General features: G+C 41.1%; 15 protein-coding genes, 1 long non-coding RNA gene and 2 pseudogenes across 16 annotated transcripts; 8 read left to right on the top strand and 10 right to left on the bottom strand.

The window, feature by feature from the left end:
- Nucleotides 1-4,734: 4,734 nt before the first annotated feature.
- On the bottom strand, nt 4,735-7,389 carry LOC102717266 (peroxidase 51-like). Its single transcript, XM_006658163.2, has 3 exons — nt 6,967-7,389; nt 6,718-6,883; nt 4,735-5,286 (listed from the first exon to the last, which is right to left on the bottom strand). Exons 1-3 carry the CDS (start codon nt 7,387-7,389, stop codon nt 4,892-4,894), a joined length of 984 nt encoding a protein of 327 aa, XP_006658226.2. The 3' UTR covers nt 4,735-4,891.
- Nucleotides 7,390-10,518: 3,129 nt separating this feature from the next.
- Nucleotides 10,519-14,317, top strand: LOC102719027 (casein kinase II subunit alpha-2). The gene is made up of 10 exons (XM_006657343.3): nt 10,519-10,817; nt 11,793-11,922; nt 12,080-12,274; nt 12,369-12,526; nt 12,792-12,882; nt 13,001-13,066; nt 13,426-13,508; nt 13,596-13,659; nt 13,755-13,823; nt 13,925-14,317. The coding sequence occupies exons 1-10, from the start codon at nt 10,732-10,734 to the stop codon at nt 13,979-13,981; spliced, it is 999 nt and encodes a 332-aa protein (XP_006657406.1). The 5' UTR covers nt 10,519-10,731; the 3' UTR covers nt 13,982-14,317.
- A 616-nt stretch (nt 14,318-14,933) lies between these two features.
- On the bottom strand, nt 14,934-16,450 carry LOC102718752 (uncharacterized protein At2g23090-like). Its single transcript, XM_006657342.3, has 3 exons — nt 16,269-16,450; nt 16,123-16,163; nt 14,934-15,300 (listed from the first exon to the last, which is right to left on the bottom strand). Exons 1-3 carry the CDS (start codon nt 16,339-16,341, stop codon nt 15,181-15,183), a joined length of 234 nt encoding a protein of 77 aa, XP_006657405.1. The 5' UTR covers nt 16,342-16,450; the 3' UTR covers nt 14,934-15,180.
- A 5,521-nt stretch (nt 16,451-21,971) lies between these two features.
- On the bottom strand, nt 21,972-26,101 carry LOC121054949. The gene is made up of 4 exons (XR_005812204.1): nt 26,003-26,101; nt 25,084-25,224; nt 24,380-24,597; nt 21,972-22,024 (listed from the first exon to the last, which is right to left on the bottom strand). It is a non-coding gene; the product is annotated as an uncharacterized LOC121054949 (long non-coding RNA).
- A 4,744-nt stretch (nt 26,102-30,845) lies between these two features.
- Nucleotides 30,846-32,466, top strand: LOC102716706 (probable protein phosphatase 2C 61). The gene is made up of 2 exons (XM_040526116.1): nt 30,846-31,226; nt 31,330-32,466. The coding sequence occupies exons 1-2, from the start codon at nt 30,965-30,967 to the stop codon at nt 32,211-32,213; spliced, it is 1,146 nt and encodes a 381-aa protein (XP_040382050.1). The 5' UTR covers nt 30,846-30,964; the 3' UTR covers nt 32,214-32,466.
- A 4,643-nt stretch (nt 32,467-37,109) lies between these two features.
- Nucleotides 37,110-46,803, top strand: LOC102716430 (suppressor of RPS4-RLD 1). Its single transcript, XM_006658160.3, has 23 exons — nt 37,110-37,348; nt 37,435-37,544; nt 38,959-39,539; nt 39,857-39,901; nt 39,985-40,086; nt 40,161-40,241; nt 40,359-40,425; nt 40,579-40,679; nt 41,026-41,133; nt 41,302-41,372; nt 41,467-41,523; nt 42,215-42,323; nt 42,539-42,619; nt 43,154-43,240; nt 43,317-43,523; nt 44,387-44,688; nt 44,789-44,875; nt 44,951-45,050; nt 45,412-45,503; nt 45,644-45,682; nt 45,760-45,850; nt 46,115-46,212; nt 46,285-46,803. Exons 1-23 carry the CDS (start codon nt 37,230-37,232, stop codon nt 46,571-46,573), a joined length of 3,024 nt encoding a protein of 1,007 aa, XP_006658223.1. The 5' UTR covers nt 37,110-37,229; the 3' UTR covers nt 46,574-46,803.
- A 541-nt stretch (nt 46,804-47,344) lies between these two features.
- On the top strand, nt 47,345-53,051 carry LOC102716146. Its single transcript, XM_015839019.2, has 4 exons — nt 47,345-48,411; nt 49,609-49,782; nt 50,433-50,778; nt 52,960-53,051. The coding sequence occupies exons 1-4, from the start codon at nt 47,356-47,358 to the stop codon at nt 52,968-52,970; spliced, it is 1,587 nt and encodes a 528-aa protein (XP_015694505.1). The 5' UTR covers nt 47,345-47,355; the 3' UTR covers nt 52,971-53,051.
- Nucleotides 53,052-53,653: 602 nt separating this feature from the next.
- Nucleotides 53,654-56,065, bottom strand: LOC102715870 (pentatricopeptide repeat-containing protein ELI1, chloroplastic). Its single transcript, XM_006658158.3, has one exon. It carries the CDS (start codon nt 56,016-56,018, stop codon nt 54,126-54,128), a length of 1,893 nt encoding a protein of 630 aa, XP_006658221.2. The 5' UTR covers nt 56,019-56,065; the 3' UTR covers nt 53,654-54,125.
- A 6,389-nt stretch (nt 56,066-62,454) lies between these two features.
- On the top strand, nt 62,455-64,483 carry LOC102715597 (flavin-containing monooxygenase FMO GS-OX-like 8). Its single transcript, XM_006658157.3, has 3 exons — nt 62,455-63,076; nt 63,150-63,784; nt 63,854-64,483. Exons 1-3 carry the CDS (start codon nt 62,455-62,457, stop codon nt 64,049-64,051), a joined length of 1,455 nt encoding a protein of 484 aa, XP_006658220.3. The 3' UTR covers nt 64,052-64,483.
- A 1,479-nt stretch (nt 64,484-65,962) lies between these two features.
- On the bottom strand, nt 65,963-66,622 carry LOC121054891 (Werner Syndrome-like exonuclease). The gene has a single exon (XM_040525822.1). The coding sequence runs from the start codon at nt 66,620-66,622 to the stop codon at nt 65,963-65,965; it is 660 nt and encodes a 219-aa protein (XP_040381756.1).
- Nucleotides 66,623-72,941: 6,319 nt separating this feature from the next.
- Nucleotides 72,942-74,874, bottom strand: LOC102715320 (annotated as a pseudogene).
- Nucleotides 74,875-77,651: 2,777 nt separating this feature from the next.
- LOC102718468 (mavicyanin-like) lies at nt 77,652-78,651 on the top strand. The gene is made up of 2 exons (XM_015839447.2): nt 77,652-77,933; nt 78,017-78,651. Exons 1-2 carry the CDS (start codon nt 77,756-77,758, stop codon nt 78,373-78,375), a joined length of 537 nt encoding a protein of 178 aa, XP_015694933.1. The 5' UTR covers nt 77,652-77,755; the 3' UTR covers nt 78,376-78,651.
- A 2,883-nt stretch (nt 78,652-81,534) lies between these two features.
- LOC107303381 lies at nt 81,535-83,342 on the top strand (the record flags this gene model as incomplete). The annotated part of the gene is made up of 1 exon (XM_040526401.1): nt 81,535-83,342. A coding segment is annotated over one exon (1,476 nt), but the record flags the coding sequence as incomplete, so codon positions are not given.
- A 445-nt stretch (nt 83,343-83,787) lies between these two features.
- LOC102715038 lies at nt 83,788-84,513 on the top strand. Its single transcript, XM_040525821.1, has one exon. The coding sequence runs from the start codon at nt 83,788-83,790 to the stop codon at nt 84,511-84,513; it is 726 nt and encodes a 241-aa protein (XP_040381755.1).
- Nucleotides 84,514-88,546: 4,033 nt separating this feature from the next.
- Nucleotides 88,547-90,295, bottom strand: LOC102714754 (annotated as a pseudogene).
- Nucleotides 90,296-91,622: 1,327 nt separating this feature from the next.
- LOC102714478 (flavin-containing monooxygenase FMO GS-OX-like 9) lies at nt 91,623-93,198 on the bottom strand. Its single transcript, XM_006658155.3, has one exon. The coding sequence runs from the start codon at nt 93,191-93,193 to the stop codon at nt 91,760-91,762; it is 1,434 nt and encodes a 477-aa protein (XP_006658218.2). The 5' UTR covers nt 93,194-93,198; the 3' UTR covers nt 91,623-91,759.
- Nucleotides 93,199-96,173: 2,975 nt separating this feature from the next.
- Nucleotides 96,174-99,211, bottom strand: LOC102714203 (flavin-containing monooxygenase FMO GS-OX-like 8). Its single transcript, XM_006658154.3, has 2 exons — nt 99,196-99,211; nt 96,174-98,166 (listed from the first exon to the last, which is right to left on the bottom strand). The coding sequence occupies exons 1-2, from the start codon at nt 99,209-99,211 to the stop codon at nt 96,722-96,724; spliced, it is 1,461 nt and encodes a 486-aa protein (XP_006658217.2). The 3' UTR covers nt 96,174-96,721.
- A 925-nt stretch (nt 99,212-100,136) lies between these two features.
- LOC102713925 (probable inactive purple acid phosphatase 2) lies at nt 100,137-103,698 on the bottom strand. Its single transcript, XM_006658153.3, has 2 exons — nt 102,919-103,698; nt 100,137-101,767 (listed from the first exon to the last, which is right to left on the bottom strand). The coding sequence occupies exons 1-2, from the start codon at nt 103,669-103,671 to the stop codon at nt 100,499-100,501; spliced, it is 2,022 nt and encodes a 673-aa protein (XP_006658216.2). The 5' UTR covers nt 103,672-103,698; the 3' UTR covers nt 100,137-100,498.
- Nucleotides 103,699-111,080: the final 7,382 nt, after the last annotated feature.

The raw sequence follows: 111,080 nt of genomic DNA, 5'->3' as shown, positions 1-111,080 counted from the left end.
ATCCCAGTTGCTATGCCTAATTAAATAAACCACTTCCGATGTGGACCTCTTAATGTATATATACATACCGAATAAAAACAAAACTCAATGCGACATCCTTATACAAAAAAAAGATTTAAAAAACAAAACAAAAGGTACGGCTGGAGTTAAATCTTGCAGCTGTAGCTCTCACTGTTTGGTTCATCCTGGAGGTGAAATCAAAATAAACAATAAATAAATAAATATCCTATTAGCACAAGAAGTAAGATATTTACCAGTTACCATCAGGTTTTCAGAATTGCCAACTTGTTCATCAGGTGGTGTCAAAACCGTGTCAGAATTAACAGTTCATCTCCTCTTCTGTCTCCTTACGGCTTGGTTATTTCGCGAAAATTTTTTGATTAGATGTTACATCGAATATTTCATCAAATATTAGAAGACTATTTCGACGACTAATTAAAAACTAATTACATATGGTGTTGGAAGTCACGAGACGATTTTTTAAGCCTAGTTAACTCATCGTTAGCATATGTGAGTTATTGTAGTAATTATGACTAATAATACTAATTAGGCTTAAAAGTTTCGTCCTGCAAATTCCTTCCAAACTGTGTAATTAGTTATTTTTAACTATACTTAATGTTCTATGTATATGTAAAAATTCGATAGACTAGTGAACGAAAATTTTTGAAACTAAACAGGCTCTTATTGTCATTTTACATCTGCGAAGTTAGTACCAGTGCAGCGAGTAGTGAGCCACTTTGATCAGCTAAAGTATTCAGCTGCAGCCGCCCTAGCTAGCAGCAGGATTAGTGCCTGATTAAGCTATCTATTCCTCGGCTCCTAACACGAGGCAACACATTTCACATTTCCATTTCTTCCCTTGTCTTGGTTGCCATATTAAATTAGATTGCTTGATGATCTTTCTTGTCATGTTGCGATGCATTATTGTGGGCCAAAACCCTCAGCGAAATCTTCATGATTGATCACAATCTTCGTGACCATACAAGACGCAGATCGATGGCTAACATGTGCTCAATTCAAAGACATGGCCTTTCCTTCTTCTTCCTCCTCGTCTTCCCTCTCGTGTAACACATGCTCATTTTTTTGTCGATCAATCATCTTCTTTAATCCTGTTCATATAACTGCAAAAACAACGGTCATCTTTTATATTTTCAGCATGTCAAACTATAGTAGTTCGGAGTGCAAACATTTAATTACTTGGTAACTTTAAGTTACAGTGTTGTGGATAGCACTGACATTCAGGAATCGATGCTGAAACTAACAAGACATGAAGGTTCAGAGGTAACAGTCGAATCCGGAGGTGTCAATTTGCAGCAGTGTCAGATAAGAACAATTCTCCATTCCCATTCCAAGGGAATGAACTTTTCAGGCGTGCGTCCATGTGCACCGTTAATTAGTTGAATTCGATTTGGACATCACATCTCTTAGGCCTTGTTTAGTTCCAGAAAGTTTCTCCAAAAACATCGCATCGAATCTTTGGACATTTAAATGAAGCATTAAACATAGATAAACAAAAAACTAATTGCACAGTTACGGAAGAAATAACGAGACGAATTTTTTTAGACTAATTAGGCCATGATTAGCCATAAGTGCTATAGCAACAAATATGTGCTAATGACGGCATAAATAGGCTCAAAAGATTCGTCTCACAGTTCTTGGTTTAATATGTAATTTGTTTTTTCATTTGTGTCAAAAAACCCCTTTCAACATCTAGTCAAACGTCTGACGTGATATTTGTTCCAAAATTTTTTGCAATCTAAACGCACCCTTGCTCTCTTTCTGTCACTGGGTCGCAGTCACCAGTGTGTACAAGCCAAGTTCCTTTTTGCAGGAGAGAATGTACTAATATGCCAACTTTAATTTTGTCTGTTGCTAATCTGCTACTGCATACTCTCCGTCCTAAAATAAACCAATTTTTTATTTTTTACCTTCAATTTTTGATTTTTCGTCTTATTCAAATTTTTTTTACGATTGATATTTTTGTTTTTATTTAGATGATAAATCATAAATAGTACTTTACGTGTGACTAATTTTTTTCTAATTTTCTGAAAATTTTTCAAATAAGACGGATGGTCAACCGTTAGACACGCAAATCAGAGAATTCGTTTTTTTTCTTGACAGAGGGAGAGTATGTGCAAGTACTGCGACATGGTTTGATTGGCCCTGACATCACCTGGAGGAGTACATACGGTTGGATCCATCTCAGAGGAAATGAAGGAAGGAAGCATCATCGAGTATTTAAGTCAGGTGATTTTTTTTATGAAGGATAACATGAGATTAAGTAGATAGTGTACTGTCTGTATTTGATTGTGAAGCTGTGGTGCTTTTTTAGACCTGATCACCTCCCCTGAAACATCTATTGAAAAATATGCAGTGTCTCACAAGTCACACCCATACTGAAAGTCTGAAACTGAAATTTTCAGAGTTAGCTGTGTAATTTTGTTTTTTCATTGAAGTTCAGTACAGAAAGTTTACTCAAAGTATGCAATGTTGCAATAATTAGTCACTGGATGACCTCATTCCACCCTCTAAATTAAGGCCTTGTTTAGTTTGCAAAAAAATTTTACAAAAACATCCCATCAAATATTTAGACACACATTTAGAGTATTAAACGTAGTCTAATTACAAAACAAATTTCAGATTACGCCTAGAAACCGCAAGACGAATCTTTTGAGTCTAATTAGTCCATCATTAGCACATGTTGGTTACTGTACCACTTATGACTAATCACTTCTAATTAGGCTAAAAAATTCGTCTCATGATTTCCTCCATAACTGTATAATTAGTTTTAATGTTCATGTATATTTAATGCTTTATTTAGATATCCAAAGATTCGATGTGATGTTTTTGGAAACTAAACAGGGCCTAAGTTCTTTTAGGGACCAATGGATGATTATACTGACACACTCACACCCCACTCTGAATTCTGAAGCCTGAACTTTTCACCATACATATAAGGAAGCTCCAAGAGCTCTTATGATCCACTAATCTTGGCACAAGGAAAGTACATTAGGCCAGTCCTGGCTGGGGTGCCTTCTTACAGATGGACACCTGGACAAAACGAATGGCTGGCTGCTCTTTCAGATTCGGTATAGATTGCTGATGACGATCTGCATCTTGCCTAACCAAGTCTGCAACAGTTGGGGTGGCCACTAGAACGAAAAAGAGGAACAAAAGGAGAGTTCTTTTCAGGTTATCATCCAAAGCAACGCATGCCCCAAATTGAACCATTAGTGATTGGCATTTCCTTTTATTGTCTTCGGTTGGTTTCTTTCTGATGGTGTGTGGATGTCATGTCAGGATATATAGAACTAGTGACTTCTGTGGCATGAAAGCAACACCAGGAAGTATGCTTTGCTGCTCTTTGCTCTAATTGCAGTGGGTTTATAAACTTATAAATTTGCAGGTTGCCTAGATGTGCACCCAACTATCTGTGCTTCAGTTAGACCAAGGACAAGAAAGCAGTATTTGGTCAATTTTAGTACTACATATTTGCATAATTCCATTTTGTATGTACGATGCTATATATAATCCTTTGTTTATAACGCCACAACGACCTTGTGCTGCCTACAATACGGGTCGTTTTGCTTGTGTTTTATTCAGCTTTGGTCTTGAGCAACTGCTGTGCACGACTAGGCTAATTCAGCTTGACAGCTGACAAAGAAAACGCGTTGATTTTATTTTATGTTCATCGTTGTCAGAATGTGTTCTCATTGTAGTATATACAAGGACAAAGCAGTCTTCTCTCAGTTCACTGAATTTGCAGGTCTTACACTGAACATTATCTGATTAGCATCGATCGCAGTCACGATCACGAACAATTAGATCACCACAATTTTTTATTTAGATTATGGGGGCGTTTTATTTGGGACATATTTACAAACAAAAAATAACTTATGAATAAAATTTTATATACGTATTCTTAGCAATCTAAAAACCAAGATGAAAAATAAATTTCGGTAAAAAAACTAAAATCAGCTCTAAATTTAATACTAAAAATTTAAATTTTGACTTACAAACGTAAGCAAAAGCGAAAAGACAGGAGTGCGCTGGACATCAAAGTATGAACTGCTCTCCAAATTCATTAACATGGATGTACATGGCCAACAACACACGTTAATCTTCTACACATGCACATCATGTCTTTTTGCTTTTGCTTTTGCTTATAAGGCAAAATTTAAATTTTTAACATTAAATTTAGAGTTGATTTGGAGGTTTTTGCAGAAGTTTATTTCCTAACATTGACTTTTATATCGCTAAGATACGTATATATAAATTTTATTCATAAATTATTTATCATTTATAAATATGTTGTTTGACTTTTTCATAAAAACACCCCGCCCCCAAAAATTGTTGACTGAGCAGTGCTACCACAAAAGTTGTAGTCAGCTAACACACTTTGATGATATCATTGGCAACAATATGACAGATCAGAAAAAAAAATACTAAAAGATCCGAAGATAAAGCTCAAACTCTTTTTCTCATGGATCTTTAACAGAAAATTTTAGAGAGAGTTTATCGAAAGCTTATGTTGTCAGTATGTTTATAAAATTTGTTCCCGTCGATGACATTCGTTAGATTATCTATTAGTTATACGGGCTCGAGCTCTCTCCGACCCCGTCCGCCCAATGTGTTCACTGTCAGGCTGAAATAATACACGCCATATTTGGCCACTTTGATCACCGAGAGGAAATGCAATTTCGTCTCCCTCCAAGCTTTACAAATAAATGTTCATTACATGATGCATCACCACCAAAAACAACTTTATAACCAACCAGTTCAATTATAGTTTACACATGCATCTATATATATGGCTTAAACTCTCATTATGTAATTTTTTCCTTTACAATTGTGTAAATAAACGAAAGCAATATGTAATTTAACTTTGGGATTAATTGAGCACAGCACAGTTGCGACGAATGTTGCCCTGCGGCCCGGTCTTGACCCCAACCCGGCCCAACTTGGTCATGGCCGTCACGAAGGCCTGGTTGAAGGCCACGCTGCTCTGGGCCCAAGAGTCCACGATGGGCCTGGACCGTGGGTCCGAGTACAGCACCTGGTCGGAGCCCAGAAGGCCCATCCCGTTCTGCAGGTTCTTGAAGTACTGGTTGTCGAAGGCCCGCGGCGTCACCGGGTCCATGGCCACGGCGATCCGCGGGTCCACGTTGGGCGGGCACGACTTCTGTAGCTGCGCCGCGTAGCGTGGGCTCATCGTCGGGTCCATGGACGGCCCACGGATCCGGCCCGAGAATGTGTTGCAATGCGCGAACCCCACCGTGTGCCCCGCTGCACCATAGTATAACATGATACGAGATCAGTATATTATATAAATAGAGTTATTTTACGGTCCTTAAAAATATATCACGAGATATATATTTTGTAATGTAAAATTTTGTACTTCGAGCTATTTTATCTCTCGAGGTACCAAAAAATTTGCGTATAAATTTTAGTACATAAAATTATTTTCTCAAGAACTGCATCATTTCCTGTATAAATAACCTACCATTAGAGTAAAACCAACGTATCAACCTACTCTTTCCGTCTTAGAAAAAAGAACTTATGAGAATGAATATAAACATATATATAATTGAAAATGTGTTTATATTTGTCTAACAAAATTTGGAGGTGCAAGGAGTATGTGACAGCTCAGTGGTTAAGATTCTAGCAAGGTCCAAACTGGAATATAGATCTGTTTGGGAGCTTTAGATATGAGAAGCAGCTGCTTGGTAATTAACTTCTGAGAATCTGGAAAAGCTAATAAACTTAGTTTCTTCAACTTCTGGATTCTTAGTTCATTTTCTAGAATCTGTAACTACAGATTCACAGAAGCTGTAGATCGTTTGGAGCAGCTTCTGGTAGAAGCAGCTTTTGAAAAAAACTGTGGTTGAGAGAAGCTTCCCAAAGACCATATGTCATGGCAGGGCACGGTGCTGTGAAAAACAGCTCATGGGCAGGCACATAGTTTTGTCTCATCATGTTAGGGCCGTTTTCCATTGATGGGCGCTGAGATCTGGAAGGATTTGCACGGTTGTTTGTACAGTTGCAGCAGATGTTTCCAACACAGCCAAGCATGGTTGGTAGGGATTGGATCGATTGTGTGCAAGCCACAGGAATCCCTTTAGATCTAGATAGATAGAGCCGGCCTTATCTCAGATGCAACAAAGGCTACCAAATTTGCATTGGGAGATGTATAGTAATTAACTATCTTTAACCAGGAGAAGCCAGTACATGAACATGTTGCTTGTGTAATTGGTTGCCTAATCACTAAGCAAAAGCAACCAGTAATTGGTATAGGTAGTGCCAATTTCTTACGGTCACTAAGTGGATATTATATTGTATTCATAGTTTGCCTTGATTTGACTTGCAAGACCAGGAACAACTGTGAGCTAATTAAAATGTGGTTATTTTTTTCTTTTTTAAGGGAGAAACCAAAATACATATTTGCAAATAGAAAATAATTTGTGAATAAAACTTTCTATGTTCATAGAGATCAGAAAATCAAGTCTGAAAAATAAAACACGATGAAAAAACTCTAAAATTAACTTCATATGATTGAAAATTTAAATTTTAGTTTATAAATATAAGTAGAAGCGAAAAGATGGACGTTGTAAGCTAGCAAGCCATTGCAATGGAAGATTTTAATCAAGTATAATTATTTCACTTAATTGATGGGCACTGTTCATTAGTTGCCGTAAGCGAGAGGGTGGCAGGGCAGACCGGAGAGGGCGATCATGTCGGCCTGCGAGAGGCCGTTGGCGGCGAAGAGCGCCGTGAGTTGGTCGAGGTTGAAGCTCGGCGGCGGCAGCCTCCCGTTGACGCTGCTCGCCGTCGAGCTCAGCCCGTCCAGCCGCCCCAGCTCCACCGCGTACGACGGACCGCCGGCCTTCATGCACGCACACCAATCCATCCACCATTAACTCCGATCAGATCAAGCTTCAATGGAATGATGCAAGTAGCTGTGCGCACCAGTGCGATGGCGTCCCTGGTGGCCATGGCGAGTATGTCGGCGCAGGAGACCCTGTCGCGGCAGCCCGGCACGGCGTCGACGGCGGCCTTGGCCCTGATGACGGTGTCGAAGCCGTCCCCGGCGAGGGAGAGGTTGTTCGGGTGGTCCTTCTCCGCCGTGTTGTTCGCCGTCGACGCGACGACCACCGACGCGTCGCAGCCGCCGACGAAGCAGTCGTGGAAGAAGAGGCGGACGGTGGCGCCGACGGTGACGAACGTCTGCTGGAACTTCTTCGACACGGCGTCCCGGACCACGGACTCCACGTTGGGGCAGACGCCGGCGTAGTAGTTGCGCCGGAGCTGCGCCGCGGCCACGCCCGCGCCGGCCGCCACCATGGCCAGCACCAGCAGCGCCGCCGCCACCATCCGCCGCCTCACCATCATCGCCATGTCGCCGAGCTTAATTAAGCTAGCTTGAGCTTGACCTTCACCTAAGCTATATAGTGATGCGCTAGCTAGCTGCCAAGTTAATGGGGTACTGGTTGCAGTGGAGCACAAGCGAAGGTAGACGACGACGATGGCGACGGCGATAATGGTGCGATGAGCACAGTGGCCGGCCGGAGTAGTGGTTAATACGGTTATCGGATAAGGGCAGCACGCACGCACGGCGGCGGCGGTGGAGGTCTCGGTGGATTGGTGTATCGTGCGACGTGAGAGACAAGTGGCTGCATGAATGGATGGTGTACATGTGGCCGGCGACGAAGAAGAAAGTGAGCCAGCTAGGCCGGCCCACGTACGTACATGCGCGCGAACGTGGGTTGATCTGGGCCGTTGGATCAGGCAGCCAACGGTGTTGATGGAGTCTCCCCTCGCCGTCGACCATGCGTACGTGGTCCCCGTAAAGTGCAGAGAGGTGGTGTGATCATCCGATCGATCAGGCCAGCGCGTGATGGTGATATGGAGCTGAACAAGACAGGTATGCACAACAAATCTGTTGCCGAGAAAACGCAAGCTGGTCGTAGTGATTTGAGTATCACTGTTATAAAAAACAAATCCGTTGTCCGGTCTTCACAGTTTCTCGATTGGTATATGATTGCATAAATCTCGACTGTCTTATCATAATGTTATTAGAAAGTTATTTTCAATCCTAATAACACTAGGATGACTTTTTTTTGCCATAACATTTTTTCCATCATTGAGAAGCCATCAGGAGCTGCTAAATTTTAAAACAGTGGTATCTCATGGTACCTTATGAAGAATGAGAAAAATAATTAAAAAATAATGTTTCTCTCGGATAGTTTATATATATGTTAGTGGGTATAATGACGTAACCCGATCAGCAAAATTAATGTTCATCGAACTAGTTGCTGGCGAGCTGTGCTTACGTGAGTCCAAGTTGAAGCGTTAGTGCATGAGGATATATATTAGTTAATCACCAATAATTAGATTATGACCAAGGTGGTCTCACTGCTCAAATAAAATATATATTGGACGGATATCAAAAAATATATATTGGATGCATCTAGTAGCTAATTAATGGTGCATGCGTACCTAAACAACGGCCACATGACACTGGATTACTGGTAGGTTTTTGCCTAGAGATAGACAAGTGCATTCGGAGATGATAATATAAATACAAGCTAGTTCGACGAGATGTACATCGCCGATGATGCCATCTTTGTCGATAATATTTGGATTGAGGTGTGCTTATGGAAACACCCAGACTATATATAATTAATTCTACAGTTATCTTTCTCATACTAACTAATTATAACAATCAATAAACTAATTATAACAATCAATAAACTTTTACATATTGAATATTGATAAACAAAAGCTAATGGTGGGCTATGTATAACTATGGTTTTTAATTTCCCTTGCTTATCTATCTTTCTTGATTTTGATTTGTCTTAATGTATATATACAACAGATGTATAGGTTAATGTTTGGTTTACTAAAAGACTAATTTTTTTAGCACGTTGAGAAGGTACCATATTTTTTTTAAGAAAATATACATACTACTATCTAACTGGATGCATCAAAACTTTTCGTGGGTTCGAACCACCGTTCACCCATGTTATTTTATTTTTGGTGTTTCTGTCTTCCTTTGCTCAAAGAATTTTGGTTTTTATCTTCCTTTGTTCTAAGAATGTTTTTTTTCTCTATCTTTCTATCTTCCTTTGTTCTAAGAATGTTTTTTTTTCTCTATCTTCCTTTGCTCTGAGAATTTTTGGTTTCTCTACCTTTCTTTGCTCAAAGAATGAAAAATAAAGAGTAAAATACATGGACAGTCCTTAAACTTGTGGCGCGGTACCACTTAGATCCATAAACTTAGAAAATACACGTTTTAGATCCATGAACTTGTTTTAGCGTACCAGGTCCATGAACTTATTTTAATGTACCATCCAGGTCCATGAACTCGTTTTAATGTACCATACAGGTCCATGATTTTAGACATTAAAATGAGTTCATGGACCTAAACATGCATTTTCTAAGTTTATAGACCTAATGGTACCGCGCCATAAATTTAAGGACCGACCATGTACTTTACTCAAAAATAAAATAAAGAGACAGTAGAGTTCAAATCCCCACCTTGAGTTTTTTTTGGCAGAACCCTTGAGTTGAACTACAGTGCAGTGCAGTCAACCACCACACCTAGGGTTGGCAATTTCCTCCATGGGGACGGGGGCGGGGAGCATTTTGGCTCCGCGGGGATTCGGCACCTGGCGGTGCAGCGAGGCAGCGTCGAGCCCTGGTGGGACGAGGCGATAGATGACGTGAGTTACAGGACAGGGCGGCGTCGCGGGCTGGCGTGGCGGTCGGCGACGACCTATGGCTGTGCGGCGGCCGGCGTCTTCTCCGGCGACGGTGAGTCCTCTCTCTCCACAGTCCACACTGGTTTTTACGGGGCGTCGGGCCCCGTTCGGGGGCGGGGACCCGGTGGGGACGGGGACCGATTTCTCCCCGATTTTCGTTTCGGGGCCAGGATCGGGGACTCAATTCGAGGCCGGGGCCTGGGGCGTTCCGGCAGTCCCCACCCCCGCCCCGCTCCGTTGCCAACCCTAACCACACCACTATCACAAGCCTCATGGCGCTGAGGTTTGATCATTTGGCAGATTTTTGTCACGTCGGATAGGAGCTTAGCATGAATCGTTAGTAGCACTGAGACGCTATATCTTAGCGCCAGCATCACTGACGCCGAGCTGACGGTTTATTTTTACAATTAGTTTTTGACACGGTATATTCTACAAAAATATTTTATAAAAAGATTAATATAGCATATTTTCGGTACATATGGGCGAGTTTTTATACCCATCGTTGGTAATAGTTTATTCATGGATATAAAATTATCTCGCAGATAAGCAGATACAGATATAAGTATAAGTATGCACTACTCACATCCACTGGACCCGCTTGCCGTCCAGGTAGTCTCTTGGCACAATAAGAATCTCCCACAAGAAAGATCAATACATATACTCTCTAAGATTCTAGGCCCACCTGTCATTGACGATGGCCAGCACATTATTCCGCCCGCCCACACTCCACCTATCTCTTTCTTCTCCCGGACCAAAAAATAATTTAAAAAGAAAAAGAAAAGAAAAGGTCCTCGCGGTCGTGTCCCCTTCCTCTCCTCGTCGAAACCCTAGGCTCGCCGCCGGCGACGCGCGCCTCGCCGGTGCGCTCCACCTGAGCGCGCCGTTCGCTCTCCCGGATCGCGCCACCGCCGTCGAGGCCCGGCCTAGGCGACCTACCGCATCGGCCCGGGGCGGGATCCAGATCGCCACCATGTCCAAGGCCAGGGTATACACCGACGTCAACGTGCTGCGCCCCAAGGAGTACTGGGACTACGAGGCCCTCACCGTCCAATGGGGGTGAGTGCTTCCTTCATCGCAGTTGCTGGCGCGCGCGGGCACCGTTTGCTGCCTCTGCATCTGCGCGTGGTAAATCCGTTCGTTCGGTTAGGTAGATAGAACTGCGCTTATTATTTATTCACAGGGCATGCATCGATTGATCCAGATGTTTCGAGTCCATTGCACTGATATTGTGATCTTGATATTACTATTTTGGGCAACAACCATGTCTATGGTTAAGGGCTTATGCTGAAGCAATTGAGCTCCAAAATACAAGCCAAGGATCATGCAATATATATAGCTCAATTGAAGAATATAATAGTTGAGACCGGGTAATTGTGCTTAATCAAGTCGTTGAAACGTTTATGTAGATTATGGTAAACTTCTGCCACTTAAATCATTATGAGTTCATGAAAATGGAACTCTGCCAACATGTATTATATCACTGTATCAAAGCAACCACCCGATTGGCCGATTAGCTTGAATTATTTTATTGCGACTGTATCTTGTATCAGTGAAAGATGATATAACTAAGTTTAACAATCTGATAAGACTTGGATTCTCTGGCCTTTGTTTTTGCCTTTATCTAGCTTGACAAACACATGGGCTTAACTAGGGCACTAGGCTAGTATTCTGTTGCGTGGTTAAGCAAGCTACTCAAAGAACCAAATGCTCCCTAAATTTCCCTCTGTAGTGTTTGTTATGCTACTATTGTTTTCTGCTTGTTCTTCATCTTCCTAAGACATGACAGGAAGATCTTGTTCTTTAAAAGCAACCAAACTAAACTTTCTTGATCACATAATTTAGCATGAAGGCTTTGTCTGTTCCCCTCCAATATACCAGTGTTTTCCACTTGCTGTTTTGAATAATGTACTTATTTCTCCAGTCAATTAGGAATTTATTTATGCTGTGACTGGGCATACAAAAAAGTCTGACTATATACTTCCCAGCCCATCCTGTTGACAGCTTTTGACAATATGATATCACTTTGATCAGTGAGCAGGATGATTATGAAGTTGTCAGGAAAGTTGGGAGAGGCAAATACAGCGAAGTCTTTGAGGGCATTAATGTCAACAACAATGAGAAATGCATAATTAAGATCCTCAAGCCTGTGAAGAAAAAAAAGGTAGTTCATGAATCCTGCTGTCCATCATTTCTTCCTTTTTTTCTTCGATCTGCTCGTTCAGAAGTGTTCACAGGGTATTGTTTTCATCTTACACCTAGCAATGTATCCATGACATTATGGCTTATGACAATAATTTATGCTTTTCATGCTCATGCAGATCAAAAGAGAGATCAAAATACTTCAGAATCTTTGTGGAGGTCCAAATATTGTGAAGCTGCTTGACATTGTTAGAGATCAGCATTCAAAAACACCCAGCTTGATATTTGAATATGTCAACAATACGGATTTCAAAGTGCTATACCCAACATTGACAGATTATGACATCCGTTATTACATCTATGAGCTACTAAAGGTTTTGCTCTTTCTCAAGTTTTGTAGTGTAACACTGGCAATAATAAACTGGTCCAGAATATGATATATAACACCTTTTTCCGTTGATGGTGCAGGCTTTAGATTACTGCCATTCACAAGGAATCATGCACCGAGATGTTAAGCCTCACAATGTTATGATAGATCATGAGCTTCGAAAACTCCGATTAATAGACTGGGGTCTTGCTGAATTCTACCACCCTGGCAAGGAGTACAATGTCCGTGTTGCTTCAAGGTGTGGACATATACTTCTCTATTAATGGGTTATCATCTGATTTTTTGTACACTGAGTAATTAACATTGGTTGACCTTTGCATATGATGTTTAAAGTACTATGAAAAACAGGAAAAGTTCAACACTATATAACTACATTTACAGAATGTTTTTTGTGGCTAATATGTTAGCTGATCAGTTGTACAATTCTCATTCCATGTTTTCTCGGTTACATCCCTTTATATGCTCCTTCCTTGGATGACATGTTCTGTTTCACTGGAATTCAGGTACTTCAAGGGACCTGAGCTTCTTGTTGATTTGCAAGACTATGACTACTCCTTGGACATGTGGAGTCTTGGTTGCATGTTTGCTGGAATGGTATTACCAGTTTATACCTTTTTTTGCCTCATTTCATCATTTTTGTATTGTAAATGCCCTCTTTCTATTAAAAAAAATAACTGATGCTGATTCGCTGATAATGTATTGTTGAGTGCAGATCTTTCGCAAGGAGCCATTTTTCTATGGTCATGACAACCATGATCAACTTGTTAAGATCGCAAAGGTGATTGCTCAGCTTGTTTCTGTTAAAAAGGATGATGTCATCCAAGGAAGGAATTGCACTTAATGTTTAGCTTATCTTCATACTGAACACTACTGTTTCTCTGGTTTCATTTGATGTTGCTCAAGTTTCCCATGTGAGATATTTAGGAACTGTTTCATGCAACAGTTGTAACCATTTTTTCTCTGAAATTTATTCGTTCTAAGTCAGCCACTTCACATTAGTTCATGCTTGCATGTTAACTGTGGACATTCTTCCTTTCTATTTTGTACTACGCTAGAATTTCTACTGATCTTGAACTAGATATGTGATAAATTATCTTTACATAACTATGTCATTTCCATGAATCCATTCATTCACAGGTACTTGGAACAGACAGTCTGAATTCATACTTGAACAAGTACCGCATTGAGCTTGACCCTCAGCTTGAAGCTCTCGTTGGAAGGTATATGAACCACAATTTTATATGATGCAATGCAATACCCCCTAAATTTTTATATGAATTACAGTTTGGACATTTTCTTATATGCAGGCACAGCAGGAAACCTTGGTCAAAGTTTATTAATGCTGACAACCAACATCTAGTATCTCCAGAGGTATTTCCAATGGCCCTTCTTCAGAGTTTATCACAAATGTACCTACTGTCATTGAATTATTAATGGTTTTCAACATGATCTCTTTTCTACGTTAGGCCATTGATTTCCTTGACAAGCTTCTGCGCTATGATCACCAGGATAGACTTACTGCACGAGAAGCTATGGTAAGTAAAACTCATTCTTCACCTCTTAGCTCCGGGCCTACATGTTGTGTTAATTTCATGTGTACCTTTTACCATGCACTTATAACATTGGATAATTGCAGGCACACCCATACTTCCTCCAAGTGAGGGCTGCGGAGAACAGTAGGCCTCGTGCATAATAGGCGAGAGCAGGGCAGACAGCTGACTTTCGAATAGCAGCCCTCGATGGAGGAACTGCACGCTTGCACCGTATTAGTGACTTCAGTCCAGTCGCTTGTATTGAGAGTTTGAGACTTGATAATGGCCGAATCACCTGGCAAAGAATTCTGGGAGAGCATTTAGCATGTGTGCTTGAAACTCTTGGTAATGGTTGCTGAATCACCTGGGAGAGTATGTAAGCATGTGTGCTTAACTGCTAAGGGAGGATTGTGATTTACTCGTGTTGTTTGTATCCTGGCTTCTGACGTTTAACGATTGACGGTTGATTGCAATACATTATTCATGTAACGCGGTTATAAATGCTTTTTTCTTGTTCTATGGGCGAGTTGTTCCACCGTATGACAGCTGGTAATGAACAGTTCCCCTGTAACATCTTGGGGGGTTTTATAACCTTTGACCTACATAAGCAAGTTGTCTATGCTAACTGAATCTCTCTTAGATTTTTAATATGATGAATGGTTTCATGACGAACAAATTGGACTTTATCCTTTGAACTGGACAGGTTGCTTTGCTTTGCAGTTTTTTATCAGGGTATTCCAAAACTAGTTTCTACCAAAGTATTCCAAAACTAATCTATTTCACGTGCCAGACATGGTTTGAGACTAAAGAATTACACGAGCTCTCCACCCATGAACAGATGACTGGTCTACTGCGTAATAAACAGGGAGAAAAACTATAGTTTATAAATGATAAATCTGTTGTAGAAGTACGAGCCAATCCTGCTGCTTTAGACTGAAACCCAATGCTCTTATGTTAAAAGATGCATGTGATGAAAGCTTATAGAAGATCAAACATTTTATCTGCTATGTATGCACAACAAACAACAAAATTCTAAAAACTGAAGAAAAAAAAAGCAGTAAATAGATCAAGAAAATCAGGCTGGAACGAATGCCACTGATGAGACTCGCACCAAGTGAAATTTTGCAAGTGACGTATTCACTGAACACAGACAGCAAATCCACACAAGATTAATATTGTTGCACAACAGGTTGATAGAGGGTTACATATTAGATGAGGCACACAACCAAAGCAGCAGCAGCAGCAGCTGACAAAAGTTTAGGCCCATGGACAGGGCAACCAGTCATTGCATACAAGATGATACTAGTGGATTATGGCAGCTTCTCTTCTCTCTTTTTTGATTGAGCAGATGTCGCCACCATTATTTCTTGAGATGAGGGAAGCACTGGAAGAGGTCGGTCTTGGGATGCTTCGCCTCAGCATGTTCCTTGCACTTGGTTTCAGAGGTAGTGCAGATGAAAGTCTGCATGCATACCTTGCACTGCATTGAGATGGAAATGTCGTTGAGCACATCATATTATAGTTGAGCACATCATATTATAAAACAGGAATGTATAACATGATGGCAACATCAGAAAAAATGCACCAAAAGAAGGCACTAGATATAATTACGAGTACAGATTCTAGAAATAACTACTAGCAGCAATTCATGGCATCAACCAAATTCATCTTAATTCATCACTAGTGAACTGATGATACTTAATGATCAGTAGTTCATTTATTTGTTGGGAATGCATCAGTTCGTTGAAACCAAATAGTGCAAATTTACAGCATATTTATCCTATGCATGTATCGAATACACAACAGCAATACTATCCTGAAGGCTAAGATAAGTCATTAGTGGCATCCAGAAGTACATGGATCCCAACTAACATAACATGGAATTAGTTATAAGCGTAAAGATAAGCCTAGGCAGTGACAAGTTCAAGTAGATCCAAATATACAATTAAGTTGCAGCTTTACAAGCCACGTTGGCAATCACAATTCACAAATGAATTGAATGCAAACAAGCAGCAGCAGCAGCAGCACATGAAGAGCATCAACATAAGCCTATGTCCTGTGCGAATTTATAACTAAAAAGAGCTCAAATTTAAGACTTTTTTTAATTATATATACAAGACGGACATGTCTGAAGTATGGACCGAGCCGACGGAATCCGGTTTCCTTCTTCAGGGCTAATCGGCGGCTAGCTAAGAGATTCGACCTAAATCCCACAAGAAATCGAAATCTCCGGTAGCACAAGACAAGCAGAAGCAATTGGGGAAGGAGGGGGATAGGGTTAGGGGGGAGATCGGGGAGGCACCTGGATGTTCATGGCCTTCTTGTTGGCCTCGAGCTGGCTCCCTGCGAAATCAAGAAGCGGGCGGATGGATCAGATGAGGAGGAATCGCGATGGGGAGGAGGAAGGAAGGAAGGAAGGGAGGAAGAGGGGTTAGGTTAGGTTTGTACCCTTGGCGCCCTTGTTCTTCTCCATGTTCCTCTCCCTGGCCATCTTGGACTTCTGGCCATTGCCGCCGCCCATGTCGACCTCGAATCCTCTCCGGCTCCGCTGCTACGAGAAAGAAAGAAAATTAATTCTGGTCGGGTAGGCGAGGCGACGCGCGTGGGAGAAGGGGAGGGGAGACACGGAATCGTCGGGTTTAATAGAAGAAGGAAGAAGAGGAAGAGGAGGAAGAAGGCAGCGTGTGGGGCCCACCGGGGAGGTGGCGGATCTCGACCGTCCATCGTTTTGCTTGGATTCGGAGGCATCCCATCCCATTGGTTCTCTCCGCTACGTGGTTTTGAGTTTTGACGTGTCTATTATTACGATTAAAGAGCTTATTAAAATTAAATTTAGTTTTATTAAGTAGCCTTTTAAAATTCAGATATATTTTATTTTCCATCAATCAGAAAAAAGATAGCCAGGAGAACGTTTTTCCCATGCTCTTTTATTAGTAGGCAACGTGAATGTTTCTAAGGATGCACTGGAATCCCAACGTTGATCTTCATCTCATGGTGCAGGAGCATAGAGCCAAAGAACCCTTTTTATATTAATATATTTATGGAATTTTTCGTCCTTCTGCGTGGAATACATCGAAACAGATAAATGGATTTATTTTTAACTCAATTCAACCTTCTTTACATGACTGGAGAAGAGCTCTTAGAGAGGAACTGAGGCTACCTACATTAACTTAGGTTCAGTGATGTCTGTAGACCTTTAGTTCAATCAGGGATTGATAGATTGTAACTCATCTTCCTTTTCCTTTTTTCTTATTTCTTCTTTTAGTTAACTCTCATTTATGAAATATATAAAATTTACTGTGAGGCCTCTTCACAGTGTTTGCTTCAAAACAAAGATACAGACAAGGTATTCAGTTTAGAGGAAGTTCAATCCATAAGAATAGAAAAACCGAACAAATATGAACGCGTACCCATAGGCATGTTTTTAAGAGGCATAAGTGAATGAAAATTTTCCTTTATTTCTCTCCACAGCCGATAGAAAAGTAAAATTTTCTTTGTTTTTCGTATATTTCATACAAATGAAATTGCTTCTGTATGAACCACTTCTTATGAATTCAAATCCTCTGACTTTCCTCCAAACCAAATGGGCCCAATGTTTTTGCAGCTTAAAGTAATAGTATTATTACTTTCACTCTTTGGCTCACCGACTCATGGGATCTACTGACCCACATCATGCAAAACTATTGAACAGTGCAAAATCCAACCGCGCATATAAGTAACTGTGCTTGACGTTGAGTGACGAGAATCAAAGAAAAATTGTCAACGAGAAGATCTGATGGAGGGTGACAAGGAGTGCCCAATCATCTTTGACCGAGAACTAGGCAAGCACCTTATCTTTTCGCTTCTGTTTATGTTTATAAGCCAAAATTTAAATTTTTAACATTAATTTTGGAGTTCATTTGGGGTTTTCATCGAAGTTTATTTTCCTGTCTTGGCTTTTAAATTACTAAGAATACATATAAAAGTTTTATTCACACTTTTTTTTTGCAAATATACCGTTTGGTTTTTTTTATTTGAAAGAGCCAACAATCATCCATAAGCTTCAATTACAAGTGCTAATTGACGCTAGCTAAAAAGAATAAATGGACGGTTGGTTGTTGGCAGCTGAGCAGTGTGGGTGCGACTTCCTTTGACACTGCAAGTGGAGTGAGCACTGCAAATGCAAAGAGATAGTCTCAGCCTCTCAACCCAAGCTTGTGGCTGGAGATTATCCATCATATATTATTAAGAACATGCTTTCTAAGTTTTTATACGTTGTGTTCTGTATAATCCATCCAATTCATAAGAACAATGTTTAAATATGTTGAGAGATTGTCAAATTAGTCACAAACCATCCAATAAATAATAATAATAATAATAATAATAATAATAAATAATATAAATAATGCAGTCTATTTTATGGTTATTGCATCGTAAAAAAAATATGGTACATGCCAGGGAAAAAAACATCATACAACGTAAGGTTACAAATATAGCTCCCTTTAATTCTTTTAATTCCTAAAACACTTTTAGGCAGCTATTCATACTATATTTTAGGATGGAGAGTACCACAAAAGATAAAGATGATGCTAGTGTAGAATATTATGCAATAACCATTATACGGATTGCTGAGGAATGAATTGATATTTATCATAGGTTGTAAATAAATTTGTATGCGTCCAGGATTATCTTTTCCAGAAGATGCGCGCACGCACACATAGGAGCATAATTTAATCAAGTTTGAACCTAGGAAAATTAACCTAGGATTTGGCTCAGCTGTGGGACCACGTCAGGGAAAATTGTCAAGAGGAAGATCCGATGGATGGTAATTAGAGACTAAATCTCACTCACAAAGAAATAGCTTAAAAAATGGTGGTTGGTTTAGGTTGGCGGCTGAGCCTGAATTTCTTTGACACCAGTGGAGCTCGAGAGTGGCGGCCTCCTTTAATTTAAAAATAAGCGAAACTATGCGTTAGTTATTTAAACAAAAGCGAAACTATGTGTTAGTAATTTAAAAATAAATTATTTTTTAGCCTTAACTTTTAAACCACAAAAAAATAGCGTATATAAAAATTTTATTTATATATTTTTTTAAATATATTCCTTAGCTTCTCCCCCCAGATTTTGTGCAGCACGAAGAGTACTGAACTCCTGGCGGGAGATTGAGGACGATCGACGTGCTGGCCTGGACAACTTCGCCAGGACGGCAGGACCGGCCATTTCATTGGGCAATTTCGCCAGGTTCATGAGCGAGTTAATTTGTCTTTATCTTTATAAATCTAAAATTTAAATTTTTAATGGTAAACTTATAAGTTAATTTTAGGATTTTTATTATAGTTTATTTTACAGTCTTTGCTTTTATATGGTTAAAAATAAATATATTATATAAGTTATATATAGATATCATTTGGATTTTTCTCGCTCAGCCTCCAGGCAGCGGGCGATGGATCGAGCAGGAGATTATTATTATTTTTAGATAAAATGCAATGAGCTGATTAATTTAGCAGCAGCATCTAAGGCTGGGCACGTGCAGGTGCATGTAGAGCGAGCGCACCGACGACGTTGACGTTGACGAGCGCACGTATTAGTATTATTAATTCCGAGTGCTCCTTCAGTTTAAAAAATATAGCTGACAATCTCGTACTGAGTTAAAAAAATCCAACATAATATTACGACTCTACGACTCTGTATAATACAATATAGTAATACGAATATGTGCAAAATTATATGAGGTTGTTATAATTTGGAACTAAGGCGCCTCTGGTTCACGAAAACAAAGATTTTATTATCATGTCAGACGTCTGACCAGATATCGAAAAGGGTTTTAGACATAAATAAAAAAACGAATTTCAATTCATAGCTTGTTTGGAAACCGCGAGACGAATCTTTTGAGCCTAGTTAATCCATCATTAGCATATACGGTTTATTGTAGCAGTTACAGCTAATCATTCATTGACTAATTAGGCTCGAAAGATTCGTCTCATGATTTTCTCCCTAAATGTGTAATTTTTTTTGTTTTTTATCCATATTTAATGTTTTATTTAGATATCTAAAGATTTGATGTGATTTTTTCAGAAAAAATTAGGAACTAAACGGACCCACGTAGCACTAGAAAATCTGTTAAAAAATAGTATAGGAGCTTATACTTTGGGATAGGTATTATAATAATTTATTTATACATCTCAACCAACGAGGCTGCTGATAAATTAGGATCTGCTGAAGAAGCTTCTGGATCGATGCTGTCTAGCTGTACCCCATCAACTAAACAAGTGGAGTACTGTACCTTGTCAAACCCATCTTTGGACTTCTTCCTCCTCCTAGTTCACACTCTCATCGTTTAGGGTAGGCAGGACAGCTTAACTAATCATGCAATTAAGTGCCATTAAACAACATGTATACCACTAGCTAGTCAAGGCTGAAACTGAAGGTATCTACTAGTCTGTGCTCCATCTGGAAATTCTGGAAACCTCATCCAAAGTGGAAGAGTCTTTCTATCAAAAGGAAAAAGTGGGAGAGTCTAAACGAATTAATGAAATCACTAAAACTACTAGCATCCAGGTATAGAATCTATGTATGATGATCAAAATCAAATATGTCAATTTCAAAAAAAACAAATATGTATTCAGATAAATAAGTAGCAACTGACCATCACCTTCCGCAACAAGTCTTTTCCAAGTTGCATTACCACCGATTCCTCGTATAAATTAAGGGTTAATTAGATCCATGTCATTATAAATTTGCTAGTTTTAAAATATGCTATTACTATTTGACTAATTGTAAGGATGCCATTATAATTTTAGGACTATTAGAAATATGCCACTCCATACTCTTTCGGTGTATCTTTTTTTAAAAAATTGGATCATATTGCCCCTCTGCTGTACAATGTGCCCTTGGCATGTGTAAAGGAAAATTTGATCAAAAAATGGTATATCTAAAATAGTTCTAAAATTATAATAACATCCTTACCATTAGTCAAATAGTAATGGTATATTTTAAAACTGACAAATTTATAACGACATGAATCTAATTAATCCTATAATTAATTGGCAGCATGCATGCATCGAACCTTCGAGTAACATATAAGCTGCTAGTACAAATCCTATACAAAGAAAATACATTTATCCTAGCATACATGTAGCTCAACCTGGTCTTGATTATCATCCCGTTCTTGGATAAAATCATTCGACCGATCGACATGGAAGGTGCCATAGGTTCTCTTGTCTGGAAGCTTGGCTACCTTGTGTCACAAGAGTACAAGCTGCTAACCAAAGTCAGAAATGACATTTTCTTCATGAAGAACGAGCTCGCAAGCATGTCGGCCTTCCTCCAAGACCTGGAAAAGGTGGGAGAATCATCTGCAGGAGCTCAAGTGAAAGAATGGGTAAATAAGGTGCGTGAATTGAGCTACGACACTGAAGATTGCATTGATGAGTTTATTTACCTTGCTGATCATCTTGGAGTTGGAGAGCACCCTAATGATGATGGTTCAAGAAGAATAATCTGGAGATCATTCATCCAAGGAATTGTAAACAAGCCAAAGATACTCAAGTCACAGCATGAGATATCTGATCGGATCAAAGAACTCAAAGCCCGTGTCAAGGAGACAAGCGAGCGCCGTGCAAGATACAGGATTGATGAAGCAGCATCCACTTGCTGTTCCTCGTCGTCGTCCAGGCTTGTCTCTGTTGATCCCCGGATGCCAATGCTCTGTCACTATCAGATCACTGCTGCCAACCTCGTCGGCGTTGACAGGCCCAAGGATGAACTGATCAGCTGGTTGATGGATGCAGGCCATGGCTGTGATCAGCTCAAGGTGATATCTGTAGTTGGGTTTGCTGGAATTGGCAAGACAACTCTTGCCATGGAGGTTTACTGCACACTCAAAGCATCATTCCACTGTCGAGCTTTCATTTCAGTCTCCCAGAGACCGGATCTGAAGAACTTACTTAAAGAGATGCTCGTGCAGCTACATGAAAAGGATTCAGTCATAGAAGACCAGAGCTTTGACTTACTGCAAATGGCCACAAAAATAAGGGAGTGTCTGCAAAATAAGAGGTAAATGCAATAGGCAAAAGCATAAATATTCAGAGTTGTAAAATTGTACTCTTTTGTTTACTCAACTCAATAGGTGCATGAGCCTTTCTTGATGTTTCTTTACAGGTATTTGGTTGTTATTGATGATATTTGGTGCTTGACAACATGGCAAACCATAAAATGTGCTCTCCCTGAAAATAATCATGGTAGCAGAATAATTATAACATCAAGGATCAAATCAATAGCAAACTTGTGCTCCCCCAGAAATCTCATATTGAAAATTGAGCCTCTTGATGAACTTGCTTCAAAACGATTACTACTTGGTAGAATATTTGGCACTGTAGATGAATGTCCCTCCCAATTTTTTTTTTTTTTTGGTTGGGCTGGCCCAACCAAGGCCAGCCAGATTGTATTAAGATTTGCCGGAAGAAAAACAGTAAGTTACACGGCAGCAGGGTGCCAAGCGAAGGCAAAAGACAAAAGGAAAGAAAGAAGAAAGCAAGCGGCCATGCTCAATTAGCCATGGTCGTCAAAGATTGTGAAAAAGCCAGCCATGATCCAAATCCTGATTTCTTCCCGCAGGTCATTGAAAAGCTCAGCCGCTGATCTGAATTTCTGATTGAAGATCCTTGCATTACGCTCCTTCCAGATAAGCCAGCAAGTTAGCATGACTAGGGTGTCGAAGGCCGGTCTGAAATTTTCTCTGAACTTCAGCCTTGCTAGCAGCCACCATTCACCTAAATCCAGGGAGTGCTCACTTGGTAGGTCAAATTGGACATTTGTCCAGCTGCGAGCTAGGCGCCAGAATGCAGTGGTGAAGCCACAGTTCACGAGAAGGTGATCTGTAGTTTCAAAAGCCATGGAGCACAGCGCGCAGCTTGGGTTATGTGGCCAGCTTCTGCGAGCGAGATTGTCTGCTGTGAGACACTTCTTTTTGATTGCCAGCCACATGAAGAACCTGACTCGTGGCATTGCCCTTGTTTTCCAGATCAGGGGAGCAAGGGGGTCGTCTGTAACCGCGATGTGGAAGAGGTTGTAAGTTCACTGATAGAGAATAGTCCTACTCTAGAGGCAATGAGTCAAATACTGTCACTTAGCTATGATAATCTCCCCTACCATCTGAAGGCCTGCATGTTATCATTCAGTGTCTTCCCAGAAGATTATATAACTAACAGTACAATCTTGCTGAAACGTTGGGTTGCTGAGGGGTTTGCAACTGAGAAACATGGACTAGCTGCCATGGACACTGCAGAGAGCTATCTTCATGAACTTATCAACAGATGTATGATTCAGCCGTTCCAGTTCAGCTATGATAATAAGGTATACACAGTTCGAGTACATGATTTAATGCATGACCTCATTGTATCCAAGTCAGCTGAACAGAATTTTGTTACTAGAATTACTAGCCAACAACATGCAACAATCTCTAGAGACAAGATCCACCGGCTGTCAGTCTTCTGTACAGAGCAAGAGCATATTAGCTGCATACCTGATAGAGCAGAGATGACACATGTCCGATCTCTGGTGATCATCGGATGTATTGAACAATTCCCTTCTCTTTTAAGGTTCAGATTCCTACAGATATTGGAAATAATAGGTTGTGGATTTCTGAAGAATGAGGACCTAAATAACATAGAGAAATTATTTGGGCTGAAAATGTTAGTTCTTTTTGATGTGCCAGTCAGCCAGTTGCCTACACGTATAGGGGAGCTAAACCAATTAGAACTACTTCTTGGACAGAAGACCAGAGTAAAAGAATTTCCAAATAGTATTATTCAGCTGAAGAAACTAACACATCTACAGTTGGATAATAGTAAGCTACCAGAAGGCCTTACAAGTATGAAGGGGTTGCAAAAATTAGTAAACTTCGACATTTGCAGCAGCTCAACAAAAGCAGTCCTAGAGCTTGGTGATTTGATTAATATGAGGATGCTTACTGTATACTGGAATCCAAGAGATACTGATGTCTGCAATATGCATGGTGAGTATCTGATCTCTTCCCTGAAGAAATTGAGCAATCTTCAAGAACTTTATATCAGAGGGCCTGTTGGTATCGGACTGTAGTTCCTGCTGGAACCCTGGCCGCATCCATCTCATACATTGAAAAGATTCGCAATGGCAATCTCTTTTTGGTTACCTTAGAGCATCCCCAACAGCTCATCTAAATTTGGTCATCCATATCTTCATATCTTCATTTGGATGATCATTTAAACTAGTTTCATCCTTCATATCTCTATGTACTCCACTAGATTATCCATATATGACATCCTCTATATTTCTTTGGAGGATAGAGAGAGATCATCCAAATACGAAGGTTCTCTCTCCTAATATGGATGACATCTAAAAATAGATGATAGGATAGTCATTCTGTTGAAGCTTAATTTATAGTCTTCATCCTTTATTTTCAGGATAAAGGATAGGATAGATGAGCTGTTGGGGATGCTCTTACATCCCAAAGTGGATGGAATTTCAGTCTAATCTTTATTACTTAGACATTAATGTTGAGGAAGCAAGAGAAGAAGACCTGAAACTACTTGGACTGTTACCTTGTCTGCTGCATCTTGAGCTGTGGACAAGATCAGCAACTGAAAAGCCCATAGTCATTCCAGGCAAAGGATTCAGCAGCCTGAGATACTTCTTGCTTGGTTTCAGGATGCTGAGATTAGCATTTCAACCAGACTGCATGCCACAGCTCCAAAAACTTCATCTATGGGGGGAATCATCTGTCTGTGTCTTTCGTACCATGGAGAACCTGCCATCGTGTCTGAAGGAAGTCTATGTCAAAATACACTGTGAGAATCTAAGTTATCAGGACATCAGAGTTGCAAAGGCTGCCATCAGTACTGCAGCAAAGGCCCATCCTAGCCATCCTAAAATTTACATCGACATAGTGGATGATCTGGCATTCTCACGTCCTGTATCTCCTTGTAATACAAACTAGTACTCATGCATATGCAATGCACGTCTTCACAAATATTATGCAATGCACGTCTTCACAAATATAAATTTATCCAAACATATTGCAGGCAAGCAATGGTCGAATTTCTCTAAGAAACCATATAGCTACTGCAGTGGCATCTAAATTTAGAGCACTATCTTTGGAAAATTTTATGTAAGTAGTAAAATAATAATACCATTGACTAACATTATTTGATATCTCATACCACATAAAAAAATTTATCCCGCATCCATCACCTTAGTAAGCATGGGAATTAGATCAAGTATATGTAATGTAGGCAACCCAGCATACCTTGCATGATCCGATGCTCTTTGTCGTCTGTTTTTTGTTGGCATGCGAAACAAAGAAGGTCCTGGCAGATCTATAGCATGCTTGGGCAAGTCTTTCAAAGTCTAGTAGGTCGATGCATCATGATGTAAAGAGTCACATATTCTGTAAAGAAAACATTATCAAAATTGAAAAAAAAAAGTATAACTGCAAAGGGAACTAGTGAGTGAACATATTTGGCCATAGTTCACATTACTTTACATGGTGAATTCTTCTGTATTTTGTATGTATCGATTAGTATGTGGCTCCAAAGTGAAGTATAATAAGAAAATAGCATGGCATGCGTTTTCAACTACCAATAATGTAGAGCTACTGGAACATTGGATGAAAAGATCTCAATCCTTGTAGTCTATTGTGGAATCAGAACATCTGTTAATTTTGTAAATCATTAAATCCTAGTATCACATAGGCACTGCTACGAAAAGAAAAAAAATGATGATATTACAGTTTAAAATTTTGAAGAACCTGATGTAAGAAAACTAAAAGGCAGATTTTTAGCTCCATCACCCAAATAAAAGCTCTTGGCATAGAATCATGTGCATTTAGAATAAAAAACCGTCAAATGACATATTTTAGTAAACTAATGAAGAAACTTCAACCTGACAGGCTCCGAAGTTGTGCTCAACATTTGAAAACTATGCATATTTTAGTTAGGATCCTAACATAAACTGCATGCAGATAAGCAGAAATATATAATTGTACTCTTAGTCTGAAGTTTGCAGAAATCAATTCAGTTGAGAATGAAAATGAAGATCACCAAAATTGCACCCAGCGAGGCATAAGTTAGGAGCAAGAGTTAGATAGGAGCACTAAGGTAAATTAACATAAAAAGAAAGCAAAACAGCGGTGGTAAATTTTAAAAGGACCAGGCCACAAATCTTACTTATTGCTTAATCATTCAATCATAGACTCCTACAGCTGAATAGGATCCTTCTTCCCTTTTAGAAAGGTAAATAAGAATCCGAAAAAAAAAATCTTGTGATCTGCAAACACAAATCGCAGTAAGGTGTTGTCCTCAGCTACATTTAAATCTTGTATAACCTGAAAGTCTGTAGCTATCGCCCAAGTGGGCAATACAACATTCTTAAATAGTTACCTGCAGGAGCCATCTATTTTTGCCGAAATTTGTTTATACTCAGCAAGTAGTAATTGATAAGCAGGGTTTGCAAAATCGGCATTGGATCAGAACGTTAGCTGGGGCATTGTCAGAAAGAGCAACGGCTGAATATGTACAATTATGGGAGGAGCTCGAAACAATCCAACTGGATGAGAGCATGGAAGATCAATTAGTGTGGAATTTGGAGCCGCGTGGTCATTTCACAGCGACATCGGCCTACAGTATGTTCTTCATGGCAAGGGAGCAGACTTCATGGGAAGAACGGCTGTGGAAGACAAGAGCGCCTTCCAAGGTGCGCTTCTTCGGATGATGGCTCGCCATCAAAGGAAGATGTCTAACGGCGGATAACCTCCGGAAGAGGGGATGGGGAGAATTAGTTTCTAATGCACGCTTCTTAAGTAACTAATAAAAAAAAAGAGATACATGCGAGCCCAATATGAGTAAACTGCGTAGCACTAAAGCTTATAATTAGATGGACTCTAGTCTGGAAGATTTGTTTGTGCAAGAAAGTTTTGATTTTTTTTTCCTACTTCGAGATATGAAATTCGGCAGTCCAAATTCAGGAAGGTGAGCCAAATGGTTCTGCAAATTGGCACGCAATACATGGGAGGGGGAAAAAAGAATGCAACGGCTTAGACATTTCGTCGAACAATCGGTGAGCATAGCAGAGCGGGCAATAATACATGGGAGGGGGAAAAAAGAATGCAACGCTTTATAGACATTTCGTCGAACAATTGGTGAGCAGAGCAGGAAACAAGGTACTATACCCAATGGCCATTGCATTGGCCTCCCCGTGGGTGTTATCCATGGCATCAGAGAGCGGAGCGGAAGGCCGCAGCAGAAGGCTATGGAGCATTCAAGACAAGGAGACAGTCGTGTGTACCTTTGGCTGAGTCCAGTGAGAGGATTTACAAATGACACTCTGGTTGTTGATTGTAAAGACATCTCGTTCTTTTGTTGGTCCAAAGTTCACTTGTTAGCCAAGCATAGATACTGCTTGGCTAGCAGCATCCTCTTTTCGTCTACGTTTATTCCTATAAATTAAAATTTAAATTTTTAAACTTATATTTAAAGTTGATTTTGGGTTTTTCATCGTATTTTATTTTTTCCCTATACTTTTAGACAGTTAAAAAACACGCATATAAAAATTTTACTTACACATTATTTTTTATTTACAAAATTTTAAAGCAACTTCACTGTATAAAGGTTTTTTTTAAAAAAACGCATGTCCATCTTTTGGTTTATTGGAGGAATAAGAGAAACAACAAATTTGTAAATAAAAACAATAATTTATGGATAAAACTCTTATAAAAAAATTCCAAAAACACCGTTTAGGCTGTATTCTTAGGCTACTTTGGGGAGTGGTGGTAGTTAATTGGCGATAATAGATTAATACATGATTAATTAATTATTAATTATAAAAAATATAGAAAAATAAATTAATTTGAATTTTTAAAGCAACTTTCCTATAGAATTTTTTTAAAAAAAACAAGTTTAGAAAGCGTGCGCGTGGATAACGAGATAATATTGGGTTGCTTAGCTGGGAAACTAAGACGACCTTACTAGAACTTATGTATACCATTATTTTTTTTTAATCCAAATGATCAAATTTATTTATACTACCAAATCAAGTTTTGTTTGTAGAATATTTTATTTACTGGTAAGAAAAATCTAAATAACTGTTAATATTTGTTGGGCCAACAATAATACTGCTAAGAGAACGGAGAATACCTTAGTCAACATAGATTTAATTCTGTTAAAAAATATAGATTTAATTAATTAATTAATCCAACGATGACAACTAGAAACGAACAACTATAGCAATTTTTTTTTTACTTTTCAGTGTGCAAATGAAATGTGATTTTTCATATTTGCATACCAGTGTACGCTCGACACTCCATAATCTACTCCATCCACAATGTATAACGGCTTATTTAGATTTATACAAATATTAATATATTTAGATGTATATATAAATTATACATATTAATCAATAAATTAATCTAGAAAACAAAAGTCCTACGACACGAAATATAGATAGTACGAAATTGTTCTTCCTGAACTTTTTTAGCAACATGCAGACAAAAAAAATTCCACTAACTAATCACTGTCATCACCGTACCCGCCAACCCAAGAACGTACTACCAACTTGAACAGTATTAGCTCTTTTTCTTCTGTTCGGGGACTTTTTAACAAATTTGGACAATTCTCATTAAAAAAGATTCAACACTGGAAAGCTGCGCGTCAAATCCGGCGAGAAATAACAACAATTAAAATAAGAGTTAGCAACACCATGCATATACGTTAGAATTAGTGACAGCAGCTAAGATTAATTAAAATCAGAAATCAAATCATAACTTGTCCTCCCCTGCAGTTGCAACTTGGAAATCTTTTCAGACAATATGATCACGAGCTCCTCGCCAGAGAAGAAGCTGACCTTGGCCAATAGATACTGAAAAATAAACAAAAATAATAGATATACCAAAATAAATTTTAAATTGAGTTTTAAGATTTGAATTTCTGCGCACGCTTATAAAGCTGACGGAGAGTGATGCAGTTTGTGTGAAAGAAAATTCAGTTTGCATATTGATCATGTCGGCTGTCGGTTTCATGGAAACCGGACAACTGAAATGTTGGATTCAAACAATACAAGTATTTATTAATAATGTAAGTATGCAAGTACGGCGTACACTAAGGCACTGTTTAGTTCCTATTTTTTTAAAAAACATCACATCGAATCTTTCGACACCTAAATGAAACATTAAACATAGATAAAACATAAAATTAATTGTATAGTTAGGAAAGAAATTGTATGATGAATCTTTTAAGTCTAATTAGTCCATAATTAGCCATAGATGCTATAGTAAACCATATGTACTAATTAGACCCAAAAGGCCTAAAAGATTCGTCTCGTAGTTTTCAGACAAACTACGAAATTCTTTTTTATTATTTATGTCAAAAACCCTTTTATTATCTATAGAACGTTCGATATGACACATAAATCTTCTTTTTCACAGCTATGTATAAGATCCAATAGTGTATTCAAAGTCGTAGCCATCAGCTCAAGAATTAACTGCCCTCTAGTCGACATCACTCGTGAATTAATCACACACAACTAGTCAACATGAATCCAATTAAGTCAAACCGATGACAGTTAGCTGGAAATAAACGAATCTACTAGCTGCACGAGTGTTTTTTTTAGTCTTATTTTCTCTTTTTTTCTTGTATGTAAATTATTATTTTTCATGTTCCTGTAAAAATATAGGCTCCATTGTCCCATATTATTTCTTATAAATCTTTGAACAATAAATGTCTCTCGTTTTGTCGCATTTGCAAATGCTTATATATCAAATTTTAAATTTTAAACTTGGTTAAACTGCTATAGACACATATAGAAATTTACCCACAGATAATTATTATTTGCAAATAAAACATTTCGTTTTATATGGATGCCCGTATAAACGAAACGCCGAGGTCTTTCTACTGCAGAAAGAAGCCATAATCTCGAGAGTTCAAGCGCAGATTAATTTGCACCAAGTAATAACGTCAATTTCTTTCTCTGTGCAGCTCAGGAGGTCACCGGCGTTGCTTCCTCTTATCTCGGTGGTTTGTTATTGATCTCTTATGGTGGCAGCTTCGAGTTTTCCTATGACGTCTTCAACTGGATATGCTGTAGGTTTACGTTTTAGCAGGTTTGCCGGCCTTCAGCTTTATCTCTGGCAATACATCCACAAGAACGTCGACCTTTTTTTTTGTCTACGGAGACAGATCTTTAAGGAGTACTGAATTTTCTTGTTGTAGTCAATGAAACTTTAACCTCCATCGGAGGCCCCGTTTGGGTACCCTTCTTGTGGTTTACATGCAACTGTTTGTAGTCTTCAAATCACCATCATCATTGCCATATGTGTCTTCGTCCAGGCGGAGAAGCAACAAAGGACCTAATTGCTTTTTTTATCTCCAAAAGTCCTTTGTTGTAAAAATTTTGAGCTTAGATTTAGCCATCTCCAAGGATCCTTTTTGCAAAACCGCTGACGCATGCAGTTCAATACTCGGTGTCGAATAATACTCATGAGATATGTATTTTTACTTACTAAATAAAATTCATGAGTTCAAAAAAAAAGTTCAATTTCGGCTATATTTATTTCTTCGGGCCAACCAAGCAACGACTTTTCACACTACAGTAACAGCAGCAGTCGCTAGCTAGAAAGGTCAGAAATTTTGACACTTTTCGTCAAAAAAGAGAGGTTAACACGCTGATCCCACCAAAATTAACCACGTTAAGACAACACCTCGTATTTTATCTTATGTTTATACTTATAAACCAAAATTAAATATTTCAATGTTAATTTAGGATTGATTTTGAGGCTTTTCACAAAAGTTTATTCTTCCGTCTTAACTTTCATACACTAAAAATATTTATATATATACACGCACTATTTATAAATTATTTTTTATTTATAAATACTTTTGCAACGCCCGTTGGAATTATGGGCGGCAAACAAGTCAACAAGTCAAAGTCAAACCATATCTGATCCTCCCATGCACTTGCAGTCTTTGCTCATATATCCATCCAGCGGACAAGGCAGGTCAGTCACGAGTCGCCAACAAATACCCTCTCACCGGATCGCTTTACTCACCGGCGAACACGCAGCGATCCAAGAAAAGCAAAGAGGTTTGTTTGCATCGAGCTGGTTGGTTGGGTTGGGTTGGTTTCTTGGACTGGCCCGGATGCGCATGGCGAGGTGGTGCGTGGGGTGGCCGGCGTCGGCGACGGAGAAGGGGTGTCGGGATGGGCTGACGTGGCAGGCGGAGCTGAGGCCGCACGCGGCGGGGGAGTTCTCGATGGCGGCGGCGCAGGCCAACGCGGAGATGGAGGACCAGGCGCAGGTCATGCCGTCGCCGGAAGCCACGCTCGTCGGCGTCTATGACGGCCATGGCGGCCCCGACGCCTCCCGCTTCCTCCGCTCTCGACTCTTCCCCCTCGTCCACGGTGCGTAGCTGAAGCTCTTTGTGGTTGGATTTCATTTAAGTCGCCATGCAAGAATCTTGAGCTGATCGAGTTGGTTTTGATTGGCGCCAAAAAAATTGAGCAGAGTTGGCGGCAGAACACGGCGGCGCGGTGACCGCCGAGGTGATGCGGAAGGCGTTCCTGGCGGCCGACGAGGAGTACTTGCAGCTGCTCCGGTGGTCGCTGCCGAACATGTCACGCGCGGCCGCCTCGGGCTCCTGCTGCCTCCTGGGCGCCATCTCCGACGACACGCTCTACGTCGCCAACGCCGGCGACTCCCGCGCCGTCCTCGGCCGCCGCGCGGCGACCGCCGGGCGCGGTCAGGTCGTCGCCGAGCGGCTATCCACCGAGCACAACGTGGCCTCCGAGGAGGTGCGGAGGGAGCTCGCCGCGCTCCACCCCGACGACGGAGAGGTCGTCGTGCACGCCCGCGGCGCGTGGAGGGTGAAGGGGATCATCCAGGTCGCGCGCTCCATCGGCGACGTGTACCTCAAGACGCCTGAGTTCAGGCGCGACGCGGCGGTGCAGCGGCGGTGCAGCCCCCGCGCCGTCGACCTGACGCGGCCGGTCGTCACCGCCGAGCCGTCCGTCCACGCCCGCAAGCTAAAGCCGGGCGTCGACCTGTTCGTCGTCTTCGCCTCCGACGGCCTATGGGAGCACCTCTCCGACGACGAGGCGGTGCGGCTGGTGTCCAAGAACCCGAGGAGAGGCGTGGCGGGGGCGCTGGTGCAGGCGGCGTTCAAGGAAGCGGCGAGGAAGCGGGAGGTGAGGCGCGGCGACCTGTGGCGGATCGAGCGAGGGGTGAGGCGGCACTTCCACGACGACATCGCCGCCGTCGTCGTCTTCCTCGACCTCGACAACGACGGACGCCGCGCGCGCCGCCGCGGCAAGGTCGTCCACTCCACCAGCAGCTGCTGCAGCAGCAACACGCCGCTCGACGTCTACAGCTTCTTCAACTCCGGCGCGTGAACAACCATCAATATCGATTCCAACGTATAAACACTGTATGAATACATGTGTTTTTTCCAAATGAATCTAAGACATATCAGATTCATTTGAAGAAATACACACAAATATTTATATTTTGGAATGAAGATGGTATATTTTCCGTTCATGTTCTGTTAGTATTTTTATTTTACATTTTTATAAGTAGAACCAAATAAGTTAATGTGTTGGAAGCATGGTAATATGAGACTGAGGCCGGGTTCGGCAGTACCTTCTTCCCCACCTAAATTCTATCGGTTTCATGTGCACGTTTTCCGAATGAACAAAATCTCACTAAAGTTGTCCTAAAAATTCATATTGATCTATTTTTCATGTTTTTATAATTAATAATTAATTAATCATATATTATCTAATTGCTACATTTTTCACGTGGATGCTCCTGCGCGACCTGATTTGTAGATCAAATGTAAAGTTTCAGGATACATGTGAAGATTATGTTTATCGATTTTCCGGATAGGTGTTCTTCAGTTTAAGCACATGCATAACTAATGTGCACAAATACCTGAACCATTGGCTTCAAATCTTCAGTATTTTCAGTTCAGGTTCATCATTTGAAAATGCTGAATTAAATACTAGTTCAACAATTACACGTGTATTTCTTAGCAAAAGAAAGGCAAATGCAAAGGCCGATATATAAACATTAATGAAAACAAGTTATGAATAAGACATATGCTCCCTCCGTCTAAAAATGATTCTTTTTTTAATTCTTGGATATTAACTCTTTATTGTATTTGATTTTTTGTGATTAATATTTTATTGTTATTAGATGATAAATCATGAAGAATGCATTGGCTATTTTTTTAGTTTTTTAATAAATTTAAATATAAGACATATTATCAAATGCTGGACACACAAATCAAATAATAAAGTTTTTTTCGGGGACGGAGCTAGCAGTGATCCCATAGTGTTAATTTGTGCTTCTCTCCTAATGTACGTAACATTAGAAAGGTTCCTAATACAATATACTAGTAGAGAAATTTTGTTCAATCGATTGAGCAAGTTGGAACCTCAGAAAAGAGCCTCGAGGTGATGGATCTTCCAATATCATAAACAAGACCCTGATGAAATCAATTTTTTTTACTTGAATTGGGGATTTGGTTAACACGATTCCTGATGAAGTCATCATCAGGCAAGCAAATGAATGAATGGATTCCAAAACAGAACAGAAACCACACGTGTACACCTTACTTCTATGACATCTTGAAAGATTGAGTCAGCTATATTTTGAGATTGACGAAATCAATATGGTTGCTTGAATATAATCGCCAGTCTGTGTTCTTTTGTAGCACTACAGAACGATTATTTCTCGATTTTTACATGTATGTTTTCTAAATTGTTAAATTGTGCGTTTCTTTAAAAAAATTCTATATAAACATTTATCATCTCACGTTTTTAATGTAGATTTTTAACTTTTTATTAGTTTATTACATTGATTACACCATTAAATATCTAACGAAAAATCAGATAATTTTTTAACACAGCCTTAGTCTCGCTTGCCGACCGGGCAACCTTGTCGGCCAGGGATATATATGATGAATATGATCCATCCTTGCAACTCAAGCAACACGCACGATCCCATCCATCTAGCTAGCTTAGCTAGCTAATGAATCTGAATGCTCATGTATTTGTGCATATAAATTAGCACACAAAATCAGCTAGCAAAGAAAGTTAAAAGTCGATTGATCACTAGCTAGCTTTTTATGAAAGCTAGCAGCAGGCAGCAGCTGCTTAATTACATGGATGCAAGGCCATTGCAGCTCGGCTGAAACTCTGAATGTTTCAGACAAACCAATGCATGTATGTAATGCCGCCTTTCTTCCAAGCTGAAAGGAAGCTTGGGATTCTTGCCTTGATGGAAACGGAAGTGTCTTTCTTTTTCACCAACACTGCACATCAGAATCCTTAATAGCGAGACAGATATTTGCATGATCGATGATGCAGAAGCATGCATAATATTTGCAGCTAATTCAGGTCGTCAAGCAGATATATGCATGATGCATCCATTGCTATCTCCAGATATATGCATAAGATTGCGACGATTGAGGTTTGCAAGTAATGCTGGATTAGGATCAGCCAGCTTTACTCCTAGACACTAGACACAATCACACAATAATTACACTGATCTCCAATCTGATCCTGGCATTCTAGCTAGCTCTACTGGTTATGAAATTCAGACACATTATCATTCAGAGTACGCTTTGTCTCCTCGATGAGATATGAAGCTGACTCTGTGTCTGCTGTGAGATTAACCGGATGTTAACTGCATATATATTTTGTTTAACCTTGGCGTTAATTACATTGTACCAAAAAGTCAATGGATTTGTTGGATGTGTGCGGTACCTAGCCCCACTGAGAGCTAATGTGTTGTACGGTTATACCCTAGCTGCACACCATATGATGATGGCACCTTTTTGTTCCGGCCCTATCAACTTTTGTATGTAAAATGTAAACGATTAGTCTCATTCCGGATATTAATAATATTAATCATATAGTAGTTGACAGTTGCAGTTGACCGCAATTAATTAATTAACATAATTTACACTGAAAATATATTCCAGCTTTCTAGTAACTTCTCCGGCACTATAAAAAATAAATGCCTCATTAACAAACCGCATGACCGAGCTGTTGTAATCTATCTATTTTTATAATAGTAATAGAAAAAAAACCATCACGTTTTCCCTCGTGGGCTAGAAAATCTTACATTAATTAAAAACAAAAAATCCAATTAGAAATACAATTTCGAAATTAAAAAAAAGAGTCCATATGTAACTAGCCTAGCTACTATATATATCTGCTTAAAGCAGTATTTTTTTTTCTTTACGGAAACAACAAGTCTACAATTAAGTTTAACATCAGGAAGATTGCTGGCCGTCTTAATTTATTAAGGCCAGACCGTACCCTACAATCCAATGTAATGTTCACTTCGAATTATTGCAATCTAAATTATTTGAGGCCTATGAGATATATTATCATAAGCCGAATTAGGTAATGCATAATAAGATAAGTAATTAATTTAAATACCCAACGACAGTGGGTCTTTAGCCACTTAATAATTTAGAAAGACATATTTGGAGTAACATATCAGATTATAGCAATGTAAGGCTCTAGATTATATAAGCTAACATAATAATTTAATTGTTTATTTAAGATTATCAATATAATATAAATTACAGTAGTAAAAGCTGAAACAAGAAGGACTTGGACACGGGCCATGATAGATGTGGGTGTGGCTATCATTCATTTTCAAGTGGTGCATGTGTGACTGATTCAGTTGGCATGTCACGTGTTAGCGAGTTGTAATTTTCTTTATCTAAAAAATATGTGTGCCCTTATGGTTTTTAATGTTTAACATTATCGATTTTTAACATATATTTAATTATTTGTCTTATTAAAAATAATTATATAATAATTATATATCTTGTTGTGATTTGTTTTATCACCAAAAAAAATTAAACATTACTTATGCTTTTATATATTTATTTAGCTTTCTAAATAAACAAATTATTAAGCTTAAATTTAAAAGACAACGACATAAAATGTTAAATGGCTAACAAAGTGCCATATTTGGCTCTCACTATAAACAGCGCCAATGACGTTTTATCTGAAAAATGTAGTCGCAAATTAATTTCTCTGTTCCAGAAGGCTGTAGTTAAACATAAACGAGTATAATATTACGTAGTTTTGGAAGATAATTCGTAAGGTCCACTGGTTAGCACTTATCAACCTCTTCCAAGAGTTATGCACTTAGGACGTGTTCCTTTTTATTGTAAGATAATAAATATTCTTTGATTGCTATGGGAGCTATTTAATTCAACAATATAAACGATATAATTAACAATTCTAAGGTAAACAATATAATTTAGAAAGACGGGATATATATATATATATATAAACCACAATGCTTATCAGTTTAGGAAACAAACGTATAAAAACCGAGTTAAAAATCTTGTTGTTGTTTGAAATAATAGAATAAAAAGCAAGATTGTACATGTATAAGTTCCTGGACAAAAAGAAAAAAGGGAAAAGGTTGGTTCCAATAGGGTAGGCTGCTTAACTTTGAAATATCAAAATTGTTTAAATTCTTATGTCACAAGACACAAGATGTCACTAATTAATGAATGGTTTTCCCGTGTTGTATGGCTTCACCTAAAAAACCATACATAAAATTTTCCAAATAAAACAATCCAGTTTATACGCCAGGTTTCTTTCAGGAGGAGGGGTTGAAAACCCTCCCCGGTGACACACAACCAGAACGAAGGATTTATGCACAATTAATTAAAAAATAGTTAGAAAAATTAAAAATAGATTAATATAATTATTAAATCAAATTTTTATAGAAATTTTAAAAACAACATGTTTAACCATTTGAAAAGCGTGTGCCGAAGAATAAGAGAGCATAAATTAAAATAAAAGGCAAACGGACACAGTATTTTGTTTTAGATTATCAAGCGGGCTATTATCATGAATTATCTACTCTCCTGTCAAAAATATTTGTTATTTAGGACGAGAATTGTCAAACTTCTAAAAATATTTGTTTTAATCTAACAAATAGATTAAAACAGGTTATTTATAAGCAATAGAACACACGGTTTTTGTCGAGAAAACATATTTTTTCAAAGCGCGGAGCAGATAATCGTTGCAAATACATAGCATAGGGATCTGAATGTAAATCACCATAAAAAATTCTTAATATATGAGGGGCTTTAGGGAAAAAGTCACTAATCACACCTCATCCAAACGCACCAAAGCAAGCAGCCTCCCTCCACACACACAGAGAGAAAAGCAATAATAATAATTAAAAGAAAAAGGAAAAAAAGAAAATTCAGAAAAAACCGAAAGGAGAGGGGCCCATTCGCTAAAGTTACCACGAGAGCGAGACGAACAACGAACAAATCCATCCGCGTCGCAAAGTATTCACAAATCAATCCTCGCCTCGCTCCTCCCCGGCGACCGGCCGCCGCCGCCGCCGCCGCCGCCGCGATGGGCTCGGAGCGCGCGGAGCTGGCGCGGGTGTGCGGGGCCCGCAACTGGTCCAAGGCCATCCGCATCCTCGACGCGCTCCTCGCCGGCTCCCCTTCCTCCTCCATCCACGACCTCTGGTATGGGCTCGGCTCTCCTCCCCCGATCCACGGGATCTCTCGTCTGCTCTAGGGGTTTTTGACGGATTCGTGCCCGCCTCTCGCAGCAACCGGGCCTTCTGCTACTCCCAGCTCGAGCTCCACAAGCACGTCGTCAAGGATTGCGACCGCGCGCTCGGCCTCGACCCGGCGCTGCTCCAGGCCTACGTGCTCAAAGGTTTCTTCGCCCCCCCTCCTCCTGTTTTCCCTTGCTTTTCTTTGTGGATTGCCAGTAGTAGTTTAATTAACTCGTCATGTTCATTTGCTGCGTATTGGATTCATAACCGTGATTGTTTTGTTAGTAGTCCTTTGATACCTTATGAATCTTCAAAACGGTGTGCTTTTTGTGAGCATGGAACCCCCCATTTCTTGTTTCTTGAAAGATGCACAAATAATAAGTCTTCTTTGCTGCTTGAATGGAACGCACACGCCCCTGTGGTTAGCAGTACAAGGTTAAATTTGACTGCTAAATTAAAGCTGATTTCTGACTACAAATCTCTTTCTCAGCCAAACTATAGAGTTGAAAATTTGTGTCCCTCTAGCCAGCTTGGGTATCTTTGCATTTTCTGGTCCTTCTGGACTACATTTTAAGTACTGGAAAGACCACCTCTTTTACTGACAAACCTATTAAGGCCCTGAACGAATTATGAGCAAAGCACTGAAAACATGCCATCGTAAGCAAGTAATTATTATGGTGTTCCAGGAAATCAACATTTTGAGATGATCTGAACATGAGCTAGCACTGCAAGGTCCTTTTATCTACTTCTAATGTACTAGAAAGTTTAACTCTACTCAAATGATAATTTTCATGGTTTTGAAGTGATAATAATTTCTGGTGGGTGAGTGTAAGCTAGCATTGAAATGCCACTGCACGGTTTGTGGTAGTTCTTTTTTTTTTTTTTTTTAACTTTACAGAGTGGATGAGTAAAGTTTCTGTTTAAACCTTGTTGTCAACTCTTGTAACTGTGGCATAGCTAACTTTTGAACATTAAATCTAGTCTTTCGGCGTATATCAAAAGTTCCATTTTGTGCATATTCCCTTAGAATTCACAATACAAGTAACCGCAGATCGCCAACAAAAGTTGTTTGACATATACTGATAGTTTTGTGTTGTATTTAAGTGCATTTTCATTGTAAAGAACATTTACTGTTAACAGACAAGCATGAAGCATGCCCCTGATAAATTCTTGTGTGCCTGTCTGTTAGACTCATGGACGCACGCGTACTGGATAGTTCAGTGTTCTCATCAGTGCATGTAACTGATAAAAAAATGCAGTGCGACTTTATATTGTTCGTTAGGTATGGTTCATTGATTTATTATTTATTCTATAAAGTATCTCGAGAATGATGACCGTAGGCAGTGCCCGTGGATTTGGTATCGGCCTGCATTATATATGCTTTGTTTCATTTCTGGATTATCTTTTCTTCCATGCTAGTATCTTGACCTGTACCCAAAACACACTTGAATGGAAAAAGAATCTGCAATGAGACTTATGTAGATAGTGATCCATCTTTTTTCTATAACAAGATACTCTTTTACTGAGGCAAATGCCCGTGGCAAACTTTGTATGATGATATATATATTGGTTCAGGCAAGGCATTGTTGGCATTAGGGAAAAGAGAGGAAGCTTTGGCTGTTTGGGAGCAAGGACATGAGATTGCTGTTCGTGATACAATGGACCTGAAACAATTGCTTGAGTTGGAAGAATTAGTTTCTTCTGTTAAAATCAGTGAGACGATCGAGTGTGAAGATCGTGTTGTGGATGCATCACCATGTGATACCAAAGTTGTTATATCAGAAGATCGTGTTGTCGACACATCGTTCACCGCAACTACAATGGCTGATACAAAAACGGTTGTTTGTGAAGAAAATATCGGGAATTCTGGAGTTATATCGAATGGTGGCATGATGTTGGCTAATGATAATAAAGTGGACAGCAATAAAGAATGCAGCAGTCCAAAAACAGATACCACAGAAACACATCATACTCCCAAGAGAACTCCAAAGCCAGATAAGAAAAGCAAAGCAAAAGGTAGAAAAGAAATAAACAGTCAAACTGAAGATGTGAATGGTGAAACTGTAGCAGTAGATCAAACACTGTTTGCTTCAAAAATATCAAAATCATCAAAATCCATAAGCTTGGATTTCCGCCTTTCCCGAGGCATCGCACAGGTACTTACCATTTGTTATAATACCTCATCATAGTTTTTCAAGTAGTATGGCTTTGGTTATTACTGTAGATAAAAGTCTCACCAAACATTTGAAAAGCCTGGTAAGGCTATGTTTTGGTGTGTTTTGCACGTTTTGATACTCAAATGCTGAACAGTCATATTCAGATTTCAAATTTTGCATTTACAACAATTGCATTCTGTTTTTACCTTGGGACGATTGTTAGAGATTGTCAACCTGTTGTTCAAGGTTTTGAAAGTATTTAGGAGGATATGTTATACTCATAGCTTGACCATTATCCCTGCACAATACTTATTCAGGTGAATGAAGGAAGGTATGACCAAGCAATATCCATTTTTGATCAGGTATTTATCTAATACCAGGTTTTTCTTTGGCTCATTTGTTCTAACTGGAAAGGGAGCTGACATTTTATCTCTGATCTGTTTAGATACTGCGAGAAACTCCAACATATCCAGAGGCACTGATTGGAAGAGGAACAGCTTATGCTTTTCAAAGAGAATTGGATTCTGCTATTTCTGACTTCACCAAGGTTGAACTTTTATATGTTTAACCTTTTCATTTTGAGTTGTGTATAATGACCTTATGTCCTTTCCTTGATGGCAGGCTATACAATCAAATCCATCAGCTGGCGAGGCATGGAAGCGGCGGGGACAAGCTCGTGCTGCTTTAGGAGAGTTCACCGAGGCAAGCTTGAGCAATTTCAACACTAGCATGAATTCAATATTTAAAATAAAAACAGTTAGGGTTATCTAAACTCATTGCCAAACATCGTAACTTACACATTAATTATTTTCTTTTCAGGCTGTTGAAGACTTGACTAAAGCATTGGAATTTGAACCAAATTCTCCTGATATTTTACATGAAAGGGGTAAGTTTTACTGATGGTCAAATTCCACTTCACATTTATGCTTGATTCCTGGTTTCCTGCATTTTAGTAATAAAGCCATATGTATAATAGACTATAGACGGCAAGAGCATGCTGTACTCTTTTATTCTGATAGCATATCCTTGCATGCCATAGGAATTGTGAACTTCAAATTCAAGGACTACAATGCCGCATTCGAAGATCTCTCAACATGCGTGAAGCGTGACAAGAAAAACAGTTCTGCACACACTTACTTAGTAAGTATTTCAATGAAAAATCTCTTTCCTCCTTCCAGAGTTGGTTATCCACAAACTTCAAATTCTCTCATCCAATAACCATTTGGAAATATTTTCCTTGTGCACCAAAAAAAAAAAAACACACTCTATTCCACTTTTCCATCCATTTCTGATACAACAATTTTGGGATTATCCATTAGGTTTCTTTTGTAGGGACTCAGGTGAATTAACACAGGATTTGTATTTTGACTAAGTTAACTTGCATGCTAAAAATATGTCAAGATTAGAATTAACCATCATAAATTACACGAAACATTTAGTAAATCTGTTATGTGTTTGCAGAGCATTAATCTTCTTGTTGCTATAGGGTCTAACTCTTTCAGCACTTGGGGAGTACAAACGTGCTGAAGATGAGCATCTCATTGGCATAAAATTTGATGAGAATTTTCTTGACAGTTGGGCTCACCTTTCTCAGGTGAGTTCTGTTGTCTTATAGACATGTGCATTTCCATGTCTTACAGTTTATTCTGTCAAGTTATTTTTATCTACACATATTTCCATTCATGGTAATAGTTCTATACACATACTTGTGTCAAGTAACTGATGTTTTGCTACTTGGGGGTGGGGGGGTCTTGTGTGCTAGCTTTATCTCGATATAGGTTGTCCAGAGAAGATGTTAAATTGCATCGAGAAAGTTCTTCAAATTGATGTGAGGTAAATTTTGTGTATTTGGTGTTCCTTCTTTTATCTACCTGATTGATTGATTTATTTGTTTGTCCATTTATGTGTTTTGCTTGGTTTTCTGTAGCTTTGGAAAAGCATACCATCTACGTGGAATTCTCTACCATGGAATGGGTAGACATAGGTAACCCTTTCTGCTGGTGCTTATTTCCCATGCTATAATAACATGGAATTCTCTACCATGGAGCGTGTAGACATATATTAACTCTCTAACATCTACATTTTTAGCCCACACTTATTTTCATGTACCTCCTTTTCCTATTTAAGTCATACATATATGACTTATTTTCATTATTTATTCATAATCATTAGGTCTCTTTAATTTAGTGGGCATACTGTTGGATGTTGATGTGATTACTACTGATAATATATCTAAGTTTAGTTACTCTCCTTTTAGTACCATAGTATTTGGTGTCTAGTCAATTAGTTAAATGATCACATGGTTTGATGGTGCATTCAGAGCATGAATATGATCTAGTTACATAGAAGCTGCCATCTTTGGTACCTGTAAACTTTAACATAATCTTGATTATGGGTTTCCTGTTTTTTTTACCAACTTAAGGTAGAACCATAAAATGGCTTAGTTCATATTTGCTTTAGCCTATTTCCATGTGTTTTCTGTAAAATTACGATATATGTTTGGAAATTTAGTTTTCAAATCAAATATAATATATATTCTAATATTTTTCCGCTACCACATTGATTGCCTTCATTGGTTTGGGCTAATGAGTAATGACTATAGTTTTGTCTGCTTTAGTTCCCGTCTTAAACATTTATTTTGTAAGCTACCCTTAAAACTATTTTTGATATTGCAGGAGTGCTATCAAAGATCTGTCAGTTGCTTTGAAACATGAGAGTTCAAATATAGAGTGCCTATATTTGCGTGCCTCTTGTCACCATGCGATTGGAGAGTACAAGGCCGCGGTATGTTCGTGTCTACTTTAATGAACTGGCCAATGCTAATTTAAACTTTATTAGATATGATAGCGATTCTGAGCACTCGAAGCTATCATTGTGCCATCAGTTGCATAACTACATATATGTCTATTTTGTTATATATACTAGTATATTACTATTCTCTTTGAAGCTGGTTGAACAGTTTGTGCTTTTTTTTAACGAAAAACCTTTTTTCTTTGAAGATAAAAGACTATGATGATGTCCTTGACTTGGAGCTTGACTCCATGGATAAATTTGTGCTACAATGCCTGGCCTTCTATCAGGTACCTAATCTCTTCCTTTTCAATTGTTTTTTCCATGGAGCTTGTTCTTTACGTCAGTACCACAAATTCTCTTGTTCTAAAAATCTGATTCCATTTCAGATGCAAAAGAATGTAGGTATTGTGTCCCACTACCACTAGAGTATTAACCCTTTCTTTGCCTTAGAAATCCACAGAAAACTGTTGAAGCCACAAGCTATCGCTAATTGATGAAATATAGTTACAGTATCAGATTCCTAATCAACATTAGGAATGCAAATTCCATATTGAGTTCAAAATTTTCTGTGGGTTTTATCTTATAATTGTACAGATGGAGCCAGAGTTTTCTTTACATACTAGCACTAGCATGATGCATAATCATCACTTTTCTGTTTGCTCAAGATCAAGCAGCTTTAACTGAACACAAGCACTTCTTTGCCTTGGAGACGGGTTTTCTACTCACTGACTTTATCTTCTGTTCTATATCTGGGGTCATGTCATTGTGTCTTACTTTCTTTTGCTACTAACCCTGGTTTTCTTGCTTGATATTCCTTGCAGAAGGAAATTGCTCTGTATATTGCTTCAAAGGCCAATTTAGAGTTCTCTCAGTTTAACATTGATGATGATGTTGACCCACTGTTCAAGGTTGTATTTTTTCTTAAATCTACTGCAGAACTTTGGTCTTTGTGTTGCATTAACTAAAGGTTTATGTGAAATATAGGAATATTGGTGCAAAAGACTACATCCTAAAAATGTGGCTGAAAAGGTTTATCGCCAACCACCATTACGGATCTCATTGAGAAGTGGGCGCCTTAACAAGCAAGACTTCAAATTCACAAAGCATCAAACAACTCTTATCCTTGCTGCAGATTCAATTGGGAAGAAGATACAATATAATTGTCGTGGATTCTTGCCAAATCAACGCCAGGTATCACTCATCGAGCTTACCAGATTATACATTTCCTTTTCACCATCCAAGTTACCATGTTAAAATGATAAACATCTCTGATATGGTGTTTCATACAATTAAGGGGGATGTAAATGTCTACCCACACTTTTTGTTTAATGGAATGGAATTTTATGTTAGATTGATGGCCCATGATAAGGCAAAACATGGTCCTTATATTTGTACCCAACTGAGTTCATCTGTACTTCTGTAGAATGGGCCCGTATTTTGACCACCGGGTGATTGCGTTACATTCTTGTGGAGGATATCACTAAAGAGTAAATAAACCTGATAGTTTGCTTATAGATATTTCACTCTGTTTTCTATTTAATTCTTATTTGGGCGCCTAAAGATTTGTTGAAGATAAAATGTATTGTGTTCAAGCTATACGGAAGAGCCCTTTTGAACTATATTATATTTTTAATAGGCCAACTAATTCTCCTAACTTTGATGGTTCTTTCCTGTGTGAAATAATTTTTTTTTTGATGAAAGGCCATTTCCTTTTTTTTCCCTTTCTGTACATGCTAGTGAAAGTTGGGGAATACACCAATTCTGGCTTTGATGCACTTAACTACTCCTTGTTTGTGCTTTTTTGTGTCACAATTTGTCCCTTTAGAGTTTAAGTCTAAGAGCTCTGCCCCATTTTGTTATTTTAGCAAGGAGTGACTTGATTTTAACTCATGATTCAGCTGATTAATCTGGTCTTTCAGTGCTAAATGCTTTTAATAAATCATGAATATCAAACCACTCCAGATTCTGATACTTTTGCTTTATAAGTACTGCACACCCAATAGTTTCATTTACTGAATAGTGATATGATATATAAGTATATTTTGTTCTTGTAGTACCGAATGGCTGGGCTGGCTGCTATTGAGATTGCCCAGAAAATTTCCAAAGCATGGCGCTTTCTGAGAAATCCAAAGAATAATGCCAAGTTAGTTAGGAGAAGGGATAAGCTTAACACGAGCCAGAACAGGGGAGGTTATTGTAGCACCAGTACTTTGTCTGGATCACCAACATCCAGTCCAAATGAAGACAGGGTTTCCTCTGGGATCTCTCTCTCCTGGCATGACGTTTATAATATTGCTGTTAAATGGAGACAAATTTCTGAACCTTGTGATCCAGTTGTTTGGATCAATAAGCTAAGGTAAGCTAATTTCTTGTACAAGGAATAAATTGTTCAATAATTCTCATGCTTACATATTTCCTTTTTTCCAATCATTCTCTTGATTAACTTCTACTTCCAGTGAAGAGTTCAATTCTGGATTTGGTTCTCATACCCCAATGCTTCTTGGCCAAGCAAAAATAATTCGTTACTATCCATATTACCAAAGGTTAGGAAATGGTCACTATTTGTTATTTTGCAGTGGATCAATAGTGGTCTCAGCTAATTTTGTCTTATATGGCAGAGTTTTGGAAGCTGCAAAGAATATCATGCTTGACTTGAAATATGTCAATAATGCGGAGGATCGTGCAATCTTCCTTACTGATATTGAAAAGTTAAAAAAGGTAAGTTATACTGCCATATTAATGTTTCTTTTGCACTTAGAGTAAGTTGATACAATTCCAAGCTCTGAGAGAAACAAAAGAAAAGTTCTAGCATGCCACATTAGTGTTGAGGAAAGTTTCCAAAAGGGCGATCAGGGTGATGTAGCATCTGTATAATGCTACATTAGTATTTCTCCATTACATATATCTAACATAAGCAACATAAGCAGTGGTATCAAGCAGATCTGAAGGACAGGATTCATTTTGATGTATTCTGTGTTCATCAGGACTTTGATTGATTTTAGTATATTTTGTTTGTTGTATCATTTTATTTGAATAGATAACATCGAAGCTTATTTTCTAATGATAATTAAACCTGCAGATAGAAGTTGCGACATCATGCTCAGATTTGTACTATATAGTTGGTGAGACCTACTGGGTCTCTACTAGATGTGACAGCATTGCATTTCGGGGGTAATTACCTTTTACTTGCTTGAATATTTACTAGTATCTGTTAGTTCTCCGATGTGAAACTGCAGCAAGGTACTTAGATTCTTAGGCACAGTATTGTGCTACCTTGTGCTTATTTAATAACAAAGCATGGGCTCTTTCAGGAGGCGTCTTGAAGGGACAAGGATTACCACTCAAAACATGTCAGTTGCTTAATCACTTCTCTTTCTTTTATAACACGCTCCTGCTTTCCTGCTTATTTGTATTGATGGCATCGCAGGGGCAAGACAGGGTTTGACTTTGCAATACGGACGCCTTGTACACCATCACGATGGGAGGAATATGATGAAGAAATGACTGCAGCTTGGGAGGTACAGTTTAGATTTATTGTAGTGTAACTTTGTTGGTCTATGATGTCTTGATTTTACTAGGTATTTGAAAAGGTTTCTATGGAAGAGCTTATACATGTTCAGTGAGCCTTTTTGATTTTTTGTGATACCTTGTTGAATTATATGTTGGGGAATCTTGGAACTTCACATGGGTTTCATTAGGAAGAGTTCATTCTGCAGCAGACCTCATGTGTTTAGACGTAATATGATACTACGAGACAAACTAATAACCATGTGATACTGCAGGCTATTTGTGATGCATATTGTAGTGACACAAACCCCACTCGTGACCCTGATACGCTTGATGCTGTGAAGGCAGCAATATTACGAATGACATATTATTGGTACTTACTGCAACCTCCCTTCTCTCTCCCCACCCAAAAAGGATATGGTAATTGATTTTGTGGAGGATGCAGGTACAACTTCATGCCACTTTCAAGAGGTTCAGCTGTCGTTGGTTATGTGGTGTTGCTTGGCTTATTTCTGGCAGCAACCATGGATGTCACGGCTAGCATCCCTCAGGGGACTCAGGTTGATTGGGAGGCCATTCTGTCTCCAGATCCTGACACATTTGTTGATAAGATCAAGCCCTGGCTGTATCCATCAATAAAAGCAAGCAGGAACTTGAAAGATTATGCAGATGTCAGTGCGGCATTCAGCACCACAGGATCGGTTGTAGCGGCCTTAACTTGTGTTGACACATGAGTTGATAGTGATTTCAGCACATATTATAGGTTGGCTGAGTTGTTAGCGTCTCTTGTTTCACCATACCCAGAAACTGTTCAAACAACTTTGTCTAGATTGTGGAATGCTTTTTCATAGAGCTGTATACGTGTATGTTGTAATGTTGTTTGTTTGACATAATAATGTCATTCTTTTTTTTTCCCCTTGAACAATGGCTTTGTAATAAGTATCAATAATTCATGAAATGTTTGGCAAACGGGTGATTCAGATTTGGACTTGCTCGAGGTTTGTACTACATTGTTTCATCACCATGTTTCTCTTCAATGGGTTCACAATTTTGGTTTGGAAAAATGTTCAGACTCTGTGAAGGTTTATTGGAATAAAGTAAAAGTTGTCAATTTTTTTTATAAAAAAGTGATGACCATTTTCTTATAGGACAATTATAAATTTGCCACTGATTTATTTTAAAACTGTCACTAGAAAATTATAAAAATATCACTAGAAAATTATAAAAATATCACTAGAATGATCATTTGAGTGGCATCTTTGCAATTTAGAAAAAACAGTAGCAAATTTATAAATGCCCATTATCAATTGATATGTTCCAGAGCTATACTTGAAATGCCAATGTGGAAAGGCCCATGAAGCCTCAAAGATGGGCTTGAGTCCGGCCCAATTGGCTAGCCTAGAGGCCCATTGGGCTTCAACCTACTTTCTTTTTTTGGCGACACGGACGCCGATAAATTCTGACACACAGTCACTCACTCCCCCTCTCCACCGAGCCCGAAATGCCGCCGCCTCCGATGGCCGACGCCGCCGGCGAGGTCACCGCCCAGATCGAGACGGAGACAGAGACGGTCCCCGTGGATACCGACACCGACGGTGGAGAGGAGGATCGCCTCAGCGCGCTCCCGGACGACATCCTCTGCTCCATCCTCCTCCGCCTCGGCTCCACCCCCGCCGCCGGGCAGACCGGCGTCCTCTCCCGCCGCTGGAGGCGCCTCCCCTCCAAGCTCCCCAAGCTGCTCTTCCTGTTCCCCTCCGCCCCGGCCTGCGTCGGCCCCGGGATCGCCGCCAACGTCGCCCCGGTGCTCCGCCACGTCGACGTCGTGTGCTGCGACGCCCCCGCCGAAGCCGTGGCCACCTGGCTGCACCACGTCGCGAGCCGCATCGCCGAGGACGGCGTGGTCTACTTCAGGAACACGCTGTCCCAGAGGCGCGTGGTGGTGGTGTTCACGGGGGTACAGGGCGCTCAGCGCACGGGCTACTTCGTCCCCACCTACGAGCTGCCCTGCTTCGCCACCGCCGCCAAGCTCTGGCTGTACCTGGAGTTCCTCCCCCTGGAGCTGCCGCGCTCGGGCGTCTTCGCCCGCCTCACCGAGATGTTCCTGGACCACCTCGACTTCAACCACAAGGGCAGGGGCAAGTTCGGCCACGTCTTCTCGCCGGCGCGCTGCCCGGTGTTGCGCCGCCTCCGCATCGCAATGTGTACGGGGCTCGACGTCCTCTGCATCTACTCGGAGTCGCTCGAGCATTTCGAGATTGAGTTCGTGGCTGGATTGAAGGAGCTCTCGCTTCTGACGCCAAAGCTCACGACGCTCGAAGTGTCCTATTGCTTTTATTACATCCAGGAGTGGTTCTGCTCAATCACTGCCCCGGCTCTGCAGTTTCTTAGATGGGGTGATCGGTTTCATCCTGAATCGGTGCTGTTCATCGGCGTTATGCACCTCCTGCAGCTCACCATCTTCACCATTCCTGTCTATGGTCGGCCTGGCTGCAGAACCATTCAGGAATTTGCGTTGCTCTTGCAGCACTTCTGTGCTGTCTCCCGTCTAGACCTCCTGCTGAGCTATGATTGGGTGAGTACACCTGCTCCGCTCTTTATTGTGGCTGCTCTTTGATGTGGAAATAAGCTAGCGAAAATATGGCGCGAAAACATCTTCGGAGTCGAAACGATTCTTACTCTATCCGCGAAATCGGACGATCATGATTAGTCAATGGGGGAAGCATGGCTGGAATAGGCAATGTAGTTACAGGAATGGTATATTTTTATTATGTTCTTATTTAGGTTCCGTTGTTGTATGCTTTGTAGTGCTTCTTAGACGTAAATGCGAGTGTCGGACATTGGCAGTTCTGTATTTGGCAAGTGGAATTGGGTTAGGGATGCGCAGCGCAAGCTAAATAAACTGTTTATAACACACACAGTTCAAATAGGGGAAATGGATAAAGTATTATTTTAGAACTTGAGAGTTGAGAAATATCTGCTATCATAATGGAGCATTTGTTTATTTAGTCAAATAGTATTACATTACCAAAAGCATTTAGGTTTCCTTATTCATGATCAAGTATACTGTGGAATATGGCATTTGAGCGGCATTTTGATGTGACTGGCTGGTGTTGTGGACTCGTAGTGGTATGTTTTAGCATACCTGCCTACAATTTCTGTGCCTGGCTGTTTATAGTATCTTGAGATTTCTAATTGTTGTGCAAACAGACGGCAAATGAAGTGTAAAGCAGAGGCTGAATTCTAAATTTGCATGTTCTGTATCACCCCTAAAATGCAACCTACCTAGTACCATCCGAAACTATACCAATTCTCATGTGATGGCTTGGCATGTAGTTGATAGCTCCGTTATTATCAAGTGGACACTCTGCTATTTGCTTTCATCCTCCTTTTTCGATGACTTCTCAGAGGCATGTAGTTGGTAGCTACATTATTAGCCAAGGGGACACTCTGCTACTGCTTTCATCCTCCTATTTTTATGACTTATCACTTCTTAGGCATTGAGAAAATAGTGGCACCTTCTACCCCACACATATTGTCATATCAATCTTCAGTGTTGAGACTCATGCTCAGAGTCTGTTTCTAGAGAATTAGCTATGCGGCTGTTTGTTTGTGACTATGGAATATTCAAAGAGTTAACACAACCCTTTTAACAATTCAAATGACATATTGAATTATAGTGCTCCCTTATGACAGATGAATAATTGCTTCTATATTTCCTGTACTCTCATATATGACCCTTTTGTTTTTTGCTGCTTTCCTTTCACTACAGGATTTAAATGAGTACGTATATTTGATGGAATCCATAACCAAAATTCCCTACATGAATACCATGTCTTTATGGTTATACACAAGAGGACATGCAATTGGAACTTCTGTCTTCCATTTGCTCTCACTATGCCCTAGTGTTAAAAACCTTCAAGTGACATTACTTGATGACATAAAGGTAAAGTACCAAGGCCTGGTTTCCTAATAGCATATACTTTGTTGGTTTAAATATGATACTTTAGCTCCCATTTTTATGGTGGTTTGTAGTGGGAAGCTTAAAACCTTAAATTTGTTTTATTTTCATATTTAGCTTGTAAATAATAACAGAACTTGATGTATGTGCAAAGGTGCAAGAAGCTCCAACTTAGAAGTTATTTTTGCTAACTCAGAGGGATGTAGTATTATCAATTTGATTGTTTATAATGTTTTGTCATTTAGATTTGCTCTATGCTCACACCATTTTGGTATTTGTGCCATGCACCTATGGTTTCATAAACATTCTCCTTTATGCGTCATTGCATATTGTACTAGAGTACAAACTTCATCTCCATCACTGTCATGTTGATATAGGAGATGTTCGAATTGGTGGTAATGGGCTGATATGTTACTCGGGCACGTCAACATTGAAAGTATAGTTAGGGTATACTTGAGATTTGTTATCCTCATCATATGAGTGGTGTAATTGAGAAGGCTTACTTTTGACTTTTGAGGCATTTACACTAAAAAAATCCGTTAAAAATATCATTAGTGTTTCTGATTGCATATTTATTTCTTCTGCTATTCATATATAAATCTATCGGTCATGAGTATAGTGTATCATGATTTCAGGAAGATAGTCCTTGCCAACAGTATTGCGAGTGTGATCAGCATCCAGACTGGGGTGAATGGGAAACTGTCGTGTATGGTCTTGAGGAAGTAGAAATCCGCAACTTCAGAGGAACAAAACATGATTTTACCTTCATGAGTCTACTGTTTCTGGTGGCACCATTGCTTAAAAAGATGAAGATAACTGTCGATGGTATGGCCAATGCAAGTGAGGAATCATCCCAGGGACTGCGCGAAATTGCCGCAGAACACCCTGGGGCCTGCTTTGAGGTATACTACAATACGACTGGGGAATTCTATGAATTTCGGCCAAGCAATTTCATCAAGACACCTGATGACCATTATTATGGTTAGTAAGTATGCTGCTTGATCCTTGGCATCTGATACTTTTTTCTGGTGTGATACCTTCTGGTGGTAAACCGCAGTTACTAAACTTAAGAATGGTTGTTGTTGCTGATACTTTCAGTATCACCTTTTACCTGATTGCAGTACTATGTAGACAGAGCTGTGGTACTCTGGTTTTACCTTGTTATGGTCGTTTACCATGAACTGTGTGCTTCTATATAGTTATACTCTTGATTCAAAATATGCACGCGTGCTTGAAGTTTCAATGGAGACATTTTTTTTAGTATTAATAGATTTTTCAGGGTTTAGATTAGAGTAAAATGGAGTGGGGGTGCGGTGGTGTTCTTGGTCTGTAGTGGGGAAATAATTACAGTATTGGCACTGGGGGCATTTTGGACATTTTGGCACACCAAGCAGCTCGCTTTCCCTCTTCTTGGCCGGAGCCTCCGCTTCAGCTTCGCTTGGTTTTCATTGAGTCATTCCACTCCCGCCTAAACCCTAGCCTGAGTAGCATCCCATGGATGCCGGCGAGGACCGCCTGAGCTCACTTCCCGACGAGGTCCTCGGCAGCATCCTCCACCGCCTCCACTCCATCTTCGAGGCCGCGCGGACGAGCCTCCTCTCCCGCCGGTGGCGGCGCGTCTGGCTCGCCGTGCCGGCGTTCTCCTTCAACGGCCCCGCCGACTGCGGCCGCGTGCGAGACTGCCTCGCCGCCTACGCCGCCCGGACGGACCTTCCCCTCCGCTGCATCGACGTCGTCACCGTCCGCGCGCACGCCGCCTCCACCGGCGAGGCCCTCCGCCTCGCCGCGCGCTGCCTCTCCGGCGAGTTCGTCTTCGTCAACGAGACGCCGGGGGAGGACGAGGAGGGGCTCGCCGTGGAGAGGGGCGTCTTCGAGCTGCCCTGCTTCGAGAATGCCACCAAGATCCGCATGCGCCTTGGGTTCCTCGGCCTCGGGATGCCGCCTTCCGGAGTGTTCCGCCGGCTCACCAGGGTGCTGCTCATCCATGTGCATTTCCATGGCCCATGCGACATCGGCGATGCCCTCTCGTCGCCGCGCTGCCCGGCATTGACAGATCTCTCTATCCTGGGGTCCCGTGGGGTGGATAGTCTCACCTTGTACTCGCTATCGTTGGATTTGATAGAGCTGGTGGATTTATCTGGTTTGCAGCAGCTAACGATTGTGGCGCCGAAGCTTATATGTTTAAAAGTGTCGCGGTGCTTCAAATGGAACAGGCCAATTGCCAACATCCATGCCCCAGCATTGGAGTTATTTGAGTGGATGGAGCCATATGATCCGAGCTCAATTCAGATCAACAGCATGCCAAGTCTCACTTTTCTCAGCACCCTCCTTAGAGTGTTTGAACATCCTAACTCTCTATTCAATCAGCATTGTGCGAGTCTGTTGCGGCGCTTTGGTGTCGACTCTCTTCACCTTTTATTGGTGTATCCATCAGTGAGTGCACTCTCTCTAATGTGAAATCATCGCAGCAGAGTGACTAATTACCAAGTAACACTATGACTTAGGTCAGAACGGGTGTGACTTGATGGTCATGATAGTGTTTGTTTGATGATGACTAGCATTTTATAACATGCTGCAGCACTTCTTTAGTATTACAGCAAGGCCAAAATTTGAAAAGTGGTAGACAAGTTTGACCATGAGGTGTTTGCTCTTTGTGCAGCATATTGAGATTCCCTCGCAAGTAGTGGTGTTACTTTACTTGCATGGGCCATTCTCTATCTGTAATTAAAAATGATGCTTAAAAAGGAGCTACTACATTTGTTCTCAGGGGCTAGAGTTCCCATGTTAATTGGATGAGAGGCAGAAATATATACAATCCTTCATTGTTTTTTAGTGGGTCCACATTATACCAGTTCATACTTACCATATATTGATTTTAGAGGTGTGAGGTGTATATAGAAAGCATGCACAGCAGCTTACACATACAACTGTAATAGTCCATCCTCAAAAAAAACATTATTTTATTTATAAGCTTGGGGCTCAAATCTTCAAGTTTGTTTTGTTTGTAGAGAGGGAGAGGGAGAGAGAGAGTAATGCTAGATAAATTTTTTTTAGCCTCATTCCCTTGCGTTGTTTTTAAGAAAACAAGATGCTTGTGGTTTTTCATGGCATTATGATATATGGTCCTTTTCTTTTTGACCAACTTCAATTTTACTGTGACAGAACCTCGATAACGATCAATACATGATGGGTGACATAACTATGCTTCCACGTGTGGAGAAATTGCACCTGCGGTTATCATCACGGCCCCATGCTTTTGGAGCTTGTGTATTCCATGTGCTACGGATGTGTACTGGTGTAAGAAAACTTACAGTGGACATACAGCCTTGGAAGGTAAAATTGCATCTTCCTTATTTAGTACTCTGTTTTATTGTTATTATTAGGCGATTGATGGGTAAAAAAAAATCTTGTAATTTTCAGGTGCCAAGTGAATGCCCAATTGGTTGTATTTGTGATCAGCCCAATGACTGGAAAACTGAGAGCATCTCCTTGGATCTTCTTGAAGAAGTGGAAGTATATGGCATCGAAGGAGTGGAACATGAAGTTGTTTTTCTGAGGCAACTATTCAGATCGGCAACTGATCTCAAGATGATTGCTATAACTTTTGACCCGTCGGTTAATTTGCGCACCTCCTTGTGTAAGAAGTTAATCAGCTTCTCTCACCCACGAACCCATGTGGAATTGCGTCAAGAATGTGATGGGAGCATGACGATATATGAACCAGCAGACCAGCTCGCTAGACGGAAGCTTAAGCGTAAGCGTAAGCGTCGCTCAGTAAACCATTGATTAGTTGGTTCAAGTTTGCTTCTGGAATGAGTAGCATGTCAACTCCTTAGTTATTCTGGAATGAGTACCCTGTTACCTCTTTAGTTAAATTCTGGAATGAGACAATGAGTACCCTGTTACCTCTTTTGTTAAATTCTGGAATGAGACAACGAGTACCCTGTAACTCTTTGAATTATCCTGGAATGAGTAACTTACTACCTTATTACTCTTTAATCGGTATTGAGTGTGCCAACTAATCCTTGCCATGGGGACAGATTGTGCCACTTTGGGCTGGTGTTTTGTTTCAGGTTATAATATGGATGTTTTTAGGCTGGTGTTTTTGGCTCCTGGTGCATGAAATTGTGCAAAGATGCATACCTAGAATTACACTTGAAGTTTGAGCGGCATAGCTTGATTTTCTTTCGTTTCCTTCCCTGTCTGGGCTTAATTTTTGGCGCAAAGCTGAACATCAATTCTCTATCTTTTTCTACTCTAAGGCGTACAAAGATCTGGCAATGTGAAAAGCAAACCAGCCCTATGAGCAATGAGACGCCATGGCGGCATCACCAGTAATCCCCACAGCTACAGGACCCATCGACGAAATGGTGAAACCTACTCCTGTCCCTGAACACGATCTTCCTGCCGGTGATCTTCGACATCAGCTTCAACACGGCGTGGCAGTCGGAGCACGCACGCAGGTTCTTGACGATCTTGATCGTCTCCCCGGGCGCCGTGCTGATGAGCCCAAACGCAACGGCGAGCTTCTCGCTGTGGACGGCCAGCGCCTTCTCCTTGGTCGCCTCGTCAAGATCATGCAGCACCAGCTCGGTCCGAGGAACGTGCCCCTGCTCCTTCACGAGCGCATTCATCTTCTCCACCATGGCGTAGATCTCACCGTTGCGCCCGTGGCTCATGTCGCCGGCGACGAACTCGTACACCTTGCGGCCGATCTCAATGGCGCTGCACCCGGGCTCCTTGTGGATGCCGCTGGCCTTCATCATGGACCTTACTCTTGCGACCTCTTCCCAGTTCCCGACCGCCGCGTAGATGTTCGACAGGAGGATGTACATGCCGGAGTTGGCGAGCCCCTCCGCAACGAGGTAGTCGGCGATCTGCTGGCCTAGCGCCATGTTCTTGTGAAGCCGGCACGCAGCGAGCAGTGACACCCACATGACGGCGTCGGGGGCGATCGCCATGCTCTGGACGAGGTGGAATGCTTCTTCTATGAGGCCGGCACGGCCGAGGAGGTCGACCATGCAACCGTAGTGCTCGATCTTGGGCGCAATGGCGTACTCCTCCTCCATTGATCGGAAGAACTGGCGGCCCTCGTCGACAAGCCCAGAATGGCTGCAGGCGTTGAGCAAGCCGATGAAGGTGATGTCAGTTGGCCAGAGGTTCTGAGCCCGGAGCTGCGGGAACATCTCCAGTGCCTTTCTGCTATGTCCGTGCATTGCGTAGCCGTTGATCATGGCGTTCCAGACGACGATGTCCTTGTCGGCGATGCTGTCGAACACTGACACGGCGTCCTCCAAGCTGCCACACTTGCAGTACATGTCAATGAGCGCCGTGCCAACCCTGACATTGAGACGAACTCGCCGGCTGTTCTTGACGTAGGAATGCAGCCACTTCCCGGACTCTGCCGTGCCGAGCTGCGCGACGGCAGAAAGTGCCAGCACGACGGTCACCTCGTCGGGGTCAACACCTGACCGCAGCATCCGTCGGAACAGCCGGAGCGCCTCGTTCGGTCTCCCGTGCTGCGTGTAGCCGTCGATCATGGCGTTCCAGCAGATGAAGTCCTTGTGGGGCATCCCGTCGAACAGCCCGCGTGCGTCGTCGAGCGTCCCCATCTTGGCGTAGCAGGTGAGCATCGCCGTGACGGACACGATGTGCGGGTCGGACATTTCGTCGAACAGGGCGCGCGCTGCTTCGGCGTCGCCTGCCCGCGCGTACATGTCGAGAAGAGCGGTGGCGACGTAGGAGTCGCCGGTGAGCGCCAGCTTGAAGGCATACGCGTGCAGGGCGCGGCCAAGGGCGAGGCCGTGGCAGGCGGGGAGGGAGGCGGAGAGGGTGTGCGAGGTGGGGAGGAGGCCTCCACTCAGCATCTCGGAGAGGAGCGCGAGCGCGGCGAGGTGGAGGCCGCGGGAGGAGTGGGCGTGGATGGCGGAGGTGTAGAACACGGCAGTGGGGTCCTGCGTTCGGCGGAGGAGCGTGACCGCGAGGTCGAGGCGGCCGGAGGCGGCGTACGCGCGCTGGAGGCGGAATCCCACCGCCCGGTCGCCGTCCACGCTGGCGCGGACCGCCGCGGCGTGGAGCTCGCCGGTGCGGCGGAGGGTCGCGTAGCCGGTGAGCAGCCCCGCCACGCGGTCGGCGGTGAGGATGCCATGCTGCTGACCTCCGGTTGAGGCGGAGGAGGAGGAGGAGGAAGGGAGCACGGGCTGCACGGCGGCGGCGGACATGGGAGGCGGAGGAGGAGTGGCGCGCGCGGCTTCCCGAGCTCCTTATCCTCCTCCTCGCGCGCAAAAAATGAAAATTAAGAAGAAAAAAAAAAACGAATGGTGTCGGCGAGTAAAAATATTTTGAGAAATACAAAAAGCCCAGCACACATGTGGGCTTTTAGGGCGAATCTCGACAAAATGGGCTTTTCTTGGGCCGTAATAGACGAGTCGCCAGAGCCGTGTGCTGCAAGCTGCAGAGAAAGAATATGTAGCGAACGTTCGCGCGATTAGACCTTCATATAATATCTTTTCTTTAAAAGTTTATACTATCTTTTTAAAGACCCAACGGGGTGTCAATATATTAATTAGAAGGGATAAATGCCATTTACAGGAAAAAATTAAAAATAAAGAAAGTGGGGGTAGTAGGTCTAGCTATAGCGGCCTCAGTTGCCCGGAGAGGTAGATGCTAGTTTACGTGCCCGCCATAGCTTCCTTGTTGAAGGGGCATGATTTTCGATTTCATATGCGATGTGATTTATTAACCCCCAACTGTTGTCTATTTTTTTTAACATTTTGCTGTTACGTTCCTTCAATATATCCCACGATACTAGAATGAAACAGTGATTTTGCCCCCACCTTTATGCTCTTTTGGGATTGCTCTTATGACATTTGCCCACCAATCCTCTAACAACAACCAGCTCTTGTTGTATCCTCCCCTGGTTAAAGTTAGTGTATGGTGTCTTATGTAGTACTTCGTGCCATACCAGCCTAGTGACCAGGTATTCCTTGAAGAGGTGGCATGTTATCTCTAGGGGCTGTTTGGTTGCCTGTACCACTCTGGCTCGCATGAGATATAAAAAATGTAGTTGTTTGGTTACCTGCACAGTGGGTCCGAACCATAACTGGCAGAAATATTAGTTTGGTCACTGCCTTTGCTACAAGCCAAAGTTTATACTATCAATGTTATATATATATATATATATATATATATATATAGTTTACATTTTTTACTCCAATTCGAACTCGTATTCGATTTTTGAATTTAAAATCCATATGTTTGTACATCTATATTATATATATACAAAGTTTATGTACTTAAACTTTATACATGTAAAATTTATATACTTAAATTTTATGCGTGTAAAGTTTATATATCTAGAGTTTATATATGCTAATTAAATAAAATGTTCGCTAGAAAACTATCCACGTGAATGTTCACTAGATAGACTTACCCCGAAGCATGTACTTCTCTTCATCCAAATTCCATGATTTTGCCAAGTGAATTTTATGTATGGGATTCTACTGCTCGGTACAAAACAATGTTTTTTTTTGTTATTTGAACTGATTGGATTTGTGTGAATCTCATGAGAAAGTACAAATTCAAAATTCAATTCTCTTGTAGTAATTTGGAGAACTCTTCCCCCTTTCTAAACAACTAAAATCATGCTGGAGCCCCGATAACATATGATTGGTGTGATGGAAAAATGCTTTGTTTCATGCTTAACTACTCCCATCAACTCATACACATCAATTTGATGAATTCATAACAGCTCACACATATACACATATATATAGTCAATCAGAAATATACAAAACATACAAAACACTGCTAGCGGTGTCAACGTTTATAAACCATACCCAACATATTGAGAGATTAGATGAAAACAAAGTATGTTGGTAAAGTTTTCTATTATTTAAGAGAAGATATGCAAAGTTATGGTATGTTCCATAGCATATTGTTTGAATCAATAAAATAAATCCAAACCCGCATGATTTATTTAGACCCTTATAATCTTAACACAAACACATTAGAACACTGTCATTTATTATACACTATCTCTGGAAATAACTAAGAGGTCGTCTTATTAATTTGTGTTTCAAACCACCGACAAAGACTTATCTTCAAATTTTATTTTTGAGACTAATTGAAGATGTACAAGCGAAGATATTAATCACTTTTCTTAAGTTTTAGGTCAGCTCTATTAGCATTAAACTATAAAATGTATAGATAATCTATACAATCAAAATATAAAACTATATAAAATATTACGTGGAATGCTAATAATTGCACAAATATAAGATATAAATCATATAAATAAAGTAGTACTATATTTGTTTCGTATTGTAAGACTTTCTAGCATTGCCTAAATTTATCAATTGAGGAATGTATATAATTTATATATATGTCTAGATTCGTTAGCATCTACTACCTCTATCCCAGTATATATGAGATTCTGGCTATTCACTTGTAACTTTTAACCATTCGTCTTATTCAAAAATTTAGTGCGAATATAAAAATTTATATGTAATAATTCAACTACTTTTAATAATAAATAAAATAATAAACAAATAAATAATATTTTTTAAATTTTTTGAATGAGACGAGTAGTCAAACATTACAAACAAAAAATCAAAATCCCTTGTAATGTGTGACAGAGGGAGTATATGAATCTAGCCAAGGCTCGGGTGGAGTACATCACAAACAATTCTCCGAAGATATATTGAAGAGTTTCCTATCAGAAAGAACTATTATTGTAATATAGTTTAAGAAATAGATTGGAATATAGTTTAAGAAATAGATTGGAATATGACATGATCAAATAAACAACTCCTATGCAAGAGTGATGGTATTCATGCGCAACTACTCTGCACAAGTATGTGATGAATTACTAGCACACTGCTGCTGTTATATATAATACTAGTGAGTTGTCACAATATAAATTCATAATATATATATACAACATATTGAGATATTGGAGTAAAACAATTATATATTGGGTTAGCGTGATTAGAGAATCATAATTTGCATAAATACACATGGATTTTGTAAGCCACCTGACCTAACAAACAATTATCTCTTGAGAACATCGATTCATCCAAATAAATGATATAATTAGCTATCGGCTCCCTCTTGAGAACATCAATTTATTCAAATGAATGGCGGCGTAATTATAACTATTTAATCTCTCTCGAGAACATCAATTCATCCTAAGACACACTGTATGGACCGAAGAGTGAGTTTCATTCTACAGTAAATAGGTGATCATGTATAGTCTAAGATTAGATCTAAGAATTATTTCTAACAAGCTGCACCTTCACGACATGGAGTCCAAGACGGAAACGCTCGATGATGAGATGCAACCAATGGAGTCGCTCAACTAGGTCCTGCTCATTAAGAAAAGGAGAAAGAATGATGAGCTACAAGCTGTTCGAAAACATGCTGTCCAAAAACAGCTCATACATATAACTCTCAAAGAAATTTTGTTCTTCTGATGAACATTGTCTGTATCAATTTCTTACATGAGATCGAATCCATCATGCTACCTGAAGGAATTGACAAATGGTCGAGCAAGTATTATCATCAAGAGAGCATTCGCCCATGTCTACAAGTAAACACTTGTTGAATATGACGATGATAATGCACAGCTTGATTCCGCCATTCTTTGAGTCCGAGTTGCAGGGTGAAATCAAAAACTCGGCCCAGCACCCTTTCAGGGTCGTCACCGTGGATGAAGAAGACAAGGTACTACTACATGATCCGCTTGAGGCCTTGAGCCATCAGTTCTTGACAAATGGCTGAAACAACTATATTTATTAACCAAACAATTTTATCATATAGAAAACACTATGAGGCACCACAGTTTCCGGTATAAAATTTTAAGTATAAATTTCGGTAACTCGACGTAATTTTTTAAAGATGTTAAAATTATCCTTATTAACCCATGCAGAGTAATAACTGTGTATGTGATTTGCATGCTTTGATGTACGAAATCCTCTCTCAAGGAAATCTACAGCTTGGTAACAAGAGCATTGTGTGAAATCAACGAGCACAATACCAGTGACCGCTATGCTTTTGCTTGATCTGGCATTTTACTTCAGAACAAACTATGGTGTGCAACTGTACTGCATACACAATTAGTTTTAGAATCAGTTGCTCTTAACAGCGGTCAGTACCGCAGCTGGATTATGATTTGTTGGGATCACCTTTTGATGGAACAGCTAGGTGTCCCTGTTGGACTCTTGTCCTGTAGGCACTCCTCCTTTAATATCTGTGTTACTGTATATGTGGCGTTTCCATGTATACCTCTCAACTGAACATATTCAGGTTCAGGTATCTAAACAAGTATTCTCAGTTTCCATTTCTATTTGAAGTTCTATTCCCACTATAAACCTCGAATTTGTTTCGAACTTGCAAAACTTGGATAGTACAACTGTACAGATTCCCGTACAAGACTGTAGAATTGGAGAAACTGACAGGGTTGTTTTCTCTATTCGATTCAAGATCGCTATTAGTGATTCAGTGGTCGTTTCTATGATTCGAAATAGGTACCAACGGACAACTTGTGTGAAACTGTGCATTATTATTATCTTTTACGGTACTCCATCTTACCACCATGGAGGTAAGAGTGCGTTTAAATCTCAGCAATTCACTGACTAAGGTTAGTTTTGGGTTAAGAGGAAAATGTTGCTAGCATGGTAACTCCTAATAAATTAGTAAAACATAAAACATGCATAGCCTTTTAAATCATAAACTACCCCCGTCCCTACATGTTTTACGCTGTTGACTTTCTAATGCACGATTGACCATTCGTCTTATTCAAAAATTTACATAATTAATAATTGTTTTTATATCATTTTATTTATTGTTAAGTATACTTTTATGCATATATATAACTTTACACATTTTATAAAAAAATTGAATAAGATAAATAGTCAAACGTGTATAAAAAAGTCAACGGCGTCAAACGTTTAGGGACGGAGGGAGTACTAAATTTAGCAATAGTTTTAAACATCACGTAGACCACCCAAATATTTGATCTAAGGGACTCTTTGGCATGTTTTCATTTGGAGTTATAAACCCTATCTGGGATTTGGAAATAATTCCTTTTTCTTGTAATTATCAACCGTAGTTGGTATTAGGTATTAATTCATTTTTTATTTAGAAAAAAATTAAAACACGCTTGATGCAGATAGATTACAAATCCATAATGAACATTTTAATAATGTGCCGTAGAATACAATACGAAAGGCTAGATTAAAAGTCCATATATATATATATTTAAACTTTGGACAATCAGTTATATTAAAAAAATATCAGAAATAACGTTTGAACTTCAAATTCAAAAGTGGCTCAAAAGTTCTCACTACACCTACAGCACATTTAATGAATTTAAGCAAATTTCTTTTGAATAGAGTTTTAAATCATCTAGCCCGTGTCGGTAGGCACAACTGCACAAGTAGGGATGTTAACGGAGTAAATTTGGACAGATAGTGTTATATCATATCCTAAATTATAATTTTTAAGCGGATGCGGAGCGGGTGCGGATGTTTTCCGATGCAGATTGTTGGAATGTCGGAAATGGTGCGGAGTCAGCTCGGAAATAGATTATTATGATCGGATCCTGACTCTACATTTGTACGTACCATCATAAAATAGATTCTTATTGGTGTTGTCGATCAAATAAAAGTCTATAATAGTATGATTTCTTCATGCCCTTAGCTTTTGATTTATTTAGCAAACAATAGTAATGACCTTTCCACACTATTAGTCCTAATTAATGTAATTTTGAGGTTACTCAAGGACTAATTACCTCTCGTATGGTAAGACAACTACCAAGCCTTTGGATCAAACGAAACCAATGTCTGTCAACTGTAAAAAAAAAATCCTATATATGTATATTCTCTCTCGAAAAGATACACCTAAACAGTTATTTAAAGAATGGAAAAATTCAACAATACATATAAATGTGTTTTTTTCTTTTTTTTCCGAATGCGCAAAAGATTTACACATCAATATATTAGAGAAGGAAAGAGTTTTGGTATACGACGCCTGAAACCTGATAGACTTAAGGCACAGACCCGAGAGATAAAAATAAGACGACTAAACTAGACACGAGATTATGAATAAATGCACAGCACCAGGAGAAGGAGGGGGCAAGACCGCTCTACACTCCTAATAGATCTCCAAAGTTGGTGACACCGGCGGCCGACCACAACTGGCCTTCCGAGACTACCAGCTCCTTCACCGCAAGGACGAAGGACAGTGCCGAGTCGAAGATCCTGCGATTTCTCTCTTTCCACAACTGTCAGAAGACGAGGAGGACTAAGAAGTCAAAACATGTCCTCAGGTGGTTGGAAAGACCGGCTCGAGATGAAGGCACCAGTCCTAGAGGCAAGCACAAGCACCACTACGGGAGAGAGGGACGTCCGACCCGACGGCAGCAGTACCTGGAGCCAGGCCTACAGATCAATGTGTGACATCTTTTGCATGCGACAAAAACAACAAGTACAATTGTGATTGTGTAGCCATATGCTACTCAGAGCAAATTAAATTTAAACTTTTATATATATATATATATATATATATATATATACACTGCATGCATATCACACTTGGTTTATCTTATCGGATTTTTTTATTAAAAAGATATGCCCATTGCAGCGATAACAAAAACAAATGGACATTCTAGAGAGAGTCTTGCAAGTTCTCGCCATGATGTGCGACAGCAAGCTGCCGGTGCAGTGGAAGAATGTCTGCGTCGTCGGGGCAGGCATGGCCGGCCTGGCGGCGGCGCGGGAGCTGCGCCGGGAAGGACACGCCGTGACGGTGCTGGAGCAGGGCGGCGACGTGGGCGGGCAGTGGCTGTACGACCCGCGCACCGACGGCGACGACCCGCTCGGCGCGGCGCCGGCGCCGGTGCGCGTGCACGGCAGCATGTACGCGTCGCTCCGCCTCATCAGCCCCCGCGAGTCCATGGGCTTCACCGACTTCCCCTTCGTGCCCAGCTCAGGCGGCGGCCGCGACCCGCGCCGCTTCCCCGGCCACCGCGAGGTGTTCCTCTACCTCAAGGACTTCTGCAACGCGTTCGGCCTCATGGACGCCGTCCGGCTCAACACCAGGGTCCTCCGCGTCGCCATGGCGCCCCGTCGTCAAGGCCCCGCCGGCGGCGAGCCGAAATGGGTGGTCAGGTCCGTACGCGTCGGCGAGCGCGATGACACTGAAGTTCAAGAAGAGGTGTTCGACGCCGTCGTCGTCGCCACCGGACACTACTCGCAGCCCAGCCTTCCAACCATCAAAGGTACACACACGTATTTGCTTGATTCAGAGAGCAAGTGATGCATGCATCCATTGAGCTCATCGCCATTGGACAGGAATGGAGGTGTGGAGGCGACGGCAGCTGCACAGCCACTCGTACCGGCTGCCTGAGCCGTTCCGCGGCGAGGTGGTGGTCATGGTGGGCTGCGGCGACAGCGGCAAGGACATCGCGCTGGAGCTCATCGGCGTCGCCAGGGAGGTGCACCTCACGGCCAAGTCCACGGAGGAGGCCACGACGCCGGCGATGTCCAAGCTGCTCGCCAAGTACGCCAACCTTCACCTGCACCCGCGGATCGAACACCTGCGCGAGGACGGGACGGTGGTGTTCGTCGACGGCTCGCGCGTCGTCGCCGACACGGTGATGTACTGCACCGGGTACGTCTACTCGTTCCCGTTCCTGGAGACGGACGGGGAGGTCACCGTGCGCGACAACCGCGTGGGGCCGCTGTTCGAGCACGTGTTCCCGCCGGCGCTGGCGCCGTCGCTGTCGTTCGTCGGCGTTCCCAGGAAGGTGCCGGCGCCGTGGTTCTTCGAGGCGCAGGGGAAGTGGGTGGCGCAGGTGCTGTCCGGGAAGAGGTCGCTGCCGCCGGAGGAGGAGATGACGCGTTCCGTGGAGGAGCACCACCGCGCCAGGGAGGCCGCCGGCGTGCCGGTGAAGTACACGCACGAGCTCGGCAGCATCGAACCGCTGGTATATCCTGAACTGAACTGCTCGTGATGAATCTTTCTTGTGTTGATTTGGCGCGCCATGGATGAGCAGAAGTATATCGAGTTCGGGGAGAAGTACTGCGACTTCCCGCGCTACGAGGATTGGAGGAGTGAGATCATCGTGTCCACCATGAGGAACAGGGACCAAGACCTGGAGACCTTCCGCGATCAGGCCTTGGAAGCTGGTGGTGATCCTTCGCCTCTGCACGCCACGGCCATGGCCATGGCTAGCTCTCGAGCTCTCAACTGAACAGGTTCAGGTTCAGGCCATGGCTGAATTTGTATCACCCGGAATCGTGTAAAATTTCTGGGCATGCGAACAATCAAGTCTCATCTTTTGAGGAAGAACATTGGCGGAGGATAGACAAGTAATTTTGGCACATGATTACTGCTGATGAACAAGGGCTTCAGTGCTCTGAAGACTGATGAATAAACTTGTGGGGGAGTTCAGAAAGTATTCCTGTTTTATGAACCTAGCTGCAATGGTGCATGGCAAGTTTTTGTTTAGTGCTTCTTCATTTTGCTCACTTTTTTCCTGACTGCATCCAATTAGCATTCATGACTGTTAATCTGGTGATAACATTATATTAACTTGTGCAGAAAGCTCAATGAAAAATCTGAGTCTCCAGCCTGTGCAGAAAGCTTTCTGACCCAATGAATATCTCCAATATCAGTCAGTCATGGACTCATGGAGCACAATGTAACACTTTGGTATGCACACTAGAGCTTGCAGATGATGCATCCCCAGCAACCCAATTCCATTCAAACTCCAAACACACGAATAAAAGAGTTGAAAGTCAACAAATTAAACCACCCGTAAGTCTTAAACGTAGAATCGAATTTCAGAAACCAAAAGGGTTTCTTCTTCCATGCACCAGAAATTCGGAGTATCAGATTAACATAAATATTTCCAGTTCTTCCCTAGCAGTTCAGCTATTGTGCCCCATGTACCAAAACCAGGCAAGTAACTTGAATACCTGATGATACAGCTACTACATAGTCATTATGTTCGTCTGCTGCTGCATTCATAATTGCGACAAAGTAATGCTAAACTAAACCACAGAATGACAGGGAACTAGTTTTACCAGTATAACAATGGTACCAGCTAGAATCACTGAAAAGAAACTATTCAAGCAAATTAAGCTCATCACAAGTGCATATCAGATGGCTAGTTTAACATCCAGAATCTATAGATTTGCTAGCCTCCTAACAAGTTATCAGCCAATTCTTCAAGCTAGCTTATGCAACTATCCAGGATGAGTCTGAACTTATGCCCAGACCTGAACAAACACAAAGTTAGGCGCATTCCCATGCTAGTCCCATCAAGAGAGAGAAATAGAGACTCCGAATCAAATTTCAGAAACAACAGGCTTAATTTCTTCTCCCGTACATCAAATTCAGATATACATTTCCACCTACTTATGGGCCTACAGTTGTTCAATTTACAAAAAGAAAGCAAACTGATACTCTGGTGACTACTTCCATCCATGATCCAGTGCCAATGCAAAACACCATCAATGCCATAATTATGCGTAAACTTCTTTGCATGTTGCAGCATGCATAACTGCCACAAGGCAATGATGAACTTGGCCTCATAAAACTGGATTTACCAGAATGCCAATGCCACTTACTGTACCTCTTGCAGTCACTGAATTGAAACAATATAAGCAAATTAAGCTTGTGATCACAAGGTCATATCAGAATTAACATCAAACAATTCTGGCACTTGACCAACAGTTAGCATATACCATATGTCCATTCATGAAGAGTGTGAACTAATGTCCAGACCAGATAGAACACAAGGTTGGCCGCACTTCTTAATTACGTCCAATGCAAACACACACGCACACATAAAGTGATGAAGAAAAATAACAGGAATCGAACAAATTAAAGCATTCTGAATCTTAGCCCATAACCCACAAACCAAAGGGACGGTTTCTTCATACATGCATCAAATTCAGATATACATGTCCATTATATTCCTACTTATGAGTTATGAGCAGTTCATCCATAGCGCTGCATCTACCAAAAGCAAGCGATGATCCACTAACACTTCTTGTCTTGTCACATCCATCCACCAAAAGACACTTGTGATTAGTTCCAAGTAAGAACAACCGTGGGTAACTAACTGTTCGTGGGTCTCACCGTCGCGGCCGTGGGCTCAGGCTGACATGTCGTCGCCGGCGTCGCGGTGGACGGCGAGGCGGAAGGTGACGTACGCGTCGACGCAGGCGTACTGCACCTGCTCCTTGGTCAGCTTGCGCGCGTCCCACCTGCTCGTGCCCACCTTCCTCGGCTTCGAGACCCCGTGCCACCCGAGGTGCTTCTCCGCCATGCGCTCCATCGACGTGTTGCCCATGCTGGGCAGCCCCCGCAGCTCCACCGTGCGCGCGACTTCCAGCCCGTGGTGCTCTTCCAGCTTGCGGCAGTCGCAGCGGACGCCGTAGGCCACGAAGACGACGCGTGTGTCGGCCAGGAACCGCCGGAGCACGGCGGGGACGGCGTTGGCGTGCGCGATCTGGAACACCAGGCACCGGTGGCCGACGCACAGCTGCAGCGTGCCCGACCGCGGGTCCGCGCCGCCCTCCGGCGCGCGGAACTTCGGGTTCCACTGCACCCCCATGCCGACGGTGAAGCCGCAGTCGGAGTGGAGGCGGCCGCGGTGGCGCCACCTCGTGGTATGCAGCCACCGGCGCGCCGCGCCCGCGTGTGCGGTGACCGTGGCGACGACCTGGCGGCGGCCCACGCACACCACGTACTCGTCGTGCGTGCCGGTGGAGCGGCGGAGGCGCGTGGACACGGGGGTGGCGGTGGCGACCATGGCGCGGCGCCGGCGTGTTGTGCTTCTTCTTGCCTTCTTCCTGGGTTTCTTGGGTTTGTTGGAGGGTTTGTTTTTTTTCCACGATGAAGAAACCAATCAACATACCGACGGAAATGGATTTTAAATTTTCTCTCGTCTATTGCATAGTATTTAAGTAGTCACTAAAATATTAAAAGAATATTAAGATAGATTAATATAAAATATACCACTCCACGCTCAGTTATGACTTTTCTATCCGTAACAAAAGCAGTAAATTAAACTTATATGTATAATCCCAGTTATGTTTGTTATCTTTTCTTACAGATTACAGAAGTTATGTTTAAACATGCATGTATATTTAGTATTAATTTATCTTCATAAAATTATCTTTTTTTATAACTATTTAGATGACATGGAACAGATAAGGGGATGTGCAACGAAAAACAGAGGCCGAAAAACAAATTATGATAAAGACTTAAGATCAAATTTAAATTTAAAGTTAAAAATTTAGATGTTAACTTATAATCATAAGCAAAAGCAAAAGATCAGTGGTTTGTTTCTTAGCAACGGCGGCGGCAGCAGCAGCTTTTATTTTATTTTTTTGGTACTGTTTTGGGTTTTGACTCTTGGTTTTAACAAATTCAAATCACAAGCCGGATAGGACCCAAAATTTCAGGATAATTTTTCAAGTTTCGCCAAAAGGGAATTATGGAAACTCTTCTGTTTGAAATTTAAAAACAAAATTCATTTCCTTCTTTTTCGACTAATTACATGTGTTAAGGCGAGTAAATGCACGTGTAAATGTGTAGCATTGAAGCACATTTCAGTTTCTGATTCAAATTATTCATGTATAAACTACGATAGCCAGATATACAATCTCAAGTATTTATAGCCATGAAAACCAGACAAAACATATCTGCAATGGTGTTCAATTCCAATTCACAATTCAAATCTACTACCTCCAAAAAAAAAATGCCTTTCAACCGCAATATGGATATTAGGGCGAGTTCAATCGCTCGTTTTAAGTTACCAGCTTTCCGAGTTTCTATAAGAAAATCGCTTAAAAATCAAATAAACCCAATTGTTAAGTTTAAAATAATTAATATGTAATTAGTCATGCATTAATGATTTATTTTATTTTGTATGAGGTAATTTGCTCAACTAAAACGGCTGAAACGAACTCAAGGTATATTTACTGGTTTAGTACGAGCCTCTTCCTAGCAGTATGTTTTTAGAAACTTTATAACGAAACTATTTAAAATTCAATTTTTAATGTTTTATATTTAATTAATTACTCTGTGCCCTCTAAAAAGCTACTCCTATCATAATGTAAGGCCCAGTCTAGTTTCTAAATTTTTTTCTAAAGACATCATATCGAATCTTTGAATAACTAAACGAAGCATTAAATATAGATGAAATAAAAAATAATTGTATAGTTGTGGAACAAATCGTGAGATGAATCTTTTAAGCCTAATTAGTGCATGATTAGTCATAAAACGACGTGTGCTAATGATAGATTAATTTGGCGAAAGAGATTCGTCTCGCGGTTTTCATGCGAGCTATGGAATTTATTTTTTTCATTCATGTCTAAAACCATCTTTCGATATTCGGTCCAACGTTCGATGTGAGACCTAAAAATTATCTTTTTGTGAACTAAGAGGACGTTTGGTTAGGGAAAAGAATTTTTTGGGGATTACCGTAGCACTTATGGCTAATCATTAAGTAATTAGTCTCAAAAGCTATAACTGTATGATTAGTTTTTTGTTTCATCTATATTTAATGCTTTAATGCTCTATGAAGATGTGCAAATATTCGATGTGATGTTTACGGAAAAAAAGAAAATTAGGAACTAAACAGCACCTAAGGTCAACCTCGCCCCGAGCTCGTCGCCAACTACATGCATGGCGCTAGTGTAGTGTCGTCGTCTTCCGCCGAGGCCGCGGATGCACGCCTCCTCCCTGGCGGCGTACGTACATGATGCCTCGGATCAATCTCGACACGGCGGCCCGACATGGCGCACCTCGCGTACAGCGAGACGAGAAAGATTGGCAATGGCTGCAACGGCAGAGCCTCATCAGCTGGGCACAGAATCCGGACCTCTTTCACAAGGCATGCACATGGTCGTCGCGACATCAAAGCAGGTAGCCGATCGAAGAAAAACCTGACCGCTCAACAAAGGCTCTCCTGATCGAGAAAACAAGCAGCAACGAACTTGAAGTTTAGCTGTCTCGTTATCGCAGACAAGCTAAAACGGTAAGTGGTCTGACTCATCGAGAAATTAAAGAAACTGATGAAACAAGTCAATTTGGTCTTGTGAAGGCATTGTACGTAGGAGCTGACGCGCCAGCATCGGCATCAGGAGGATGGGTGCCCAAAAAGCATTAATCGCCAACGCCTGCAAGCAAACACGTACTACGACGTGAAGGCAGCTTGATCCTTCCTGCCACTCTATGCCCTGTGCAAACTGAAAAGTGGAACGCTCGGGAGGGTGTTTGAGACCATAGTTCTATGTTTGAATATTTATTATAAATAATAGTAAACGTAGACTATTAATAAAACTCATATATAATCTTGGACTAATTCACAAGACGAATCTATTGAGCCCAATTAATCCATGATTAGCCTAGCTAGGTGATGCTATAGTAAACATGCTTTAATTATAGATTAATTAGTCAAAAACTTTGCCTGCCATCCTTTTAGGGTCGTCTCGTCACCATCGATGGAGAACACAAGGTAAACACATCACTATGTATGCCTAGGGCATACACTATGCAAGCCACTCCCTTAGAAAAAAGGAGATATCACGTGGGATGAAGCTACACACCCTACGGTGCATGGAGATGCGAATAGGTCCCATGAAAAAATATTATCATTTTTAATTCTTTTCCATCCCCTCCTGCTCTCTCTCCTGTCCCTCTCTTTCTCATCGCTCTCCTCTCCCAATGGGGGAGAGCTTGCCGGGAGGCCTACGGCAGCCCACGACGGCGCTGGTAGCGCGTCGACGGCGACGGAGCTTGGTGGTCACATCTCCGCCTCGGATCTGGAAGGCGGGGCTTCACAGCGGCAAGGCAAGCTCGGCGTCGGCACGGCAAGCTCGGCGGAGGGCGGCATCGACACGAGCTTGGCAGAGGGCGGCGCAAGATCAGCGGCGGCGGAGCGAGGCCCTGGCCGCTCCAATCTCCGGCGTTTTCTCTCCTCTCTCGTACTTTCTCTCCTATATTTTGGGCTTCATTCTAACAAAGCCACTAATTCTTCTGCAGGGTACGTGCACCCCTGCTGGGACACGGTGCATGGTGATTTGACAGACTAGCTCTAACATGGCGGGCTAAAGCCACGCACCACGTCAAAGCATAGTGCATGTCCTTACTGTCGCCTTGTACGCAGCAATAGCTATGTTGTCCAACCAAAAGAGTTTGTGAACTTTGGCCCAACAAAATTTGATTTATCGTCTCCGTACACTCGCTAGTACTGTTGACCGAATAATTAGGCCTTGTAAAAGTTTTTTTAAGAGAGGACACATCAATGCGTATGCGTAGTGTCACACATTTAAAGTATTAAACGTAGTCTAATTACAAAATAAAGTTTAGATTCCGTCTAGAAGCCACGAAATGAATCTTTTGAGTCTAATTAATCTATCATTAGCACATGTTGGTTATTGTAACACTTATGGCTAATTATATACTAATTAGGCTCAAAAGATTCGTCTCACAATTTCCACCATAACTGTGTAATTAGTTTTAATGTTCACGTATATTTATTGATTTATTTATATGTCCAAAGATTCAATGGGATTTTGGGAACTAACCAGGGCCTTATTGTTCTATTGCTTTACACCGTAAAAACTACTTCTTTCATATCTAAAACATGGTAAGGGTTGTTCGGATCCAGAGATTTTTTTAGTCCCTTGTCACGTTGAATGTTTGGACGTTAATTAGGAGTATTAAATATATATTGATAATAAAACTAATTACATAAATAAAGGCTATTTCATTAAATAAATTTTTAAACCTAGTTAATCCATGATCAGCAAATGTTTACTATAGCATCACATTCGCTAATCATGGACTAATTAGACTCAATAGATTCGTCTTGCGAAATAGTACAGAGTATGGGGTGAGTTTTATTAATAATCTATATTAAATACTTCTAATTAGTGTCCAAACATTCGATGTAACAGGGACTAAAAAAAATTATGGAGAACCAAACATGCACGAAGTCACTTTGGTTTTTTCTAAGTCAAATATCTTTAAATCTAACCAAATTTATTATGTAGCAATATTTCTAACAGAAAATAAATAAAATATAAAAACATAGTTAATAGTGGTTCTAATAAATCTAATTCGGTGTTTATAGATGTTAGTATTTGTTTTCTATAAACTTGGTTTAACTTAAAAGATATTTGACTTAAAATAAATCTGAAGTTACTTATAATAGTACAAAAGGAGAGAGTAGATTGATTAGACTTACTTAAGAAGAAGAGAATATACTACCTCCGTCCTGAAATAAGATCATTTTTAGTTTTTAGATATAATACTTTGACTCTTCGTCTTATTTGAAATTTATTTATGATTAATATTTTTATTGTTACTAGATAATAAAACATGAATAATACTTTACACGTGACTAAATTTTTTAAGTTTTGTGTAAATTTTTTCAAATAAGATGAATAGTCAAACTTTAGATACAGAAAAATCAAAAAATGAAGTTATTATGGGACGAAGGTAGTATCTCTCTTTCAAGAAGACAAAAGCAGAAAATATAGGAATGGAGAAAATATAGATACATTTAGGGATGAAAATGGTCGGAATTCCCTCTCCTATTTCCATTACCATATTTTGTTCCGGGAAACGAAATCTGATCGGTAACCTGGAAGTGATAACGATATCGGAATAAAAATATAACGATAAGAACCAGAAACAAAAAAATTATATTTAGCATGTGTATATAACTGTATAATGCAAATATATTATTATCATATTATATGACAATAATAAGCCATACTACTGTTTTCTCTAAAAAAAAGAGAAAAAATTCTACACTTTAATTGGACTACTTTCATATTATATATAGATGTGATAGGGTAAATATGTGATCAATTGTATAGTGTAAAATTTGTATAATGTTGAGTTAATAGGATGATCTTTAAAAATTAAATCACACACCTACTATGCTCTAAATAATAGATAGTCCTAATTCTATTTATCAACTACATTATACAAGCATTAGCTTCCCATCTTTATCCACATGCATAAAATATAACTAACTTTATAAGCACATATTTGCATGATGAGACAATGTTAACACATATTTGCATGATGACAATCTTTATCCACATGCATAAAATATAACTTTGTAAGCGCACATATTTGCATGATGAGAGTTAGCACATATTTGCATGATAGAGACATTGTTTTTATGTGTAGCTCCTCAGGTATTGTCGTTGGATACGTTATCTATAGCGATGAGAAGACGTGGCTTTTATAATTGTTCGGCCTCCCTGATGATTGATGATGTGTAACAGATCTACTCTGGTCGATTGAAGTACACAAATATAAGATTTAGAATAATTTGACTTTAAACTATTTACGTAACTATACTAACCTATAACTGCCTATAACTAGACGTCGATATAGTCGACGAGATTGTATGGGGTGGTTCATGGAGTCTTGGTGTTGTATCGCTGGTATCTTTTTTAGAGTATGCATATACCCGTTTGACGACGTCGCTTCTAGCCCTTCCTAAAGGGAAGAAAACATTACACACATGCGGGAGAAACACTTGTTTCATGTTTACCCATTCCAAAAATCTTCTACCCAATAATTTAATGAATTCATAACAGCCAATACATATATATAGCCAAGTTGGCTTGGCTTTAAATATATGAACTATACTAGTCAATGCTTATAACATACCCACCCCTATTGAGAAATTGGATGCAAACAATTTGAGACAATTTGAGTTGATCAAGCTTTTAGCCTATAGTGTCGTTGGTGTTTAAGCAACTATATTAAGCTCAACCCGTTAGCAACACAATATTAAGTCATATTGTTGTTTTCTCTAAAAGAAAGACTAAGATCTTCTGCACTTTATATTTGATTTCATTTCAAGAAGACATGGACTTCTAACTTCTATAATTGTTTGATGTGAAGAGATAGCAGACATCAATGATGGAGAGTTTTGGTCAGAACATTGATATGATTAGTCAGAGTATCATTGGTGGGAAGACTTAAGTCATATTTAGTATTGCTACACTCAGTCAAAAAACTCAACTATAAAATGTCATTACCATGTTATAAATTAGATAAGCTTTCAACTAAAAAGAGCAAGTCAAAGACGGAAATAAAACATACAAATCCATCTTCAGAAACGTCAATGAGCTTGTAATCAGTGCGATCAACATACGACACCCGCATGATACGTGGATAACATAAAAAATTGAATGAAAAAAAGCAGAGAATGATATGAATGTGATGCAAGAATGTAGCTTGCATCACAGTTATGAGACGAGGGTGCAATATCTTCAAATTTTTTTCCATTGAAAATGTCAATACCAACAAAGTGGTACTTTGCGTGACCATGCTTCCTAGTCTTGGAAATAGAGACCTCAACCACCTATAATAAAGTTGTAAAGTTATATAAGCATGAAAATAATGGGTCAAAAAATGACAATTTGTCCATCAGATGCACAAATAAAACACAAATCAGGGAAAATGTCATTTTTGCCATCAGCTGTCTAATTAGAAAGCCATAATTCAGTAGGCAACATGCGATCAAATTCTAGTAAATAATATGAACAAGTCAATACATTTATACATGGACAAAACTGCACAAAACATCCTACAGAGGAAAGGCGGAGGTTATTAACTTAGTTAAAGAGATCCATTGCCCGGTAGATAAACTGTCACTACAACACAGTCAGTGAATTACTGAATGATTAACTCACCATGGATATGCCAATTATTAATTAAAAACACAAGGAAACAAATAGTTTCTTTCCAAACATACAAAGTTATCTCTGCATTGCATTTTCTATCGAGAAATAAGCCAGACTATGCCTCATTAAGAATTATCGAAATGTATTCTTTAAGTTCTAGAGAATATCTCAAGAAAGGGAGACAATTCAGAAGCTTTCCATCAGCCAGAGAACATCAAAACAAAGTTAATTCTGTAATACATCTTGAAATGTATCCAAATTCTGGTATATAACATGAATAACTCAGAACATGAACAAAACTTCATAAAACGTCCAACAGAGAAAAGGCAGAGATTACATAGTGGAAGAGATTCCATGAATAAATTCAGAAGCTTTTCTTCATCTACGAAACATCAACCAAAGACAGGCCATAACAGAAGCAAGTGAGCCAATTGGGGAAATTCCAGGTGCATCAAGGCCTCGTGCGTCAAAACTCATACAAGATGCAAATAAAATTATAGCTTTAACAAGTATACCTATACATGGTACGGTGCATCTATCCACATCTATAAAAAAGTCCATTAGTAGTGGATGTAACACCTACACCTTTAGGATTTATTCGGTTCATAGGATTTCTAAAACATAGGAATAGAAAAAACATAAGAATAGGATAGAAATTCATATACAAACCTATAGGATTAAGAAACATAGGAATTTTTTCTCTAGTATTGTGAAATAAGGTTGGAGTGGATTCTTTTTTTTTCCTATCTTTTGCCCTCAATAGTGGAGAGAGAGTAAACTTTCCTATAGTTTTCCTTATACAGTTCACATGATTTCATATTCCTATACTTTTTCTTTGCAATTCCTTTAAAACGAATAGGGCTGGGGGCATTTAACTTTTTGCCACTCTTAAAAATAACACTTAACATATTTGCCACCTGCTGTCAATGACATGTGGATCCTTATGTGTCTATGACATATAGACCCAGTGGCAAATATGTTAGCACCATTTCTTTGAGTGACAAAAAGTTAATTATTCCCATCTTTAACACATCCATAATCTAAAAAGTATGAACAGCAAAGGCAAATTGTTTACAAATTCCATTAACCAAACAGACTGCAAACCATACAATACAGTTAGATGCAATTCGTCATACAGTAAAGCAAATTTACATGCAAGTCGTAGCAAGCACTATCACAAGAACAAATTCAGAGATATATTAAAAGGGGAGACCTTGCACGGGCGGTTCTTGATGACGATGTAGCCGTTCTTGCGGATGGTGCCGGCCTGCTGCGGCTAGGTCTTGGAGGCGCCGGCGTCCGCCTTGGACTCGAAGTGGTGCTCCTCCGAATCCGACATCTCCAGCAACCAACCAAGAATGAAGAATCCTACCAGCGGCCCAGGAACAGATAGATTAGGGCAGCAAGAACTCAACTTGATTGAATTCACCATGAGATCTGATGACGAATTGAATCGAGAACAAAGGAAGGCAAAGGCTGGGCGGCTGGCTGGCTGCTGCTCACCGGAGGAGTGGGAGACGAAGAGACCTCACCGGAGGTCGAGAACAAGATGCCGCGCCACACGCCGGCCTCGGCCTCGGCCTCGCCAACTTTTATCATAGCGGCCAAAGTGGGCCGGGCCTTATGCTGGCCCATGCAAATTTTATGCAAAATTCAGGGAATTTCAAAACCAACTAATAACCGATCTAAGATACTAGAATCTCCGCTTCAAAACATAATCACTTTTATGTTATTTGGTAAAGAAAGGGTAGGGTGAGATCAAAAGATTTTATTTTAGTCAATTTAGTAATTATTTTTTTTAATTTTTTAATTTATCAGATTTCATTTTCAATCACCCGATTGGTTCTGAATCATTTGAATAATTGGAATAATTAATATATCAATACTTATATTTTGGCACAAAATTTGAATTCTAAAAATAATTATATTCCGGAAGCACTTAGGGTTAGTGGCGGAACCAAGCCTAGGCCTAGGTCCATAATTCTCTTAATTATGTGAAATCACCGTACAAAGCTCAGAAAAAGTTAAAACTATATTAGCTTAGCCCTACTCTTAAATTTTTTTTCTGATTCCACCACTGTTTAGGGTAATGGATTTTAAGATAAGATTCTCTAAAAAAATATATGATATTACAATGGTCTAGCCATACGCTTTAAGAAATTCAGGATTAAACCTTCTGGCCTTCCGGGAAGGATAGAATTTTCAGGCATGAATCCCATCTTAATTTACTGCTGCTTGAACCATGAACCTGAAACTTCAACTGTTTCGTCACACGATTTCTGCATTGCAAACGGGCTTTAAAGCCAAAGTACAAGACCGAATAATGTGCAGAGGATCCAAACACAGACGTTACAGTTCAGTAATCGTCAGAGCACTTGGAATTCGAAACAGCCTCTGCTCTCGATCTCTCTTTGGCAGCATTATGAGTGAGCATTGAGCAATCAGTTGCCTTGTGTTGTCAATAAAGGAGAAATAAAAAGTCTGAAAATTGCATGTGACAAAGCAAAGCCAAAGTGGTGTCCTTCAGCTAGCAGATCACATACCAGCAAGAACAACACAGGTCAGTAGGTAGCAGAAGCAACCACATGACATGATGAGAGCAGAAAAATGGAGGTAGCAATTAAGAAAGCTAGCTGAAGTTAGCTGGGGAGAAGAGAAGAAAATTACACACATTACTCACTAATGTAAGTGACCAGCATACAACACTAGTGCAGTTGAGTGCCATGAAGATACTGCTCAACTTCAGTGGCATTGTCGGAAACAAAGGGGCAAATGGCGCGGCATCTCCTCACATGGCCCTCTTCCTGCCTGTCTCCTCGCCTTTCATTGACCTCATGGCTGGATCTCCTCACTTCCAGGTTTAAACATCTGCTTTTTTTTTCTACAATTGTGTTTTGATTTGATTGTTTGAGAATTTAATTTGCTTCATGCAGCTTTTTGTTAAACTTTACTCTCCAAATGGGGCTTGCACAAGTATTTTTATTTGAAATGTGTGGAAGCTCTTGTTTTTTACTCCTGTTTGAAAGGTATATTTGCCTGTAAACAATGGTTGAGCATGTTGTTTCTATATGTGCAGGTAGTTGTTTATATATGTGCAGCTAGTTGTTTGAACTTTTCACCATTATCTGTTTATTTTATGATTAGAGCTACCTAAGCTAGTATTTATTAGGCCAACCTTGCAGAAAGCTTTCCACTGAATTGGATTTTCATATGATGATCGTGTTGTCACAATCAACTAACGTTTGTCGTCTTGCCTATATCAATATTGAGTATAAGTCGACAATATATATATTTTTCACAACCACCACCACGGCTTATATGGCTTTTTGCCTTTTCTTATACGGAGATCTACGAATACTTTTGGTGATTTAAGAATGTATTTGTGAGAGAAAGAAAAGGGTTTTGCTTCTAAACCAATTCAAATAATAGCTTCTTTCCCTGGCTCCATTCATGTCCTAATTATTCAGTTAGTATCCATAGATGATCATCATAGAATGATTGAGTAGTTCAATTGCACAGGACTGCAAGTACTACTGTAAAGTTTAATTATCATCTCCATAAACAATCAGCTATGAGTAATTAATACAGTTACGGATGAGCAGCAGAAATCACGAAACTGAAGTTACCCCGGTGAATTTGTCTCGAGTCTCAGACAAATATATGCACTGCCTTACCACAGTAACCTCGCACGGTAAAATTCTCTGTTTTTGTCGGTAATCACGTTTTCTTTTCTTTCTTTTTTACCATAATGCAAACTCTGCCGCTCTTATCTTTTCGCTTATATTTATGCTTACCAAAATTTGAATTTTTAAGTTAGAGTTTATTTTACAGTTTTTTATTATAGTTTAGTTTTTTATAAAAACACGTATATAAAAGTTTTATTCATAATTTTTTTATTTATAAATAGACTTTTTTTATTTTTCGCTGAAAAAGCAAAATAATGACCCTCCGTATGTGTCATCCACGAACTGTGTATCATGATAGAACAAGAATCTGTAAAATGAATCAACTAGCTGCAGCTGGCTGTCAACCTTTGACAGTGAAGTTACTGTCTTTTACTGAGATGAGATCTCAAGTATATATACATCCAGGCTCCAGCTTGTATCATTGCAGACACAGACACAGCAAAGCAGCAGATCAGTGACAGAGCGGAGGTCCCCTTCACCTTCACTCCAGCTCCTCACATCGCTCGCTCGATCTGCCACTGCCAGCCACCGGAGATGAGCTGCCGGAGCAAGATGCTGCCGCTGATGGCCGTGGTGGCGGTGGTGGCGCTGCTGCCGGCGGCGGCGGTGGCGACCAACTACACGGTGGGCGACGAGAAGGGCTGGAACCCGGACGTGGACTACACGGCGTGGGTGAAGAAGCACCGCCCCTTCTACAAGGGCGACTGGCTCCGTAAGCTGCTCCTCTTCTTCTTCTCGATCTCGGTCGTATCGCCATTGATGACGTGATGCGAGCTCGGGGTGGTGGTGGTGCAGTGTTCGAGTACCAGAACGGGAGGTCGGACGTGGTGCAGGTGGACGAGGTCGGGTACGACAACTGCGACAAGGCGAACGCCATGAGCAGCTACAGCAAGGGGCACAGCTACGCGTTCCAGCTGAAGGAGGCCAAGGACTACTACTTCATCTGCAGCTACGGCTACTGCTACAACGGCATGAAGCTCGCCGTCACCGCCAAGAAGGGCCCTGCCTCCGCCGGCTCTTCCTCCTCCTCCTCCTCCTCCTCCTCCAAGTCCGACACTGCCTCCTCCTCCAAGTCCGCCGCCGCCTCCTCGTCTCTCGCCAAGCCCCACGCCGCCCTCCTCGCCGTCGCCTTCCTCTTCCTCAGGATGCTCTGATCTCATCCCCAAACCTCTCTTAATTCTTCTTGTCTCTTGCTCGGTTTGTAAGTTACTTCGTTCTTGATTTCTCTACCATTTTCGGGTTGGTTTTTAACTTTTCTTCTCCAAGAGGTCGGAAATTCATGGTGTTCATTTGTTTCCAAAGATCTACTCCACTGCCATTAGGTAGCAAGTGTGAATTATGAACAGTACTCCAATTTTCCTCTGTAATATTGCAGCAGCAGTTTCTCGAGATCGCACGAGTTCAGCAAAGCAAGCAATTTGCTTCTCTTATCTTCTCTTCTCTTCTTTTACTGTTCATGAAATTGTTGATGCCAGCAAAAAAAAAAGAAAAGAAGAAATCAAAGAAAAGAAAGTAGCCAAAGAAATGGAGGAAAGGTGGTAGGTGATGGTGATGCAGATTGGAGAGAGAAGAAGGTGGTGCATGAGAAATTGCTCCCCCCATGTGAAGTGGGCATGTGGGTTACAGTTAAGACCGACCCTGCATCTGCAGATTTGCCTTTGCTTCTCCACCACTCCATACTGTCTTCTTCTCCTCCATAGCTGCGCTGCTTTGCTATAAGCTAGTTACCTAGGCTCACCTTTGCTTGTCACCTTGTGTAACTACCATTGATTAGATTAGTGAGTACTAATCCGTTCTTGTTAGCTTGTGTTACACACTAATTTAGGTTCTGTTAAGCAAGTTTAGTGTAGTTGGTTGGTGATAGGGATGAAACAACCGCTGCCTGGTTAAGGCTGCGATCAGTTTCCATGAATTTTAGGTGAAATGTCATATCGTTCCATACGGTCATATATTTGAACTCGAAGTATCAGTCTAATTAAAACAAATTTTAGATTCCGCCTGAAAACCACGAGACAAACATAAATCTTTTAAGTCAAATTAATGTATTATTAGCACATATTGCCTACTGTAACACTTATGGTTAATCATGTACTAATTAGGTCAAAAGATTTGTCTCACGATTTTCTCCATAACTATGTAATTAGTTTTAATATTAATATATATTTAGTACTTTATTAGATATCCAAAGATCCGATGTGATGTTTTGGGAAAAGTTTCGGAGAAATAAATATGTCCTAATATCCCTACCTACCTGCACATAGCGAATAATGTGATTACTAACCGTAAATTTTAGTGGTTACCAACCGACAATTGTAAGATACTAAAGGTGCTCGGCGTATATTTATAATCAAAAAAATAATTTATAAGTAATATTTTATATACATGTTCTTAGCGATTTAAAATCGAAAACTGAAAAATTACACTAAACTAACTCTAAATTTAAAAATTAAAAGTTTAAATTTTGACTTATAAATATTATATTAGACTATGTTTGGATCCTTAGGACTTTTTTTCCTGTCACATCAAATGCTTTGATACTAATTAGAAGTGTTAAATATAGGCTATTAATAAAACTCACCCTATAATCTGGATTATTTTGCGAGACGAATCTATTGAGCCTAATTAGTCCATGATTAGCGAATGTGATGCTACAGTAAACATTTACTAATCATGGATTAATTAGGCTTAAAAATTTCATCTAGTGAAATAGTTTTTATTTACGTAATTAGTTTTATTATCAGTCTATATTTAATACTTCTAATTAACGTCCAAACATTCGATATGACAAGTGACAAAAAAGTCCGTTTATTCAAACAGCCCCTTAGAAGTGAAAAAATGAGGCTCAAAGTCGCTGGGAAGCGGTGAAAGTCTGACAGTAGATCACATTCAGTCATTCACAGACGGTTCTTTTTTTTAGGAAAATATTCACATACTGTTATTATAGTGGGCCGTAATAATAAATGTGCCTCATTTTCGCATGAAGTGCTCTTTTAGGCCTCTTGTAGATGGGCCTGAATTTCGGCACATCTATGCGTATGGGCTAAGAAGGATTTTGAGGCTCAAGTCCTTTTCATCGTGTACCGAGGATGACAATGGCATGTATTATGGACATACGTTTGACTATTTGCTTATTAAAAAAATTATGTAATTTTTTTTATATAGTTGTGATTGATATATTATAAATGTATTTAATTGTAACTTATAATTTTTTATATTTATAAAAAATTTAAATAAGACGACGGTTAAACGTGAGAAAAAGAAAATCAAGTGCATCATCTGTTAAAAACACATTAGCCCAGTAGATTAGTTGAAGCCGGAAGCATAAATATGCTTTCGGTAATTGAAATTTGTAGCACAAGACCCGTGTCAGTGTCAATGAAACATGGGACAGCAAATACTCGAATGTGGTCATACTATAGGAATTAAGCTAATAACTTCTCAATCCTTTGTGAATAACCTAATTCAATTACCATGCTCTTTTCAAAGTTTATTTATCGTACTATCTCCGGTTTTGGAATACAGGACTTACTAGCAAAATGAACAATTTCAACTATGAGTTTGTTATGAGATTTCTAGTCCGTTCATGCATGGGACGCTGGCGCACTGCTGGCTCCGTATTAAACCGTGTGTTGTCTTCTCATCTTCTCTGTTGCAAAATTGGCTAAAGTCCCAAAAGATAGGAATCAAACCCGCGAGGTCAGCTAGCCAGTCAGACGAACTGAAGTTGTTGTATGGGATTAGTTCTGATGTATGTTTACTGTAGACAAATATGGAAGAATAAGCTCAAATTAATGACCCGCACTATACTAAATCTTTTCCTAAATGTCCTATATTTAGAACCGGAGGGAGTATTATTTACGCTGTTCTATTTAGTCCATTATCCAAAAAATAAAGTTTCTATAAAAAAAAACTAATTCTCCTACTGCGTTGCTTAAATATGCTTAATGTATTCCTAAAATCAATTGGATGCCCCGTAATAAAATTGGCTTATACTAACATAAACCAAATCCAAAGAAATCATCCCAAATTAAAAGCCAGAGAACTAATCCAAATATTCTTTAAAAAAATAAAAACCATTCTAGATCATTTTTGGCACGATGAAATCTGTTGCTAGAATTGTGGGAAATCAACCCCTTCCCAAAGCTAAAAAAAACCCCAAGGTTTTCGCAGAGAAGAGAGAAGCACCCAAAACCCTCGTCGCGGCCGCCGCCCGCCGCCGCCGGCCGCCGTTGATTCCCATCTCATCTCCAACCGCGCAGGAGAAAAGGAGCAGGAGCGCCATGGACGCCGGCGGCGGCGCCCGCAGGACCCGCGTCGCCACGCGCCTCCGCCGCTCCACGCCCACCCACGCCGCCTACACCGTCCGCGTCGCCGACCGCCGCGTCGTCGCCCTCGTCACCGCCCACGCCGCCTACGCCCGCCGCTGGGTCTACACCACCCGCTGGCTCCACCACCGCCTCGTACGCTCCGGCCGCCTCCGGGTCGGCCTCGGCGTCCAGTGGACCCCGACCCGCCGCCCGCTCCACCGCGGGCCCCCGCCGCCGGCCACCCTGCAGCTCTGCGTCGGCCACCGCTGCCTCGTCTTCCAGCTCGCCCAGGCCGATGCCGTCCCCGCCGTGCTCCGCAGGTTCCTCGCCGACCCGCGCGTCACCTTCGTCGGCTCCGGCTCCTTGAACGACCGCCGGATGCTGAGTGCCTACTACGACCTCCACGTCGCGTCGGGCCGCGAGCTGCGTTCCATGGCTAGCATGGGGAACGCCTCCATGGAGGCCATGGCCGATCGCTTCCTTGGCTACCCTGGCATCGACAAGCCCATGAACGTCGCCATGAGCGGCTGGCACGTGCCCTACCTTTCGATCGAACAGGTGCAGTACGCCTGCGTCGACGCCTACCTCGCCTTCCGCCTCGCCGTCCACCTCTCCTCCGCCCACCAGCTCGTCCCCGCCCACGCGCCTCCGCCTCCTCCCGCTCGTCGCGCGCCCGTTTACCTCCACGCGCCGCTGCCTCCCGGTCCGCGCGTCGCCGTGCTCGCGCCACCGCCCGCTCAGCGCGCGCTAGTCCGCCCCCGCGCGCCCCCTCCTTCTGCTCCGGTGTACCGTGCGGTGCCTCGCGCCGAGCACGCTGCTCAGACGAACTGGGCGCTGGTATCAACAGCCGTGGACGTGGACGACGACGCGTCGGAGTCAGAGAACAGCAGCAATATCACTGACAGCGGACGCCCACGCGCCGCCGCCTCAGACTCAGACATTGACGAGGAGTACTCATCAAGCTATGCTGCTTCAGATGGCCATGCCTTCTCTTCAGATGACTTCGAGCTCATGGGGCATGGAATGCTGTCGTCGGACGAGGAGGATGGCTATGCAGAATTTGTCCTAGGGATGGGAGGTCTCAACCTTGACATCGACAGCGATGACGACAACGACGACGACGAAGGCTACAATGGCAACGCCAGCATTGGAATTGTGACTCTTCAGAGCTATGACGAGTACGGCAGCATCGGAATTGTGACTCTTCAGAGCTACCAGATGGCTGGCAATGAGGAAATGTTTGTCAGGAATGGAGGGGCCACGCTTGAGGAGCTGGAAGATGACATTGTCGCCGGAGCCGGCCCGGCCAACGTCGAGGAGGGGGGTGGTGGCGGCGGCGGTGGTGGCCATGAAGCATTCGAGGGGGGCATCCAGTCGTTCGACGTCGATGAGGGTGACGATGGAGAAGATGATTGGTATGATCAAGATCAGGACTATGGGGATGAGTCTCTTGATTATGACAGTAGTGGAGGCCTCTACTAGTTTCTACTGCATTTGGTTGCTGGTACTGATGACTGTGAGTAAGAGTTTTGGGGGAAGGAATTCACTGCTCCTTATGTTCTGTGATGGAGTGATTTGCCTATGACCTTAGGCCAATTTGCTTAGTTATGTTTTTAGGTGAATTTTGGTCATGTTATCCTCAATTTTCTTGTAGTACATGCTACTAGCCTACCACTGAATTTCATATTCTTCCTATCTGATGCCTAAATACATACATGCAAGTATGCTACTAGTATGCTGCAGGGAGCTTGGTGTTTATATGAAGTTGTGATGATGGGTTTTATATATGCTTAGTACCAGGTTTTCATAATCTATGCCAACAAGTTACAAATGCATGCTGCAGGAATGAATTGCCTGATGTTGATCCTGTTGGTGGCTCTATAAACTGCTTGTTTGATGCTAATTTGGAATCAATCGTCTACTATGAACTTGTGATAATGCGCATACATTTTTCACTTGTTTCTGTTGAGCGATCGCAGACGGAACAGGTCGATTCGATGATATTTGTCACCAAACACGTGGATCCATCACGGAGTGTTTTTTTGTGGCACGCACTCCAGTTTGGTATCCTTGTGGTAGTTTTACATCGAGCAACCGGCGAAGAAATTTACGGTCGCGTAAATGGGGGTAAATGGGTAGTTACAGCCAGTTATTTGCATGTAATTACGGAGTTGATATAATGGCATGGCTGTGCGAAAATTGTGAGTCTGCATCAACCAAAGCGACGTCTCGTGGTGTGCTCCCCGCGCGCCGCCAGCCATGGCCGGCAAGAGGAAGCGAGCCGCCGCGCGCCATTCGAACGTGGTCGCCGGGAAGGCAGCAGCAGCGGCCACCACGGTGTCGGCGCGCCTTCGACGCTCGGAGACGACGGCGCACGACACCTACGTCGTGCGGGTCGGAGACATCCACGTCGTCACCACCGTGACCGCGCGCCCGGCCGTGGCGCGCCCCGGTGGGTGTGCGCCACGCTGTGGCGTCACCGCCGCCGCCTCCGCTCCGGCGCCGGGCTCACCATCGGCATGGGGTGCAGTGGAGGCCGCCGTTCCGCGCGCTCGCCGGCGGCGCCCGGGCACGCTGCAGCTCTGCGTCGGGCGCCGGTGCCTCGTGTTCCAGATCGCTCGGGCGGCCGCCGCCAACGGCGTCCCCGCCGCGCTCCAGCGGTTCCTGGCCGACAACGGCGTGGCGTTCGTGGGCTACGGCGTCCGCTCCGACTGCCGCAAACTGGCCGCCCACCATGAAGGAGTGCGGGTGGCGTGCACGCGCGAGCTCCGCTCCGTGACCGGCATGGGCAACGCGTCCATGGAGCGCATGGCGGAGGAGCTCCTCGGGCTCGCCGGGATGAAGAAGCCGGTGACGGTGAGCCGGAGCAGGTGGGACGCGCCCAAGCTGTCAAAGAAGCAGGTGAAGTACGCGTGCGTCGACGCCTTCCTCTCCCTCCGCCTCGGCGTCCATGTCGGCGTCACGCCTTCCTCTTCTTCCGACTAGGCCGGCGTCCACGTTGGCCTCGCCGGCGACCTCTACTTCCTAGTCGCCATGACGGACGCCGGCAAAGGCCAAGTGCTATCATATCCAACCTAGGCTGATTTTGTGTAACGTGCCTGTGCTTCTAATTCTATGGAGTATCTATCTTTAGTGGTATGCTATTTTATCTGTTTTATAACGTAAGACTCTATGGCTTACCTAGATTCATATGAATGGTAATGAATCTAAACATATATATATATAAATTATATATATTCATTAATCGATGAATTTAGATAATGCTAAAAAATCTTACAATATGAAACAGAGGTAGAGGTAGTACTTAATTGGAATCTCTATTGTTACATGCATGTAAAAATGTTAGTGAAGAATAATAATACGCAATGTAGTTGTTGGTGACTTCTGACTTGTATTATAGATTTGTAATTTGTAGATGTTTCGTGTGGGTGTCATAATGTTGCACAACTCAATTTGTTTGAGAAATTTTACGGTCTGGCAAAGTGGGTAGGGGTATTAAATTTTTAGTGTAACATTTTGATATCTCAGTTTTTAGTAGATGTTAAAATTTTATATAAAAAATATGACATCTTAATGTGCATATTAAGAATGATAAGAGAACATTCTATTTCATAAGACAATTATGTGTATTTATATGTGGGTCCTACTCCTGTAACTGGAGAAAATAGGGTGGTAAACTAGAACGGAATTTATGTAATAATATTGTTCTAGTCATGCCAGGGTTTATTTGAATTGTAAACTATGATGAACACCATTTGTTTTGGACGAGGGCACGAAAAAGAGAAGTATCTGGCCATACATATACACCTGGGCGTGATACATGCATAAAACGATGATAAACTGATATGTGCAATAGTGTTGCACATTTTGTATGCTAAGTAACCTTTTAGTTTTTATTGTTGGCTTGGGTTAATCGGATCGATACCGTTACTATTTGGCTGATTTAGAAAAATATAATTACTATTCACCTAATACTTTAAGTACCATTAAAATTTTATACTAATCAGAACCATGCCACTACTTACCTATTTAAAATACTTTTGAAAATAGTTCAACCAAAATACCCTCGTCTTCTGCCCTTCTAGAGTGAAGCCTTGTTCTCGAGGTTGTGTTCAAGGACAGCGATTATCCAGTTAATATGAGCGGCAAGTGGCGACTGGTTCTCAGGCCTGGGGAGGAGGTCGAGCTCGGCCAATGACGGCGCTCTCTTCAAGATCGTCGACCTTCACGACGCACTGTCCGACCTCCCGTCTTCGACATGCGTGCAGGCCGCCGAGATCCGGTCACGGCTCGTCGAATTTTTTTTAGTCTATATATATTTATTAGTGTATAAATTTAGATAAGATTAGAAATTCTTATAATATAAAACAGAAGCAGTTGAACGTACAGCCGCTGATATAGCACGGCAACATGACTATAGAAGCTTAACTTAGAGAAAAAGAAAAACCAAAGCATCTTAAGTTCTAAAACGGATATATAGTATTAACTAGCAGTTTGGCCCGCGCATTTGTACGGTTAGATTTAAGTTACTTTTATGTTTTACTCTTATATCTTTTGATCTTTTAAACCGTAAAACATGTTATTTAACTATATGCTAAACTATACTCGTAAATAAACTCTTTTCAATATAATATTTAATTTATAATTCAAATTTTAGATATTTCTAAATTGTATTTATACATTGGCTCATTCTCTTAATTTTACTTATTTTTAACCGGAGTTTTAGATGTTTTCAATTTGTATTCATAGATGAACTCTTCCCTCAATTTCAATTATTTTCATATTTTTAATCCATAATTTGAATTTTCTAAACTGTATTTACATATGAACTATTTTATATTATTTAATTTTTAATTATGAAATTGGATTTCTAATCAGATCTATATGTTTCTAAATTGTATTTATAGAAGTTTAAATTTTTTAATCCGAAATTTGGATTTTTATAAACTATATCTACACATGGACTTTTTATATTATTCTATATACCCCAATACTTTAGACTTGGTACGATCTAACAGCTATAATCTTTTTTCATTAATATTTTATTTCTTTTTCTATGATTCAATATATTTTCATTCTAGATTTTTCATTATTTTCCTCGAGAATTTATCTATTCGCTGGCTTGGCCTTGTTGCAACTACGGTCGTCCTATCCAGTGCTTTCTACGGCTGAGGAGGCGATAAATATGCTTTTAGATGGAGGCATTAGTCACAATCCAATTAGATTTTCTAAAACAGACATGGACTCTAATACGGATTGTATGATCAATAATTAGATTTATTTGCTTTTCTTTTATATGACAAATCTAGATCGTATGATCTAGATTTAGTTTATATTTAAGTATTATGTACTTTGGTTATTCAAAGTCTAAAAACATAATAATGTTTACTTCACTTTGTTGTTCATTTTAATTCTATTTAATATTTAAATAGATAATTCTTTTATATTTGAAATTCTATTTTTACATATATTGTTCTTTCACTAATATATTTTTTATTGATTTTTGTTGTATTTCTATGTTAACTTGTTCGAGTGACTAAAACATTAACAAAACGTACTCCGTATTAAGGCTATAGAGTTGTCACTTGTCAGGTGATTAGCCAAGGAGTCATGAGTCAGGACGTGATGTTTATTTTGTTGTTGATGGCGTGTCGCCGGAATGGCTGGTACTTTTTTCTATCTGCTGCCTTCCGATCGGAAACAATGCTTATTTGATTACTTCTACAATTATTGATATAAAATTTTCTATCTATATCTGTTTTTTAATCTTGACCGTTATAATTTGGACCCACCATGATCTATGGTGCATATTTTTCTTTTTCTCCGATTAATCTACACCGATAATCTGGACTCACCATGATCTAAAGGTTCATATTTTTTATTTTTCTTCGATTAATGTGGAAATTTCTAGCCTCCAGAGCGAACGTGGAACCTTCTTTTTGGGCTGTTTTTATATTATAATAGATAGATAGATTTCACGGTAGTCTTACCTTCGGAAAAAACGAGATCAGATTAACCTAATATTATGTGTGCTTCAACACATATACCAAGAAAAAAATGTATTTTGTTTATAAATTCAATTAAGAAAAGTAAATACAAAATCCTGAAAATTTCTGATGTTTTGTGAACGGACGCGGTTATACATCTAACTAACACGTACAACTCAGTACACCATAGCCCACAACGACTGACTTTGCATACACGATCGTACGTGAGTTGTACGTGTCATTTGTACGTATAGCAATTTCCTTCGTGAACTCTCCCAAACGCAGACGAGCCAAGAACGCCGCCGCCGCACCATGCGTGGTCGCCCGCAGACGTGATGAGATATCTCATTAGATAAATGAGTACTCCTTGTGTCCCAGAAAAAACCAATTCTTCGGTTTTCGTATCCAACATTTGACTATCCGTCTTATTTAAAAAAATTTCAGAAAACTAGAAAAAAAATTAGTCATACGTAAAGTACTATTTATAATTTATCATCTAACAAAAACAAAAATATCAATCACAAAAAAATTTTAAATAAAAAGAAGAGTTAAAATTGTAGGTAAAAAGTGAAAAATTGGTTTATTTTGGGACGGAGGGAGTAATGCACAGCCCAATTTTAGTTGTCAACATGTGGGCCCAGGTTTGGTACGTGGCCCAGCCCATCAGCACAGTAAACAACAGGCAAACAAACAAAAACTATATTTTTAAACAAATTTAAAAAAGGTATTCTTTATAAAAAGAACCGGATATATCATGACCCAAGGTGCACTGCACAAGACCACGGGTATGTTGGTACGGTATGCATGTGAACCTGATCTATATTTTCAAATTAATCTTGTCAAACCGTCTCAATTTCTGACATTCAGTGGCGCCATATCTGCTCCCCGGTTGATAGAAGAAAGCATACCTGCATACATACATTTTCATTGTGTTCCATGTCAAAGTAAATTGATCTTGTGAAGATATAATACAAAATCTTTCAGCAATTACTTTGAGAGATTGTATCCTGTGACAGTCGATCTTGCGTTGGATGCTGGATTACATTTAATCTGTCATGTGTTGTGGCTAATTACACATTGTTAAAAGTAGAATGACTAGTGGTGATTTGGAGTATGTAGTAATGAGAAACATGCGAGTGTTCCCAGATTTATAAACTAAAATAAAATGAAACACTAGACTAGAGTGGTGCAGTCAGTGATGCTGTGCTAGGATCAATTTGATAAACCAACACAATAATAATATTCTCCGTGGAGAAACAATAGTATAATTAACATCTCGAATTAGTGATTGACATGTGGGTCCGAGGGCCTATATGTCAGCTTCTCTGTAGTGATAAAAATAAAGTCAGAGAATCTCAATCCGCCTCCTCCTGCGGTGGTTGCGTCGCCGGTGGGATCCAGCCGTGCAGGCGGAGGCCGTCGGTGACGAGGTCGCTGTCGTGGTAGCCGTCGCGGAAGCTCTCGATGTCGTCGCGCATGTTGGAAACGGACGACCATAGGAGCTCCTTCTTCCACTGCTCCATCCGCGGGAAGCCGCAGGTGCGCTCGCCGTACTCGTCGCACAGCTCCAGGTCCAACAACAGGTCGTGCGTCCGCCACTTCGGCAACCCGGCGGCCTCCCTGCCGCCGTTGTACTCCTCGACGGCGCGCAGCATCTCCTCCGGTGCCGGCAGCGTCCTCCGGCCGGACAGCACTTGCGCCACCCACCTCGCCTGCGCCTCCACGAACCGCGGGAGGACCACCTTGGCCGGGATGCCCACGAACGACAGCGACGGTGCCAGCGCCGGCGGGAACACGTGCTCGCACAGCGGCCCGAAGCGGTTGTCGTCGACGGTAACCTTCCCGTCCGTCTCCAAGAACGGGAAAGAGTAGTTGTAGCCGGGGCAGTAAACGATGGTGTCGGCGACGACGCACGAGCCGTCGTCGAACACCACTCGCCCGTCCTCGCACAGGTGTTCGACCTGTAGGCGCAGGTGAAGGTTGTCGTCCTCGTACCTGGACAGAATCCTGGACATCGCCGACGCCATTATCTCCCCGGTCGACTTGGCGCTGAGGTGCACCTCCTTGGCGAGGCGGCGGAGCTCGAGGGCGAGCTCTGCACCGCTCGCGCTGCACCCAACGATGACGACGACCTCGCCGTGGAAGGAGTTCGGGACGCGGTACGAGTGGCTATGCAGCTGCCGCCGCCTCCACCTGTCCATCCCGTCGATCCTTGGAAGCCTTGGCTGGGAGTAGTGCCCGGTGGCCACCACGACGGCGTCGAACACCTCCTCCGTCTCCACTTCTTCGCCGTCGCGCTTGCTCCTCACTGTCCATTGCAGCGAGCCGTCGCGCCGTGGCGGCCCCATGGCGACGCGCATGGCCATCGTGTTGAGCCTGACGGTGTCCATGAGGCCGAACACGTCGCAGAAGTCCCTGACGTACCTGAGCAGCTCGCCGTGGACGGGGTACCGCCGCGCGTCGCCGCCGGCGCTGGGGCGGAACGGGAAGTCTGAGAAGCCGCCGGCCTCCCTCGGGGTGTTGAGACGGAGCGAGGCGTAGATGCTGCTGTGCACGCCGGCCAAGCCGAGCGGGTCGCCGCCGTCGGTTGCCTCATCGTACAGCCACTGCCCACCGACGCCGCCGCTCTGTTCGAGCACGGTCACGTCGAGGCCCCCCGCCGGAGCTCGCGCGCCGCCGCCAGCCCCGCCATCCCGGCGCCGACGACGCACACTTTCTTCCCGGAGCTCCAACCCGATGATGACGACGACATCTTATCCTCCATGATTGGATCCAACATGGTCAGCTCTTCAAATTCAACAATTTCTCGTCTTTTTTTCTCAGCACGCAACAGATATCTTAATATGCCTCAAGAAAGAACGGTAGAGAAATCCACAAACAGTGCAATTGGGATGCTTCTGCTGCAACTTGACTTGATGCCTCACCTGTTCATCATTTTATATGAGATAAACACAAATTGCTAAGAGAATCGTCTTTGTTTTAAATTGCAGCGCTTGATCTTGTTCCTTTTCTTCCCGCTTTGGCTTGTTTACATTTCTTCTTTCACCTTGGGTGAAGATGTAAATAGTTTCTTCTTCTTCTTCTACTTAATATAAGACCAGCAAAGTCTGTCTCGGTTTAATATAAGACCAGCAAAGTACTAATTATGTTTCAATTGATTTCATTTCTGAGAAGTTTCTACTTGGATGGATTTGGTAGAAACAGCTCTGAACAAAGTGACCAATCAAACTGCACAAAAACAATAAACGCAGAAGATGTCATCACAATTTACAGTCTCTATTATCCATCCATTGTGATTTGCGAATACTTCAGAAAACCCAATGTCTAACCTGCCTATCATTTTTTTATAAATGCAAAGAACTAATCACATTTCTTTAAAATTTTCACATATGACGCCTCAGCTGCTCTCTCCTGATTAATCAGTAACACTTTCATGAGTTTCATTTCATCTTCACCTCGCGATCGTCATAAGCTAAAATGATCGCACCAGGACTGTCATGTAATTTAATTTGTTAAGTCCCCTTGTAATTAACTCCCATGGACACGTGACATATCTTCACATAGTCAAATCCGAAGATACCATCACAGGTATTCATCGCATCAATTCCTTTGTGAATACTCCAGCAAGAACTAAAATATGTATGTGCATGCTCCAATTTGATATGCCTAACCTACTTAAGCCCACTTTGATTCAAAGAAAATTCATAGGAATTTTAGGGAATTCTATTCCTATATGAATTTTTACTACAAAATTCTTTGAATCAAATGAATGAGCCCATTGAAATTCCTATCGAATGCCTCTTCCCGTATAAGTTTTGGAGGAAATTTAATAAGAGGTAGAACCTTGTGGAAAAAATCCTATGAGTATTTATCTCTCCTCAAATTTCTATGTTTTTTCTGTGGTCCAATCAAACGGTCATTCCTATGTTTCGCAATCCTCTATTTTACACTTACATTTCTATTAGAATCCTATGTTTTTTCTATTTCTCTATTTTTACATTCTTGTGATTCAAAGGGGCCCTTTAAACACGAATGGATAAACGTAGACGTAGAAATCAATTACATCAAATCTATAATATATATAAAGTAATAAAAAAATGAGCCTCCACGTTGTCTCTTACAGGCTAGAAATTCTGAGATTAATCGAATTATAAATCATTTTTTATGATATATATACACTGTATATGACAGACAGGCCAACAATTTTAGTGGAGTCCAAATGCTTATGTAGGAGTAATTTTTCTTTAGACAGGAAGAGAGCCCATGGCCTGTACGATTCCTTCTTCGCCGCCGCCGTCGTCCTTCTCCTGCATCCAGGTCCAGGTCCAGCCATGCAGCCGCAGGCCTTGGGTGACGACCTCGTTGTCGTGGTAGCCGTCGCGGTAGGTCTCGATGTCGTCCCGCATGTCGGAGATGGACGACCGGATGAGCTCCTTCTTCCACTGCTCAATCCGCGGGAAGCCGCAGGTGCGCTCGCCGTACTCGTCGCAGTACTCCAGGTCCAGCAGCAGGTCGTGCGTCCGCCGCTTCGGCGTGCCGGCGGCCTCCATGGATGCGGCGTGCTCCTCGACGGCGCGTAGCATCTCCTCCGGAGACGGCAGCGTCCTCCGGCCGGACAGCACCTGCGCCACCCACCTCGCCTGCGCTTCGACGAACCGCGGCAGGATCACCTTGGCCGGGATGCCCACGAACGACAGCGACGGCGCCAGCGCCGGCGGGAACACGTGCTCGTACAGCGGCCCGACGCAGTTATCGTCGACGGTGACCTTCCCCTCCGTCTCCAGGAACGGGAACGAGTAGGAGTAGCCAGTGCAGTAGATAATTGTGTCGGCGACGACGCATGAGCCGTCGTGGAACACCACCCGCCCGTCGTCGCACAGGTGTTCGATCAGCGGGTGTAGGTGAATGTTGGCATACCTGGCGAGCAACTTAGCCATCGCCGGCTTCATGGCTTCCTCCTCCATGGACCTGGCGCTGAAGTGCACCTCCTTGACGACGCGCTGGAGCTCAAGGGCGATTTCCTTACCACTCACGCTGCAGCCAACGATGACGACGACCTCGCCGTGGAAGGAGTCCGGAACGCGGTACGAGTGGCTATGCAGCTGCCGCCGCCTCCACCTGTCCATCCCGTCGATCCTTGGAAGCCTTGGCTGGGAGTAGTGCCCGGTGGCCACCACGACGGCGTCGAACACCTCCTCCGTCTCCACTTCTTCGCCGTCGCGCTTGCTCCCCACCGTCCACCGTAGCGAGCCGTCGCGCCGCGGCGGCGCCATAGCGACGCGAACGACGGTCGTGCTGAGCCTGACGGCGTCCATGAGGCCGAACACGTCGCAGAACTCCGTGATGTAGCTGAGCAACTCGCTATGGACGGGGTACCGCCGCGCGTCGCCGCCGCCGTTGCTGGGGCGGAATGGGAAATCGGAGAATCCGCCGACCTCCCTGGGGCTGTTGAGACGGAGCGAGGCGTAGATGCTGCTGTGCACGCCGGCCAAGCCGAGCGGATCGCCGCCGTCGGTCGCCGCGTCGTACAGCCACTGCCCGCCGACGCCGCCGCACTGCTCGAGCACCGTGGCGTCGAGGCCCTCTCGCCGGAGCTCGCGCGCGGCCGCCAAGCCGGCTAGACCGGCGCCGACGATGCAGACCTTCTTGGAGCTCCGATCCGATAACGATGACGACATCTTGTCCTCCATGACCACAATTGAATTCAACACGGACGATTCCCCAAATTTAGTAGCAACTTTTTACCACGGAAGATCTCCATTTTGCCCCTCGCTGAGTTTGATTGGCACCTCAAAACTTTGCGCCCCAATCTGTCCGCCTATGTTTACAAGTAAAATTTTAAATTTAGAGTTAAATTTGGAAATTTTTCAATGAAGTTTATTATTTTAGTCTTATCTTTACTTTTATGTCCAGGGAGCACTTTAGTTATATTACAGTAATTGGAAGTGTGTAAAAACAAATTAAAAACAGTGAGACCGCGTGACAACTGAGCCTAATATTAATCGACGTGAATTAAGGTCGGCGCGTAATTGAGAGTCAGAATGTACATTTTCCTTTTCCCGCCAAGCAACAGATACTAAAAAGTAACAGGAAAATGAAGCTCTTCCTCACGAGCTATAAATTCTGAGATTAATAAAAAAATAAAAAAAAATCAATCGGACAAACAAGGAAAACATGGATCGGATTATACATGTATTGTTTACGTTACGTGGGAACAATAGGAAAAACAAAAAAGATCGATCGGACTGTACGTTTACTTAGAAAATTTGGACATTTTTCTATCGGAAGCGTGTTCTATATTTGGAAAACAATAGTCATTTATGGCCTCTCACCAACTAGGAGCTATACAAGTATTTGTTTGCTAATTATACTAACTACACACCAAGTTCACTCTAACGGTGTAAAATCATCAAACTAATGTCAAAAATAAAAAATAATCAGAGATCAACTAGAAATATGATTTTAAAAAAGTATGAAATCAGGAATAACAATTTAAATATGAGTAGAAATACAAATTCCAAAAATGTAAAAATCAGATAAACATTTAAAATTAATATTGAGATAAGAGTCCAGGTAGAAATACAACTTAGGGAAAAAACTAAAAATAATCACAATCAAGAGAAATGTTTCTACATGAAACTGAGAAAACTAAAAGACAAGTCTATGTAGAAATATAATTTTCACGTTAGTTGAAAATTGTTACACATGTTAATTGAAGAAAATGAAAATAGTTTTATAATTGTGTCCATATAAAATGCAACTAACAAATGAGATTCAATCCTTGAAGCTATACCAACCACGACGAAACAAAATATAAGAATATTGGTAATAATAATATTCTGGTACTAAGAAGACATCACTAATATTCTGAAGATAAGATGAAAAAATGAAGATAAACAAATATACAATAGATGTTAGATATCATTAATTTATTTTATAAATATGACAATAGTAAAAGATCCATCACTTTTGCTTTATATGCATATGAATTACTATGTCAATAATTAAAATATCAAACATATAAATTTGGTCCAGTCAAGGCAGAGTTTAAAAATTATATTGCCAATTTTAATGTTTTTAAAAATAAAACATAAATATATATGTAATTATGAGAGAAAAATTTATAATGATGCTACACACGTAATATGCACGGGTCACCATGCTAGTTTGTTATAATATATAAGTATGTGTAGGATTCAAATTCTGTAGCATATTATAATTATTTATGCACCAAGTCCTATGGTCCCAATTATTTCAATGAATCAAGAGCCAATTTAGTGTTTTAAAAGATAATTAACAAATGGAAAATTCAAAACTTACTACTGAAGTGATTTTTTTTTTAAAAATCTTTTGACACTACCTTAATTAGTGTGTGCTAAACAATCTACAAATGTTTATTTGCAACGGAGTGAGTATCTCAACCCAAATGACAAGAGATTATTACATGGACAGTGATGGAATTTGTGGTTGACACCGACACATGGGCCCCGAACTAATGGGACAACACTGTACTGTGGGCCGTTTTACAAGCAGGTCCTTGTCAGTGGGCCGTTCCATCCCCTAAATCTGTAGCCGAAAGTATCGTTAGTGTGTCGTCGTTTGACGAAATGTCGTGCAGCATGGGGACACACGAGACATGGCGTTTGCATGTTGGATGATATGACTAAACGGTCAAGCCTCTGCTCTAAGGGCATTTGTTTAGGAAGCTCGTACTTTTCACAGAATCTATAAAAGTTAAAACTTTTTAAAAAAATATTTAGCTATAGAATCTAAAAAATAAACTAGAAGTCAAAAAACTGAAAAGACCAACTTTTCTATAGATTCTAAGAGCATCTCCAATAGACCTCCTATTAGCCTCTCCAAGCCAAATTTTAGCCATTCATAAAAAAAATAAGCTCCAACAAAATGGCCAAGCCATCCGACTAGCTAAATGTGCTCTCTCACTGCCAAATTTGGCCAGCCTTTGCCTAGCCCCAGAGACTTGCCAAACAATAGGTCCCACCACTACTACTACTTATGAACAGTACTACTATTACTTAGCACTAGTACTACTACACACCACACCGGCCGACTACCACCGCCGACCGCCGCGGCCGGCGTCCGTGCCGTCCGCCACCGCCGCGGCCACGGCCGCCGTCCATGCCATCCTTTGCCGACTGCCACCGTGCCCGTGGCCGCCGTCCACGCCGTTGCCGCGAGTGCGGGCTGCCGCCGCCGTTCGCGCCTGCGGTCGCCACACGCCGTCGCCGCGACTGTCGCGGTCGCGGTCCACGCCGTCGCTGTGAGTGCTGCCGCCGTCCGCGCCTGTGGCCGCCTCCCCGCGCGGCGCGGCCGCGCCACCCACTGCGGCACAACGCTGCCTCACCGCGCGCCGCCTGACGCCTGGCTCCTCGGCTGGAAAGGAGAGAAAGTAAAAGAAAAGGAAAGAGGGGGAGAGAAAGAGAGAAGGAGAGAAAAGAAGAGGCTGACATGTGGGGTCCAAATGTCATTGACTTAGGATAGATAGAGAGACTGTTGGAGTAAAAAATAAATTTAACTTGTCAAATAAAATAGAGAATGACTAAATAGAGATTTGAAGAGTCAAATTTGGTCATACTATTAGAGATGCTCTAAGAATCTCTAATAAGCCAGCTTCTACTCATCTGCTTCTTTAAATCTTAGGCTCCCTAAACAGAGCTAATGGTTTGTTTGGATTAAAGCCATTTTAGACCTGCCAAAATTCTAACTTCAATTGTACGGCACATGCATGTTTCATTTGCTACCAAATTTTACCAATACTTGTACAAGTTCTACGTTACCAAATTTGCTAGCGCTAAGACTTACATATGTTACAAATGTTTTGGTAGAGCAAAAATTGCCATCAATTCATACAAGCAGTAGCCGTACATCATGTGTATATGTAGTAACAGTAAACTAGCGCTCAACTAATAATTGAAAAGAACTGAAAAAAGTAATAAAAATATTTATTTGGACTAATAACATACTCGCACATTGTAACCTATCTCAATAATTAAGAATATATCGGCATTATATCCTTAGGGGAATTTTAACTAGATGCTTATTTAGGTTTCTTTGGAAGTTCGATGGTTGCTCACATCGAGAGGGGGAGCGGAGGATGGACGAGTGCGTTTTTAAGTAGTAGAGATACGATCTTAAGCAAAATTTATTGGAGTTCAAATGCATAATTTTGGTCGTCGTCGTCGTGTTTAGGCAGGCAGAGAGGCATGTTCTTCGTCATCGCCGACGTCCTTCTCGTTCGTCCAGCCGTCGTGGCGCAGGCCATGGCGGACGAGGTCGCTATCGCGGTAGCCGTCGCGGTAGGTCTCGATGTCGTCGAGCAAACCGGAGAAGGACGACCGCAAGATCTCCTTCTTCCACTGCTCCATCCGCGGGAAGCCACAGGTGCGCTCGCCGTACTCGTCACACTGCTCCAGGTCCAACAGCAGGTCGTGCGTCCGCCGCTTCGGCGTGCCGGCGGCCTCCATGGATGCGGCGTGCTCCTCGACCGCCCGCAGCATCTCCTCCGGTGACGGTAGCGTCCTCCGCCCGGACAAAACGTGCGCCACCCACCTCGCCTGCACCTCGGCGAACTGCGGCAGGATCACCTTGGACGGGATGCCCACGAAGGACAGCGACGGCGCGAGAGACGGCGGGAACACGTGCTCGTACAGCGGCCCCACGCCGTTGTCGTCGACGGTGACCTTCCCCTCCGTCTCCAAGAACGGGAATGAGTAATTGTACCCCGTGCAGTACACGACAGTGTCCGCGACGACGCACGAGCCGTCGTCGAACACCACCCGCCCGTCCTCGCGCAGGTGTTCGACCTGCGGGCGCAGGTGAAGGTTGCCGTGCCTGGAGAGCATCTTGGACGTCGCCGCCACCATGTCCTCCTCCGTCGACTTGGCGCTCAGGTGCACCTCCTTGGCGACGCACAGGAGCTCCAGGGCGATTTCCATACCGCTCAGGCTGCAGCCGACGATGACGACGACCTCGCCATGGAAGGAGTCGGAGACGCGGTACGAGTGGCTATGCAGCTGCCTCCTCCTCCACCTGTCCATCCCTTCGATGCTCGGCAGCCTAGGCTGGGAGTAGTGCCCGGTGGCCACCACGACGGCGTCGAACACCTCCTCCGTCTCCACTTCTTCGCCGTCGCGCTTGCTCGTCACCGTCCACTTCAGCGAGCCGTCGCGCCGTGGTGGCGCCATGGCGACGCGCACGACCCTCGTGTTGAGCCTGACGGCGTCCATGAGGCCGAACACGTCGCAGAAGTCCCTGACGTACCTGAGCAGCTCGCCGTGGACGGGGTACCGCCGGGCGTCGCCGCCGGCGGCGCTGGGGCGGAACGGGAAGTCGGAGAAGCCCATCATCTCCCTCGGGCTGTTGAGACGGAGCGATGCAAAGATGCTGCTATGCACGCCGGCCAGCCCAAGCGGGTCGCCGCCGTCGGTCGCTGCGTCGTACAGCCACTGCCCGCCGACGCCGCCGCTCTGCTCGAGCACCGCCACGTCGAGGCCCTCCCGCCGCAGCTCGCGAGCCGCCGCCAGCCCCCACATCCCGGCGCCAACGACGCACACCTTCTTGGAGCTCCAATCGGGCGACACCTTGTCCTCCATGATTGGATTCAGCCTGTGCGACTGGGATGCGTCTTGGTCTACTTGAATCGATGGTTAATGTGTTCATCATTTTTTTAGTGAGATAAACACAACCTGCCTCTTGGCCTCTTGGGTTACAATAAATTAAGAAGGAAGAATTCGGTTTCTTCCCTCAAATGACGTTGCTAGGTGTTGATCCAAAATCACAACACGACGAATTCGGTTTCTCGTTGGCATCATGTAGGTGGTTTTCGACAATCACAACCTGCAATCTCTGAAAGCCGCCGTGCGTACCAGTCAGCCTTCGGCAATTCTTAATTGGGTTAATTACATCAATGCTATTATAAGTTTGTTAGTTTTGAGATATGCCGTTACTATTCAACTAATAGTAAAGATACCATTATAATTTTAGAACTATTTAAAATATACCACTTCATACCCTTCGGTGTATTTTTAAAAAACATTTGGACCATATTGCCCCTCTGCTGTTTGCTGTGTCCTTGATATGTGCAAAAGATAATTTGGCCCAAAAGTGACATGTTTGAAATAGTTCTAAAATTATAGTGACATCCTTACAATTAGTCGAATAATAATAGCATATTTCAAAACTAGAAAATTTATAATGGCATGAATCTAATTAACCTTTCTTTAACTCCGGGTGTTTCGGGGTTGCATCAGTGAAGTATCCGATACTATATGGTCTGAATAAACTAGGCCATGTTTCTTTCAGCTTGGAATTATTATAATATAGATTATTGGAAGTAAGCTGAAAGAAACAAACAACTTATTGAAGTAGCTTATTATAATCTGGAGTTCAGCTTATTATAATCTGATAAGCTCATTTAGGTGAGCTTTTTCTAGCTTATTTGGTGAAAAATTGCCCACAATGTCACACATTTCTCTTTAGACTTGCAAACCCAATAAGAGCATCTCCAAGAGATGTCTAAAACTAGAGTCCCAAAATTTATGTATTGGGAACACCCTAATAATTTTTGGGCATCAAAATCACTCAATTCTTCAAGAGTTGCAAAAAAAAAGTCATGAAAACTTTTAAATTTGTCTCATCATTAATTAATTAATGAATTCACCTATATTCTGCACCATTGAAACATAATTTTAACACGGATCTGACATAAATAACACATTAGGCTGTAAGACCTCAATCGTTAAATGTGAATTGCTTTCTTGCTATAAGTTTACTCAACAAACTAGACGTGTACACGAGTGTTCAATCTGCAGCATACAACTTGTTCAAAACAATTGAGAGGAAGCCAGGTATAACATGGGGCAGCGCCGGCGACCAGCTGTGGGAGAAAGGGGAGGGGCGGCGGATGGAGGAAGGGAGGGGCGGCCGTGGTGGATGGATGGAGAGATGGCGACGGTGGATTTGTTCTCTCGCGCGTGGACAGAATGAAAAAATGGCCGCAGTGAAAAAAATGGTGCAAAAGTGAGATTGGGAGACCCATGACAAGACCAAAATTTGGGTAAAAATACACTCATGCTTGGGGTATTAAAATTTTAGGAGTATTTTTGGGCAGCTGTTGGAGTCTATTTTTATCCTTTAGTGCTAAAATTTAATTTTTAGGAATCATATTGGCCCCTTGATGGAGATGCTCTAATCTAAGCTCTAATAATATAGAAAAGAAACAACTCATAGTTTATTCTACTACAGATTATAACAATCTAGCTTATAATAATCCGACTCAATAATCTAGATTATAATAATCTTAAGCTGAAAAAACACGGCCTAAATAGAGTTTTAATCTTTTTATTGATTTTTGACAAAGGTTCAACCTCTTCTCATTAATCTTTAACGTAAAATTTTACAGGAAAGCTTAGCAGAGGCTTCTATGATCTTAGGGTATAGTAAATGTTTTATCTCTAAGTTATTTTTTAATCACTTATAAACCATTCTGTTTATGCTTAATTTAAGCATAAAGACTACCATCCTTGGTGAATACTTCAGACCATAAAAAATATGTTTGCTTTCTATAAAAGGAATAGCCCGTGTCTTTCCTCTAAAAAATGATTGCATAATACAGTTTCTCTATTACTTTAGTACCAAACAGAAAAATTACAAATGAACAAACGATGAATTGTGTATTACGTTATGGTACAGGTGAACCACTCATACGGTCAAACCGACCAAATGATGTTGGTCGATATGAACATCATGCCACTTATTAAAAGCTTATACATTACAGAATTACGGCAACAGACATGCTGATCCAACTCTGCAGACCTATACACTCTAATGCTCTGTGCACTATAATACAAACACTGTAGAGCCCCAAGAAATGCTGAAATGAAACCATTGTGTTGGGGCAGAGTCCTATAAATAGGTTACTGAGCAAAAACAATTTGAAATAGATATAGATGGCATCTGTGATTTTAGGACTCCTCGTTCTTCACTTGGGTCCACTGTGCAGCTTCTTTCTTCCTTCTAATCAGAAATCCAAAAGAGAAACCGAGAACCAGTGCAAGCACAGCGCTGCCTACGATTTCCAAGGACACCAGAGGAATTTTCAGTTTGGTGCTTACCCCTGTGCTGAGCTTTGTATCATCGACCACCTCAGTAGCATCACTGTTACTAGATACTTGTCCAGAGAATATCTCGACCATATCATGGACTTGCCCATCATGGTTTCCGACGTACATTAGTGTTAGCTTCTCCTTTGTAGCTACAAGTTTCGTGTAACCAAATTCACCACCACGGTACATGGATCTCTCAGGCTGCGGATAGACAGGAACATCAGGGTGGTCATGCCTTGGTTGCCAGAATGGTTGATAATCTTGACCACCCATCCCGATCACAAGATGAACAGGAGCACCAGGGTATACGAAACTTGATGACATGTTGAAACATTGGAAGTTTTTCATGGGGCAGAACCTCTCGTACCTGTGGACATGTCCCCAGAGTGCAAGGGTCACTTTGTATGTCACCAAGAGTGGTTCCAGGTGTTGGATCATCTGCTGTCTGTGAGCAAAGTCCCTAGCTTCATTGCTTGTTGTATACATGGGCCGGTGGCCCTGAAATACAATGAAAGGAGTTCTACTTCGGTTGACCTTCTCAAGGTCAGCTTTTAAGAATTTGAGTTGGTCACTGCCCTCAACAAAATTAGTTTCAGTTGACATGTAAACAAAATGCACAACACCTGAATCAAAGGAATAGTAAAGATTCCGGGTGTCGGGAGCTCCAGTGCCAGTAGGCACAAAAGAATTTCCAGGCATTCTGAACTTTACACTGTAAGGTATGCCACATTCACCTCCACCGTCTGTCCCATATATACCAGAGGACCACCATGGTTTCCAAGGTTGCGATGGCCAATCATACTCATGGTTTCCTATGCAGACATGGTATGGAGTATTGGCAGCAATAGGTTCAATCTGGCTAAAGAAGTGATCCCATACCCAAGCATAACCTCTAGCATAGCTGATGTCCCCAATGTGTGAAATAAATGCAGGTTTATCACCAAGAGCTTGAATATCACGAAGTATCCACTTTACAGTTGACAAGCTTTCTTCTTGGGTACGTATATAGGTGTTGTATGGTATATAAGTGCCCATGTCACCAAATAGGAATGCAATGGTTTCATTGGCCTCACTGTCACGTGAAATGAAGCTGTAAGTATCACTCCATCCTCCAGAGTCACTACCAACCTATACAGAAAAGTTCAGTTGATCAAAATTAAACAATGAAAGAAAAGACATAAATGAAGCTGATTGGGTGCAGGGAATACTAAAGTCTATGCTGGACTCTCTGGAATAAGAGAAAAGTTATTAAATAGACAACAGTGGTACTCACAATCAAATCAGACTTCCAAATAGATCTAGAAAAGCTGAAATTTGAAAAAAAAAACATAAACAAAAACTGGCGTTTGAATTTTTTCTTAAAAGGTAAACAGGTCATCAAGTCTTTTCAGGACTGACTGAACATTTAGAAATATATGCAAGGACATAAGCTACAGTGCTAAATGGAGCACCTGTAAAAATCCAATAATAATTCATAATAGCAACTGAGCAATATACATGCCACTTGGATGAAGCAAAGAGTGAAGAAAGAAGTCACATGGACGCAATATCTTACAGGCGAAGGTTAATATGAAGAGCTACTAAATAAAAAAAAAATGTTCAATATCTCAGCTCTCAGAGATCATACGAATCAGAACCTTACTAAGAGTCCAAGTTGAATCTACATGTATATCTCTTGTAACTCAAATCCGAAACCTCAATGCAACCTCAGTTATTCCCTAATTGCAGGAGAAAACTGAAGCACATTTGATTGGTAGAAGTTCAGTAACAAGTTGGAACAAAAAAAGATTCAATCTTTCTAAGTTACATTAATCCACATTCCCCAATTCCCTAGTTAAGTAAAACAATCATGAATTCAAGATGACAAAACAGATCTAAAAGCTTCCTCTTACAGAAAGTACTGTCTACCAAGCCGTTTAATAACCCATCAAACGTTTGAGACATAAATTTCACTATAATCAACTTCAGTTCTTAAAACGGAACACCCAGAGGTAGCTTTCGAAGTGGGCGATCATGCTCCAGCTCCCTAGTTCAAGCCCCGAACTTTGTAATACAGCTATCTTCACCTCTTATAGACCAAAACTTACAAAATTCATACTCCCTAAATCAACGAGCCAAAAATCATCCTCTCACTCCTAGATTCAATCCTAATTTTTTACCATGTGGCTAATACTACCCTGAATCCCAAATTGTAACTCCAGGTTGCAGCAATGACGATTACAAAAATAAAATTCAAACTTTAGCAGTTAACAATCCATCAAGAGGCCAGTGAGATTCACCTTGTAGAAGTACCTCTTCCCGGGCTCCAATCCCTTGATGAGGCCATCGAAGACGAACCCGGGATCCCTCCACCCGACGCTGCTGTTCGCCGGCGAGTCGCACATGTGCTTCTGCTCGTACGTCCTCACCTCCGTGTCCACCTCCTTCCAGCCCGCCCCCTCCTCCTTCCCGGGCCCGTACCTGACCACCCTCTTCCCGGCGTCGCCGCAGACGAACATGACCCGCATCTCGTCGGCCCCATCGGCGAACGAGAGGTGCACCTGGTCGGGGCGGGCGGGGGACTCGAAGGCGACGTCCCCGGAGGCGGCGACGCGGTGGCGGCCGTGGGGGAGAGGGTTGCCGTCGTGGTCGATGTGGTGGTAGGAGTACTCCCTGGCGGGCCAGCGGAAGAGGCGGAACTGGTAGGGGGCGCGCAGGTTGGGGAGGCGCGGGAGGGTGAGCTCCCCGGAGCCCGTGCGCCAGGTGGCGGAGCCGTTGAGGAAGAGGTAGCCGAGGAAGTCGCGGTCGGAGGAGGACGGCGGCGAGTAGATGCCCACGTAATCGAGGCCGTCCGGGTCCGGGAGGCCCGACCACCGGATCGTGATCTGGCTGTCGGACTGCGCGAGCTTCGCCGGCGTGGCCGTGAGCGTGGTGGCCGCCGCTGAGGCTTCGCCGGCGGCGAGGGCCGCGAGGAGGAAGAGGAGGAGGTGGGTTTTGGGGTGCATTTTGCCGGGGACGCCGAGCGAGGCGACGTGGGTAGGAGTAGTTAGCATGGCTAGATGTAGGTCACTGACATGGTGGGGCCCAGTGTCAGTGGGTCCAGCCCAATTTGGAATATGCCTTTTGGTAGGCAAATGGGTTTGGATTGGATCAGGTGCAGAGATGCCAAACCAATTGTACACTCTAGCGGCGAAATTTGGCTTTTGCCTTTGAATGGAGATGGGATTGCTCGAAAAAGTTTTTACAAATACACCAAATCAAAATTTTGACACTCATTTAAAGTATTAAATGTACTTTAATTACAAAATAAATTTTAAATTTCACCTGAAAACTTTAATTACAAAATAAATTTCAGATTTCACCTGAAAACCACGAGACGAATCTTTTAAGTCTAATTAATCTGTTATTACTACATGTTGGTACTGTAGCACTTATGGCTAATCACGTCCTAATTAGGCTTAAAAGATTCGTCTCACTATTTCCCGCATAACTGTCTAATTAGTTCTAATTAGTTTTAATGTTCATGTATATTTAATGCTTTATTTAGGTATCCAAAGATTCGATATGATGTTTTTGAAAAAAAGTTTGTTTAGTGGAATTGCTGCTAGTTTGACTTTTGGATTTGAATTCAAAGTTAGGCATGAGCAGACTAACAGCCTCATATTTTTACTTATGTAAATGTTTTACTTATAATTTGTTTTATTTATAGATTATTTTTTATTTATAAATATGTCATTTGATCTTTTTGATTAAAAAAATCAAAAGATAAAGAGTCTAAATTGCTGCACCTCCGGGGCAAACTGGCAATCTGGCAATGACATATTGACATTGCAGTGAATAGACTCAAAGTGGTCTATTTTTATTTATTTATTTTAGTACTGGAAAAATTGGAGCAAGGTCAACCTCTAGCTAAATTGGAGCCCAACACCAAATTAAAGCCCAGGTAGATTTAGATCATGGTCCATAGTGCATGAAAGCTTGCTACACTTTTTGAATGACTTAAATGAGAAATGCTTGCTACGATGTTGCATTCCCGTAGCAATTTCGGAGGATTCGGTTTTCTGAGTAATATTTTTTTATATGGAACACTTTGCATAGGAAAGGGCACAGAGGGGGTGATAGCATGTTTATTCGTAAAAAAGACAGACAGCATATTTATGAAAATAATAATTTACAAATAAAATTTTATATAACGTGTTCTTAGTAATTAAAAGCCAAAATTAAGAAAATATAATATAATAAAAAAATCTTTAAAAAAAATCCTTTATCTAAAAAAAATCCTTTATTCGTATAGCAGTAATGCTAGCTACTCCTGTTTTTCTTCTCAATCATTCCTCTTCAGGATGTAGAGGCCGCGTTTAATATAAATCCTTTATCTAAAAAAAATCATTTCACGGTGTTCTTGTTAAAATAATGTTTTGAAATATGTTGTCACTACAATATACTGATATATAACCCACCAATGGAAGCAATTCATTTGTTTATCCCGGAGAAGGGGGAGCATGTTACGTATGTCATGGGCACTATATATTCACATATTAGTTTAATTATCAAGTGATCTCCCAAATTGAAATATTGAAAGAAACATGGGTAGAGTTAAGGAATCAGCTGACCAGAGTCTCAACTTATCACAACACTTTGACTAGCAATTTTTTTGAAACACGGTACAAATAAAGAGACGCTTATCACATACGCACACTCATCCATATGAACACACGCATCACACATCATCCTTATGAGCACCTCTAAAGACTGGATTGAGCATCTCATGAGATTGATGAAGTATCTTAAGATTGACACACTCATCTTTATGAACACATACAATATTCCTATGAGCAACTCCAAAAACTCTTAAAATTGACACTCGTTCATACGTATCTTATTACTGATGAAGTATTTTAAAATTGGTGAAGTCAACACGGATGTTTCATTATCAAGGGGTGGGTACGTCATCTAACACTAAAAAACAATTAGGCGTAAATACAAGCATTTGTATCGAATTTATAATATGAACCCGTGTGGACAAGTTCCACCACATAGAAACCTAACCAATTGAGGTAAGCTATAAAAAATATTTTATTTGAATCTCGATTTTCACAATAAATATATAGTAGTAACACAATATTGATTTTTTATGTTTCCAATAATTAGAGTAAATTTATCAACGGCAAAATTTACAATTTCTCAATCCAAGAACAATAGTAACTTAAATATTATGGATAAAAAGTATACAATGAGTGGGTGCCGAGGAGTCATCCACAGATCACTCGTGCTACTAGCTATAGAATTCTGTGAGAAAACAATTAGCTGGAGCAAATCGATCGATACTATTTAATTTCCATTGCCCATGCATCGATTATATATAGATCGTGTCACCCATTATTGATCGTGTATCGATCAATCAATTTAATATATATCTCAATCCAACTAGTGTACATAGCCGTTTCATCACATCGATCGATATCTTAAGTGGCAGACAAATCTCATATCTCTATATGCATTATGCTAGCTAGCCAAGAAATGAATAGCTAGGGAGCTCGATCAGAGATCGTCTCCTTGCTAGCTAGGCATAAATAAGTGCGTTTGTGTCAACCCAGCTGACGATTGAATAAATTCTAGAGATTTATTTTCTACTACTTCATTCATTTCACAATATAAATTTTTCTAACATTACCTAGATTCATATAGATGCTAATAAATCTAAACACATGTATAAATTATATACATTTATCAATAAATGAATTTAGGCAAGGCTAAAAAGATTTACAATATGAAATGGAAATAGTAGTAGATTAGCATATTATCGAACAGGATTTTAATTAACGTTAACCTCTATATACATATACACAGAGAGAGACATATAACCGCAAAGGGTTGTGTGTGTATACACTGCAGATGCATGGAGCTAATTAATTTGAGTCTGTAGTGTAGTTTTATGAGAAAGGAACAAATTCATGTGGAAATGCTGGTAAATTCCTGCCACCTTCTAAATAGAAAAATAAAATAAAATCTAACATATATACTTTCTGGAATTAAAGTTGATAAATTGTGGAGCAAACGTACGTGCATCTTCCGTCACCTCATGGTCTCCAAAACATGGGACAATGTTGCTTGCTCTAGGAAGGAAACTACTAGTGGTAATAATAATCAGTGTGCAGTCAAATCAGAGACACGTTAATGTCGATGGACACAGAAGGGATTAATAATTCTTAAAGCTTAGGACATGTTTAGTTCCTAAATTTTTTTTAAAAAATATCGCATCGAATTTTTAGACACCTAAATAAAGCATTAAATATAGATGAACCAAAAAAACTAATTACACAGTTATAGAAGAAATATTGAGACGAATCTTTTGAGCCTAATTAGTCCATGATTAGCCATAAGTGCTACAGTAACCAACATGTATTAATTAGGCTCAAAAGATTCGTCTCACGGTTTCTAAGCTAGCCGTGAAATTCGTTTTTTCATTTATGTCCAAAAACCCCTTTCGATATCTGGTCAAACATTTGACGTCTCCTAAAAATTTTTTCAATCTAAGCACCACCTTAGTTACGCAGTGATGTTTTCGTCTTTAATCTCTCTCTATATATATATATATATATATATATATATATATATATATATATATATATATATATATATATATATACATATATACACTGAACATACTTTTCTTTCACCTCCAATCAGAAGGCTTTCTTCCGCCGCCGGCTACCTCCACTCCGGCCAGCCGGCCACGTGGAGTACAGTTAAAATTTTTTATTTACCTAGGTTTTCTTAGGCCGTGTTTGGATGGTGACAAGTTATGCGGCGTGGAAAACATAGTAATAGATTCGTACATGATTAACTAACTATTAGTTATAAAAAATATATATGATTTTTTAAAGCAACTTTCATATTTTTTTAAAAAGCACACACTTTAGCAGTTCGCAAATAGTACATGCGAAAAACGAGGAAATCTGGGTTAGTAACAGAGGGCGAAGAACACGGTAGCTACATATTTGTGGACTATGGCAGGAGGGGATGGCTAGCTAGGTTGAAGAAAACCGTGAGAAATGGTAGCTAGTGGTGGATATTATGTATGATTTTATAGTAGTAGAGATCATCTGTATATTTTCATCTATAGCAATTTAGCCGTATGGTTTTATATAAAAACCTTTGTTTTGGTGGGTTTTGTGCTTAAAAATAGTGATGAGGTCCTATCTCTAATTTTAAATAATCGTAGCTAAAAAAACTGCTCAAACTTATTTTTTGGCTTAAGAAGTTTTTGTGGGTTTACATCAGTAGCGATTTGCGGCCCAGCAGATGGTAGGAGGCCAGCGATGATATCGGGACGGCAGGCAGATGGTCACAGTTAGCAAGACAAAATATATACTTCAATTGGTCATTGAGAACAAGCTAGGAGACTATTTTGTTGGAGCTCGTAGTTTAGCTAAAATTCCGAAATTTTGGATAGAAGGTTCATTTGACTGGATGGCCAAAACAACAAGGATCTACCTCGGTACTTGGTAAGAAGCTTAACGGCAGATCGACAGTATTACCATCCAAATAACATCACGATTTGCAGTACATATATGCAACAGGAGTATTACTATCCATGAATGGTGTATACGGACGTACGACAGCAGAATTAACAAGGGAGTTGATGGTGGATTTTTATATATTAATACTGACAGGAGAGTACTTGGACACACCTTACCACCACTGTAATTAATTACTCTATTTTTTTATTTACCGTTCATGACTTTTCTATCAATATTTTTATATTTATATTTTACAAATATGTAAAATTTAAGTTATTCTTAAAGTAAAACTTTAGTTAATAGAATAAATCATAACAAAATAATTAATAATTATATAATTTTTAAATACGACAAATAATTAGACATAGACATAAAAGTTATTAACGTCAAATAAAAAAAATTGAATATGAGCCATCATGCGGCCAAAGACGTACAAATTAAAGACGCGTACTGTACTTACATCGAGGTTAATTTCGTACGAGGCGGCGCCGGATCCATACGTGCGTTGCCTCTGCCATTGAAGAGCACGCATACCGTGCATGCACGTACATACATATACATGTACCTACTACCTGTAGTACTGTATGTACTACGTAACAATCATTAATCTTATCTACCATAACTGTGCAAACATTATATAAATATATGGAGTATACCATACAGAATCTTATATTGATTTTTTTATATATGTTTGACCATTCCTTTTATTCAAATTCTTTTGTACAATATGTAAAGTTATATATATGCATCAAAGTATATTTGACAATAAATAAAATAATATAAAAATAATTAATAATTATATAAATTTTTTTAATAAGACGAAGGGTCAAACGTGTATTAAAAAGTCAACGGTGTCACACATTTAGGAACGGAGGGAGTATATACACACTCCCTCTCCATATAACCTACACTCACTGTTGCACCAAAATAGATAAATATATAACTTTTATTTCTTATTGTAAGATATTATGATTTTTCCTACGCTCACATGAATAATAATAAATTCACACACACACACACACACACATATATATATATATATATATATATATATATATATATATATATATATATATATATATATATATATTCTAGCTACGGTGAGTTGCAACTCATGGGCTGCTCTGTGAGTCGTGGTCCAAAAACATATCAAACCAACTTTAAATTTCGATTTATATGACTCACTAGATTCTTTGTATCAAAATCTTGTAGCACGCAAAATTTTTTATTTTTGGAGATTTTTAAGTATTTTTTGAGATTTTTAAAAATCTCAAAAAAATATGATAAAAACTTTATTGGTCCTTACATAAATCTAGATATGATAAAAACTTTACTAATATCATATTAGACACATCTTAATATTGTAAATTTGAACAAACCTCATATTATATATATATATATATATATATAACATCTAATTTAGTGCTATGTCTCAATACTATTTTGAAACGGATGGAGTAGCTCCCCAGCAAATCTACTACCCATCTAATCATTTTTAGCACTTAAAATTTATCCATAAATATAAGAACCTATGAAATACTACTTATTTTTATAATCCAATAAACAATTTTATATATGCATCATGAATTTGGAGTCAATCTTTATCTACAATAGATCTTTTTGAAATTTTTATATTTGAAAGCGAGTATTCAATACAGTGGAATACTCTCTTTCTCATGTCAAAAATATTTATCGTTCCAGACAAGCCTTACTCAAGTTTTAAAAATTCAATAACTAACTTTGTGTTATAATAAATTTATAAAACCAAATAGGTTTATGATATCGTGAGAGTACATTGTGGGGGAAATCTATGTATATCATTTGTTTTGCATTTAGCTAAGTATTTAAGAATAATTTAGAAATTTTTATTAATTATTGTTTTAAAAGATAAATATTTTTTTTATCGGAGAGTAGTATTTAGTACATGGTGTATGTGTGCTCTATATATATATATATATATATATATATATATATATATATATATATATACACACACCTACTTTAGGGAGGAGATCGACACGTTAATGCGCATGTACGTACGCGCGTACGTACGTTCCACCGGACCTGTGAATTAAATTAATAGACTATATCCAGCTAATAGCATATATAGATGAGACCATATATACATGTACTCTGGATATCATATATATACTCCTGTGCTTAACATGTACACAGTGCTTCACCTGGCACGTACTATAAACTCTCGTGTTTTAGTATGATTTGGTACACGTATTAATATAGAATAAAATACACAGCCAGTCTTCGAACTTTCTGAGTGTTATATAGGGGTGATTGTCAAATGAAATATTTGAAAATAAAAACTAATTTATAAATAAAAATTTTATATAAGTGTTTCTAGCAATCTAAAAAGCTAAGGCTGAAAATAAACTGCGATGAAAAACCTCCAAAATATACTATAAATTTAAGATTAAAAATTTAAATTTTAGCTTATAAATAGAAGTGAAAAGACATAAAATACACCATTAGACCTATACTAATCTTGGTTTACACCCAGAGGCGAAGCTAGCTAAAAATATCGTCAGGTAGGGGTGTTAACGATTGGATATTATCCGATCCAAATCCGATCGAATTGAGGATACGGTAGGGGTTTGCAACTATCTGACGAATACAGAGTCGGATTTAGATAATGAGTTGCCAATTCGGATATGATATGGTTTCGTTAACATTTGGTTGATTCATATAGTGAATTTGTAACTATCCGCTTGAATCCGCGCCGTTAACCCCTATATTGTTGGGGTCATATTCATTGCATAGTATAAAAAACATAGGTCGGAATAGCGTTTTAGTTGAGATTTTAGTAATTTCGTCGGGATCGTTCGACCTTGCAAATAAGCCTAGCTCTGACCCTGTTTACACCCAAGGTATAAACTAAGTGTACGTATATATAACTTTCAGTCAAAAAATTAAAGTGCATGCAT

This window comes from Oryza brachyantha, chromosome 7, assembly GCF_000231095.2.
Source record: "Oryza brachyantha chromosome 7, ObraRS2, whole genome shotgun sequence".
In the NCBI taxonomy this organism is placed as follows: domain Eukaryota; kingdom Viridiplantae; phylum Streptophyta; class Magnoliopsida; order Poales; family Poaceae; genus Oryza; species Oryza brachyantha.
This window is presented reverse-complemented; position numbering and strand designations above follow the sequence as displayed.

Coding starts and splice junctions, on each gene's coding strand:
- LOC102717266 (XM_006658163.2), bottom strand. CDS start 7,389: ATGATGGTGAGGCGGCGGATGGTGGCGGCGGCGCTGCTGGTGCTGGCC. Junction 6,884..6,966: donor CCAGGGACGCCATCGCACTG/GTGCGCACAGCT, acceptor GCGTGCATGAAG/GCCGGCGGTCCGTCGTACGC. Junction 5,287..6,717: donor CGACATGATCGCCCTCTCCG/GTCTGCCCTGCC, acceptor ACTATGGTGCAG/CGGGGCACACGGTGGGGTTC.
- LOC102719027 (XM_006657343.3), top strand. CDS start 10,732: ATGTCCAAGGCCAGGGTATACACCGACGTCAACGTGCTGCGCCCCAAG. Junction 10,818..11,792: donor GCCCTCACCGTCCAATGGGG/GTGAGTGCTTCC, acceptor CACTTTGATCAG/TGAGCAGGATGATTATGAAG. Junction 13,660..13,754: donor AACATCTAGTATCTCCAGAG/GTATTTCCAATG, acceptor TTTCTACGTTAG/GCCATTGATTTCCTTGACAA.
- LOC102718752 (XM_006657342.3), bottom strand. CDS start 16,341: ATGGGCGGCGGCAATGGCCAGAAGTCCAAGATGGCCAGGGAGAGGAAC. Junction 16,164..16,268: donor GAAGAACAAGGGCGCCAAGG/GTACAAACCTAA, acceptor TTGATTTCGCAG/GGAGCCAGCTCGAGGCCAAC. Junction 15,301..16,122: donor AGAAGGCCATGAACATCCAG/GTGCCTCCCCGA, acceptor ATCTCAATGCAG/TGCAAGGTATGCATGCAGAC.
- LOC102716706 (XM_040526116.1), top strand. CDS start 30,965: ATGCGCATGGCGAGGTGGTGCGTGGGGTGGCCGGCGTCGGCGACGGAG. Junction 31,227..31,329: donor ACTCTTCCCCCTCGTCCACG/GTGCGTAGCTGA, acceptor AAAATTGAGCAG/AGTTGGCGGCAGAACACGGC.
- LOC102716430 (XM_006658160.3), top strand. CDS start 37,230: ATGGGCTCGGAGCGCGCGGAGCTGGCGCGGGTGTGCGGGGCCCGCAAC. Junction 40,242..40,358: donor CTTTAGGAGAGTTCACCGAG/GCAAGCTTGAGC, acceptor TTTTCTTTTCAG/GCTGTTGAAGACTTGACTAA. Junction 44,876..44,950: donor TACTATCCATATTACCAAAG/GTTAGGAAATGG, acceptor CTTATATGGCAG/AGTTTTGGAAGCTGCAAAGA.
- LOC102716146 (XM_015839019.2), top strand. CDS start 47,356: ATGGCCGACGCCGCCGGCGAGGTCACCGCCCAGATCGAGACGGAGACA. Junction 48,412..49,608: donor TCCTGCTGAGCTATGATTGG/GTGAGTACACCT, acceptor CTTTCACTACAG/GATTTAAATGAGTACGTATA. Junction 49,783..50,432: donor CATTACTTGATGACATAAAG/GTAAAGTACCAA, acceptor TCATGATTTCAG/GAAGATAGTCCTTGCCAACA.
- LOC102715870 (XM_006658158.3), bottom strand. CDS start 56,018: ATGTCCGCCGCCGCCGTGCAGCCCGTGCTCCCTTCCTCCTCCTCCTCC.
- LOC102715597 (XM_006658157.3), top strand. CDS start 62,455: ATGGACATTCTAGAGAGAGTCTTGCAAGTTCTCGCCATGATGTGCGAC. Junction 63,077..63,149: donor CAGCCTTCCAACCATCAAAG/GTACACACACGT, acceptor GCCATTGGACAG/GAATGGAGGTGTGGAGGCGA. Junction 63,785..63,853: donor TCGGCAGCATCGAACCGCTG/GTATATCCTGAA, acceptor ATGGATGAGCAG/AAGTATATCGAGTTCGGGGA.
- LOC121054891 (XM_040525822.1), bottom strand. CDS start 66,622: ATGGTCGCCACCGCCACCCCCGTGTCCACGCGCCTCCGCCGCTCCACC.
- LOC102718468 (XM_015839447.2), top strand. CDS start 77,756: ATGAGCTGCCGGAGCAAGATGCTGCCGCTGATGGCCGTGGTGGCGGTG. Junction 77,934..78,016: donor CTACAAGGGCGACTGGCTCC/GTAAGCTGCTCC, acceptor GTGGTGGTGCAG/TGTTCGAGTACCAGAACGGG.
- LOC102715038 (XM_040525821.1), top strand. CDS start 83,788: ATGGCCGGCAAGAGGAAGCGAGCCGCCGCGCGCCATTCGAACGTGGTC.
- LOC102714478 (XM_006658155.3), bottom strand. CDS start 93,193: ATGTCGTCATCGTTATCGGATCGGAGCTCCAAGAAGGTCTGCATCGTC.
- LOC102713925 (XM_006658153.3), bottom strand. CDS start 103,671: ATGCTAACTACTCCTACCCACGTCGCCTCGCTCGGCGTCCCCGGCAAA. Junction 101,768..102,918: donor GGAAGAGGTACTTCTACAAG/GTGAATCTCACT, acceptor TTTTCTGTATAG/GTTGGTAGTGACTCTGGAGG.